The following is a 121,896-nucleotide window of genomic DNA, read 5'->3' on the forward strand; positions in this document are numbered from 1 at the left end:
TCAGGTTTCTGACAAAAAAGTGATTTAGAATCACTGATGTGGGATACAGGCCGGGCCAAAAATGTGGATGGGTGGACGTGGGTGTGTGTGTATAGCTCTGTGTGCGCATGCGTGCACATATGTGTGTGAACGATTGAAAGTTCATGCTTTTCTTTCTTTTTCCAGCTTCTCCCCCAGTACAGCAGCTTGTGTTTGTGCATACACACACACACACACACACACACACACACAAATGTGCACTCCTTCTTGCGTACACATGCACATCTGTATACACGCTTGCAGATATTCCCAGGGAAGGGAGATCCATTTGAGGTAGACTGAGATTGCCAATTTCACTGGCAGCCTTTCAGGCCATTTTATGGAAGCAGCCAGGCAAGAAGACCCTCGACAGGATAAAAATTATGAAGAGCCACCCCCCTCACGTCCCAGTCCAGTGGAGGGTTTGTGATCACAGAGCCCTGCAGGTTTGTTTGCGGCACAGCCTCCTGCTTTGTTGTTTGCTCTGCGTCCTGAGCCCACGTGCCGGTGATGGCTCATCAATCACCAGCCACAGAGGGACCCAGGGGACCTGCGAGTGACACATATGTCTGTGTGTGTACCTCTGAGTGCCTGCCTGGTTCCTGCAGCATGCATGCTTCCTGCTCTCCGCAGGACACAAACCACAAAGAACTGCTCCAGGACTCGGAGTTCCCAGCTCCACCCAGCTTTATAAAACTTCAAAAACTCTGTGCACATCAGCTGCACTGCTTCCTGGTTCCGGCCCCACATCATCCCAGAAGAGAGGCTTAAGTTCTGGGGAGGGCGGTCCATGAGTCCCTGGGCCCCTTTCTGGGCTCATAGCTGGGCCAGGGTCCCAGGTGGATTCCGTCTCCCCACACAGTGACTCCTTCCTGTCCCCATCACCATCACTCTGGCCTGAGACATCCTCCTACCCTCCCTCTACCAACCTGAGTCCTCCAAGGGCCCCGGGCTGTCCTTTTTTCTCCGACCCACCCTCACCCCTCTCCCCTTTCTCACCAGCCTGGGAGGAGGAGGGGCAGGTCCCAGGGGCCAGAACAGCTAACAGCATGCAGGGACTGTGCTGGGAGCTGGAGGAACCCACAGAGCCCCTCATGCCCGTGATCCAGGGTGGAGATGTGGGCAAGTGCTGTGCTGTGGTCAGCCATGGTAGGCCAGCTGGGAGGCCGGAGCTGGCACTGCACTTGCCTCCTTGTGTCCATGCTGTTTTCTGAGCAGCAACATAGTCATCACCAGTAGCCCAGTGACAGTCTCGCCTTCTCAGAGCAAGACTTGGACATCTCCAAGTGTTTCCTTCAAGGGGACTTGTAATGCCATTGTCACTCCGACCTCTTGCTGCCGCCAATCCTGCACAGCTGTGTTCTGTTTCCAGGCTCCAGGAGCACAGGGAGGCACGGAGGGGGACCTGCCTGGGAGGTGGGGTGGGGGTGGGAGGCCAGAGGAAGGGCAGCTGGCTTTTCCTTTGCTACCGCCCCCCCCCCATCCTGGTTCTCACCTTGGCACACTCCTCCCCTCTGATACCCCAGACCCCAGACAAGCTCTGTTTGCCTTCCTGAAGCCGGGCACCCCCAAGGAACTTGTATTTATAAATAACGACCTGGTTTTACAGATATTTGGGCACATGTCTAATCTCCAGATGAGCTATGAATTCCTAGAAGGCAAAGATTGGGTCTAATTCATCTCCAAATCCTCGAAAAGGCCTTGCAAAATGTATATATTGGTTTCTTTGTTAAATGAATAAAAAAGTGGAAAATATGGTGATTCCCGCATTTACTTTCTTCCTTCCACAAATGGCTACCACGCAGCTAATTTGTTCAAGATCCCGAGAGAGTGGGACACAGGCGTTTTCCAAAACCTCAAAGAGGCTCCAAGGGAGAAGGGCCAGAGCAGAGTGGAGCCTGGGCTGTGGGCACTTTTGCTCTTTCTGCAGCTGAGCCCTTTGAGACCCTGCGAAGAGGACAGCCTCAGAGCACACGGGCCAGGCACGGAGGAGGTAAACTGCTGTGGACCGGGTATGGATGAATGAATGAGCGCTGCCACACCCCCTGACCGCCTGCCTCAGACATCACCAATCAGCGGTGGCTCTCCTTCCCGGGCTCTGCGGTCGGAGTTCCTGACCGCGCTCCGGGCAGTCACTGTTAATCGAAGAGATGCGCTCTCTCTGCCTTCCTGGAGCAAGTTTCGGTAGGAACACCCTCAGACCAGCCTGCTGGGTGCACCGCCAGGAAGACCGGACTGAGGCTAGGTTAGAAGGCCTGCCTTCGCTATTGCTCACGGGGCTGTGTGGCGCCCCCTGGCTGGCCTGTCTTTGATCTGTTCCCGGCTGACCCTTCCTCCGCTGTGGCTGATAGTGGTTTATTTCTGAAGTCCCTCCCCTGGGCCCATCTCCGCCGGGGCAAAGTTCAGGTTCCTTAGCTGCCCAACAGATCTGTGGCCAGTGGTCCTCGCTGTCTTCCAGCGTCTCCAACATCCCCCCCCAGTCTCTATGACCCCCAGTTTGGCATCCTGGGGTGCTGGCCGAATTCCAGGTTCCTTTTCTCTGGCTGCCCCTGAAACAACATGCTTTCTGAACCCTAGTGTTTGCTGCAGTGGAAACGGTTCCTTTTCAATCTAACTTTCCTCTGCGTCGGATCCACCTAGGCCCCCTGGTTCCTCCCAGAACTGGAGTTCTCCCAGTCCGGAACCTGGGCACCCAGAGGGACCCTGCTTTACCCAACAGCAGTGGCCTAGGTCCTAAGGGTTCCTCTCTCCTGTTGAGATATAAATAAAAACATCTCCACCTCCATCCTATCTTCACAGAAGGCCAGCATCGCTCCAGATCTCTGAGGATTCTCGGGGGCCTTATATCCCCATGGTTATCTCAGCTTTGACTTCTTGGGTCCAGTGAATTCATAATCTGCCAATTGCCTCCTATGGCTGATGCTGTCTCTCTAACCTGCTTCAGCTCAAGGGAACACAGCCACATTTCCTCAGTTTCCCCCAAACACCACTCACATATGGCAGTTGTATGTAGAGGAATTATTTTTCTCTTTCTTGATGATTTTTAAAGAAGTGTTTACACTCACACACAAAAAACAAACAAGGCCTTGCCTTTTTCTTCCCAATTTATTTAGCTGATTTCATATATTTTTGACAGGTTCATCATGTTTCCGGCAGTTATAAATATTTTCCCCTCTGGCTTCACTCCCTGACACTACATTTCTGGGCTGTGACTCACCCTAAGTTGTCCCACAGCTGGGGCTTGAATCCAGCCTTTTTTCTTCAATCTAATATCCCCCTTAACCAACCCCAGGTCCCCACCAAACCCAGGCCAGACAACATGAGACTATAAAATATGATGTCCAGTGGAAAGGTCACGAGCAAATAGGGCGGCTGGCTGGGGCTCTCACCCACCCTCAGCTGAACAGTATCCAAGGTCCTGCTTCTGGGGCAGAGATACATGGGGATGCATGCCCTGGGGCAGCCACATTTCTCCCTTCAGGCTTTCCTGTAAGGGAAGCCTGTCCCTCCTAAAACAGCTCACTGATGACACCACCAGGAACAGGGGACAGGACAAAGCCTGCCCCTCCCCCAGGAAGCAGACAGAGCCCTGAACTTAGCCCTGTGCCAGCCCCATACCCCAAACCACCTTCAAAGCCATCTGGCCCACAGACAACAAGCATTCATCCTCTGGGGTTTCATTTTCAGCTCCACACCAGAAGTTTCTAGAGAATTTCCCTCTTGCACACACATACATGCATGCAACACACAATTTTTTTTTTTTTTTTAAATAAAGAACTCAAAATGTTTCCAAGTTCCAAGAAAGAAATCTCCATTTTTGGGGAAGAAAATAAAACAAAAAGCAAGTTTTTTGGCACACTTTGGGATAGCTATGTTGACCTTTATTTTCTAAATAAAAACCCGGATTTGAAAAAGATTTTGGTGCCTCTTTCAGGTATGAGAGGCAGCCTAGGAAGCCAAATTTGTAATTTGGGGAAGAGCTCTAAGATGAACAGGACTGGGCCTTCTAAGAACAAAGGGTTCAATGGTCCTCTCCATTGGGAGCCTCAGCGTAATATACTCCTCTGAAAAGTCCTGCAGTAGGAAAACATTTAACTTTGAGAAATGAGCGCCTCTCCAACTTAGTTCAGCATTTATTCGCTTTAAAAAAAATGCTGGGACACCTGGGTAGCTCAGTCAGTTAAGCATCTGACTTCAGCTCAGGTCATGAGCTCACGGTTCGTTCGTGAGTTCAAGCCCTGCATCAGGCTCTGTGCTGACAGCTCAGAGCCTGGAGCCTGCTTCAGATTCTGTGTCTCCCTCCCTCTCTGCCCCTCCCCTGCTGGCGCTCTGTCTCTCTCTCTCTGAAAAATAAACATTAAAAAAATGTTTTCACTGTGGAAAAATGTATGTAGCATAATATTTGTCATTTTAACCATTTTTAGTGTCACAATTCAGTGGCATTAAATATGTGCACAATGTCGTATAACCATCACCACTATCTATACCCCAAACTTTGTCCTCACCCCCGTAAAAACCCTTCCCACCTCCCCACGGCCCCTGGTAGCCTCTATTCTACTTTCTGTCTCTATGAATTGGCCTATTCTAGGTAACTCATGTAAGTGAAATTTGGTACCATAATTTGTCCTTCTCTATTAGCCTTAATGCACTAAGCATAATGCTTTTAATAAGGTCTGTTCATGTTGTAGCCTGTGTCAGAACTTTATTCCTTTTTGTGGCTGAATAATATTCCGTTGTATGTATATGCTACATTTTGCTTATTCATTCTTCTATTGATGGAACACACTTAATCTTTATTTCATACCCCTGTCTCTCATGGGACACTAAGAGGGTTCCCTGGAGCACAGTTTGAAGACTGCTAGTGTGTGAAGCCACTAGAATGTTTGGATTTTGAATGGGCCAAGATTTTCTTACCCACGTGCTTGCCCCAGGCACTGCCGGAAGTGCTCTGGTCAGCTCAGTCTCCAAACTCAAGGCTGGGCTGAAGCCGCGAGAGGCGAAGCTGTCTGAGAAGGACCTTGGAGGGGTGCTCAGTGGTCAGTGCTTGGGGAGATGAGGGAGAGCCTTGCCCTCTAACCCTCGCAGGACACATGGCCCTGCTTGTGCTGTGGGGACCCACTGGGATGACTGACAGCTCAGTGTTGGTGACATCTGTCAGGGCTGCCTTCCCGGGCTTTGATGGTAGGACTGGACAGGAGCCAAACTTGAGGGGAGCAGTTGCCTGAGAGGCCCCGGCCCCCTCTTGGCAGCCTCACAGGTGCGCCCTGTCCTGTTCCTTCAGGGAGCTGGACGACGTGTTCTGAACCACTGCCCCTCACCGCCCTTCCCTGTCAGCACTTCCCACGGAGACCGCTTTCTAGCAGGCAGGCAGACCCTCGAGGCTCAATCCCCCTGTAGAGGGTCTTCCGCTGCTCTCTCCTCCCCCACGAGCGGGTCTGGGAAAGGCAAGCGAGGCAGCAGCCAGAGTCGAGCCTCCTGTGACTGGGGGAGAACCTGGGCCCCTCCGGGGACTTGGAGGCCTGGCGTCCAGCTTGGCCGCCTCTCTTGACTACAAGTAGCCAGTGGCTCTGTGACCTCCAAGGTCTCTCAGAGCGATGTCCAACCTGGGTCCCAAACTGCGTGGGTCCTGCCTGTGTGCCGGAGGTCAGGGCTCAGGTTACAACCCCACACACAGGCTCTACCACCACGAGGAGCTGGAAGCCATGCCTCGTTCTTGCTAGAACGGCTGTTATGTCTCCTCCCCAGAGATTATCTTCTAAACCAGAGAACTATTTGAAGGAGCAAAGACCTTGCCAGAGTTGTGAAGCAAAACAAAAAAGCAACGGCATCTTCAGAGAAACTACAAATAAACGAGTGGTCATCCTTCTGATCTGGGTACAGGTCACCTCCTCAGCCCCCAGCCCCGTCCCCTCAACGGAAGGCCCTTTACCCTTTATCCAAACCCCATGTGGCTGGGGCCCCCCAGGACACCTCCCTTCCCCTCACGTCACTGATACTTGGATCTCCTTCCATCTTCCTGGCCCAGACGTGGGCTCCAGGAGGGCAGGGAGGGGGTCCGGCTGTCTCCCTCTGCAGGCCCCGAGGCCTTGCCATACAGCACGGCTGCTCTGGGGTGGGAGGGCTCCTTGGGATTCTTTGCCCTGGTGAGGGGCTGCAGGCTGAGCCCAGAGGGTCCTGCCCATCCCACCCCGGCCTGCCGGCCATCCTGCCAAGCCCAGCAGAGATTCAGGTGAGGGAGAAAATTATCAGGTAAGAGGAGTGTTCTCGGTGTGAAAGGAATGAGAAGCAGGAGCCAGATGGAGCACACAGTGAGGGGAATCGGTGACGTTGAAGCTTCTCCAGCCCAAAGTTGTGCAGAGGACTGGAGTAAAATCGCCTCCCCCACAGGACGAGGTTGGGGGTGTTCACCCTTGCTGGGGCCTGTGAACACCTGCCTCCTAGGGCCTGAGCCCACCTTGAGACCTGCCTTCTCCCAGAGCTCTGGCTCCCTCTCCCACCTGGGCCAGTCTATTCTCAGGGTGTTTTCTTCCTGGCTCACAGAGCCCAGCCCTGCCAGGAGCCAGGCCTCTCTCGGTTCTTCTCTGTCCTCTGAGGGAGCCCATTTTTGCCTCCTGGCTTCTTCTTTCCTCTCCCCAGCCTGGTTTCCTCAGGTGTGGGCTCAGGGTTCAACAGCATACTCCAGGCCTCTCCTGGCATGCAGATTGTCACAGGTGCCAGGGGCCCTGACGCTGGTTCTCAGCCCTGCCGCTTACTCCTGTGTGACCCAGGAGAAGAACTCCCCTCTCTGAGCCTCCGTTTCAATTCATAAAATACGTGGTTGGAGGACATGATGACTATATCTTCTTCCAGCTACATAATTCTGTCACTCTAGAAGTTATCGGTCAACACCAGGCTGAGTTAAAAATCTATTTAAATTAAAAAAAAAAATCTACTTAAATTCTATTCTAATTTCACCATTTTAAGCCTGCCTGCCCCATCAGGCATCACCCACGGTGGGAAGGAAGAGGCATTTCATTCCATCTGCTTTTCTCACTCAGGACTGGCCTTGGCGGGCCTGTCCTCTCCCCTGGCGCTCTGAGCCCCTCCCAGGGCTGTGGAACTTCCTCCCACCCGGTCCTTAGTCCTCAGTCAGGGGCTCGTTTCCTCCCCAGGGGCCTGAGCACTTTCCCAAGGAGCCAGTGCCTTCCTTGCTGCCAGGCCGCTTACTCAGAGGCGGGGCCTGGATCCTCTTGGCAGGTACCGACTTGCTGTAGATGAGACTTAATTAACACAGGATCCGATTTCCTCCGGTCCTGGGTGAGAGGCACCGCCTCAGGCGCTCAAGGACACAGCAGCGTGGTCCATTGTTGTCTGGAGAAGTCCAGCTGCTGCCCCTGCGCTGCTGGCAGGGTCTGTCAGCTGCTGTCCTCTTGCTCCTCCTTGCTCCGGGGGGCTCTTTTCGCTTCCCTCCCTGAGGGGTTCATTCAAGTACACGCCCACCCTCACGTCTGAAGTCCTTCTCCAGGGCCACATCTTCCAGCCCTCTCGCTCAGGACGTTCATGATGCTAAGTCCAGAGTTGGCCCTCACTGCTCACCAGAACTGACCTGTCCACACATTTGATGCAGCCCATCCCCTGTCCCCGAAGTAGCACTCTGTCCCTCTGGGCTGCCTCCTACTGCTCTGGCTGCTCCTTCTCAGCCTCTTTGGCTTGTTGGCTGTCCTGGGGCTCAGGGCTCTGGTCCGTCATTCTCTCTCCTCCCTAACCCTTTGCAGGTCAATGACTTCCAAATTCATAGCTGCGTTCCAGAGACGGCTACATCCCTCTCAGAGGAAAACCGGGTCCTACAGCCCCCTCCAAGGCCTGCACCCCCTGCCTCGCTTACCTCCCTGACCCCTCCCCTCTCTGTGGCTCTTTGACACACCAGACTAGCCCGCCTCTGGGCCTTTGCATCTGCTGTTCCCCCACCTGGAATGCTCTACTCCACAATATCCCCATGACTTTTTCCCTCGCCTTCTTCCGTTCTTTGATCAAATGCTGCCTACTCGGCGAGGCCTTCCCTGATTATTCTATTGTAAATTGCCTTCTCTGCCTACTCAGTAATTCCTTTCCTCCCCCTGGAAGGTAAACTCGCTGGGATCAGGGAGTTTTGTTTGTTTTAGTCACTGCATTCCTGGTGTCTAGAACATTGCCTGGCACATAGTAGTTGATCAACAAATATTGGTTGAACAAATGACTGGATGCTTCAGTGTTTGTCCCTGTACATATGTCTTCATGTTCCAGGGGTTTTACTTCTGCGAGTAAATCCCGGAAGTGAGACTGTTATGTCAACTGCACATAGTGTAGAGTACTTTTAATTTTAATAAACAACCTCAGATTATTTCCCCACGGGATTGTAGCAGGTCATGCCCATTTCCCTGCCTGTGCTGGATGTTATCTCACTCTTGATTCTTGCCAACGCGCTAACGAGGGAGGAGGCATCTCATTGTTTTGATTTTCATTTTCCTGACTAACTAGAGAAGGATGTGTTTCTTATTTATTGACCTCTTGAATTTTTCTTACTTCTATTAAATGTCTTGTTCACAGCCTTTGCTCATTTTTTGGTTTTGGGAGTGGTGGGGGGGGGGGGGTGGAACACCTTACCTTTTCTAATGAGCGTTTAAAGGGAATCTTCATTTCCTAAAAAAAAAAAAAAAAAAATTCAGGGACGCCTGGGTGGCTCAGTCGGTTGCATATCTGACTCGATTTCAGCTCAGGTCATGATCCCAGGGTCATGGGATCAAGCCCCGCATCAGGCTCTATGCTGAGTGTGGAGCCTGCTTAAGATTTTCCCTCTCCCTCTGCCCCTCTCCCCTGCTCACTCTCTCTCTCTCTCTTTCTCTCTCTCTCTCTCTCTGAAATGAAATGAAATAAAATAGAATAGAATAAACCAAATAATTCTGATACTTATGAAGGTTCTGGAGCTGTTGTCCTAGAGTGAGTATCCTGGTTTGCCACTGGGATCCCCTATAAGTTTTGGAATTAAAGATGTTTTAAAGTTTTTTTCTTGCTGATTCTCCCTATTTTCTACAATGCATGTTGTTACTTCAAAAAAGATGAAAAACAATCATAGGAAAGTTGTGCTGTGATTCCAATGATGATTAGGATGTACTTTTTTATGACAGTTACATAAAAAGCCTCTCTGTGTATAGAAACTCTAACAATGGATCAGCCAAAATGAAAAGGTGGGGAGAGATTATGGGTAAACTTTCCTTACAATGGGCGCCAGGTGAGTGAGGCAGGGAAGAGGTGATGGTGAATCCCTAGTGGAAAAGGATGAGCTGTAGGAATGATGGCACTTGGCCTACAACACTCTAGGCTGTGCCTTGGCAGACATCACTAATCAATCACTTCAGTGGTTTCTCTGAAGTCCAGACTCAGCCTTAGAATCTTTCTCAACCCAGTAGGCCAAGGAGCCACCAGTCACAGATCAGAGTTGGGGGGCAAGATGAAACCCATTCACTCACTCTTGCCCAAGCAAGGGGCAGTGCAATCAGTCAGCCCCACAGAGGCCTCTCTTGCTGGGGCAGGGGCATGCTCCCCAGTGACCTCATGGCTGCCCCGGAGCTGCAGTCCAGCTGGTTGCTCCTGCCCAGAAGGAGCACCTAGGGTGTTTTCGACCTGCACTGGCTCCCATCATGATAGCTAGCATTGCTTTCTGGAATCCCTTTTCCTCTGGACTCTAGGTCTTGCTGGTAACTGGGAACACTGTTGTCAGCCTGGATGCTTGCTCTGGATTTTGCCCAGACCCTGGCACATCCCCTTGGGCACCTCACCTTGGTTGTTCCCGCCATTGGCCTGACTCTCCAGCCTCTGACTTCTGTTCTCATGATTCTTGGCCTGCCCTTGACCCGCCACCCCCCGGACTCAGCTGTGATGTCATGCTCTGTGTCCAGTGGCACATCCCGACTCTCTAACCAGGCTCTTGGCCCTGCCTGCCTCTCCTTCCTGCCCTGCACTTGGCTGGCCTCAGAGCTGACAGATTCACCAAGACTCACTGCAGTTTGCCTAGAATTCCTCACTGACCCTCCTCTTCTACATCAGGTAGGTTGATTAGAAAGGATAGGAGAAAATATTTTTTTAACAGCTTTTTCTGTTTGGGGAGAAACAGTAAATGATACAGAAAAATGACATAGAAATGTATGGAAAAAGTCGGCAGTAATTTAACCACCTGGAGATAACCATTGTTATTAAGCTGGCAAACACCTTTCCCAGTCACCTCTCCGCCTCCACACCCGTTGAGATATGTGTATATAAATCGTCTTAAATGGGATCATGCTGTTAGTCAACCTGCGTTTTTCACTCATCCATATGCCATGAACATCAGAAAGGATGCCATTGATGAAAAACATATTTTTCTGCTCCTAGAATGTAAATTAGATTCCACCAGATTCTTTTTGTTCACCTAGCATATCTGCATTTTTGCTTCTTTTGAGTCAGAGACTTAATTCATGTCCCATTTCTTTCCCATAGTAATAGATCACCAATTTTTAGCCGGGTGTATAGCCACTGCAATAAAGGCAATATATGCCAGCTCCCCCTGGACTATGTGTGGTCACGTGACTGAGTTCTAGTCAATGGGGTATGAGCGGAAGAAGTGTACATACAACTTCCCAGATGTGTCCTGTGGTGGTTTTATATATGTCCACAAATTCTTTGATAGTCCTTCTTGCATTAAGGTGAAGCCTAATCCTCCTCCCTTTAAGTGTATGCTGTACATAGGGACTTGCATCTAATGAACATCATGTGGCAGAAGTCACTGTGTGTGACCTGCAAGATTTAGGACCGAAGAGGCAGTTGGCTTCCCTCCTTGCTCTATCTTGTTTTTTTAATTTTTTTTTTTTCAACGTTTATTTATTTTTGGGACAGAGAGAGACAGAGCATGAACGGGGGAGGGGCAGAGAGAGAGGGAGACACAGAATCAGAAACAGGCTCCAGGCTCTGAGCCATCAGCCCAGAGCCCGACGCGGGGCTCGAACTCACGGACCGCGAGATCGTGACCTGGCTGAAGTCGGACGCTTAACCGACTGCGCCACCCAGGCGCCCCACCTTGCTCTATCTTGTAATAACCACTCTTGGGAAGCCAACTGCCAGGTCATGAGGACAATCAAGAAGCCCTGGGGAGAGGCCCATGTGGTGAGGAACTGAGGCTTCCTGCCAATAGCCACACGAGCCATCTTGGAAGCAAGTTCTGAAGCTTTCGGTCTAGCCCTCAGATGACTGCCGTCCTGGTGGACATCTTGACTGCAGCCTCTGAATTCCTGACTCAGGGAAGCTGAGATGATAAATGTTGATTGTTTTAAGTAACTCAGTTTTGGGGTAATCTGTTATGCAGCAGTAAACACCCGATACACGCCCTTAAGAGGATGGGTGGGTCTTCCCTTCCTCTTTCCCCTCTCTCTGGATGGAAGGTGGACATGTGAAGTGCCATCTTGGATCTTGCAAATGAGGGCAACATCCTGGGAATGGAGGAGCAACAACATGGATGGGGTCTGGGCCCTCGGCGGCTTTGTAGAGCAGAGTCAGAATAACAACGCACTTGTCTGAGAGGGAACTCAACAGCCACAGTAATAAAGCCAGAGCTTCCCAGTGTTGGGCCTCCCTGGTGTGTGTAAATGGGGTCCAGGTGTGTGAAGCTACTGTTGCCTTCATCCCTGGGCCAGCGGCTTCTGCACACAAGCAACCCTGTTCTTTTACGCCACTGAGCTATATGATTGTTATCGTTTTCTCTGGGTGCCAGCATGGAAATAAAACTTGGGAAGCTTTGGATCTCTGTCACAACAACCAAATTTTATCCTAACAAAGGCATCTTGAAAAGTGAGACATCACTTAATATGTTTAACATGCATTCTCCTAACTAAGGCGCCTGGGTAGTCGTGCCCTGAAGGGATCTGTCACATCTTGGCAGGTGAGGCTGGCGGGTGTTGCAGGTGGTCAGGCTTTCCCCAGGTCCAAGAGGCCCCACCGTGTTGGCGGTCACTCACCCTGTCTGGGCTGAGGGCCAACTGTGCAAACAAAGGAACAACCTTTCCTTGCCAGCCTCAGAGAACTGGCTGCCTTTGAGTCCGGCTCCCTTCCCCTGACCCCGTCCATTCCCCAAGATCCCTTTTCTTTTTGGACTCTGCCCACCTCAGGGACAGAGGCAGCGACAGATCTGAGGCAGACGCAGTTCCTCTTCTCATAAACTGTTTAATGTCACTTATCCCTGATGATGGTTGTGGGTCACACATCCAGACAGAATCAAGCCTCATTTGGGCAGAATGCTTTTAAGAGGGATGGGACCGGGGCTTTCCTGATTTCACCTACTCAGGACAGCAGAGTCGCAATTTTAATAGCTAGGTAAGTTTCACCTGATCCAGATAACCAGCTGAAGGTATCCTTTTCTGTGTTTAAACTAAGGACTATATGAAGTCAACGAAAGGATTTGTTTTAGCATGAATGACTTCACATTGTGATGTGAAAATGACATACATGTTACAATATCGCTTAGGCAAACACAAACTCAAATCTGTATGACCGTGAATATTCTATAGCGGCATTCTGGGGTCACCGCCCGGCAATTTCTATTAACTAGTGGGAACTCAGAGCAGTGTGTCCAGGAAATGGCACCGATGTGGAACCTAGCGGGCTCCCTTAGGCCCTTCACACTCGCTCTCTCTACTGCTGCTCTTGGGATCCGGTGTTTTCTTGTTTCAGGGCCCTTATTTTAAAATTAGTTTCAGGATCTCATAAGGCAATCGCGTATAATTGGCGAGCAATAAAGGGTTTTTTTTCCCCCTTCTTTTTTGGGGCGACTTTTTATTCTGGTAAAATATATATAACATAAACATTTAACATTTCAATCATTTTTATTTTCATTTATTTATTTATTTTTAAAAAGCCTTTTTTTTTTTTAATGTTTATTTTTAAGAGAGAGAGTAAGAGTGCAAGCGGGGGAGCGACAGAGAGAAAGGGAGACACAGAATCTGAAGCAGGCTCCAGGCTCCAAGCTGTCAGCACAGAGCCCAGTGCGGGGCTCGAACTCACAAACCACAAGATCATGACCTGAGCCGAAGGTGGACGCCACCCAGGCGCCCCTCAATCATTTTTAATTGTACAATTCAGTAGTACTAAGTACCCTCACAGTGTTGTATAGCCGTCACCACAATCCATCTCCAGAGCTGAAACTCAGAACTCATATAAGTTCCCATTTACCTGCTCCCAGCCCCGGTAACTGTATTCTACTTTCTGCCGTTATGAATGGCCTATTCTAGCTACCTCATATAAGTGGAATCATACAGTATTTGTCCTTTTGTGTTTGGCTGATTTCACTCAGCATAATGACTTCCATGTTGCAGCACGTGTCAAAAGTTCCATTCCTTCTTATGACTGAGGGTTAAGTTTTTAATCAACAGATTTTCACCGAGGTTGGATGTTTCCAATGCATCCTGCAAAATTCCTGCATTTATTAAGCCTGGAATTGGCTTCTCTCTTTCCTGCATCTTTGTTCTCTTTATTCTCTACATGGTGTCTGACATCTGGTAGTACCTGGGCGAGGTGTTTCATTCAGTTCTCTTGGATGAGAAGAGGCACTCCCAGGTTGGAGGTCTGTGCTGCGAACAGATGCCCTGTGGAGCAGAGGCCACTGTCTTTGGTGACAGCTCAAGAACACTCGCTGTCCCATGCCACCCACACGTTCTGTAACATCACGCTTTGGTGTGTTCAATGTGGCTTCATATTTCTTATTTGATTTCATCCAAACCCTATGATGTAGGCTGGGTGGCAGTAACCCCTTTTCACTCTCAGAAGACTAAGGCCCAGGAAGGTGATGGTTCTTGTCTCCCCAGGAGATCGGTGGCTTCGTTGAGACTAGATGAGGGTACTCAAGTCCAGGAATTCTTCCATTACCACACGGAGCGTCTGGAAGGCAGCAAAGATTTCAGGGTCCCTTTTTCTCATGTGGTCCTCCCTCCTTCTGTCTTGAGGGGGTTGGATGGAGTGATAGGTGTGGAAAACATGAGGGGAAAGGAAGAATGAACACTGGTACTTTCCATTCATTCCTCAGCTGGTGGCAAACCCAGCTTTCTTTTGAGCTACCATTAGGGCTGAGTCTGGTGCCCTCAAGAGGCAAGGGTGGGAAGGTGGCAAACTGGAATGTGTCACCTCCCCGGGACTCTGGGCTAAAACCCTGGAGCTGGGAGCCTTCTTAATTGCATAGACTTCCTACAGGAAGTGCCAGTAACTACAGCCCATTTAAGAATAAATGATTCGTGCACATGATTCAAATATGATGAGATACAAAGGGAATGCTGTGAAAAATCTCTTCTCTCTCCTGTCACCAGCACACAATTCCTTCCTTAGAGGCATCAATGTTTTCTACTTTTGTATATCTTTCCTGAGAAATGTTACATACACATGCAAGTACATACACACACACACACACACACACACACACACACACATCAATGTATGCATGGATGTGGATGTATATGCCTATGTATATACACATATTTTTGCTTGCTTCCTCTTTTCCCCAGAAATAGTGGCATATTGTGCATAGAGCTCTGTGCATTGCTCTCCCCCATTTAATATATAATAGTAAGAGCAATAAACATTTATTAAGTGCTTACCAAGTACTGAGTACTGTTCTAAGAACTTGATGTATATTCATTGTCTTAGTTCATTTAATCCTCACGGCAACCCCATGAGGTAACATTATTTTTTCAACACTACTCATAATAAAAACCATGCAAATTAAAACAACACTGAGATACTGCTTTTCATCCATCGTGCTGCTAAAGATCAAAAAGCTTGCTAACACATCCTGTGGGAAAGGGTGTGGGGAAACCAACAGCCCATAGATTGTTGGCAAGCAATTTAGCAATATCTATCAAAATTACAAAGGTACATAACTTTGAGCCAGCAACTCCACTTCTAGAAATTTTCCCTGCAGATATACTTCACAGACGCTGAATGACTTGGGCACGAATTGCTCATCCAACATTGTTTGTGGTAGCAAAAGTCTGAGAAAAACTTAAATGCACATCAGTAGAGACTGGCTAAGTAATTACGGTATATCCACATCCATTCCTTGGAATATTAGGCTGTTATTTTTAAAACAAGTCAACTTTTGGGGCGCCTGGGTGGCTCAGTTGGTTAAGCAGCTGACTTTGGCTCAGGTCATGATCTCAGGATTTGTGGGCTGGAGCCCCATGTCAGGTTCTGTGCTGACAGGTTGGAGCCTGGAGCCTGCTTCGGACTCTGTGTCTCCCTCTCTCTCTGCCCCTCCCCTGCTCATGCACTCTCTCTCTCAATAAATAAATAAGTAAATGAAATAAACATTAAATTTTTTAAAAAAACAAGCCAACTTCTTAAGCACAGTGGGATACTCTCCAAGATGGAGAATGTCTTGGTCCATTTGGATTGTTATAACAAGATACCATACACTGGGTAGCTTATAAACAACAGATATTTCTTTCTTGCAGTTCTAGAGGCTGGGAAGTCCAAGATCAAGATGCTGGCAGATTTGTTACCTGGTGAGAGACTGTTTACTGGTTCACAGGTGGTTGTCTTTTCCCTGTGTTCTCACATGGCAGAAAGGGCAAGAGAGCTCTCTGGAGTCTCTTTCAGAAGGTCACTAATTCCATTCATGAGGGCTCCACCCTCAAGATCTAATCACCTCCCAAAGGCCCCATGTCTGAATACCATCACATCACCAATTAAGTTTCAAGATACAAAGTTTGAGGGGACACAAACATGCAGTCTAGAGCAGCGAGGTAGTGCAAGATAATGGTTAGGACTCCAGCCTCAGGTCAGGTCCTCTTGCTTGTTATTCTGGCTCTGCTCCTTATCAACTATGCAAACTTGGATGATTACATTACCTCTCTATACCTCTGGTTTCCTCATCTGAAAAGTGGGGCTTGTAGTAACACCTTGTAATACTCCCCACCAACCCAAAGACCGGTGAGAAATAAATGCTCATGATTATACACCATTAGGATTTTGTGGATATTTGTTACACAGCATATAGCTAACTGATACAAGCACACAGTAGGTGCTTAATAAATATTGCTTAATAGGAAACTGAGCAAACCCTTTCCTTATAATGGGGAACTTCACAAGTTACCTGAAGAGTGGCTCCAAACAGAGCCCAAAGAGGAAGCTCAAGGTTAATGTCCAAAGTATAACCAAGGCACTGGGGTTTTATTTCTTGACCCCAGGATTTCTTTTGAGTACTAGCTATTCTGGAAGCTGAAGCACATACAAACAGAATAAGGACGGGCTCTTGTCCTCACAGCTTACGATCTCTGGAAGGAAACATTTGTAAACAAGCAACTACAAGGCAGAGTGGCGCTCGCTATAACAAAGGTGTGCAGAAAGAGTGCAAAGGAGGGAGCAAACGTATCAGCCCATGGTGGACATGGGGTGACAGAGGCGGGCCAGAAGATGGGGATGGTGCCTGGTGAAAAGGACAGGGATTTAAAGCTACGAAAGTAAGCTGAATCCAAGGTGGGAAGGGCCTTGAAGGCTTGGGAAAGGATCTGAATGCCATTCTTGGGGTCTGAGGGAAGTTAATAGGATTTGGGGCAGAAGAGTGCCATGTTCAGGTTTGTGTTTGGAGGAGATAACTCTGGAGTTGATGTGGAAGATGCAAAACGCTCCTGCTGCAGAGCTCAGGATACGAGGCTGCTTAAATCATACCTCCTGCTGCAGGTCAGAATTGATCTAGGGACGACTTCTGGGGGCAGGATTGATCTGGGGGCCACACAACCCCAGGTGAGGAAAGAGGAGAAGTACAGTGGCTGATAATCAGAAAAAGTCATTTTCCCCAACTCCTCTGCTGGAAATTCTACCACTTAGGAAGGTGTTTGGCTACAAGTAGCTGGAAACCTGGTTAGAGAGGTTTAAATGCACCAGGGAGTCTTTTTCTCATAACAAGGAATCAGGTGGTGGTGGTTGTAATATTGCTATCTTAACTCAGCAACTCTGAGATTCTCTTGGCTTTTTCCTTGTGGTCTTAGGTGGCTGGTACAACTCTAGATATCATACCCACATTCAAAAGAAAACAGACACAGAGAAATGGAAAGAGGGAACATATCAGCTGAATCTATTTTTTTAGGAAAGCAGAAGCTTTACTTGAGGTAGATACACACACACACACACACACACACACACACACACTTGCACCTGTATCTTATGGTCCAATCCTGGTTGCAAGGGGACTGGGAATAGAGGAACAGGCTTGTCATGCTTGCTTTAATCTGGCCATAGATTCCACGCTTGAGGCTGGGTGCATTTCTATCTCAAACAAATTGAATTTGTTAGCAAAGGGGAAAGAAAAATGGATATTGGTAAACAAAGGCAGTGTCTGCTACAGGGACTCAGGCACGTCCTCCAGACATAGCCTGAAATGATGTGTATTCATTGTTTTGTTTGTCTCTGAATGGAGCTTCTGGCAGGTGAAATGGTAAGGAATCAGAAACCCTGCCTTCTGGACTTGACACCGTGAAGTCGTCTGTGTCCCTCTTCCCATTTCAGGCCCTCTCCTCAGTGGGTCCCAGTTTGTCCTTATCCCCCTTAGAAGTCAATCCAGCCCCCGTGTCGGGGGGAGTGGGGGAGTGACTAGTGCTAGGCAGAGTGCAGAGGTCTCCAGGGTCACTGGGAGCAGCACTGTTGAATTCCCTGAGGGCCCTTCTCGGGCTGAGCTTGTGCAGGCGCTGGGGACAGCTGCTGTTTCAGTAGCAGAGAGGGTTCGTATAGAGCCACAAACCCTCCTGCTGGGTTTCCCTCAGAGCAAGCATGTGGAGCACTTACCCTGGAGTGAAGGGGAACCTGGATTCTTCTGAGAGTCCAGCTTGGTGGCTGTATGGGGAAGGAGTGGCTGAGTCATGCTCTGGTAACCTACAGGCTTAGAAGTGTAATGGCTTACACCCAAAGTTTATTTCTTATTCCTTCTAAATATCTAAATTTCTTATTCCTTCTTATTCCTTCTAAATATCCTTCTAAAAATATTCCTTCTAAATCTAAATAAATAGCACGAATCCACTGGGGGCTCTATTCCATTTCTCCCCACTCTGGGATGCAGGCTGATGGAGTGGTCACCATTTTGAACTTAATGGTTGCTGGGACAGAGGGAAAGAAAAGATCTGGAGGGTCTCACAGAAGCATTTAAATGCTCCTGTTTGGGAGAGATTCTTATAATTTCTACTCATAGGTCACTGGCAAGCACCAATGTGGCCCCACACAACCACAGAGGGGCCCAGAGGTGTGATCCTATTATACGCCTGGAAGAGAGAGAGCATGAAATGTTTGGTGAGCAGAATTTGTGATGACCACAGTAATTTGGGGAAAGTTGTCTAATTTCTCCAGTTCTCCTCTACTTCATCTAAAACTAGTGTTTCTAAAGCCAAAACTGGGTATGTTCAAAATAGCTCTTATAATCCCTTTAGCCACTGGATATCTATAGGCAAAAAAAGAAAAAAAAAAAAAAAAAAAAAAAACAACTTTGACTTAACCCCACCCCTTATACAAAAATTCACTCAAAAATGGATCATAAACTTCACTGGGCTTAAACACAAACTATAAAACTTGACAAAGCATAGGATCTAGGCCTGGGCATGATCCACAAAAAGAAACATTGATAAGCTGGACCTCATTAAAATGAAAAACTTTTGCTCTGCAAAAGACCCCGCTGAGAGTGTTGAAGACAATTTACACAAAGCTACACATATGATAAAATTGCAAAGAGCCACACACACAAATAAACACATGCATATCTGGTAAAATCTGAGTCATTGTAAAGACGGTACCACTGTAGGCTTCCTGGGTTTAATACTATACTATGGTAAAGTATGATCTTCACATTGGGGGAGGCTGGGTGGAGGGCGCATGGCACCTCACTGCACATACATGTCTTTGCACCTTCCTGAGAATCTGTAATAATATCAAAATAAGATTAAAAAAAAATCTCTTCAGCCATCCATAAAGAAATCTGCTTTAGGAGCCATATTACCATGAGTATCCATGTATTTAAATTTTTTTTTAAACGTTTTTATTTATTTTTGAGACAGAGAGAGACAGAGCATGAACGGGGGAGGGTCACAGAGAGAGGGAGACACAGAATCTGAAACAGGCTCCAGGCTCTGAGCTGTCAGCACAGAGCCCGACACGGGGCTCGAACTCACAGACCGCGAGATCATGACCTGAGCTGAAGTCGGACACTCAACCGACCAAGCCACCCAGGCGCCCCGAGCGTCCATGTATTTAAACACCAAAGCCACTCTTTCATCAGAAGACGCTCCCAATATGATGGCCTCTGGGATGGGGACTTCATTACGTGGAAGGCACAACAGAACCACCTGAATCATTGCCACTACCATTTCTTCCTCACTGTCTCTTTGTTTTATGGGCCACAGCTTTTTATGTGAAACCCTTGGGGCCAGGAAGTTTTTAAGGTTTTTTCTGAGGGGGGTTAGAAAAGTAATACAGTGCTATGGTGTTTATTATGTAACTTCCTCCCCACAGTGGGGGGTTGGGGGGAATGGGGGGGGGGTGTCAGGCAGCCTCCCGATGTAAATCAAGCACATTTACATTAATATTCATGAATGCATTGTATGAATATTCCCAGAAAGTGGGATAAACACATACTAAAATTGTGAAGTGTCAGTTCAAGTCACCAAATGAGTCTTTTGAGGTCAGATTTAGTCCCAAACGTTACACAGGCTACATAGGCCAGAGGGGCACACATGTTTGGCGGGAACTTCTGGATTTGGGATTTAGCAGCAATTGTGGAGTGCAGGCTGAATGTGGCTGCAGAAACTTCTTCGTGTGTGGAGCCCTTTGTGACCTGGGTTGTGTCCACAGAGGGCACTGTGCTCAGGGTGTGAGTGACCCCTGGAAGGCCCATGACCAGTCCCCCAGGGTCAGGGGCCCGGGGCCCCTCCCGCGGCGCGGGGCGGGGGGGGGGGGGGTGGGAGGGGGGAGCCCAGCCCTCCCGTGTCTCTTCCTGGCCCTGAGATATACCCCTGTCCTTACAGACTGGCTGTGCAGGTCACAGCCCCTGGAGGAGGGCACACCTTGTGTGCAGCCAAGGCTGCTCACAATCTCAGACTCCCAAGATGCTGGAGTGGAAGCTGGAGCTGGCAGGGGTCCGAGATGGAGATGAGGGGATGGACGCTCAGAGAGGGTGGGTGAATTGTATAGACTCACACAGCTAGCCAGGAAACTGAAACTGGGAGGTGGGGCAGAGGTGCCCGGGGCATGTTTAAAAGCTGGGACTTGACAAGCCTCCCACCTTGTCTAGACCTCAGAAAAGACACCTGGACCAGCCAACCCTCCCCCCCCCCCCCCCAGCGACGGGGAGCGCCCCCACCCCAATGACGTTTCAGTGGTTTCCCCACTCACCCTTTTTCCTTCCAGGCTCCGGGGGGAAGAAAGGGTGGCGCAGACACGCCCTGGCGTCCCCCGTTAGTGCACTCAGTCCCCAGGGGTGCTGGTGGGCGCTGCCAGCCCAGGCGGGGCGGCCTGGCCGTAGGCGTGGGCGCCCCCTGCCCCCAGGCGCCCCCCGCGGGCGCCCGGTCCCTGTGTGGGCTGCTTTGACTCGCGCCGCCGGAGCCGGAGCCGAGCTTAGGCAAACCACGCCGCACTGGACGCCATTCAAGCTTTTACAGGCCCTCAAATTGGGGCTGGAGCCGGAGAGGAAATACTAAAATCCTGTGTACACAACTTCTGTCTGTGCGTGCCGGGCTCCAGGAGAATCAGGCGCGCGGGGGGACACATTTGTACTGTTTAAGGGCTCCGCTCCTTTCCGCGCTGTTTTTAACGGGATCCCTGATGTGTCGCCCCAATCCAGGGCTCCTGGGTGTGGGCCTGGGGAGGGGGCTGCGGGGCTGGGGACGGGGGCAGGCCTGAATTTTTCTCCTACCCCCACCTCCCCGGCACACCCAGCTGGGCTCAGAATCCCCGAGATCCATAAGCCACATTTGCTGCGTGGCCCAGGCCCCTGGCCCCTCTTGCCCGGCAGAATGATGCAGCTTAGAAGTCCTTAGAGCCTGGCCTTTGGAATCAGGCTGGTCTGAGTGGGAAGCCGGCTCACCGCTTTGCAGCTCCCAGGCTATTGGCAAGGGCCTCCTTTTCTGCATCTGTAGAGTGGGCGCGATAATGGTAAGCTACCTCAGGTTTCCTGTGAAGATGAAGGAGGTGAGTGATGGAGATAGGGAAGCAGCCCAGAGTCTGGCACATCACGGGTGCTCACTACATGGGAGCCATTGTTACTATTTATGTGAAGTAGGAGTAATAGCACCATTATGATCCAGGCACATGCTAAGTCTACGTACAGTTTACATTTTATGGGGGAGAAACTAGAACACCGAGGAACTGAATGACTTATCCAAGGTCACACCGCTAGTGATTGGCCGGGTGAGGATTTGAACCCAGGAAGTCTGTTTTGGAGTTTTAGGTGCTTTGCTGCCCCTCTGTCAGCTGTACATGCCCATGGTATCCTCAGCCTGGCAGGAAGCTGCCCACACTTGGGCCCCACCCCACCCTCCCAGTTTCATCCCTGCCAAGTGCTCTCAAGCCCCTCTCGTGCAGCTGGCCAGTCATCTCCCTGGTTCTAAACCATTGCTCCCCTTCCTAGCTCTCAGCCTTGGCTCAGCCCTCTGCTACCTGTGTCTTAGGTCTTCCCTGGCCACCCCCTCCAGACAGATTCACTCCCTCCAGCTGCCGCAACACTACCCTCCACCCCCAGCCCCTGCACCTTCAGGTCTCCTATCCCCTTGACCTTGGGCTATTTTGATCTGTGGATGTGTTTGCCTCCCTCATTCTGATCCCTCATCAAGATCCCTGCAGGTCTGGCCCAGTCTCTTGTGCAGAGCGGGGCCTCCCATTTGGGGAAACTTCATTTTTACCAATGGCAAATCTGGGCTGAATGGTGACATCCCACTGGTGTCCTGTGTGAGGGAAGCAGAAGAGGGCCCCAAGCCCACTTGCTTTAAGGAGGTGGGGGACAGGGTGGACATCAGCCCCATGTTCCTGACATCTGCTACCAGACCAAGGAACAGCCAGAACAGTGAGAGTATGGTCTGAGCTTACCTGCCAACCCCCGCCTCTACCTCCCTCTTAAGTGTCCTGTCATCAGGGCCTCTCAGGAGCCCTGCTCAATCTCAGGTAAGGACAGATGCCTCACGGGGGTCTGCACTCCTTCTGGCTGGGCTACCCCAAACAAGCAGCCCACAGAAAGCATCTGTTCTCCAGGCCTGTCCGGGCTTCGTGTGACGCCAGCCTCAGCTTGAGCTGAGCTGGCCTGCACCTGCACAGCGGGTCTTCCAGACTCCTGCCGGACAGCTAGTGCCCCCCTCCTGCTTCCCCCAAAACAGTCAAACACCCGGTGCCCACAGTCAGGAGGCTCGACGGCGTTGTGGAACTCACATGGCCTTTGGAATCTGGAGTCTGGTTTTCAGTCCTAGCACTGTAGTTCCATGAAGTCTTGGGCAAGTCCTTTAATCTCTCCCGAGCCTCAGTTTCCCCATGGGAGTGATAGCCTCTGTCTCATTTCCTTGATATTAAGTGGCATGAGAGGTATGAGAGGGCCTGGCACACTGAGGGAATGGAAGTATTGGTTGTTTAAGTAGAAGTCACACCATTGGGGTGACCTGGGCCCTCCAGGTGGTCTGGGAACTGGGCCCGAGGGGATGACCCAGTGACCTGGCCCCAGCTGTGAGAAGGCAAGAACTGGTCACGGGGAGACCGGTGGTCCCTGCAGGACTCATAGCTGAGTCCTCTTTCCTCTCACGGAGAGGGGCGGGGTCGTTCTGCCCTGACTGCTTTTCAGCTGTGACCCTTAGGGGTGGTGTCCATTGATGAGTGGAACCTGCTGTAAGTCTGGAGTGCCACGGGTGCCGTGTGGGACACCCCAGAGGCCTGGCAAAGCTGCAGTGCTGCCCGGTGGGTGCACACTGGTTTGTGACCACACATGAGTGTAGAAACCAAGGGTTTCTAGACAGGGCAGAGTGCTGAGGGGCTAAGGATCTGTGCGTGGGAGAACCAGGTTACATGTCACCTTCTGCCTACGGGTTGGTGACACCTGAGGGTCCGGGCATCTGGACTGTTCCACTGAAAGGGGGATGGATGCTGGACGCCGCGTGCTGCTCCATAAAGCCCTGAGAGCTGGTGGCCTCCTTGAGCAGCCCATTCAGCGGGCTGGGACACAGTCTGCATGGCGTGGCAGTGCCCTCTGCTGGCCATGCTGGGCACTGGCTTCTCCTTGGCCAGGGCGAGGGTGACCCTAAAACCCACATGGGCCGCCCCTCCATAGCCTTGGACTTAGGCAGGTGGACCAGACCCTGGCCTGGGAGAAACCTTTCTGGGAGGGTGGGGGGGTGGGGAAGCTCATCCCCATTTTACAAATGAGCAAACTGAGGCTTGGAGAAGTGACGTTGCTCAGGAGTCCACAGCTATTAAATGGCCGAACCAGACCCATCTCATGGTGCTGTTTCTCCCACTCCAGGCAGAGTTCTCTTGTGTGAATATAGCAGAACTCAGGCATGCTGGAAAGACCACTCTTCTTTATTTAATTAAAGTCAAATTAGATCTCACTCTACCTTTGCCAGCCAGGACTGCAGAAAAATGCATGCTTCTTTACTTTGGGAAATAGAAGCAGGGCTCCTCTTCCCTAGGTAGGCCTGTGTAAGAACCCAGAGCATAACACGACGCTAGAAAACGGGAGGAGGGTGGGGAAATATGTCAGGGCCACTGTGGAAGCTTCACGTCAAAGCCTCAGGGAGGCTGTTTTGCTTCCTTGCCAAGGTTGGCGACCCTGGGGCTCGGGCCCATGCTCACTCCCTCCCCTGATGGCCTCGAAGCCAGGCCTGCCACCTGAGGTCCTGTCCCCTCCATGGGGGCGCACTGATATCCCTGGCCACTGAGTTCTCTCAAACCACCTGTTTCTCCTCTCCCCAACTCCCACCCAATCCCCTTAAATTGCTCGAGAGCCTGAAAATAAAAGCAGGAAAGGCAGGTTGTATAGGGGGAGGAAAATATACCAAGAACAAATAGCAAATGATTATCTCAGGAAAAGTGCTTGCTTCTCTAAAATCAGCCGGGGAGCAACGTATGCCTGTGGGAAAATGCTATGTCCTTGGCATGACTTTAATGCTGCAGCTGAAGCCAACAGGACATGACTCAGACGGTAAGTAGGTTGGTTGAAGCCAATCGAAGGAACCTGGGGGAAGGGGTTGGTCATGGGGAATGGAGCGTGCCAACTCCTCAACTAAACCAATAAAAGTTAAAAAAGAGGTTATGGAAAAGTGGGTAAGGGCATAAATGCCCAGGGAGCCTTGGTGGCAAAGCCACTGCTATCTGAAAGGAATAAAGTTGGGGTACCTGTTGTCATCCCAAGTGTACGGTGGGCCTGGCAGGTAGAACTGTGGCCCTCTGGACTCTGCTGAGCCCGAATCCAATCCTCAGTTTTGACTCTGACCGAGAAACATCCAGATCTTGGCCATCTGCTGCCAGCCTGGCGTCACCATTTCCCGGAGGGTGGCGCCCTTGACCTTCTGGAGATGTGGCATCTGCTTCTTCAAGGGCCCTTTTCTAACCTGGGAAAATTCAGGTTTAAACATGAAGATGAGGAAACAAGCATTTAGAAGCAAAATGTCATGTTAAGTTTAGGAGTAACCCGTGCATAGTTGTTTCTTTAAAATATTGTAATAGGCAAGAGAATCTAGCATATTAAATAAAGACTGACAGATTAGCCTGATGCTTCCAGCTTTACATGTGTGACAAATTTAGACTTGTGATTTTCGGTTGAAAGGGAAAAGAAAATTTGGCTTTATTTTTTGTGAATATGGATAGGATTTTATTTTTTATTTTTTTCAAAGCTTTATTTATTTTGAGAGAGAGAGAGAGAGCAGGGAAGGGGCAGAGAGAGAGAAAGAGACAGAATCCCAAGCAGGCTCTGCTCTGTCAGCACAGAGCCCAACCCAGGGCTCGATCCCACAAACCGTGAGATCATGGCCTGAGCCGAAATCGAGAGTCAGACGCTTAACCTACGGAGCCACTCAAGCGCTCCTGAATAGGATTTTAAAGAAAACTGGTGTTTCGCTATGTTAATACATTTTAATTTTTCTTTATTTCATAATGTGAATACATTTTATTTCTTAGGCATATAAGAATTTGTTACTTGCTTGTTAGAGTCATTAGTTTGCTTTGTTAGGCAACTGAAGTGCTTACCAAGGAAATGTAATATATTAAATTTTAAATGAAGTTCAGAGTGCTTAGAGGAGTTTAATTAAGTTTGCAGATGATTTCTAAAGGGAGCTTAGGGTCTTCAAGTTAATAGATCATTAATCAAAGAAAATTGAAGGTCACTGCTCTTGCCATTTTTATAAACAAAATAACAAGATCTGTAATCTGAACATAACAGCTTAAGGATAACTAAGTTATTTCTATTTTAATGAAAGGAACATTAATTTAAAACCTAAGTAACTGTAAGTAGTCCTCTCTGGACTGCCGTCCAACATAAAAAAAAATAATTCACAGTGACAGCTATTAATACTAATAGCTAACATTTATGGAGTGCTTTACACTGATTATTTCATTTAATCTTCTGTCCCAGATGAGAGACACTGGGGGAGGGGGGGCAGGAATTTGCTCAAGGCCACTTTATCTAGGAAGTAGTACAAGATGGACATGAGTTGGCTCTCGGACTCCAGCGACCACTATTAGCCACAGTGTTGGATGGTCCTTGAAGCCTGGGTTCCTAGGATTTGCACTGAGCTCCCTAGAAAATGGACTCATGCTCCCTAACTTGTACCAGGGTATGCTGTCTCATCAGCACCCCCACCTCCCCAGCCATGTCAATGCCCCATGAAATGGGGAAGGGACTTCTGAGTGCCTGGATTTGAACCTCCACATATTTATGTCCTACAAACACAGAAATTCTGATACCAGCCAAGGCCCTGCGACCAGTTACAGGTATGAAGTATGGGAGCTTGCATATTTTCTTCCCCGTTATACACACTCATCATTTTCCCTTGCTGTCTTTCCTCTAATGATTTATATAGTGCTGGTGGTGTTTCCCATTACAATATAGTTTCTAGGTAACAAAGTTCAGGTGGCATTGGTGACTGAATTAGGAGAGGAATTAACATTGCTCAGAGATGAAGACCGTGACTAGCGGGTATTGGTGTCTACTCTTTTGTGGACAGAGTGAACACGGACCCCATTTGTATGAGTAATGGTTGCATCCTTTATAGGTTTATCTTAAGGATTAGGGATAATGTTTGTGAAGTGCAGTTTCAATACTATTCTGTCTGCCAGATTCTATAAACCACCAAAATGCCCTAGGAATTCTGACTGGTTGGCATTTTTTTTAGGTTCCTGGACCCAGTTCCCACACTGGGGGGGGGGGGGGGGAGGGGACACATGACACCAAGCAATTCTCAGGCGCCAAGAATGCAACTCAATTCTGACATGATCTACCCAGAGATTCCATCTGATTCCACGGGTTAAGGGCTCAGTCCTACAAGACTGCCCTCCACCCCACAGTTTAGATCCCAGTCACGAGACCCCAGCTGTTACCAGTGCTTCTGACCAACCTACTACAGACTGGAGGTTCCAAAAACCTCCTCCCCGTGTCCTTTTAATTTGCTACAGTGGCTCACAGAACTCAGGGAAACACTTACATTTACCAGTTATGGAAAGATATGACAGAGGGTATGAATCAACAGCCAGAGGAAGAGATGCTTAGGGTGAGGTACAGGGAGTGGGTACAGACCCTCCATGCCCTTCCAGGACAGCCAACATCCCCAATCTCCACGTGTTCACCAACCCAGAAGCTCTTCGAACCCCATGTCTGGCATCTGAATGACCAAATATATATTTTCTGCAAATCATTATATTGAAGCATCCACCCTGCACACTGAAAATAAGGCACCCAGAGCCCTCTCTTGCTTATGCCCCAGGGTCTCTCTGAGTTTGTACACCTTCTTTCACAATGCCACGTGTGAACACCAAGGCTGTCGTCTGTCCCTCGTACTAGGGCCACAGACTCAGGATCCCCTCAGAAATTTCTTCCCTTCTCTGCCCCTGTTTCTATCCCATCTTTGTTTTCCACACTCCAAAGGCAACCTTTTTGCTCTCCATAATACATGGATGAAGACATTTCACCTACATACATTGCCAAGGGCAGCCAGGAAGGGGCTGTCTCCATTTCCCCCTCTTATTTAACTCCTTCTGGCTCAAAGAAGCCAATCAGGGGGGCCCCTGTTTCAGCTCCAACATGTAAAGAGCTTGGAAATTGTCGTTCCCATCCTCACATGAAAAAAAAAACTGAAAAAATTGACAGATCGAGGAGGCAGAAAATCAGTACATATATAGTTGAACTGAACAGCACTATCAACTGGATCTTTGACATTTACAGAACACTGCATCCAACATGAGCAGAATACACTTTCTACTCCAGCTCACACAGAATATTCACCAAGTGTTTGTGTCCCCTCCCAGAAATTCATATGTTGAAGCCCTAATCCCCAGGGTGGCGAAATTTGGAGCTAGGGTCTCCAACGGAGTAATTAAGGTTAATGAGATAATAATGGTGAGACTCTGGTCTGATACAATTAATGTCCTTATAAGAAGAGACGTCATGTGAGCACACAGCAAGAAGAAAGACATGTGCCCAACGGGCCAACGGAAGAGCCCACACCAGACACCGGCCCTGCTGGCACTTTGCTCTTGGACTTCGAGTCTCCAGAAATGTGAGAAAATAAATTTCTGTTGTTTAAGCCACCCAGTCTATGGTATTTTGTTATAGCAGCACAAGCAGACTAAGACACCAAGGTGGATCGTGTTCTGGGCAATAAAACACACCTTAACAAATATTAAAAAATAGAAACTGATAATCCAGTGAAGAAATGGGCAGGAGACATGAATAGATGCTTCTCCAAAGACATCCAGATGGCCAGCAGGCACATGAAAAGATGCTCAACGTCACTCCTTATCAGGGAAATACAAATCAAAACCACAATGAGATACCACCTCACACCTGTCAGAATGGCTAACATTAACAACTCAGGCAACAACAGACGCTGGCGAGGTTGTGGAGAAAGAGGAACCCTTTTGCACTGCTGGTGGGAATGCAAACTGGTGCAGCCACTCTGGAAAACAGTATGGAGGTTCCTCAAAAAATTAAAGATAGAACTACCCCATGACCCAGCAATTGCACTACTAGGTATTTATCCAAAGGATTCATAAATACTGATTTGAAGGGGCACATGCACCCCAATGTTCATAGCAGCATTATCAACAATAGCCAAAATATAGAAAGATCCCAAATTTCCACTGACTGATGAATGGATAAAGAAGATGTGGTATGTATGTATACATATATACATGTGTATATATATATATATATATATATATATACACACATATATATACACACACACATACACACGATGGAATACACACACACACACACACACACACACACATATATACATACACATGATGGAATACTACTCAGCCATGAAAAAGAATGAAATCTTGCCATTTGCAACATCATGGATGGAGCTAGAGCATATTATGCTAAGTGAAATAAGTCAGGTAGAGAAAGACAGATATCATATAATTTCACTCATATGTGGAATTTGAGAAACACAACAGATGAACTTAGAGGGAGGGAAGAAAAATAAGATAAAAACAGAGAGGGAGGCAAACCATAAGAAACTCTTAAATACAGAAAGCAAACTGAGGGTTCCTGGAGGGAAGATGGGTGGGGGGGATGGGTTAAAGGGTGATGGGCATTAAGGAGGGCACTGTTTGGGATGAGCACTGGGTGTTAGATGTAAGAGATGAATCACTGGGTTCTACTCCTGAAGCCAAGACTACACTGTATGTTAACTAACTTGAACTTAAATAAAAAATTAAATAAATAAATAAATAAATAAAACCCATACAAGGTATGGTTTTAGACTACAGTGAAATTGGAAAAAGCTCATATAAGTGAGGGCCCTGGAGCTTAACTTCCGCTGACTTAAGGCAAATTTCCTGCTGGTGACCCCACTTCAGGCAGGCCAGGTCAGCCTCCCTGTGTGTGGCTATCCTTTGCAAATCTCTCTCTCTCTCTCTCTCTTTCTCTCAGTGTATGTGTGTGTGTGTGTGTGTGTGTGTGTGTGTGTGTGTGTGTGTGCTGGGACATGTGAAGGGCATTCTGTGGCTTTGGGGATCTGATGAGACAGCTGACCCAGGCTTCAGGGTCCAGCCAAGTCTGCTGCTAGATTCAGTGTCCTAGTAACAGAGAAAATTTCTGTAACCAGGAAAAAGTAGAAGTGGAAATTGGCTCATGGGATAGTCCTCGGGAACATTAAAATCTTTCCTCTGGCCTCAGGGGCCCCAGACAGACAGGTGCATGGAGTCCTTCCTTGGGTAGAGGACATGATACAACCTCCACTGACCTTTTGCAGGTGAGTGTCCATTCAGCCTCAGAGTGAGCAAGAGAAGATTCCCAACGTCTTCCCTTAGCAGCTGTGCTGTGGCAGCTGTGGGATTAGCTATATGCCATCTTTGAGGTGCCAGAATTCTTTTTAGAAGTGGAGTCTGGAGAGTTTTTGTCAGTGAGACAAGCCAGTTTGGACAACCCTCTTCGTCTATGGAGAGCAGACTCCATGTGGAGGGTTTGGGGACTACAGTTAAATAAAGACAGAGATGTTGGAAGGATCCATGGCTGTGGAGTTAACACCTTTGACATTGAACCTGCTGAAGCAAGACAGTAAATTTATTACACTTATACAACCTGTTTTTGTTTTCAGAGTGAGATGCAGTAAAGTCTTGCTTTCAGATTACTTAAGTAAAGATTCATAAAAATTAGTAAGATTTCTAAATTGTAGCATTTTAAATCTGGCATCACTAATTCAAATAAATATAGAACATCAAATCCTTTTTGAAAAGTGGAGTCTGGTCCAGGCAGCAGAAAGGACAGCTGGACCCATCCTTGGGGTGAGGTGGGGTGCAAGGTTGGGCGATTGGCTATGGCTGGACACAAAGGGGACTGAGTATCTCTGATGCTTCACCTGCAGCCCCTGAATGGCCACAGAAGGGTGTTCTGGGTTCTGAGGAGGCTACTGAGCCATCAGTCAGTGTCTTCAGGAAGATGAAGAAAATTTGAACAATATTGTTCAATGGCTTTATTGAGGTATAATTCATAGGCCATATTATTTGTCTATTTAAAGCGTACAATTCAGTGGTGTTTTGTGTATTCACAGAGTTGCGTATTCAATCCTTGTTACGATTAATTTTCATCATTCAAAAAATAGAGAGAACCCCTTAGCTATCGCTTCCCAATTCCCCCATCACCCGAACTCTAGGCAACCATTAATCTACTTTTTTTGTCTCTATAGATTTGCCTCTTCCACACATTTCATATAAACTGAGTCACAAAATACATGATCCTTTTAGACTGGCTTCTCTTACTTAGCATAATGTTTTCAAGGTCCATTCATGTTGTATCATTACCAGATACCTCTTTCCTTTTTGTGGCTAAATAATATTCTGATGTATGAATATACCCCATTGCATTTATCTATTCATCAGTTGATAGAATTTCGGTTGTTTCCATGTTTTGGCTAATGAATCATGCTGCTATGAACATCCACATACAAGTTTTTGTGAGGACATATATTTTCACTTCTCTTGGGTATGCACTTGGAATGAAATTGCTGGGCATATGATAGCTCCCTGTTTAGCCATCTGACGAACTGCCAGACTGTTTTCCAAGGGGGCTACAAATTCTATATTTTCACCAGCAGTGCATGAGGGCTCCAATTTACCTGCATCCTTGCCAATGCTTCCTATTACCTTTATTATTATTATTATCATTATTATTATTATTATTATTATTATTACAGACATTCTAGTGGGTGTGAAGTGGTATCTCATTATGGGTTTTGTTTGTTTGCTTGCTTTTGTTTTTAGAGAGATAACACATGAGTGGGGGCGGGGAGGGGCAGAGGGAGAGAGAGAGAATATTAAGCAGGCTCCACACTCAGCGCATAGCCCGATGCAGGGCTTGATCCCACAACCCTGGGATCACGACATGAGCCAAAATCAAGAGTCAGACATTCAATTGACTGAGCCATACAGGAGTCCCTTGTTGTAGTTTTGATTTGCATTTCTCCGAAGGCTAATGATATTGAGCATCTCTTCATATGCTTATTGGCCATTTGTATATCTTCTTTGGGGTGTCTATTCAGATCCTTTGCCCGTTTTTAAAATTGGGGTATTTGTCTTTTTATTATTGAATAATAATCATTTTTTTACATATTCCAGATATAAGACTGTTATTAAATATATGATTTGTAAAAATTTTTCTCCCATCCTGTGGATTGTCTTCTCACTTACTTTATAGTGTTCTTTAAAACACAAACTTTTAATGATGATGACATCCAGCTTATCCATTTTTTCTTCTGTTGCTTGTGCTTTTGATGTCCTATCTAAGAAGCCAATGCCAAATCTAAGATCATGAAGATGTACCCTTATGTTTTCTTCTTAAAGTTTTATTGTTTTAGCTCTTACATTTAGGCCATTGATCCATTTTGAGCGAGTTTTGTGTAGAGTGTGAGTTAGGGCTCCAACTTCATTCCTTAGCATTTGGAAATCTAATCGTCTATCTTCTGCCCAGTTGTACTACTCAAGATTGAAAGTGAGGTCTTGTAGTCTCTAACTCTTATTGTTGACTTGTCAATTTCTCCCCTCAGTTCTGTCAGCTTACCAGGAAATCTCAGCATGGGGTGAGTGAGCTGTGGTGAGGATGACTGGGGCCCCCGTACTCTGGGCCTGTCATGCCTAGGGTACAGCCTCCCTCATATGGTTAGGGGCTGGGCAGAGGAAAGGAATCTCCAGCCTCTGGGCCACACTCACCTCTTCAATTTAGAGTTGAAGGGGGCAAGAAAGGCTGGTAGCCTGTCCCTACTGATGAGATACAATAGCTCTTAATCAATTGCTGAGAGGGGAAGACGCCCGTCTTGGCCACACCACTGGAAATGGAGTTTCCGTCAACCTGAGATGGTTGGGGGTGGGGTGGGTGGAGAGGCGTGGTGGCTCAAATACCACATACTCTTGATGTTCCTGCCATGTTTTAGCAGATTTTCTTGAAAAAGATCTTTCTTCATTTGCTATATGCTCTTAAGATAATTTCCAGACAACACTTAAACTTTTTTTTTAGTAGTTTCATTAGCTTTGCTTGTTTCACTGGAGAGGAGCTCCGTGCAGCAACTCATGCTTTCAGCCTGGAAAGTGGAACCAAACTGTTTTTAAACATATAAAGAGTTCCTATGAAATTATTAGGAACAAAATGAACATTCCCCCCACACACAAAAAAATGTGCGAAGAGCTATAGGCAATTTACGTTAGAAAAAAATACAAATGACCAATTAACAGAAAAATATTGAGCCTCCTTAGTAGTCAAAGATATTCAACTAAAAAAAAAATACATTATACAGTGTGTACCTCTGGATGGGAACATGGGTGATTTTAATTTCTTAATTTTTGTGTTTCTGTGAGTATGTATGTTAAAATGTATCCCCAATGGACATGTATATTTGTATCATAAAGAAAACACCCAAGTTGGGTTTATACTGATGGCAGAGGGAGGAGTCAAGGGCTGTGGGTAGGCAGAGACCAGCAGGTCAGGAGAGTGTCAAGGTGGTGTGGGCTCTGCAGGGTCTGTAGGAGCTCTACTGCCTCGCTCTTCCAAACCATCCATTTAACAAGTGACAAAGTTGGGTGTATGAGACACTGCAGAGGGACAATCCACCTGACCCGCCAGCAGTTGGACAGGACTGAGTCATGGCACCTGTGATCACAGCTATCAGAAAGTAAATTGGTCAATGGAAAAGCTTCAGCGTGGGGTGCAGCATTTTCAGCCTTTGGAGTGTGAGGTCCAGGCTAGTTGGTAGCCAGGGAGGAGGTAATACCATGAAGAAAGGGGACATACTGGGCTGGGGCTCTGGAGGCTTGATAGGGAGGAGACCTGGGAATGGAATAAAAAGAGGTTGCATCAAAGCAGGTGGTTCGACCAAGGGAGTGGATGATCTCACAGGAAGAGATCACAGTGAGAAAGGGAGAGAGGATGGCGGGCAGAATCGTGGGAGGACGAAGGGGAGCCGGAGACGTGGTCAGAGACAGCGCTGAAAAGGGGAAGTGCCCCGCAACTGATGGGGCATTCTAGCCAGCAGGCCTGAACACCTCAGAGCAATAGGCTCCACCCGTGGCCCAGCGCTGAGAGCTGTACGCACACCTCACCGACACTAGGCGGCGCTGTGGCCCACTCTAATGGCCACTCTTTTCTGGGTTGGCAGTTTTCTTTTCATTAAAGAGAAATTAATGTCCTGGGGCCCCGCCGATGCCCTGTTTAACAGATGAGAAGCCCAGAGAGGGGCTGTGACTTGCCCCAAGGTATATATGGGTGTCGTAACAGAGGTAGGTTTACCTCCCTGCCTCCTGGTTCCTGTCTCAGGCTCTCTCCAGTCACACCCCAGAGAAGGATCTAGAAAAGTGGCTGGCAGAATCCTGGGTCAGAAGGCAACCCCGAGGGTCATGGGGTCTCCCAAGAGGCCCAGACCTCCAGCAACCCCCACTTTTCAGTCTTGCCAACAGTGAAGTCACCTCCCTTGGTTTTCCCAACCTTTCTGTTTCCAGTCCTCTGTCCCCCGCAGCCCCCCACCCTCTTTCCACCTGCAGCCACAATGACGTTTTTCAGTATGAGTTGGATCGGGTCACCTCCATTAACGCATCTGGTGGCTCCAAAATGCTCTTTACCCAGACGTTCATCCTAGCCTGGCCTCTACAAGCTGCACCCTGAGCCTATACTTGCCTTTTGGGTTTGTTCTGATCAAGTTTCGTGCTAGGCACCTCCACACCTTGGCCAATCTGTTCCTCACTTCCCTGACATCCTCTCGTCTGCTCCGTGGTGCACTTGCCCTTTGCTTTAACACATGCCTCTGTCACATTTACTTCTTTCACATCTTTTCTTCTCTAGACTGAACTCCCGAGCTGTAGGACAGGGTCCATTTTGTTTGCAGCTTGTCCCATCAGGGTCCAGCTGTGGTTCTTAGAAGGCTACTGACACTAAGGGGGCCGTGCTGGCAGAGTAGGCGAGGAGCTGGTGCCAGGTGCCACGGGGCAGTATCTTTAGGACCCCCTGCTGGGTACTCACATACAGCCCAGAGTGTCTGTCTGGCATCGTGGGCAGAGCGGCAACTATTTCGGTGTTTGAACAAATGGTGTTCAGAACACAATGTTTTGCCAGAATGGTTAACCGGAGCTGCTGAATTTAAGCATCCTGCACAAAGGCCATTCGAAGGTAGTTTCACTTCCATGTTCCAAGACCTGGTATATTTTAGTACGTGTGAAAGAAAGTAAAGCAATCATTGGATTCTATTTCAGTTGCGAGTTTTGGAAAATGTGGGGGTGTATCTGGAGCAGGTAGGTCTCAGCATGGCCTTTGTCCTGACCTGGTCAGAGCTCTCCCAGAGCTGGGGCCCATAGACCCTTGAGCCAGACAGTGACAGCAACATGGCAGGCCCCACAAAGCTGATGGCGGACGTGTACCCCACCATGCCTCACCTGTGGATACACCAACTTTGGCTGCTTGTTCATAGGATGAACACGTCAAAATATTTCCCTCTCCTTTCTCTCTTGTAACAAATTTGCATCCGTGGGTGTTAACACAAGTTTTGTATTTCTCCAATGCATAGGCAGGATGGCTGCAGGGCTACTTAAATACAACTTTGTTACATAAAGGAGGTCAAGCATCTATTACATAAAGACTTCAAAAAGGCTAAAGAATGAAAAATGATCTAAATAAGCTTGTCTTCTAATGCACATTTCAATTTTAAATAATACTTAAAATCTTATTCTGGGAGTATTCGAAATTAGACAATAAAAACTGGACGGTCCTTTGTTTCTGCAGAGTTATGGCATCTGACAAATAGAAACAAGGCGGTCGTCTTTGCCCCCTGCCCCTGGTCAGAATCCCTTTGACGATCAGCTCAATTTTCACTGTCTTCCTGAAAAGGGAAGATTCTTTCTAGTTGGAGGAAATTTAAATCATTTTTCAATTCAGGACATAAGTAGCGGGGAGGGATGGGCAGAGAGAAGGGAAAGAGGAAGAAAATCAGGGCTAGTTCTTTATGGAGAGCAGTCTGGGGAAGATTCTGGAGAGACTTTGATGTAGCTGCAGGCTGAGATGGAAGTGGTCAGAAGCCACCCTTTCTAAAAGTGACTCCAAACATCTTGGGATAAATACTTGAAGAAACACAAAACAGGTCTCTAGAAATAAGTATATAAAACAGTAAGTGTGGTGATTATATTGTCCAAAGTAAAAATCAGGGCATGTGACCTGCTAACTACATGGGAGAGTTGGAACTGAGACTTCCTACCAGACGAGGGGTGCCTGGTCAGTATGCATGAACCCTAAAAGAAATGCTTGTCTGTGAAGCCAGAGGTTGGGCTAGATGTTTCTTCTTCCCCTGTCAGTCTTCTGCGTGACTAGTGGTGGCCATGTGGGGAGAGTAGGTGAGGTTAGCAATTAGATGGGGATCTGTCCTTTATGACCTCTCCTCCACTTACCACCCCCCCACCCCGCCCCATACCAGGGTTTGCAGTGCACTCATGTTCTTAAAGTTAGGTCAAGTTTTCAGAGAAAAGTGACATAGGTGAACCACAGGCAAAAGATGGGGAGGGAAAGGCCACTGCTGTGACCAATTCCACTCAAACAAGACTCTTAGTTTAGACTAGAATCTAATTTTGCTTGTTTGGTGTGTGTGTGTGTGTGTGTGTGTGTGTGTGTGTGTGTGTGTGTGTTTTGAATCTCATTCTTCATACTGAACATCACACTGGAAGACAAGCCACTCCAGAACAAAGCCTCAGCCAGAAGGCCTTTGGTCCACCATTATTTTAAAGATAGGGCTGAATAACTCAAAATGATCAGATCTTTAGTAATTATGTCTTTTGAAAGTCATCTTTATAGAGTAAATGATGTATAGCAAAAAAAAAAAGGGGGGGGCAGACAAATATGTACCTGCACACATACATAGAGGTACGTTATTTTGTTTTCCAAATTCCATATAATAAACTCACTATGACTCCCTTGATTACAAAACATAGAACCTTTGACCCAGGATCTTCCCTGTTATAGTCTGAAACAGCAACCTGTACAAACACACTTTGATACACTTCGGTAGGTCTTTTGTGTTCTGAGCACCCAATTTCAGTGTGTGCATGTGTGTGTGTGTGTGTGTGTGTGTGTGTGTGTGGCAGGGCATTCCCCACACCTCTAACAAGCAATGCCTGGACACAGGCAGGGTGTGTGAGAATTTAACTCAATTCTGACACTATCCACCCGACGCTAAAGATAGCATCCGATTCCACAGGTTGAAGGTTCAGTCCTATCAGCACCCTCCCCACTTCTGACGCCAATCCCAAGCTCAGATTGTTACCTGGCCTTCTGACTCACTGGCTACAACTTGGAGGTTCCAGTGAACCTCTCCAACTCCGGATGCAAGTCACCAGACCCTGGTTGTTATCCGTACTTCTGATGGACCAGCCAATAAATCAGAGGTTCCCAAGGGCCTCTCCTGAGGTTTACTAATTTGCTTAGAGTGCCTCAGAGAACTCAGAGAAACATTTTACTTACTAGCAGACCAGTTTATTATAAAAGGATATAACTCAGGAAGAGCCAGACGGAATAGATGCATAGGGCAGGGGATGGGGATGGGGCTTGGAGCTTCCATGCCCTCCCTCTCTGGGTGCACCACTCTCCCCAATCTCCATGTGTTTGCCAGCTCAGAAGCTCTCTGAACCCCATCCTTTTGGGGTTTTGTGGAGCCTTCATTACACAGGCATGATTAATTAAACCATTGGCCATTGGTGAATGACTCAATCTTCAGCCCCTCTACCCTCCCCAGAGGTCAGCGGGTGGGACTGAAATCACTTGGTTGGTTCCTCTGGTGACCCCATCCTCAGGTGCTTTCCAAAAGTCAAGTCGTTAACATAACACAAAATATCTTCATTATTCTCAACACTTAGGAAATTCCAAGGGTCTGGGGAACTCTGTGCTAGAAACAGAGGTGAAAATCAAATATATACTTCTTATCGTAAGTCACAATAACATAGTAGGTCTTTGAAACTTGGCTTTCCACAATGTATGGATATGGATATAGCCACTAACCAGTCCTATTCAGCTTCTGGCACATTCTTTTCAGATTCGTTTAAATCGCTAAGACAATTACATATAGAAAAAGTGATTGTGTCCATTTACTGCTTTAGTCCATTTAATAGCCACTAACCAGGCCTATTCAGCTTCTGGCACATTCTTTTCAGATTCGTTTAAATCACTAAGACAGTTACATATAGAAAAAGTGATTGTGTCCATTTACTGTATTCTATAACAGGCAAGGCCTTGTTATAGGTGCTACAGATGGAATAAAGTACAAAATTCTGTCACTAGAGAGTTTATCACTTAATTACAGATGTCCTCTCGAATTCTCATTGCTTTAGGGCTGATGGTTCGTTTCTTTCCATCCCAAATGAGCCAGCCTGATAGGATATCTTGATATGTTACAGAGAACAGTCCATTCAAAACCACTTTTCCATCTGACTACTGTCCTTAATCACCCTCAGCGGGCCCTCACTGTGCCCGCTGTGTCCCCAGTCATCTGTACATTCATGTTACTGCCTGGCAATTTAGCGTGGTCTTTCATATCAAGGATCCAACCAACATTTTAAATGAACTCATTTCAAATATCAGTTTTTTTTGGAGCCGATTTTCTTCGATTAAGTCAAAAAACATTAAGTCAGGTAACAGGAGAGTGAAAATACATCGCTTTTAGAAGTTACAAATTTCTGGTGATAATCTGTCATTAGCATTGCTGCTATGAGCTGAATAGTAAATATTCGGTTTCTTTAACGTTTGCATTTTTTAAATAATTTTTTACATTTTTATTTATTTTTAGAGAGACAGAGCGTGAGGGGCAGAGAGAGAGAGAGAGAATATCCCAATCAGGCTCTATAGGGTCAGCACAGAGCCTGACAGGGGGGCTCATACTCACGAACCGTGAGATCATGAGCTGAGCTGAAATCAAGAGTCAGATGCTTAACCGACTGAGCCACCCAGGTGCCCCAACGTTTACATTTTCTGAAAATTCACTTCAATACGTCTCCAGCTACAAAAAGGCAGTAGCGGCTACACCTGCCACATCTTGGGTGGCAGCTGGACACCAGCTCAGAACCTGACACATCACTTCTTCCCGAAGAAGGCAATTTGTAAACTTGTCTCCCCTCCCACATGTTTTATTGACACAGTTCGCTGGAGGAATCTGCTTTTAAAAAGTTCGAGCTACATTTCATAGCATGTTATTTACTTGTGTTCTACCATAGCCCAAAGATGGATGTTTTCTTTCCCTGATAAATGGGTTGAAATTTAATACTGAGAATTGGTCAAATCTACTCATTTCAATAATGAAAGAAACTACCAAGACTGCAGTTTCCTTTGTTGGGGGTGGGGAGGAGCATTAATTTCTACTCGATAAAATGTGAGTGTGTATATTTAATGAATAGTTCCCCTTCCCAATTTACTTCAGTCTTATATTGAGTGTTGGATGTAGGTAAATACAGACAAATGCCATGTTTTAAGAATACAAGTCCATGCTGTCTAAAGTGACTTGGGAAGTGGACAAAGACAGAATGAAGGCTGAGGTTGGGCCAGGGTGTCTTGACCCTCAGGGAAAAGGGCAGAGACAGATGGGTGTTCGGGTGTGCTCTGTGTCCTGAGATCTGCTTCCCTTTGTTCTTTGTGCTACAGTCTGAGAGCTGAGTTGTGTGGTCATCTGGGCACGCCCTCGTGGAGGGTAAAGGTCTGGGGAGAGGGCACTGGTCCCATGGCAGCAAACACAGGGTCCTTTGTTCAAGAGAAGCATTTTGTTACCATGTGTGTGAATGGAAGGAAGGCCAGGTGTCACACAGTTCTTGCTGGCTATCCAAGCTTACTTAAAGCTCACTGCATTATGGTTTTTTTTTTTAAATTTTTTAATGTTTATTTATATTTGACAGAGAGACAGAGACAGAGCTTGAGTGGGGTGGAGGGGGTGGACAGAGAGAGAGGGAGACACAGAATCCAAAGCAGGCTCCAAGCTCTGAGATGTCAACACAGAGCCTGACCCAGGGCTCGAACCCACGAGCAGTGAGATCCTGTCCTGAGCCGAAGTCAGATGCCCAATGGACTGAGCCACCCAGGCGCCCGCCCTCACTGCATTCCAAAGGGACTTGTGCTAATTCGCTAGTCCTTTCCTTCCTTCTCAATGAAATTTACTGAAGTGTCCCCAAGAAAAGGTACCCCACACTTGGATACTGTAAACCTGCCAAGGAGGAGAATAAGTCACCATTTCTTAATCTTCTTACAATGCTGGACTGTAGCAAGGCCAAGTCAACAATTCCTTTGTTATCAAGTCCCAAAGCGCTGGGGTTGGAATACACCTAAAACAAAGTGGTCCTTGGTTTTAGAAATCTTTAATAACCTGAGGATATTAGGGTGTGGCCACTTTTTTTTTTTTTTACAACTAAGCCTCTGTCTGCCACACAAACCAGACTGACCATTGATGGCCAAGAAGTCATCACCGTTCAACGCAGTCAAGTAAAAAAAGCTGGTTTAACAACTTAAATAATGGGCCAACAAAAAGTGACACACCCCAAATTTGTGAAAACAGACATTGCCAATGCCTTATTAATACATTCTTGGGAAATGAGAAAACCAGCGTGACACAAAAGGAGCAATAAAGGGAAAGGGACACCTAGAATACATGAAGTTGTCTAAAAGATCCCAATTGAGCTTTGCCTAAAAACATGAGACACGTCGTTGGGAGATACTCATCCAGTCCCCAAGAATTTTCCTAAGGCCAGCTTAGGTTTCTGGAGACAATCTGCTCTTTGTAGGAGATGAAACACACACACACACACACACACACACACACACACACACACACACACACACACCATACAACTCACTGAAATTTTCTGTGGCCCAAAGTTCCAGTAAGATGTATGTTAAAATACAGAACATGTAGAAGTCATTATCAGTTGCCTCAAAAGCCAGGACTACAGCCATGTAAGAGGGGTGAAGCCCGTTATTGGAGATCCACCTTCCAACATCTTGAAGTGCCTAGAAGTGTAAAGAGCGAATGTGCATGGGGTTGAGTAAGGGAGGAGTAACTCCAAAGCCAAGAAGCAACTTCTAGCAAATAACGAAATGCCAAAGTGCTAAAAGTTCTTGAAGATGGTCTCTGATCAACTCCGATTGGCTGATGGACTCCATAAAAGGTCTTTGAAAAAATCATGCCTTTTTATTCACTCAGGGCACTTACCCTCTGCCAGTAATTAAAATGCAGGAGGCACAGGTAAAGCAATGTAAGGACACAAAAAGGACATCCAGGGGAGGGGTGGGGAGGGGGCCAGGCCTGACAGTGGTCGAACGCTGGCCAAGTGCTGGGCGTGGAACTACACACCTCCCAGCAGCCTTGCAGGGCCGTGGGACACGAATCCACAGGGGCCCGTGTGCAAGTGCTCACAACGCTGGGAAAGGTGTCTAAGGAGGTTCCAAACTCTGGCTTTTGTTAAATTGTTAAAAAAAAAAAAAAAAATTGAGGCTTCAAGTAGCCCCTGGAGGATGAGGGGCTGGAGATGGGTGGTATAGGCCTGGCCTTACCTGGGTCACACAGGACAGCCGTGGACCATCTTCCCGAGTCTCAATTTTCAAAGCTAAGTCATTTAGCTGGTGAAAATTTCAAAGCAGTTCCTCTTAAACAGTATTTGATAAAATAGAAAGCAAAACCCATAAAAAATTTTCAGTCTCCCACCCAGAGAGTTACTATTTTGCTATGCTGCCGGCTCCAAGCTTGACCCCAGGGCCCTGGAAATCCAAGGGTGCCTGTCTGTTAGGACTGGCCCCTCCCCCTGCACGCGGTCGGGATGCAGCAGATGCAAAGATACAGAGGGGCTGGGCTGCGGGAGCACGAGGAGAAATGAGAACCCAGATGTGGCAGGGAGGGAGCACACTAGATGCAGATCTTCTGATGACAAGGACAGGACCAATTAACAGACAGAAGCTGGAATGAGCCTGTTCTCTGGGAGGAAGCCACCGCCCCTCACCACTCAACATCTCTCCGGCAGTCCCTGTGCTGTATGGGATGCAGTCCCTCTGTCACTCACTGACAGCATCCCACACTGAGGTCCCCACCTGGCAGCCACCAAGGACATTTCAGGCAGATTACAGACATTTTTTTTTTTTTTGAGACTCAAATTAAGTAGACTGTGGGAGCTCCTCAAAAGCTTCTTTTTTAATTCTTTTTAAAAATTTTTAGCACACTATCTGGAACACACTGCCAGGTAGGCATGACAAAAAATTTTTTTAAGTTGATGTTTTCTTTGAGACAGAGAGTGGGAGTGTGAGCAGGGGAGGGGCAGAGAGTGGGGGGAGAGAATCCCAAGTGGGGCTTGATCTCACGAACCTGTGGGCATCAAGAGTCGGACACTTAACTGAGCCGTGCAGGCGTCCCCCCCCCCAATTTTTTTTTAAATAGGCAATTTATTTTAGTGTTTCAGAAGACATGATTATTCTTGGAAAGGGTTTATTCTTCTATAACTCTGGATAACAAAGATTATACCCTAATTTTGATAAGCCACCTCAGGCAGACAGTGGGACACCTCAGGTTAACGCTGAAGTGCTTGGGAAGGGCAGTAAAAAAAAAAAAGCCTCAAGAAATTCAAGAGTTGTCATCATTTCAGGGAAGGCGGTGGCTTCTGTTCCCTAAGGTGGCTTCAGAGAATGCAGGAGACCTAGAAAATGTCTTCTGTGTCCCTCCCCGACCACGGACGTTGTTTCCCCTGGTTGTTTCCTGCAAGTCTTCTGACAGAAGGCAGACCCGACAACAGAAAGCGACCGTGAACTTCTCCAACTGGCCCAGGCCTCACGCAGCAGCATGGCCAAACCAGGACTAGTGGTTTAGCTACTGAGCACATCATCCTGGAAGTGCCCCCGACATCTGTCCTACCAAACAGTAACAAGGAACCAGAATCAGGCATTCAGGACTCTCATCAAAGGAGTGACCTCCATTCTCCTTCCACTTAATTACCTGGTATTCTGTGTGCAGTAGACATGGACAGAGTTTTTACAAATTAAATAACGTTCTTAAAATTCAATAAAACATCATTACATACAAGTCTCTTTGAAAAGTCTTTCCCATTCAATTCTCAAAATTAACTTACAAAAGTTTGTGCAAAAACACTGACCTCAAATAAATAGGTGGGGGGGGGGGCAAAATGGGAAGAGCTAAACTTTTTTTTTTTTTTTTTAAATTAAAAGTTAAAAACACCAGCTGCACTTCAAAGTATTTGCAGGATGAAATGGATCAAGAAGGCTAGGAAAAACAGCCTTCAGAGTCAGAGCTGCATTTTCAAGTGAGGTTTCTCTGTGTTCAGAATTCACAATGGATGCCTCCGCTGAGGTCCTTCACCACGCCCTCTTTGACCAGCTTTAGGAGGAACCTGGTCTCTGTTGTCACATTATGCATGGTCTGAAAGTTCATGGCAGCCATGCAGAGATTGTCAAAGTAGTGCAAAGGTGTTTTGGGTTGATTGAGGTCATATCCAAAGCCTGCCAAACTGACTTCATCACACAGATGTGTGGCTAAGACAACAGCAATTACACCAATGGTGGGGACGTTCTGAAAAAAAAGGAAAAGACAAAACAAGGCTTAGGAGCACAATTCATTGATTTCCAAGGGGCATCCATGCTCTGCAGAGTAACACAGGCTGCTCTGGGGGCCGCAAGTTTAGACATGGCATGGTTTTACAGATCCCAGAATCCTGAAGTCGGACTTCCTGCCTAAGTCAGGGATTTACACTCTAAAACATGGTCTGTGATGTGGACACTTTTCACACACCACCAAGAGGTAGCTTGGCAGTTACTGTACCAAGCTAAACAGTGTTCCTTCTAAGCCTTCTTCCTACTGGTCCTACAGGTACTGACCGGAACTGCAAAAACAAGTTCATTTCTTTTCTTACATGACACGTATCTAGAAGGTCTAGGTATCTAGAAGGTCTGTCCGCTCTGGAATCAGTGGTCACAGGACCTTCCACAGTCTTTCTTGAGACCTGTTTCTGGAGTTGGGCCCTTCCCTGTGGGCTCCTGTGGACAGTCTCTGCCAGAGAACACAGCAGCCTCAGTTCTTGCCAGTGAAGACTGAGTTCACTGCTTATCTGAAGCTGCCTCCCACCCAAGGCCAAGACTCCTGGCAAATAAAACACTTCCAGGTCATTTTTCACATGTATAGCTGCTAAGCCAGGTTCTGCCCACCCTCGATTTGGGCAATTTTTAGGCCCCAGTTAAGGGTCTCCACATTTGTTCCTCCCAAAACGTTATCCTATGGACTTTGGCCTAGTGCGCCAAATGTCTGAACCATTCTGGATTCTGACTGAGTCGCCACTCTGCCACCCTCCTGTCCACCATCTTTCCACTTGCAAATCGGGAATCGTGCTTTCTGTATCTCTGTCCCAGTTTTGGGTGAAGACAGTACACAGGGCAGAGAGAAATACAGAAAGCCTTAAGCTGTCTAAGCACTAGCCGAAGGCCACTGCTGACCTGCAAATGACATTCTGTTGCATGGTTTTTCATGTAAATAAATATACCTACTTTGTTCATCCTACTTGAGTCTGTGGCTTCCAGAAACAACTCTCCTTTTCCGTAAACTGGAACAACAGCGAACCCTTCAGAGTTCATAGTTTAATCAGGATTAAGGAGCTTCTACTAAGCTCATCATTTGTCAAAAGCCACCTCTTGCTCCTTGGTGTGTTGCATCCACGTCACTCATTAAAAAGAAACTCAACAGTCACTGAATTCAAGAGAAATTAACCCAAAGGAAGACTTTCTGCTGTTTAGCCATAAGACCCTAAGGCAGTGTCCTGTCTTACCCTGTGGCCAGCGTGGCACCTAGCAGGTCGGGAAAACTCAATCAGGGTTTACAGAAGGAGTGTATGAAGTCAACTGCTCATAGGGGCAAGTATATGGAGAGAAACTCAGAAACTATCAAAAACCACTCAGAGGGGCAGAGCATTTGACTGCAAAAACCACTCAGAGCATGTTACCTACAGAACATATCCCCTAAGATCATACCTCTTAATTCAGCAGACTTCCCTGTCTGCTGGAAGGGCCTATGCGTGAGGAAGTTCCTGACAATGCAATCAGTTTATTGTCCATTTTCAAGCTTTTCCCTATGTATCTCTGTACACACATTGTTATTTTTATTTTTTAAAGTTTTTATTTATTTATTTTGAGAATGAGAGTGCACGCATGATCGAGCAGAGGGACAGAGAGAGAGAGGGAGAGAGAGAATCCCAAGCAAGCTCCATGCTGCCAGTCCAGAACCCCATGCAGGGCTCAATCCCACAAACCATGAGATCATGACCTGAGCCAAAATCAAGAGTCAGATGCTCAACGGACAGAGCCAGCCACGTAACCCTCTAATTTTCTTATAATAAAATTTTTTAGAGTAAAATTGCTGGGTCAAGACTATTCACATTTAAAGCTGATATCTACTGCCAAAATACCATCCAGAAAAAGTACCAACTTATAATTCTATCTGTATTTCTGCCAAACAAGGACATTATCAAGCTTTTAAATCTTTGCTAAGAAAACAGGAAAAAAATGTCATTGTGGCTCTAATGTACTTTTATTTGATTACTGGTGAAATTGAACATTTTATCATGTACTCCTTGGCAGTATAAATTTCTTCCTTTGTGAAATGTCTGTTCATATCTTTCCCTCATTTTTTAAATTGGCCCATCTTTTCTTTTTGCTGTAATAAGATCATTCTGTACTTTGAGAGTATTTACTATCATACATATGATAAAATTTTCCCCACTTATTCTATGTTCTAACTTTGTTTCTGATACCATTTGCTGTTCAGTAATTTCATATTTTATTGAAAGTAAATCTGCTCATTTTTGAAAGGTTACTTCTTCAATAAAAATCTACACAAACCACAAATGAGCATTTGCCTATGTCTAAAAAATATGATGAAATTTAATAAAGAAACAGGGCAGTTGAGAAGATAGAGAAATCGAAAGGTATTGAAAGATACTTGAATATATTTATAGTAAAACCTCTTCATAACTTAAGAATCTCGCCAAAGTCTATGTAAGTCTTTTTTTTTTTTTTTTTTTTAACTGCTTTGTTAAAATTGATGCTAACAGGGGCACCTGGGTGGCTCAGTCGGTTGAGCATCTGACTTCGGCTCAGGTCATGATCTCTCAGTCTGTGAGTTTGAGCCCCGCGTCAGGCTCTGTGCTGACAGCTCAGAGCCTGAAGCCTGCTTCAGATTCTGTGTCTCCCTCTCTCTCTGCCCCTCTCCCACTCTTGTTCTGTCTCTGTCAAAAAATAAATAAACGTTAAAAAAATAAAAAAAAAATTGATGCTAACAGGCTAAAAGTTTTAAGTCCACGTTCTGGGGGAACCAATATGCTCCCATGTGGGCAAAAGCAGCTAAAGCAACCTATTCTATAGTGAACGGATCATGGACCCTGATAGCTGCTGCCAGGGGGCAGGGCCACTATCCTCTGCGAGGGAAAAAGGAACCATTTCCTGACCAGAAAGACTGGTCCTGGCCATGCTCCTGCAGTGGGCAGAAACTACGTGGCTCTCCCCAGGGATGGGAGGGCAGGAAACCACCCGAGAGGGCAGACGCCTGAGAAAAATGGCAGCCTGCCAAGGGAAGAGCTTCAGCTGTGTTCATGGCTCAAGCCTGGGGCTGGAGCCAGAGTTGGGGTTAGCTGTTACTGATCACAGTAAAGAACTGGGTTTTTGTTTGAAGGAGCCTATTTAGGTATTTGTTTTTCCTATGAAACACAGAATTCTTCCTTTAGAGTTTACATAGGTGTTTTAAAGAACATTTTTAATTAGAATTTGATTCATAGGGCAAACAGAAGAGTCTGCTCATCTGCCTATTGGTTGACCACATCTAAGAGCCTAGCTCAATGTTTGCAAACTGTGACCCTGACCAGCCCCAGGTATCTCCTGGGCAGTATCTCAGGCTCTCAGTGTGACCAGCAGCACTGGTCCCCATTTCCAAATTCCTTGCTTTCCTTCATATGGGGAGATTTTGCTTGGAAGTTTGTTTAAGGAAGGGGTGCCTGGGTGGCTCAGTCGGATGAGTGTTTGACTCTTGATTTTTGGCTCCGGTCATGGTCCCAGGGTCGTGGGATCAAGCCCTGATTCAGGCTCTGCGCTGAATGTGGAGCCTGCTTGAGATTCTCTCTCTCTCTGTCTCTCTCTCTCTCTCTCTCCCTCTCCCTCTCCCTCCCTCTCTCTGCCCCTCTCCCCTACTTGCACTCTTTCTCACTCTCAAAAAAACAAATTTTTAATTTTTTAAAATTAAAAAAAAATTTTTTTTTAATTAAAACGATTTTTAAAGCTGTGATTTCCAGCTTTTAAAAAAGTGTTTTAAAGACACAGGCTTAGCTATTCGGATCATAAAGAAATAGGTGATAAAGCCATTGCCACCTCCCTGGTGGCAGCACAGGCTAAATGCGGGTAAAGAATCCCTACTGCAGTGAACAGCCAATATAGTGCAAAGGTTCTCAAATTAGGCTGCAAAATAATATCACCCAGGGGGCTTTGAAAGTCCCAATGTACAGACCACCACACAGAATAATTAAGTAGAAAGTGTGGGATGAGACCCAAGTATCAGCTGAAAAGCACTGCTCTGGGGGGCGAACTTTATTTACCATCACCTGTAAAATGAAGATAAATGTCAATTTTCGCCTAAGCAGTGCACAGAGTTAAAAACGCAAAGAACTTTTCAGACCACCAAAGTGTCTTTCGGTGTCCTCCAGCAGTTAGTTATATGGAGTCACCGACTAGGAATACCTTAAATAACATCCCAGGGACCTAAGTGTTAACGTGTTGACTGTACTGAAGACAGGAGTCACCAGGGGAAAGGCCAGGTAAACAATGAGGAGCCCTGAAGTCAAGATGCAGAATAGTAAACACACACGACGCATCTATCTGCTCAGTGACTACATTTCTACACTGGATGACTCTTCTGGGTATACAGCTGAGCCCAAGTGAAAGTTGTACAGCTGTCTCCCTTCCAACACAGAGAAGAACAGTTAACTTTCAGTTGCAACAATACCTTATCTCGGCCCCAGAACCTTGACTGGGGCTCTGAGTACTGAAGGATGTCAAAGGCAGTCTCTTTGATAATAACTGGATTCAAAATCCTGAAATGTTTTGGCTGTAGTGGGATTTTTTCCGCCACCTGCTTCCAAAAGAAGAGTCGCACCCAAAATGGCTAAGGAAAGAAGGCAGGCAATCATTAGGGGTATTTAATAAGGTTATCCCACCAGCAGCAGGTGAGAACACACCCCTGCTAATCAGCCCAGAGTTATGGCGTGACCCCATGTGGGCTTGTCTGCTGCATTCGACAGCAAAGTCACCGAGATCTATGCGAATCCAAGAACCCAACTCAAAGTAGCCACCCCGAAGGACCTGATTTATGAACGTGGTGTTGGACAAGAGGACGAAGGGCAGCGTCGGCTCTGGTTTCCATGGGGAGGAAATTTCCCAGGGAATGACCTGAGATGGTAAGCCTTTTTAGGATTGAAAGGCATCGTTTGTCCCTGGGGAGACCAGGTGAACAGATCCTATTTAAGGGTATTAAGTGTAAGAGTGACCCACTCCGACCAGGCCCTCACCCTGCATCCTCTCCATGGCTTTGCTCTATCTGTCTAGTCCTGTGAAGTCTTCTGGTAACTGAAAGTTATTTCATGGGTGCTTCATCTTCCAACTAGGTCAACTTCTACACAACAGAAAGTCCAGATCATAACCTATGCAAAATCAGGCTTTGCAGATACAAATTCTCCATCACATGGAGCTTATGTGAAAAGTGTAACAAATCCTCTTAATTTTGCAGACGGCTAATTTGTGTGTATATAGATAGTTGGCTCCTGGAATCTATTTCAGCATCATGGGTAGGACCATAAAGTAATGTGATCAATTATTACAACAAACAAAAGGGAATATGACCAAGTGAGGGCCATTTCCTCAACATCTGCCCCTTTGGAATTCTGTGAATTTCCTCCAACAAGGGGACGACCTATCAGAGCATTTTTAGAGAATCTCTTTGGGAATATTCCTCAAAGGTTTTGTATATATTCTTTTGAAAATCCTCCACAGTGGTTTATACTCATCCAAGTAAGTCTAATTTCTCGATTAGCCAAAAGGCATGTAAACTCAAGTCTGGTGAGTAAGGTAGGTGATCACTAGTAACAATTTTGGTTCAAAACTTGATTTTCCCATTTAAGTAATGATCACAATTTCTACATGTGACTTAACCTTAAATTCTGAAAGTAATTCTCAACAAGGAGTACTGCTGCGTTTCTACAAAGGGAGTAGTTATTTTAGAGACACCACAAAAGTACAGTTGATCCTTGAATGATGTGGGGGTTAGGGCACCACCACCCTATCCCCGCATAGTTGAAATCCACATATAACTTTTTTTTTTTTTTAAGTAGGCTCCATGCCCAGCATGGAGCCCAATGGGAGCCTTGAACTCACAACCCTGAGATCAAGACCTGAGCTGAGATCAAGAGTCGGACGCTTAACCGACTGAGCCACCCAGGTGCCCCCACAGATAACTTTGGACTCTCCGAAAGCTTAACTACTGAGAGCTTACTGTTGACCAGAAGCTTTACTGATAATATAAATAGTCGATTAACACATCTTTTGTATGTTATATGTATTATATATTATACTATTACAGTAAAGTAAGCTAGAGAAAAGGAAACGTTAAGAAAATCTTAAGGAAGACAAAGTATATTTACAATACTATACTGTATTTACTGAAAACAATCTGTGCATAAGTGCACCCACGCAGTTCAAACCCACACTGTTCAGGGGTCAACTGTATGTATGCCACTGTGTTTGTTTAAAAAATAAAAGTCTGTAATTACACTTAGAGACCCCTCCACTTCTTATGAAAGAATACTAGATGGCTGAGTTTCTAGTGCTTACCAGGGTTTCATTTTTCACCATTGCTTGAAGCCAGTTGAAGTCAACACTCTTAAATAAAACAGCAACAAACAAGTCATGGGAATAATAGTCAAGGTCAGACAGTGGCGCACCCTCTGGGTAAGTCATCCTTATGGTAGTTTTATTACCAACATGCTCTGAATATCCCTCAACTGGTGCACTGTTTAACCTATTTAAATAAAAAGGAAAAGATAAATTGACAAAGCAAGCCATCAACCCTCTTATCATATCATACAAAGTCCCTGCACTGCATCCCCTGCATTTTTAGGACTGGGAGTGAGCTGTGGGTCTGGAGGAAGGCATCCCTCCCAGCAGCCCTGCGTCCCTGAGGGACACCCATACCTCAACTCTGAATGTCAAGCAATCCCATGTAGTCCTGCCATTTCAAGCTAACCCAACATATTATATTTTAGGCTTTCTCTGGGCACCAGTGATGTTGCCTTGAAGGCTTCCCACTGTGTTCAGATATGAGGGGTTCCTGCCAGGAATTCAAAAAGATAAGCAGAAAGGAAACCTAGAAACCAGGGCAAGGCAGACACAAACCACACTTAGACTGACAGGGTGAGGACCAAGGAGGGCAATAGGCCCAGGTGCATCCTTAAAGCAAGGATTTGGGACACTTACAACTGTCAGATCAACAAAGGCTCTTACCAGGCTCGTTGTTTGGGGGCAAATTGTAAGAATTCTTCTGAAAGCAAACTGACCCAGTTAAAGAGTTTCGTAATCTCAAAAAATGTCTGTCTGGTTCTTCCCCTGTATTATCACACCTGTATCCCAACTTTCTTCTCTATTCCGCTGCCACTTCTTCTAGATCTGATACCTACCTCTGGATTATCATAAGATATTATTAGACACGATGACTAAATGCAAGGCATGCCCCTGAGGTGGTTATTTTTTCCCATTTCTTATTTTAAAATAAAGGACATTATCAGTGTGGCTGGTGAAATATGGATAAGGATGTAGACAGGGTCTAAATTTTATCGATGTTAATTTCCTGATTCTCAACATTGTTCCGTGGTTCTGCAGTTCTATAATAGAATGAATGCCCTTGTTCTTGGCAAGTGCACACTGACTTGTTTAGGGGTAAAGGGGCTTGATATTTGCAACTATCAAAGGGTTCAGAAGAGTAACAGGAGAGAGAGAGAGAGAGAGAGAGAGAGAGAGAGAGAGAGAGAATTATAAAGCAATGTGATAAAGCATTACAGGTTGAAGATCTGGGGGGAAGGGTGAAAGTGAGTTCTTTGTACTATTCCTGCAACTTTTCTGTTAAATTTGAAATTGTTTCAAACCAAAAAGTTAACCTCCAAAGGCTTCTTCACTGATATTCTCCCTCATCATCAGGCTAAGCAACCCTTTCTCTATCCCCAGCACTCAGTGGCCTCCCAATGCCCACACATGAAGTCCCTGTTCCCCAGTCTGGTGATGTGTGGGCCACCACTGGGCATCGGGCCACCTTCCAGCCCCTTTCCCACTCTCCCAGCCTCTCCCTCCTCCTGCCAGGGTGGGGGGCTCCACACCTAAGATCTCCCCACCTACCTCCTCCCTGAAGAGCCAAATCCCACTGCTCTGCCAGGCCAGCCCAGGGCCACCTTTCACTCCCGCCACACCTCTCCTCTGGCCCAGAGTGTGCACTGCCTGCAACTCCTGGCTTCTCTCTTCTTCTCTTCCTGTGTCCCAGTCACAGACCAGTAGATGGGCATGAGGTCCCGTCTGCCTCCCCAGTGCTGCCTGCGCACGCATCTTTCAGCTGATCACGCAGGACCGGGGATTAGGTTCTGGAAGCCTCATACCCTGCATGTGGACTGTTCGTGTCTGGCCCGGACCCTGGGCCCTGCAGTGCCTCAAGGTGCTCATCTCTGATGCCAACAGTGATGGCTCCACTGAGGAACGAGAACATCTAAAGCAGACAAGGTAGTGTCTGGCACACAGAAGCATCCAATGAAAGGCAGGGGCTATATCCTTCTTCACCCCAACATTTATAACCCTCGAGGCCCCACTCCTGCCCCCTCCACCTCACACCATTCCTGCTCTCTGGCCGCTGGGGCCCATGGCACCTCTTCTGCCTTAAAACTACGTTCTTGGGGCTCCTGGGTGGCTCAGTCGGTTAAGCATCCAACTTCAGCTCAGGTCATAATCTCACGGCTCATGAGTTCAAGTCCGTGTCCAGCTCTGTGCTGACAGCTCAGAGCCTGGAGCCTGCTTCGGATTCTGTGTCTTCCTCTCCCTATGCCCCTCCCCCGCTTGTGCTCAGTCTCTCAAAAATAAATAAAACATTAAGAAAAAAAAATCTAGATTCTTAACTATTTCTTCTATCTTGGCTCTTACAAAAGTCTGGTTCATTCCCACAAACACTTTACACCCCCTGTCCTCTCCTCCAGAGCCCCAGTCTATCCTACAAATTCTCCAAACAGAGCTGCTAACATCCATTGAGCCTTTACCCCAAGCCCGACACTAAATGCTTTACCCTAAGTTCTAAGTGCTTTACATCTGTGAACTCATTTTGTCTTTATGTAAGCCTATAAGGCACATACTATTATTTCCTCCATCTATAGATGAGGAAACAGAGGCACAGGACAGTTAGGAAACTTGCCTGAGATCACAGCTACTGGGGACAAAGGCATTATGTGAACATATCACTTTTAGACTCAAAATATCTGAAATGGATCTTGTTATACTCCCTCACTAACCAGAGATTTTTTTCTCCAACTACTCCGCTTCTGACAGCAGTTCTGCTAACACCTGAGACCCCAGACTAGAAATCCTGGCATCCCTTACCATTAACTGTCAAGCTGTCAGGAAGTCCCCCAATTTACTTTCTCAATATATCTCCCGGATTTGATTCTTCAGTCTCCATTTCCACTTTTTCTGCCTCATACCAGGCCCGCACACTGCGTGCACGGACTACAAACTCGACACCCAGTCCCCAGCCCTCGCCTGCCCTGTCTTTGGTCAAATCCACACGCTCCTGCTGAACAAATCTGATGAAGGCCCAGCATGCATCGTGCTCCTGGTTCTACACATCCTTCAGATGGGGAGAATTTATCAAAATGTATCAAGAGCCTTAAAAATATTCGAGTATCTTTAAGCCAACAATTCTGAGAATTCTTGGAAAGGAAATAATCAGAGATAAAGACATAAGTATGAGAATGTGCAAGGCATTTTCACAATAACAAAGAAACTGAAAAATTCTAAATGTCCACAACAGAACAGCTAAATAACTTCTGATACTCTCATTTAGAGGAACAGTAAGTACTTGGAAGAGTTAATTTTCTAAGAAATATTTAATGACCTCAGAAACTGTTCATAATATTAGATTAAAAAAGCAAAATACTTTATAAGAATATAAATGCACTCATTAGTACGTGTATAGAACAAAAGTGGAAAAAACACAGCAAATTAATAGTGGTTGGTTATTTGTGCTATGAGTGGTTATTTTCTTTCTTACATTTTCCTGTATTTTTTTTTTTTAATCTTCAAGAATGAGCACATTTTACTTTTACAATCAGGAAAACAATTTTCAGCCGGCTAAACCAGAGAGAATCTAGGATGAGCGGAGTTCAGACTGTGTGCTCCCACGATCCCTCCAGCACTGCTCGCGGGGTGCACCTACACCGAGCCCTGCTCCCCGAAGCCAGGCATCTCACTAGCTCACCCCCCAACACCACGTCCACTTCCTGGCTCTGCCTCACCCAGGCTTCCTCCTGAATCTACCCAGTCTTCCAAACCTCACCTCCTCTGTAAAGGTTCTGCCATATTAGGGTCGATACGGCGCAGTTTGGGGGCATCCAATCATTTCAGGTTTGGGTTTCAACTCCTCAAGCAGTAAATCCCCTGCAGGCAGGGGCCTGCACACTTCCTGCACCCCTCACTGTCGCTGGCACTACACCACCAGCAGTGAACTGAACTTTAGAGGTGAACCCATGTACCTTATCACAACATCAAACTGGTTCAGGGCATGGCCCAGTGCTAGTCCGTGCAGTATCCCGCCGCTTCCGATAACCACACAACGCCTACAGCTCTTTGCTTTTAAGTGTTCAGGCATGTCGTGCTCAGGCAATATCTCCAAGAGGCTCTGGACTTGGCTGGAGAACCTCCGGAATCCAAAAGGAGGATCGTACTTGTACTCGGCTTCATTCACTTTGGGGGCCTCCTTCACGAAAGGTGGTAAGTCCATGCTGTACCTGTGCTCAAACAACTGCGCCATGGACTTCTTCGCAAACTTCGGTCGGCATTCCTTCTGCAAGACTTGCTGAGCATATTTCTGAGCTCTCTGGAATGAAATCACACCAGGCTGAGTTTAAAAAAAAAAACCTCTCAGGCATCAGAAATACCCTCTTACAGATGACACTGTGTCCTGGGATGTCTGATAAAGCTCCCTGTAGATTACTGTCTTTCAGCACAAAACATCTCCCTTTTAGAGTTAATTTGTGGTCAGAAACTTAAAGAAAAAAATCTGAGAGAATCACATAACAAGGAGATAAACTCAACAATAACTACTTCATTATACAAGGAAAGCATGTCCTCATACCCCCACCTCCTACCCCTAGCCTGCCCTTGTTCCTAAAATAAATGTGGGGTGAAATACATACTCTGATGTATTTCATGTTTTATAAAAGCCCGACACAGGCTACAACATGGATGAACCTTGAGAACATTATACAAAGTGAAATAAGCCAGTCACAAAAGGACAAATACTGTTTGATTCCACTTCCATAAGATCTCTATAGTACTAAAATTCATAGAAACAGGAAGTAGAACGCTGGTTATTGGAGGCTGAGAGAGGGGCGGGTGGGAAGCTATTGTTTAATGGGTACAGAGTTTAGGTTTTGCAAGATGTAAAAGTTCTAGAAGTCTGTTTCATAGCAGTGTGAATATACTTAACAGCACCATATTGCACGTTTAAAAATGGCTGAGATGGTAAATTTTATGTGATTTTTACCACATTTTTAAAAAATCTCATATTTTAGGTTCCTGTCTAGCAGGATGAGAAACAGGCTTATTTACCTACCAGCTGGGGCAATGAGCTTCATACAGTCTGAAATGCAAGTTATTCTACATGTAACCAGGGAATAATGTCACGTCAACATAGAAGTAGCTGGCCTTGGTTTTGTATACAATTTTCCTTGCACATTAATGCTTTGCCTCAATAAGGAATGACTGTTGGGGCACCTGGGTGGCTCAGTTGGTTGAGCGTCTGACTTCGGCTCAGGTCATGATCTCGCGGTTTGTGAGTTAGAGCCTGGCGTCGGGCTCTGTGCTGACAGGTCAGAGCCTGGAGCCTGCTTCGGATTCTGTGTCCCCCTCTCTGTCTGCCCCTCCCCTACTCGTGCTCTGTCTCTGTCTCAGAAATAAACATTAAAATTTTTTTTTTAAATAATGAACGACTGTTGAATGCCAAATACTCTAGCCCAGATGAATGCAGCAACCCACGGAAGGACATGGGACAAAGAGCCTTTCGTCCCAGTCTTTCCTCTTGGCTCAGTCTGGCCAAATTCTGCCTCCAAACTGTTTGGCAGGAAGTTCTCCCTCATCGCTGTACTTTTTGTCCTTATCTCCACATTCAGCAGCCTTGGCTTTCTTACCCCTCCTCCCACCAAGCTATCTTCTCACTCACACGCACATACAAACACATATATACATGCGTGTATGGTGTCCTAGATTTGCTGGGATATTTATTTTTAGGACTGAACATGTCTTTTGAACTGCATCCATACTATTATGAGGATCATTATTGTATATAATTTTATTTTATTTTTTAAACTTTTTAATGTTTATTTATTTTTGAGAGAGAGAGCGAGCGAGAGAGAGCATGAGAGGAGGAGGGGCAGAATCCGAAGCAGGCTCCAGGCTCTGAGCTGTCAGCACAGAGCCCAATGTGGGGCTCGAACTCAGAGAGTACAAGATCATGTCCTGAGCCGAAGTCAGAGACCCAACTGACTGAGCCACCCAGGCACCCCTGTTGTATATAACTTTAAATGTTTGCCTCAACTATGTTCTTCCTCAGAGGCTTGTTATTTTTATTGTCTAATTTTTGTATAATAATTTTTTGTAGGAAAACTTCTATTTTACTATAGCAAAAGCCCTCCCCCCCCCTTTAAATTACAGCTTCAAAAAGTTATTAGCATCTGGGAAGAGTACACTGTCTACATCTTGAGGATACGGCCGTGGCCCTGTTTCTGAAAAGGTGAACTGACATTCTCTGAGCACAGATGCTGCTGCATACATTATGCCAGCCACTGCCTCGGCCTGTCGCTAGATCTCCGACACCTCACACAATGGCCGTCAGTACCTTCACTGTGTGGGCTCAAGGAGGCATGGCCAGTAAGAGGGCTGGGCTGGTGTGCTAACCTGGTCCGATTACTTCCCAAATTCCTAAAACCACAGCCTCTGTCCACACAGAGCAGCACACAAACACCACCACTGAGAACAAGGGTTTAAAGACGAATTGGCATCTTCATGAGGAATCGGCAGGAAAGCCAGGCAAGGACCAGTCGTGACCCCGAGTAGCACCGGAAGGAAGGCCTGCTAAGCCCATGTCACTCTGCACCCAGCAGGGACTTAACACCCCACCAGCGGGGGCAGGGCAAACAGACAAGCCACACAGACCACACACATCTGACTCTAGACCCCAGGCCTGAGGGTTGTGAACAGCAAGTTTTAGAGGACAAAAGGCCAAAATGACATGTCAAGCGTCTGGTTTTGCAGATCTCCTAGGATAGAAATGGACCTCTGAGAAGTGCCCAAAGAAACCCAGAGCAGACGAGTGATGGGCTCATGACTGGAAAGAGAAGTAGGTGATCAAGCCAGCAACCTGGGCTCGGCTCTCCTGAGCTGCCAAATTTTCTCTTTAAAAGTTTCATTTGGAAGGAGTGAAACTTCATTCCATTTCCGTTCTGGCAAAGAGCTCCACTTGAGGCTTCAGACTTAATTGTCTAGACCGGGGGCAGAGGACAAGGGCTAGTCATCACCTTGTGACGGGGACTGCGCCTGCCCTCACTCACCGCGGGTGCGATTTCATCCGTCCCGGGCAAGTACATGCTCTGAACGCCACCGGCAATGTCTACGGCGACAGCAGTTCCTCTGCTCCTTTCGTTTCACCTCATTTAGAGGTGTGGACAGGCCCCGAGAAAGCCCCTGGGACCATTTCTTCTAACCAGAAGTTGTTCCAGCCTCTCCCCCACCTCCTCCACAGCTCGAATGAGAAAAGCCCGGGGAGGAGAACCTCGCCTCCCAGAGCCGTGATGAAAGAAGGGGCTGTGACCCTCCCCTGCCCTCCTGCAGAAAGCTCCAGAGCTGGAAGCCAGAGCAGGCAAGGACAGACAGAAGCAGAGGGGTCTGGCTGGCATTCATCCACTGGGAAGGACACTGGGAGGACCACTGGGAAGCAGAGAACTGGCGACTGTCGAAAAGATACAGAAACTCCCGCTTCTCTCAAATCAAAGCGTGGAAATGAGGGCTTCGGTGTCTTAACCGTCTTCCAGGCTGAGCTTGCCGGCTGCCCACAGCTAAGAATAAACAGACATCTGGTAGTTCCGACTGTCAGGGAGGTGGCGACTTGCCATGGAAAACCACAATGTGAAAATTCACCGAAGGGTATTTAAAAAATCAAAGTGATTTTCCTCGGCAGTCTCTGCTTTCATTTCTACTGCAGAATTTTTAGGATAATGGTCCTCCAAATAGAAGTAAATGGCATAATTCTTAGTAAAAGGCAATGTTCTCTTTTAGTCCTTTACGTCGAGGACAGGGCACGGCACTGAGGTTGGAGGAGGGTTCCGGGCCTAGAGCTCACCAAACCTGGGTAGGAGCCCAATGCAGCCACAGACCACGTGAGCCGAGGGCATGGGCTACCTTATGACGCTTTCAATGCCAGATGTGTACCAGGCTGGTGCTGGCCTCTTCCTCCCAGGGGCTGCTCTGACGCCCACAGCATTACGCACTCTGCCCGAAACACGTGAGAACAGCGGTAGGAGAACCGTGAGCAAAGCTACTGCCGCATGTAACTCACACTGAAGTCAACCATCTGTAACTCCTACCCAGCTATAAAAGTAGGGCAAAATCTGAATAACTGAGTCACAGAAAGAGTACCACAGTAAAAACTCAGACAGTCAGTGGCAGCCTGGGACTGGTGGCTGAGGGTGGGGACAGACTACAACAGGTGAGGTAACTTACCCGTTGGGTGATGGACAGAATGTTCTAAAATTGGACTGGAGTGATGGGGGTGTAACTGTGTAAGTGCACGGACACTACAAAACTGCATGCTTGAAAGGACTAAATTTTATGGTGTGTGTATTTTGGCACAGTAAACCATTAAGAAAAACCAATCAGAAGATCTGGATGCTGGACCCGGTTCTAGATCTGTCAACCAGCAGTGTAACCTTGACTAAAGATCTAACCCTCGGTCAAGGCTTCAGTTTCCTCATCTCTGATATCCGAGGATGATCTGGGGCAAGGAGGCAGCGCTAAAAGGGGAAGAGAATCGGTCTAGAGGTGCAGACACCTGGACTAATACCTCGGCCCAGGTTATACTGCTTACCTTAGCTATGTGAGCGCAGGTCTGCAGAGTCAGAGAGAAGCACATTTGGCCATAATTAACTACACAGCAAAAAATGCAGTCCTCAGGGTGATATGTGGTTTTTAGCTGAGAAGAGAGAGGGCCAAGTTCAAACTGCTGCTACCACGCAGCCCAAACCTGATTGTGACCTGACATGAATGTGCCCTTGTCTCTCCTTAAACATTTTTAAGTGCAATTTCACATCTGAAATGCACTTTCAAAGTGTCCGGGTCCCCACAGAGACCACTGTGAGTCTTTTTAAAGAAACAGTACACTAAGGGGCGTCCTTAAATAGAAAGGACAAAAGCCATGGGCACACTTCTGCAGCTGTGTTAACACAGGCCAGGCCCAGCACAACTAGGCAATGCTCAGAGTCCAACAGGGTCAGCAGGGTCCCACTAACGTTGCTAGCTGCTGAATATCATCAACAGAGCTAACAAGGCCTCATGGCTTTGAGACCACCTTCTGCTAACATACATCTACAACAATTCAAATTTGCCCCAGTGCCCTTGGTGGTAAGGACCAATGTCCAGCAACAGTCTGGAGACAGGGTTCTCTTTGCAGAGAGCTCATACTGCACACCGCCTCACAGCCATTGAGAACACCAGGACCACACCGGCCAGGTTCCCTGGCCATTTCCTGCATTCCAGACACTTGAGAAAGGATTTCTGGTTTTGCCTTAATGAAACGTGACCAGATATCAAATTGGGGACCTGCTCAGTGTGGCATTCAAGGGCTTTTCCTCTTTGGTCCCGGCTCATTTTCAGTCTTCTCTCCTGCTATTCCCCACCCAAATCTTCACTGATCTCCAACTCTTGCTGTCTGTCTAATGTGGCAAGTTCTCAGAGGCACATGCAGAGGACAAGCTGTCAGGACCACTGTGAAAAGTGGGGCATTCTGACAGCGTCGACAATGTTAAAAAGCTATTAAAAAATCTCAAGTAATGAAATAAAAAATATCCCTAATTCCACCATGGTTGTAGCAAGCTTTCACTTTCTACTTTATTAATTTGTGAAATTGACCGAGATTTTCACAAACATGTTTGACTTATAAAACCATCAGCTGATTCCCCCCTCTTTCTCCACAAACTACAAGGGATTTTCTACTTTATTCATTTCTGTATTATTTGAATTTTTGGTGTTATTTTTATCATTGGAAAAAATAATGATCTTTTAGAATCTTTTAGAACTGGTTCGATGTGGTGGTCACTGTGGACTGCTACTGGGTCTCCATTTCCTGTTCCTTCTTCTTAGGGAGCCGTAATTCTGTTCAGGCAGTTGTCACCCCTTCTCTAGGCAGGCAGTGGGGCTTGGGAAGCTGACCTCGCCCATTAGATACTTCCATCCCCTTTGCCAGGGATTGGTCAGGAATCCTCATTGGAGCCAATCAGGGCAGGGCACTGGCAGCCCTGAGAGGCTGTTATCGGTCCTGCAGTGAACTTAGATTTTAAAACTTGGCCCCATCAGCCTAAATGGAGAACTCATATTCCATGGTTTAGAGGGAAGAGGATGGCAAGATGGTTTTTGTTTGTTTGTTTGTTTTCTGTCTACTGTCTACTGGTGGATATGAGGAGGTATCTCACCTATTCCTTAAAGGGACATTAAACTTAACAGACGTTACTGAAAAATACTCGAAGAGTTGCCTGTTACCTAACTGTGGATGTTCTATACAATCTGGAGTTGAGAGATGAGACACCACACCATGGTCCAGTAATATCTCCCCTCTCCCTGGACTTTAATATACCTAAGTATATATTCATTAATATAAAATGTTAGCACACAATCCCCATTTCCCAAGGGCTTGCTTAAAGGACAAGTGGAAAGACAGTTAAAATACTACAGTGTAAATGTTAGGATTAAGGTATGAAGAGGCTTCCAGAAGACAGAGAAAAGGATGATCAGAGAAGGCATCTGAGAAAACATAACTCTTGAGCTGAGATTTGATGTAAAAGATGCGTAGCAGAGGGGCAAAGGGAGGGAGGGGCTCCAGCCAGAGAAGTTAGAAAGATTGTAGCAAACATAGGGAAAAATCGTTTCAACAAATGGTGCCGGGAAAACTGGATATCCGCATGCAAAAGAAAAAGGTTGGCCCCCAGCCTCACATCATATACAAAAACTAACTCAAAACAGATTAAAGACCTACATTTAAGAGCTAAAACTATAAAACTCTTAGAAGAAAACACAGGATTAGGCAGTGATTTCAGAGGTCTGGAATCAAAAGCACAAAGAACAAAAGAAAAAATAGATTAACTGGACTTAATCAAAATTAGAAACTTTTCGTGCTGAAAATGACACCATGAAGAAAGTGGAAAGACAATCCACAAGATGGGAGAAAATACTTGTAAACCATGTATCTGATAAGGGACTGGTCTCCAGAATATATAGAAAACTCTTAACAACTCAATAATAGAAAGACAAATAACCCAATGAAAAATTGGGCAAAGAATTTGAACAGATATTTCTCCTTAGAAGATATATAAATGGCCAATGAACATGCAAGGAGATGTTCGTCATTAGTTACCAGGGAAGTGCACAACAAAACCAAAATGAGGAAGAAAGAAAGCAGCTCAGCCAAGGAGTAGTGAAAACATTTAAGATTTAGGCCCCAGTTCAGGCAGTGCTGGAACATGGGGTGGCTAAAGGAGGCTGAAGGGATTGGCAGGAACCAAGCCACCAAGAGCCCTACAGGCCAGACTAAGGAGTCTGGACATTCCAAAGGTAATGGGAACAAATCACAGTTTGCAACAGGGAAGCAATATATCAGATTCAATTTTCAGAAATATTAATCCAGCCACACTGGGGCATGCCTGGCTATAGAAAGGCAGGTAAGGAGGGGCACCTGGGAGGCCCTGGCTGTGCTTAAAGAGTTTTAGAGATTTGCCACAAAGGCACCCATTTATCCCAACTGTAGATGCCTCTGACCATCAAACGCTTCTCCTCTCAGCCTGGCCGCCATCCCCTGATCTGCACCCCTGCCGTTAAGGCCACCTGGGCAGAGCGGACCCTTCCATAGGCCAGGCCTCTGGCTTGCTGACAGTAGCTGCCACATGCCCTCCACCAGTCCTTCTCTCCTTCGGGCCGCACAAATGTTCCCATTGCTTCAAAGGTTCCTCAGGGACATGGTCTCAAGTCTCTTCTCTGGTCATCCTCCAGAGTCACTAGGACTCCTTGGGGAACTTTACAGAGTAATAGCCATAATGATCAGAGCACTTGTCTGAGCTCTGCAGGGACAAGCAGAGCATCCCTGGTCTATTAATGTAGCTAAGGACAAGCTGTACACAGCCACGGCACAGGCCAACACAGATGGTGCTGGCCAGGCACGAAAACTGCCAAGTTAATTTTACCCCAGGTATACTAAAGCACATCTTCCCCACCTTGTACTTGTGAAATGGTGTGCTGGACCCTTGTATGCAAGAGCTCCCATCTCTCCTCAATTAAACAAGACTCGAGAGTGATTATCTTTGCAGTTGGTCAGACGGTTAACGGCATGATTGATGAAATGGACAGGAGAAAGAGAATGTGGATAAGCATGACAAAGAAGCAAAGGGAAGAGCGCACAGATACTGGGGCGACCGCAAGGCCAGCCAGACGGGGAGGCAGAAAGCCTGAGCAGAGGCGCTAGACACATCCTGCTCCACCACGGCAGACGTGCTGATGCTGGAAAAATCAGCAGAGTCAGCGAACCTCTGGGGACAGATACAGCACAAAAAGGCAGGCTCTGTGAGACACAATGGTTCTGCATCAGCCAAGCTGTGCCGTTTATTTTTTTATTTAATTATTTTAGAATATTTCATAAAAATAATATTTTATAATAAAGTGTAATTATTAAGTATTATTTTCATTTCCTTGTTTATACCCACCTGTCCCACATAGTGTGTGAGGCACTTCAAAGGACATACAGATTGAGGTAAAAACATGTGAACAAATACCCTGACTAGAAAAGGAGTTCTGCATATATTATCTTATTCAACCTCGAGGACTACCCTATTATACAGATATTGTTGTCTACACTTCACAGCTGAGAAAACTGGGACTCAAAACAATTAAGTAACTTGCCCAAGGTCTCGTTTTTTTACTAAGTGGCATTTAGACTTGAATCTAGGTCAGAAATGTAAGCTCCCTCCTACTCTCTGCATCACTCTCCCTATAACTTCTGGCTCCTTTCTGGGGACATCCCCTACCCAGGTAGACAGCAGTCACGTGGAGCTAGGACCACATGGCCAAGACCAAGCCCCAACTCCACCACTTACTAGTGAAGGTAACCTTAAACTGGTTACTTACTCTCCGCGCCCCTCCTCTCAGCTGTGAGACGGAGGTAATGACAGTTCCTACTATGAGGGTAAAATGAGTTTATATTGCTGAAGTACTTTGAGAATAGTTACACAGTATACACTAAACCAGATTAACTAAACTGGTTAACTAAACTACATGTAAACTTAGGCAAGCAGCTTAACCTCCCAGCCATTGTCTGTAAGAGGGAGAGAACACTGGGGTAGCTCCCAGCCGGATGGTAATTAAATAATATACGTAAAGCACCTATACATGTTGGTTATCATTACTGCCATGCTACCTTACTTAAAATCATCTCTTCTTTCGTCCAGGACAGAACATTACTGGATCATTTAACTACTCAACTAAGTAGTGAAATTAGCATTTAATAGGTCAATTGATTTAGAAAAATGAATATAAATTGAAGGGAACAATCTTGAAATACAGTGTGAAATCATTAAAATGAAAAATAAAACACAGCAATGACAGGTGATACCCAAAGAACTTCCCCCTGTTCTAAGAACATGTACACTGGCAACATCACAGCAAAGTACTCCACGACAGGTGCCCTGGGGTGTGTCAAATGCAACCCACCTCCTGCCACGACTTCGGTAAACGGAGGAACAATACTGTGGGGTAGGTGTGGGGGTAGGTGGGGGAATAGGTGGGTGGGTTGGATTTATTTTTTTTTGGTGGTGGTGGGGGAGAGGGTCATCCCTGATTTTGGAGTGCTAAGATGAAGTATTTTCCCTCCGTTTATAACTTTCATGACCACTTATTTATAACCCTTTAGAGATGACACTTCTGTTTAAGTATAAGCCTGGAACTTTTTTAATTTAAATCACACCAATGGAATATCTAACCTTTACACGGTCCGGGTCTACGTAATGCCTTCTTTTCATGTCACATTCTTCGGTAGTATAATTTAACTTGAGGATATAAAGGATCCACACGCCAAACACAAGCAATATACACCTGGAAAAAAATCAATTAGGCATCATGACATGGTTATGTGATAATCAAGAGAAATCATGAGAAGTAAGTGAAAACCTACCCCACGTTGAGTCTGTCTGCCATGCAGCATGAAAGTAGTCTTTAAGGTGACCTTAGTGGTCAACATAGGGCACCATTTCTTATTTTCCCAACAAGATAGTCATTTATGACTCTCTGTTATAAGTGAAAGTAGAGAAAACTTGTCTCTGCAAAGATGTCATAATAAAATGTGAATCACGATGTAGACCACGGGTCTTAAAAAAACAAGTAACATCTTCTGAGCTATAGAATCTCAGCTTCAATTTTTTGCCATTTTAAAATACTGTCAGTCTTCCAAATGCTGTATGATTCCACTTATATAAAGTACATAGAGTAGTCAAAAATCACAGAGAATGAAAGAGTGGTGGCTGCCGGGTCAGGGGGAAGGGAGGAGGGGTGGGGGGTGGTGGTTAGTGTTTAATGGGTAGAGAGTGTCAGTTTTACAAGATGCAAAGGGTTCTGCAGGTGGATGGTGTGATGGATGCACAACGGTGTGAAGGTATTTACCATCACTGAACTGTATACTTAGAAATGGTTAAGACAGTAAATTCTATGTTATGTGTATTTTACCACAATAAAAAATGGGTGGAAAATATTGGGAGCCCTTAAAAGAATAAGAAAGCAAAATGAACAATCTCCTCATTATTGCTCCGAAGATTCTACCCCCAGAGGTAAGCTGACTGAGGGGAGACAGAGCCACCAGCTACCCTTAAGACCATCTACAAAAAACTGCTTTTAAAGATCTGATAAACTCACATTATTGTATAGTTTAAAATACACACATGCACATACATACACACACAGGATTAGGATAAAAGATTTAAGGCTAGTCCTGGTTCTAGAGACCTCTTTTTTTTTTTTAAGTTTATTTATTTTCTGAGAGAGAGAGAGAGAGAGAGGCTGAGAGAGAGAGAGGGAAGGGCTGAGGGGAGGAGGGGCTGAGACAGAGGAGGGGTGGGAGAGAAGGAGAGAGAGAGAATGAATCCCAAGCAGGCTCTGCACTGACAGTGGGGCTGGATCTCACAAACTGTGAGATCATGACCTGAGCTGAAATCAAGAGTCAGACGGTTAACTAAGCCACACAGGCACCCTCAAAACCTCATTTTTAATAAGCTCCCCAAGTGATACTGATAAACAGTAAAAAAAAAAAAAAAAAAAAAAGTTTAAACCAAAGTTTAAGAACCACTGTTTTACATAATATGTGTTACTGAAAAAACAAAGTTAAAGAATAACCTTAAGGGGAAAATGATCTCTTGTCTAAAGAAAGGGGCAGTTTTAAAAATACAGCATCTAGCACAGTATACTATATACACCAGATGCTAAATATTTCTTAATATTTGAGGAGGATAATGCAGGACAGTATTGCTAGAAAGTGTGTTCAAGACTTCTTGATTCTTATTTCAACAGGATCCCCCAAGAAAACCTGGACAAGCATCCTAACTTCTCCCTGGAATCAAGGACAATGTTACATGAATAGGGTGTTACCATCTGTGTAAAAATGGGGGGTGAGTCACACACACACACACACACACACACACACACACAATATTTCTTATATATACAAGATAATATTGGTTATCTTTAAGTGGGGAGCAGAAATGAGAAGATATTTTACTGAGTACGTTTAATACCTTTTGAATTTTAAATCTTGTGAATGCAGTATTACCTACCTATTCCTCTCCCCAGCCCCCCAAAAAGGAATTACATTCAGTGCATGTAGTAATCCCTTTTCTTGATTACCAAAAAAAAAAAAAAAAGAAAAAAAGAAAAAAAGAAAAAAAGGGAAGGGAAAAGAACAGTGTGTTAAAAGCAGGCCCATGGGCACCTGGGTGGCTCCAGTTGGTTAAGCGTCCAACTTGGGCTCAGGTCATGATCTCACAGTTCGTGAGTTTGAGCCCCGTGTTGGACTCTGTGCTGACAGCTTGGAGCCTGGAGCCTGCTTCGGATTCTGTGTCTCCCTCTTTCTCTGCCCCTCCCCTGCTTGCACACTCTCTCAATAAATAAACAAATGTTAAAAAACAAAAAAGCAGGCCCAATGCCTAGAGCCCTGAGGACACTGCACGGTACTTCCCCGTCGTGACTCTCTCGCCCACACTGTGAACAGCCATTGGCCCAGGTGTACCTCATTCGCAGCCACAGGCCGGCACCCAACACAGTGTCAGGCATGTCAGACCTCAGTAAATATCGGTTGGTGTCAAAAGTAGCTGGAAGATACTAATGTACATTTCCCTTTCCTACCTTCCTCCTTCTACACCTCCTAAATTAGTGGTATTTTCAAAAGGGTGATTTTCAACTTGGTTTGGCTGCTACCAAATGCAACTGCCAGGTCCCTCCTTTAACAATTATACCACATATTAGGATATAAGGGTGACCTGGCTGAAACACCGGTCATCTTTTTTAGTATTCAATATTTAAGGCTCTTCAGAAGCTTGTAGAGGACTTTAATTAGCCATATTTTTAGATTAACTTAAAATAGCTAAGAGGAAAAGCCCTGTTTGGTCACGTAATGGCAGGGAGAGCTGTGCACTTAAGAGCTGCTCTCTCGGGATGGTGCCTCCCTGGCTGGCACTGTCCTATCATTAAGTAAAGCCTGATGCATAAATCCAGACATCTGTGCACTGAATCCTTACTCAAATGTGCCTTTGTATGATCTTCTGACCAATTACGAGAGCCATCCTTCAGGGCCTGTTGCATTTTTCTCCCAGCTCCCCACAGCTGACCTGGTCAGGGCAATCGTAAGGTCCGAGGGCTCATACTTACTTGAGGATGTCTTTTAACAACAGGTTGGGTCTTCTCATCTTGTTTTGAGCTCGGGTGTACCATTGCAGAGAGGGTCTTGAGCAATCACTCCTCAGTTTCACACAGTTATACTCACTGGGCATTGCTGTGAAGAGAGAAGCAGCCAGGAGGAGGGAAAAGAGGGAGAGTCAGGCAAATTGTGTTTACAAAGGCCTTTAGGGGGTACATCTATAGCATGGAATACTACTCAGCAATAAAAAAGAATGAATTCATGATACACCCAACAACTTGAATGAATCTAGAGGTAACTATGCTGAGCTAATACTAAAAGTTTACATATTGTATGATTCCAGGTATATAACATTCTTGAAAGGTCACAATTACAGAAATGAAGAACAGATTGGTAGTTGTCAGGAGTTATGGAAAGGGGTAGTGGGTGTGGTTGGATCCTTGTGTTGATGTAAATATTCTGTGTCTTGACTATATCCCCATCAATATCATAGCTGTGATATTATACTATGGTTTTGCGAGAGGCTACTGGTGGGGGAAACTGGGTAAGCGGTACATGGGATCTCTCTGTATTATTTTTTTACAACTGCACACGAATCTACAATTATCCCCAAATAAAAAGTCTAATTAGTTTTTAAAGAGCCTTTACCTTTTAAAGGTGCATACAGAACTATTTACAGATGAAACAGGAAAAGTGAGATCTGCTTCAAAAAAATCAGGAAGGGGATAGGCGTGCAGGTGGGTGATAGATAAGGCAACTCTAGCTTTAAACTGATTAAGTATTGGGGCGTGTGGATGGCTCAATCGGTTGACAACTGACTCTTGATTTTGGCTCAAGTCACAATTCCAGGGTCATGAGATTGAGCCCTGCTTTTGGGTTAAGCAGGTGTGGAGCCTGCTTAAGATTCTCGCTCCCTCCCTCCCTATCTCTCGCTCTCGCTCTCCCTCTCCCTCTCCCGCTCACTCGTCACACTCTCTTTCTCCCTCAAAAAAAATTTTTTTTAGTTAATTAATTAAACGGATTAAGTGTCAAAGCTGGGTACTAGACACATGGGGCTCATTAAACCTTTCTCAATACTCTAATGCTTTTGTACATCTGAAGTTTTCTATAATAAAAGTTCAAAGAGGAGGTGTTTTATATATATATATATATATATATATATATATATATATATTATATATACATTAAGAGGAAATGTCATATTTAAAACAACAAAAGCGTTACACTAACAAAAAAAAGAAAATATGGCAATTTTAAAAGACATTTTTCTTAAAAAGTTATATGTTCTTGGGTATGCTTGCCTACTTATTCTTTTGAATTAATTTTATTCTCAAATTTTCAATTTCTAAATAATATTCCAAGGAGTACTATAGTAGAAATCAATACATTCTCCTCCCCCCCCCCCCCCCCCCCACACACATATCAGTTTCCCCCTTCCTGACAACTTGGTAGAACTCTGGATTTTTAGCTAGGGTGCATGGCCTCCCAACAGGAAGACTACATTTCCCAGCCTCCCTTGGAATTAGGTATGGCCTTGTGACTAAGTTCTAGCCAATGAGATATGAGCAAAAGTGACTTGTATAACTTCCAGGGTGTATTCCTTGGCATACACCTTTATCTCTTTTCCTGCTGACTGAAATACTGACACATGATGAGCCACTCTGGACCACACAGAGAGCATGTCACCAAGGGATGGTGAAGCAACAACAGAGAAGGGGCCTGGGTTCCTGGACAACCCCATGGGCATTCTACCTGGGACTGCCTGCCTCTGGGCTGTTATAAGGTGGAGAACTAAACTTCTGTCTTGCTTAAGATATTGTTAATTAAAAGTGAAGTCATATCTCAACTAATATAGGCACCTATTATATTACGCTATTATGATAAATTTATATATTAAGAAATAATATCTTTATTATAGTCATTTGGCCAAGAGACAGTTATATCTCATTATACACTTCATTTCCATTCAAGTTGTGTCATTTCCTCTGAACAAAATCTTTTATCAAACTGACATTCAAGTATTTAATCTTTCTGCTCCTAGAAACAATCTCTCCATCAGTTCTAATTTTAACTGTGTAGCACTACAGCACAGGATTTTTGTAGACAAGTATCCTTCTGAAGAGTTTCAAAAAACAGTGCCAAGGACCTCACTAGTAAACCCTTCCTGAAGAACTGAGACCCTGGAACGTTTTTAAACACCACAACTTGAGGTTACTCAAATGCATGGCCAGCCAAGTGGTGGGAACCAGCAGGCTACCTGGAACCTATATGTATATAAAACAGACATTCTAAAACGTCTCTGTTTTTACAACCAGAATGACACATGATTTGCGCCAAGGTGGACCTCCAGCAAACCCAGAGACCGCAGTGTCAGAGAGAAGCGGGTCTCCACCTCTGCCTGTCACTGGTGTGCTGGACAGCACTGCCCCGCAGGCTGTAAGCCTGTGAATTTCCTTCCTCAGACTGTGGCCAGCCGGCTTCCTGCTGAGCTGTGACTGGGGGATGTCCTGGTAGAAGACTGGAAGACAAGAGGAGGAAGCAACCTTTCCGGTCCCCTGACGCAGTGCAGGTTCTGACAGGGGTGGTGACAGTCACAGGCAAGGGAGGGCGACTACATGTGACTCCACAGCATCAGTGGGCATCCAGTGTCTGCGGTTTCTACATGAGAGAAGTGATGGCATCTCCAGAAGCTTTGTGACAAGTACAAGCCTCAGCCCCGGGTGACAGAAGCTTCCTGATCTCTGGCTGACACTTCTCTCTCACTTTGCTATCTCCAGGCCTGCCGATGTCTTTGTGATTAATCCCCTGCATGAAAACCCTCCCTGCCAGAAGCATCAACATCGTTTCTGGTTTCCTGCTGGACAGTGACTAGTATATCAGATGATGCTCTCGTGCCACTTTCAGGAAAGTGGGATTGTTCAAGGAAAGGAGGGACTCTGGGTGTGACAGCAGGTCTAGTCCTGCTCATATGCTCAAAAAAAAAAAAAAAGCTGTTTTGTTTTTTTCTAATCATACTGGAGAGGACCTCATGAGAAGGAGTATGAGAACATAGTATCTACAGCCTGACACCTGGGCTCAGCTCCTCCACCTACCAGTGGGGAAACTTTGGGCAAATCACTGTAACTCCTGCAGCTCCGTTTCCTCATCTGTAAAATGGGTGTAGCAATATTACCGACTTCATAGAATTCACATGGAGAAAGTGATTGCACATCATAAGCACCATGTACTTGCTGGCTGTTGCTACTATTATCCCACAGAAAGGGAACTTACAGGCACCCAGTCTCATTTGATATGCTTCATCTGTTGGGGCTTTAAGGCTCTTGTGCCTTTTGGTCACCCTCACTTCCAGCCACAGTTTTGGCTCCAGCCCTATCATGGAGTCGATTCCATTCCCCTTCCTGGTATCTCTGGAGAAACAACATCCTCTTGAAGCCCCTCACATACTCCTCCAAACCCTTTCTCAACCTGCAGAACCTCTCAATGCTCAGTGCTCACTGGTCACTGGCCCCTCGCTGTCACTGCTCCCTGCGACGGCCAAGCTGTTTCCAGCCTGTCCACCTCCCTTCAACCAGTCTACACACCATGCCTCGGATATCTTGGAAACACACTTCCTTTAAACTTCTTAAATCTTCCCTTGAACTCCCACATGCACATCTTATGGCTCCAGGGTCCTGGTCTCCACCCCCAGCACAATCTCCTCCCTGAATACCACCAGATTCCACCACCAGCCTTTAACCCATGTCCTCAAGGGAGTAACCCCTAGACCCAACTCCCTGTGCAGACCTGTCACCCAAGCTCAGACTATGTGTCCAACAACCTGCCTACGGTCTTCATCTCAGACAACAGTACAGAGCAGAACCTGGCATTGCCTCTATTCTTCACATTATTTTGAAGGTGCACCATCCACTCAGCCACCCAAGCTGCAAACCTTCCCCTTAGGCTTCTCTCTTTCATTCCCAGCCCTGATCAATCTCCAGGGCTTCTCGATCATAATCAACAACTGTGGATAAGTTTATTTTTCATTTTGCATTCTGTGCATTACCATTTTAATCTCTGCAAACTTAAAGACATTTTCATGGCGGGAGGAAGGGTCCTTCCCCTAGGATGAAAATAAATTTGAAAACCACTCAAATTAAAAATATTTTTAGGAACCCTGAAGCATCTCTTAGTGTGTTGGGGACGCTATATCATAAATGAAGCACTTAAAGGCAAAAAAAAAAAAAAAAGTAGTAGGAACTGTAAGTTTCTAAGTTACTATATTTTGTGGGGGGGTCTGCTGAGTTGGGAAAAAAATATATTTATGCAGAAGCAAAATGAAGAACATTGACACTCAGCAAGTCCTGGTGGTCTGAGCTTCCCCTGCCACTGTGTGGAAGCCGCATGCCTGGCTCTACCTGAGCATCAGGGGTCTTCAAAAAACTGGTGAGTGAAATCAACAGATGAATGAAGGATGACCGCAGTATTCCTAGAGCTTCCGAGGGCTCGCACTCGCCAGCATCAGCTAGAGAAGCAGAGTGTCACGAACACTGCCCCACACGAAAGCCACCCCTGCCAACCTGTGCACGTGTACACACAGACTGAACTCACTTTGGTGATCGGAATCCTCTGCTCGAGTCAATTCATTTACGTAACATGAAGACTGCTTAGTCTAGAATAATGAAACTACTACAGATATGCCCTACTTACCAAAACTGCCTATGTTGATTCCTATGTGCATGCTTTATTTGGTCTTTGGAACACTTACTATCAGGAGACATGTTATTTATACATTTTTTCCCTTTTAATATACATTTGTCTCCTGTCTCCCCCACCAGAGTACAGACTGCAAGGAAGCAGGGGTCTTCACTTTGCTCACCACTGAATTCACAGTGCCTAGAATGGTAAGAGGCACATCATAGGCACCTAATACGTACTTATTGAACAAATACTTGGTTTCTTATGAGAGTTTCAGAGGTGATGGTGGTTTCAGGCACTCGCCCAAGGACTTCTGTTGGCAGGCCATCACCAACGGATTGCCTGTCTTCTGTCCCTCCTGTTCTCCTTCCCCGCCCCCTTCATGGGCAGCTCTTCCCCTACTGCCTCCTCCTAAGTGCTAGGGTCCAGGGCTCATAAGTCTGGCCCTCTTCCCGCCCAAACTGCTGGGATAAGAGCCTCCATATCATGGCTTTGCTAAGCGTCTTTATGCAGAAAAGTCTTGGCTTTCAAAATTATGTATTTCTACTCACACATAAAAACATAACATATCCTTCTCAAATGCTTACATGCCTGGTGAAGAAATAATTCTTATTAAGGCCCTGATGGATAAAGGGCCAGGCCCAGGTTTTCGGTCTATTTGTAGAAATGGCACTAACATTTTCAGAATGAAAAATTAGCCATTCAAGACAAGATTAGAACAGACACCACAAAGCAGGACACGAGGAACTGCCAAATTACCAATATAGACGACTACTGGTACAAGAGTAGACAGGGCATTCATATTTATTGGGAGGAAAAGCCTACACACAATATCACCGAATCCTACAAACACCCCCTTCATTGGACTGCGATGCATTTAACCTGCCAAAGGTCATACATGGATAAGGGGCCAAGAATTCCAACCTACATCTATTCACCTCCAAGTCCATGCCCTTCCACCTGGGGTGCTTTAGGAAGGGAACATATGCGAATATGTGAAGTGTTTTTCGTTTTAATAATGAAGGCATGCCAAGGCACAGACTGTTATAAACAAAAATGTGAACTTGAGGTGAGTAAGCCAACATGGCTGGAGTGCACTGCCTGGAAAGGAGAACAGGTACAGCTTAGATGTTAATATGGCAGCAGCTGAAAGAACATGCCTTTTAAGGTGGGAGGATTCTGGGAGCAGAGGACTTCACAGCTGCATGCTAGGTTGCCCACCGAGGGACAGCGAGGCAGGATACTGAGTGCTCGCTGCTGTCCAGATGAAAGGGGAGCCCGAGGCCTGCCCTGGTGAGGAGCAGGAAAAAAGGGACAGGACAGAGATCTACTGAGAAATGATAAAAGGAAGGCAATCAGCCGCGATAAGTGTAAATGCAAGCGTAAAGCTGCATCCCAGTTATGGAAAGACAGGGATGGGAGTCAATTTTTGTAGTTTTGTGATGATGTGGTGAATTTGAGATGATAAACAACTAGACAAAGATGACCTGGAGGCAGCTGGAAATTTGGCTGGAGGCTCAACACAACATCCACCACGGCAGCCAGCCCTGCCCACTGGGTCTGAGACAGTTAAACCCTCAGGCATCCACAGTATGGAATAAATTAACTCCTCTCCTTTAACAAGACTGGTATAAGGTACGTACCATCCAGGGAAAGTTGAGAAAATAGTCACTTAGATCGTGTTTGGGTTTTGTGTTTGAGATGAAGGCTTCTACTTGATAAAGGAGAACAGAAGACGAGGCAGGAAGCCTGTCCTTGGGGAAAAGACAGCTTTGGGGTGCCCCGGAGAATGCACAGCACGAGCAGGGGGCGCAGCAGAGGGACTGGGCAGGGAGGGAAGAGGCACTCTATGGGCAGAAGGAATGGAATGAGCAAAGGGCAGAGGCCTGGTTAGTTTGGGGAACAGCAAATGACTGGCATGGGGTGGGGGTGGGGTGCAGGCAGGAGTTAAGGCAATATTGTGGTCCTGTTGGACACCCAAGGGCTGGGGCCACAGATCAGCTGTGAATGCCCGCTGCCAACAGCACGCATCTGCCCCCACTCAGCAGATGTGTCCTACAGCCCCACCCAATTGATTGAGGAGGTACAAAAGACTAGCCCTCGTGCCTCCGGGAGAACGCCTGGAATCAGCTGGGACCACAGCTGTGCTCAGCTCCTTTCCCTGTCTCTCCCCCCACCCCTTTCTCCTGGCAGCCCCCTCAATGAACCAGGGGCCCCTGAGTCCTGTTTCAGGCTCTGCTTCTATGGAACCCAACCTAAGACACGCCATGAGGTCATATGGAAGACTGCAGAAGGTCATGGACAATCACAAGAAGCCCTTGAGGACTTTATTCAAGAAGCGTCATGAAATGTGGAAGAAAATCAATGGGGAAGCAGCAAGGATAGCAGGGGCAGGGGTGGAGAGCCTGAGACCAGAGGCTGGTGGGGAGCCAGCCCAGCATTCCCAGCCGCAGATCCTGGGTGCCTCAGCAAAGATGGCAGCAGCAGTGGGGAAAGGAAGGGCTTCGGCTGCAGCACCGACAAGGCTTGGGATAGACCAGATGTGCTTAGCAGGCAGGAGGGAAGACAGCTCAAGTGATGGGGAGGATGGTGGAGCTCTCTGTAGAGAAAGGTCACAAGGATGGAAGCTATGGGGACACAAAGGTCAGTTTGGCCCTGCTGAGTCTCAGACGCCTGTGGGCCACCAGGCTGATATGTCTTGCTACAACTGAGAACCCAGGCTTGGGGCCTTGGAATATCAGTCAGGGGGTGCCCTTGGCTGCATGTAACAGAAACCTGGGTATCATGGCTTTTAGCCAAGTCAGGTTTCGTTCTCTCACAGAACCAGAAATCTAGGGGCAAGCAGGCCAGGCTGATGCAATGCCACACACCCACCCACCCACCCCCCAAGCTTCTGTTCCTCCAGCATTCATACGTGGCCAACCTCCATTCCACAGTCCAGGCAGGAAGGAGAAGAGGGACGAGATGCAAAGGAAGGGGAAGCACCTATATCAGGCGAGGGAAACCTTCCCCGGAAACTAGAAACCGACAGGCTTCCATTTACATCTGTTTGTCTCTCATTTATATCTCTTTGGCCAGAATGGGAACGGCATCACGTGGCTACCCCCGGCTGCGAAGTTAGCCAGGAACTTCTACAAGCTGGGCCACAGGCTTCCCCAAACAAAATTAGGGTTCTGTCAGTAAGGAAGGAAACAGGGGATCTGTAACTGTCAATAGTAGGATGTGCCACAACAGATAAGGTCTGGGGACATTTCGATAAAGGTACCAGTTAAGACTGCTCTAAACAGATAAGATCCCGAAGAGGAAGAACACAGTGCAGCAGAGCCTTCTTAACCTTGGTAAGCCCACCTTCAAGGGGTCAGGGAGGAAGGGAAGGAACACAGGAAGTACTGATGGAAATCACAAAAGGAAATATTGAGCAAAATCAGTAACCCTGACATGACAATTCCAAGCCTGGGAATTGAAGCACTCTGAAGTCCAATTATTTAAGAAAGCAGCCTGAGAGGTCCTGAACAAAATGCACTTTATATTGCTTTATCCTAAACGAGTAATAATGGGTGCCCACACACAAAAGGGGTGATTTCTAAACGTTCATTTCATCGATTCTGTGGGCATGCAGAGACGACATGACAGATGGAGTCTGGAATGAGTCCCCACTTTCTAGAAACCCAAGGTGGAGGGAAGTGATGACAAGAATGTATCCATAGTGGTGTGGGGAGGGCCATGGGAGCAAGGAGGCTGTTTAGAAGCACGGCACCTGCCACTCAGCACACACACAGACAGGGTCAAGTCACAGAGCTGACTCCTGGGCTGTCTCACCAAAGCCCAAACGTGGGCACAGGGCAAAAGCGGCAGGGCTGGCGGGCCCAGGGCAGCAGCAGGGACCAGTGAAGTTCTACACTAAACTCGCTCCTACCCCACCCCACAGGGAGACGTAGCTGCAGGTAGGGGAATGGCGGTTTTGTCAGAAAAGCTCAAGAGTACTCTAGTCCAGGGCCTTACCTATGGCTTCCAGAGCTCTGAGTGACATGTTACTTTTCTCCTACTGATTCCAGAAGTCAACCTGTCCTCCTGTCCACCCAGGCAGACAATCTAGGTAATTCCAAACCAGTTTTAGCTGTGGAACTTTGTTTGTATGAAAGCTCACTTGGAATCCTAAGACATAGGGGTGCATGGGTGGCACAGTCGGTTAAGCATCTGTCTCTTGGTCTTGGCTCAGGTCATGAGCTCACGGTTACTGAGTTCAAGCCCCACATCAGGCTCTGTGCTGATGTCCCAGAGCTTACTTGGGATTCTGTCTCTCCCTCTCTCTGCCCGCCCCCTCCCACCCCACTTGTTGAGTGTTCTCTCTCTCTCTCTCTCTCTCTCACACACACACACACACACACACAAAATAAATAAACTTAAAAAAAAAAAGAATCCTAAGACACAACACAGATAAGAGGCATGCAACTGATCTTTTGCGGGGTTTCTTCAGCTCAGCACTACTGACATTTGGGGCTGGGTGATTCTTTGTTGTGGGAGGCTGTCTTGTGTACGATGTGTAGCAGCGTCCCTGGCCTCTGCTCCCCAGATGCCACTAGCATCTCTGGTCCTGCTCATCTCTCCCAGCTGTGACAATCAAAACTGTCTCCAGACATTGCCAAATGTCCCCTGGGGGGCAAAACTCTATCCATTGGGATAAAATCACCATCTGTATGAACATTCCAACACTGCCATATTCCTAAAGTATTGAGGGTAACTAAACTCACCGCAAAAACGGAAAACCAAAGACTGTGAACTAAAAGTCGAAGATACTTGAGTTTCAGGATCTAATATTTTTAATATTTGGTTCGGATTGCATGGTCTCAAGAAACTGGATTCATCAAGGTAAGTGATCGTGTTCTCACCTGTGCAATGTGTAAGCCAACAGACAGGCACAGGCCTGCATTCACGCAGCAGCCAGGGCAGAGCACCAGCCTGCAGGGTATGCGAGTTCCAGGTGTACATGGGGATGGAAGGGCCACACTCATTCCTGGATCCATACGATCAAAGCAAAGCACCTTTATCCCATTCCACTCCTTCCACCCAAGGGGGAAAACTCCCTCTACACCGTCCTGCCCTGTTTCTACTGGGTAGGCAGTGTCTTACTTGTCTTTTAGGAATGTGAAATTTCACCCACGATATCAAGACCACAAAGGAAGTGCTGGAAGAGCTCTGGTGCTGAGACCACACCCAATCATCTCCTGTCTTCTACGAGTCATTCAACTGAAATGACCAGTGCCTTCCACCAGGTGAGGATATGGAAAGATGGTTATCTGTGAACCAGGAAAGGGCTCTCACCAGACACAGGATCTGTCAGTGTTTTGATCTTGGGTTTCCAGCCTCCAGAACTGTGAGTAATGAACATCTATTGTGTAAGTAAATCATAAGAAGAAGAAATAAATAGTCAATGCCTCCACCACTGTCTTGGCCAATGGTTCTCCAACCTGAGCATGCACAAGAACCACTGGAAAAGGCTGTAAAGTATGGAGATTCCCAGACCTCATCTCCAGAATTTCCCACCTGCTAGGAACAGGCAAGGACACCAAATGTGCATTTTAAGCAAGTTCCCTTGAGTTATGTGGGTGTGGTACTTTGAGAAACTCTGCTCTCTGGTAAGCTGTAATTAACAACAGATTTCAGCCTAAAGATTTTCGGGTCCTCCTACAAACTGTGCAGTTACGAGGACCTGTCTACTGAAATGAAAAATAAAAGCGTTGCTCCATGAATGCATCCGCACTCTACTAGTTTTGCCCACCAACCAAAATGCAAGCACTTCAGGGGTGCCTGGGTGGCTCAGTCAGTTAAGCATCTGACTTCGGCTCAGGTCATGATCTCGCAGTCCGTGAGTTCAAGCCCTGCATCGGGTTCTGTGATGACAGCTCAGAGCCTGGAGCCTGTTTCAGATTCTGTGTCTCCTTCTCTCTCTGACCCTCCCCCGTTCATGCTCTCTCTCTGTCTCAAAAGTAAACGTTAAAAAAAAATTTTTTTTTTAAATGCAAGCACTTCAATGATTCCGAGGTGTGCGTTTTAATCTACTGCTAATCAACCAGCATTCCTCTAAGGCTGAGAATACACCATTACTTTCACTCAGTTGCTGGCTTTTTACATGTTTAAAGATGCTAAGGCAATTAATTCTGAGTCCTTGGAATACATAAACATTCTCCAAAACTCGAACATGCCCAGAAACTACACATGGTGTTTCTCCAAGATTTTACTAACATGACAAAGATGTCAAGAGAGCAGCACCTCTTGCAGGGTCAAATCCAGAACCTTCTTCCCCTCCCTACCTCTCTCTTATACTCCCCTCCCTCCTCACTCCCCTTCAGCCTAGAGGTCTCTTGTTTCCACCCCCACCCCACCTCAGGGTCTTCATTTGTCTCTGCCAGGCCTCCAGGTGACTCTCTCCCTCACCATCTTTATTCTGGTCTTTATTCAAAAGTCACCTTCCTTGTAAAAGAGCATCCCCGCCCCTAAGCCCTGTTATTCACCCCTGCTTTACTTTACAGTACTCTTTAGGACTCAGACATATTTGCCTGTTGTCTGCTCTCCCCACTAAGACATAAGCTTCCTAGAAAAGAGGTTCTGGTAATTGTGTTCTCTGCTATAACCTCAGAACCTAAAACAGTGCCTAGCATGTAAGAAGTACTTAACTACTTGCTGAAGGAATGAACCAACAAATGAATGAGCGCACTCATCAGAGGCCCGTACCCAGATTCCTGCAGAATAGCTAACCCAGAGTTAGCATGGTCCTAACGTGCAGACGTGAGGACCAGATCCTTCCCTGTGTCCAGATGTCACAACCACTGGGCATTTGTGAACTGTCCAGAGCATGCCTATATCATGGAGAACAGGGATGGGATTTTTCAAATGAGAATCAGTATGTGTGTGTGTGTGTGTGTGTGTGTGTGTGTGTGTGTGCATGCGCACGTGCGCGTGCACGTGCAGGGCCCCGGGGAAAGGAGACAAACAAAGTCAAATGATTGCCCCCCCCCCGCCCCCCACCACCATGGGAAATAGAAGAGAAGCTGGTTCTGTTTTGTTTTGTTTCTTAAGAGGAAAAGAGATGAAAACAGTCTCACTGTTTGGCTGTTTGATAATGGCCAAGTCATTCTTTAGGATGTTTGCTAAGATGTAAAAAGCAGGATTGGATGAGAACATTTCCACTGCCTCTTCTTCCACTAAAATTTATGAGTCTCACCTACTTTTCAAAGTAAGAACAGGAAACATAAATCTTAGCTGATTCAATGGACACTCATACATTATGGCCATTTAGGAGAGAGAAATAGGAAGCTGGAATAAGTGGAGGGAGATGGGTTTAAAAAAATTAAAGGGGAAATAGAGGAGTGGGGGACACAGAGTGGAGAAAATGGAGTGGAGGCTGAGGGTTAGGAAATTCTGTGAAAGGAGAGCTGGAAGGGAAAGAAAGACAGGAAGGAGGTAAAGAGGCTTCACTGTTCTTATCATATTCTGTTCCCTAGGGCTGGACAGTTTCAGAGGAACTCCTCTCTGCAAATTCTGATAAGCAGATCCACCCACACACCCACCTCAAGCCCTAGCGTAGAGCTCCCCTTCTGAATCCAAGAACAGCCCCTGTCACCCCACCCCACAGGAGAGGCTCCAGCCAAAACATAGAACGTTGTCCTAAACTGTATGAAATGCAGTGGGGGCTGGACAAGACCCCGCCCCTGCTTATGCGGAACACAAAAGATGTGGGATTTTTGCCAAAACATACAATCTGAGGTTCCATCAAGCAGGAGGGTGGACCATCTTTAACTGACTGATGCCAAAGCTTTAAGCAAAGCATACCCTCTGCGGGCCCTGTGCCTTACTTATTGGCAAGCGCTCAACCAAAGCATCTTGGTGAAGTGCACTGATCTCATGCATCAACACTCCCAACTGTGTTTAAATATATTTCCGAAGTTACATTCTGCCTGGGAAGCCTCTGTTACAGGACAGTGGTAGGTCTAGTCTAAACCAGGTAAATGTGTGGATCAGAGCTGGATGACCAGGCTACCTGAAGACAGCCAGCAGGAGTCAAGTCTCTAGAAAGGGAGCAGCGGACAGCGGAAGAAAGAAACCTTCCTGTCAGGTGAAGCTGCACTTTTGGTGATCTTGCACCCTGTTTTCTGCTGATGCCCGGGGGAGCAGAGCCAATGCTGAAGAGAGCTCAGCGTTGTGGGTAATGACTTCATTAATGACCACGGAAAGGGGAGACCCTGAAAAGCCCCATGTGGCTTCTGATGCTAGACTTGCCACAGCACCATGACCTGCAGACTTCTGAGTTTTTAAACTCTATTAACTCTATTTTTTTTACATAATCCCAAACTTACAGAAAGACTGCATGAACAGTACAAAAAAAATTCCTGGATACCTTTCACCCAGACTCCCCAACTGGTAACATTCTACCACATTTGCTCTGTCTTGCTACATAATACAATATAATATGCATATTACTTTTTTACCCATTTGAAAGTAGTTGAAAGCATGATTATATTCCCCCTGTAAATATTTTAACATTTTAGTATTTCCTAAAGACAAAGATATTCCCTTACACAACCGCAACATAATGATAAAAATCAAGCAGCTTTTGTTGTTTCAATACCATCTAATCTAAAGAACTTATACGAATTTCTCTAGTAGTCCCAATAATGGCCCTAGAGCAAAAAGGAGCACATGTGGCATTCAGCTGTCATATCTTTTCAACCTCTTTCAAGCTGAAACAGTTCCTTTATCTTTAATGACCTTGGCATTTTTTGACAAGCACAGGCCAGTTATTTTATAGAATGTCCCTCATTTGGGGTTTGTCAATTTCTTCATGATTATATTCAAGTTTACATTTTTGGCAGAAACATCACAGACTGATGCTGTGTTCTTCTCGATGCATTTTGTCAGGAGCCACACGATGCTGACTGTCCCACTCCTGGTGATGGTTCAATTTGATCAACTGGTTAAAGTAGCGTGAGGCAGGTTTCCCTGCTGTCAAGTTACTATTTTTCCTTTGTAATTAATAAGTAACTTGATGGAAGATACTTAGGCACTAAATAAATACCCTGTTCTCATTAAATACTTATTTCAGCAGCCACTGGTGGATTCTTGCCGGAATAAGAATGAAATCCTGTATGAGGACAAACAAGGTCAAACTTCAGGGGAAAAAATAGGGCTGGTTGAAGCAGTAAGTCATGAGCAAGAATTAGCATGTGAGACTTAATTCAAATAACACTGGGTTACATTCACTCTGAGCAATCAAGGGGGAAAACACCTCTGTATTTACCTTTTTTTAAAATGTTTATTTTTGAGAGAGAGAAAGAGACAGAGAGTTAGTAGGGGTGGGGCAGAGAGAGAGGGAGACACAGAATCCAAAGCAGGCTCCAGGCTCTGAGCTGTCAGCACAGAGCCCGATGTGGGGCTCGAACTCACAAACTGTGAGATCAGGACCTGAGCCAAAGTGGGATGCTTAACCGACTGAGCCTCCCAGGCGCCCCTAGATTTACTTTTGAGAGTATATGTGAGTACCCATGTGCATGCTAGTTCCTCTCATGGTGAGCATGCCTGCTAGAAACTCAGCCCTTCAATTCGAAGGTGTCCAGTGCCATCAAAAAGAGACACCCACGTCCAGAGAGCTGACAGCCAGAGTCATCCTCACACCTGAGGCCCGATTCTCCAGCGGCAACGCCGAGGGGCTCAGCTCCACGATTCCTGGTCTTGGTGTGGCATGTTGTTACGTTTAAAAACAAAAACCCCAACTCACTACTGCCTTAGAGGAGGCGGTCAGCTTTAAGAACTCTGGCTTGGCTTATTCAAAAAGTAGTTTTTACAAGTCTATTATCAAAAAGTTAGAAACTTCAGAAATTATACAAGAGTGGAAAGAACATTTTGAAATCACATACTGCTTGTCATACTACGACCCAGTAATAGCCACTGTTAACATTCTGGTCTACAATTCCATCAGTCTTTACTCTTTGTATACGTATATTTTATCAGGATTGGGATCAAAGTGTCTATACCAGGCCTCTTCAAGCTGGGTTTGGCTAGAGAATTGAGCCCAAAAGTATCTGAATACCTATTTTCCCAATTCTCCCAAGGATGGTCTATAACTAGAATCATTCCGGAAGCATGGGAGAGAAATTTATTCATAACTTACAATGGTTGCCCTAGAGTAGCAGGGCTTAATTCTCTTGTAAACCCCCAGTTGCAGAGGGCTGGTCCATATTGTTATATAATTTGCTTTGTTCCCCCTAACAATCCTCTAAATAAACATTTTTTTCTTCCAAATTTTCATTTAAGTTCTAGTTAGTTAGCATATAGTGTAATATTGGTTTCAGTAGAATTTAGTGATCATAACTTACATATAACACCCAATGCTCATCATAATAAGTGCCCTCCTTAACACCCATCACCCATTCAGCCCATCCCCCACCCACCTCCCTCCATCAACCCTCAGTTTGTTCTTTATCATTAAGAGTTTCTTATAGTTTGCTTCCCTCTCTTTTTCTGCCCCCCTTCCCAAATGTTTGTTGGTTTTGTTTCCTAAACTCCACATATGAATGAAATCATATGGTACTTGTCTTTCTCTGGCTGACTTATTTTGCTTAGCATAATACACTCTAGCTCTATCCACGTCGCTGCAAATGGCAAGGTTTCATTGTTTCTGATGGCTGAGTAATATTCCATTGTATATAGATACCACATCTTCTTTATGCATTCATAGTTGATGGATATTTGGGCTCTTTCCATAGTTTGGCTATTGTTGATAATGCTGCTATAAACATCAAAGGAAACAATCAACAAAATTAAAAGGCAGCCTATGGAATGGGAGAAGATATTTGCAAATGACATATCTGATAAAGGGTTAGTATCTAAAATCTACAAAGAACTTATCAAACTCAACACCCAAAAAATAATCCAGTGAAGAAATGGGAGGAAGACATGAATAGACATTTTTAAAAGGAAGACATCCAGATGACTAACAGACACATGAAAAGATGCTCAACATCACTCATCATCAGGGAAATACAAATCAAAAAAACCATGATGGGGGCGCCTGGGTGGCTCAGTCAGTTAAGCGTCCAACTTCGGCTCAGGTCCTGATCTCACGGTTTGTGAGTTCGAGCCCCACATTGGGCTCTGTGCTGACAGCTCGGAGCCTGGAGCCTGCTTCGGATTCTGTGTTCCCCACCCCGCCTCTGCCCCTCCCCTGTTCGTGCTGTCTCTCTCTGTCTCAAAAATAAATAAACATTTAAAAAAAATTTTTTGTAATAAAAAAATAATTAAAAAAAAGGAAAACTATGATGAGATACCATCTCACACCTGTCAGATGGCTAACATTAACAACTCAGGGAACAACAGAAGTTGGCAAGGATGCACAGAAAGGGACTCTCCTGCACTGTTGGTGGGAATGCAAACTGGTGCAGCCACTCTGGAAAACAGTACGGAGATTCCTCAAAAAGTTAAAAATAGAACAACCCTGCGACCCAGCAACTGCACTACTAGGTCTTTATCCAAAGGACACACGAATACAGATTCAAAGGGGTACATGCACCCTGATGTTTACAGCAGCACTATCAACAACAACCAAACCAAGGAAAGAGCCTAAATAAACATTTAATAAGCACTTTCCATATACCAGGCGCTGGCAATATAAAGATAAAAAGACACAGCCCCGTTCTTCTTTAAATGAATAATCCAGCCAGGGAAGGCCAAAATACCTTCATACCCAAAATAGCAAACAACGCCACGGTAGAGGGGAAGCAATACACCTGGAGCACCCCGACCAAGGAACCGTCATCTCCGTCACAGGACATCAGGGAGGCTTCCCTGAGGAGATAATGTGTAAATGAGTCCCTAAAGGATGGGCAAGACTTCAGAGACAGAAGACAGGAACAGGCATCCAGACAGAAGAAATACCATGTGAAAATACCCACAGAGGCATGCTCGGGCCCGATCACAGGGGACCTGGCGAGGGCGGCAGATGTGCCTAAGACGGAACCACAACCTCCACACTGGCCTCAAAGGAGGGGGTGCCAGGCAGCCCTACGTGGCTCTGGAGCAGGCTGGCCAGCTCACGATGGGAAGTGGGCTGAAGGCAGCTAAGGAGAGGTCACGGAGCTCACTGCAACCGAGCCAGAGCAGACCCCGTGAGGAGGGGGCCGATCAAGAGACGTGAAGAAAGATGCCACACAGAATGTGGTGACTGAGCTGGCAGGGGCTGTTATTCTAGCACCCTGCCAGCTGAGGTCTGGCCTGCATAACAAACCCAGGCCAGTAATAGGAAGGAAAAAGAGTAAAGAGCACGCAAGAGGGCTCCACGCAGTGCCACCACTCCACCCTTCTCTGAGGGGACTTAATGGCAGAGGTGGGGGTACCCCTCAGAGAAGGAGACCAGAGGGAATAAGACAGACACTGGAATAAATGGGGGAAAACTGCTTAGAGAACTGCCCCTCCTCTTTGGGTCCGTCTAAGCTCTAAGAAAACACCTTACATAAGAGCTCTCCAGTGGGGGGCCCCTGTGATTGCAAATTATATGTGCAGAATATGTAAAGGAGAACAAGTCGGTGGCAATCTCATGAATACTACAAATAGCGCAAAATCTAGAAGGTACCTTTAAAAATTTTTTTTAATTTTTATTTATTTTTAAGAGAGAGAGACAGAGCATGAGCAGGGGGTGGGCAGAGAGAGAGGGAAACATAGAATCTGAAGCAGGCTCCAGGCTCTGAGCTGTCAGCACAGAGCTCATAGAAGGTACCTTTTTAATGGAAGATTTCCCTCTTGATCTAAAGGATATAAGTAGTAGGGATGAAGAAATAATACTTAACAGAATGGGAAAGTCAGTAGAAATAATAGTTAACAAAATCAACTCTGGGACCCAACGTAAATAGGCTCCAACACGAGGACCTTCCTAATGGGAAACATAGGGGATGAGACGATGTGAAAGTGTGTGTGCAAATTCTGAAATTACCAAGATCCCACCCCCAAAAAGAAAGGGTTGGGATATGGGTTCCTAAGTCTTGAAATTATGAAGTGACATCGTCAAACAAGACCTCAGCAATATTTCTCAGGGAGCAGCTGTCCAGGTGGATAGGGAAACAGAGGTCAAGGATTTGCTAGGTAGTTTATGTCATGATCCAGTATTCAGTAAGCCACGTCGTCCTAGAAGCAGCAAGCTAGTCACATAAAACTCAAATCAGAAAGTGACCCCAGGGGCGCCTGTGTGACTCAGTAGGTTAAGCATCTGACACTTGATTTCAGCTCAGGTCATGATCTCACGGTTCATAAAATCAAGCCTGGCTTCAGGGCTGTCAGCGCAGAGCCTGCTTGGGATTCTCTTTCTCCCTCTCTCTCTGCCCCTCCCTCACGAGCATGCAAGTTCTCTCTCTGTTTCTCTCTCCCCCTCTCAAAATAAATAAATAAACATATGAAAGAAAAGAAAAGAAAAGAAAAGAAAAGAAAAGAAAAGAAAAGAAAAGAAAAGAAAAGAAAAAGCCTAAAATGGCCCTAGAGAAGGAACTGGAGGGACCACAATTGGGACCTGAAGTTTGACAGGCCCTGGCTGTTTTGAGACTGAAGGAGTGGGAACAGTCTTAGAGAAGAAAAAAGGAAAGTTTTGTTTGGGGCACTTTAAGCTCAGAGAAAGTTAAATATGTTTGAACTCTTAAAACCAACAACAGGTATTTAGGTCTATAAGAGGCATGGCTAAAACACAGAATTTCCTTTTATAACCCAATCACATATCCCTTTTCCTCTTTGCTCAAAATATTTGGGAAATCATTATTTGAGCAGGCCCCAAAGAAGCATGCTGCCAATCATATAAGCAGGGGTTTTTTTTTTTATGTTTATTCATTTTTTTGAGAGAGGGAGAGAGACAGGGCATGAATGGGGAAGGGGCAGAGAGACAGGGAGACACAGAATCCAAAGCAGGCTCCAGGCTCCGAGCTGTCAGCACAGCGCCTGACATGGGGCTCAAACCATGAGATCATGACCTGAGCCGAAGTTGGATACTTAACTGACTGAGCCACCCAGGCAATCCTCATATAAGCAGGTTTTTAGGTTTTTTTAATGTTTTATTTATTTTTTAGAGAGAGAAAGCATGAGCGAGGGAGGAGCAGAAAGAGAAGGGGACAGAGGATCCTAAGCAGGCTCAGTGCTGACAGCAGCAGCAGGCCGATATTGGGCTCGAACTCACATTTGATCATGTGAGATCATGACTTGAGCCGAAGTCAGAGGCTCGACCGACTGAGCCACGAGGCGCCCCTCATATAAGCAGTTTTAATCAAGCATGGAGTACGCGCCTGGGGCTACAGCAATGGCCAGACGGACACAGTCTCTTTTTCAAAAGGCTCTCATGATCTTATTTTAAAAATCAGACAAGTAGATCTATCATAAATGTAATTATTTTCATAGTATTTCTTTCAAATTTATTCTACATTGGACATGAGGGCTGTGTTACAAGATGTTTTAGATTTGAGGGTGTGTGTGTGTGTGTGTGTGTGTGTGTGTGTGTGTGTGTCTGGGAAGGGGTTAGGAAAGGTCCTCCCAGGAAGGAATGAGTAGAACTCGGTGGGCAGGCAGGTGTCACCTGAGCAGTGACAGCAGGCACGGACGGGAAAATTTCGCATGGAGTGCCTGAAGGTCCAGCCCAGGAGGGAATAAGGTACCAAAAGAAGCTAGAGAAAAGAAGCAGACCATGCCATGGCCTGCTGGAAATGGGAAATTTTTTATCCTGAGATAAAAGGAGCAACTGGGTAGGAAGTTAATTGGAACTGGATTTTGGAGAGACCTCTCTTGAGCCACACTGGAAATGGGGAAGTCCTCTTGTGCCCTGAGACCAGTTAGAAGCCTGCTGTGGAGACCCAGGGGAGTGACGATGGCCTGCAGGGGAACACGCCAACCTGGACAGGGAACACGGCCATCTCAGCCACCTTGGATGACCTTTCCAAGAATTTTCACAGGAGTTGTTCTCAAGCATGCGGCAGGAACACACTATGTGCTGCAAAGGGAGGGATGCATTTGCCTCCTTGCCACCTCCAGGTCAGACTGCCTGAGTCAGAATGTCCCCTAGACGCTTTCCCCAGACTCTGTCCCCTACACTTTATTAGTTTCTTAACCCCTCTGAGCCTCAACATCCTCATTTGTAAAATGGGGATAATAACGATACCAAACTCACATGGCTTTTGTGAAAATTAAATGAGCTGTACGTATAATGACATATACATAAAAAATGACTATATATATATATATATATATATATATATATATATGCATGCTATACTGACTCACTTTATTGTCACCTGCTCTAGTCTACTCTTGTCGTCTAGTCTAGAGCAGGTGACAATAAAGTGAGTCAGTATAGCATTTATCTTTTCTTCTGACCTATCTATGTGTTGTAGCATGTGGGTATGTTAGGAGGGGAGTGGGTTTACCAAGCTTTTCACAAAAAGCCCACTCCTCCTTTGCCAGCCACTGAACACTGCCAGATTCCTACGAACCTAGATTTCCTTGGCAGAAAACTGAACCCCACCACCACAGTTAGCCCTGACTGTCCCCTTTATCAAGGCAAATCAGCTCAATGTTTAAAACAGGCTAAGATCCAGAGCTGTGCTGTCCAGTACAGTTGCCACTAGCCACATGTGGCTGTTAAGTACTTCAAATGTGGCCAAACCAAATTGAGATGTGCTCTATATAAGTAAGATACACACCAGGCTTTAAAGACTGAGTATGAACACGAAAATTTAAATTGCTCATTAACAATTTTTAGATTAATTTCAGAATATACTGGACATACTGGGTTAACTAAAATATATTATTAAAATTAATTTCACCTTTTTTTTTAAAGTTTCCTTCCTTCTAATTTGTTGGATTCATTTTAATTGCTATGTTCCTAATGTCTTAATTTAGCTAATTAAATCATTAATTTTTGCTATTTTTCTTGTTAATATGAGCAATTAAGACTGTACCTGATAGTTAAAGTGTATAAGTCATCCTACAACTTTTGACATATATGTTTATTATTATCACTTATCTCTCAAGCCTAAATATTTTTAAATTCAAATTTTCACTTTTTTTCCAAAATAGCATTTAAAACTGATATAATTTAGTTGCACTGTGGCCAGAGAACTTGTTCTGTATGATACTGGTTATTTTAAACATGTTAGAACTTATTTCATGACTAGGTGTATACTCAATTTTTGTAAAAGTACAATCTTCATTTGTGGGACCATGTTTTCTATATAAACAGCTGGATCGAGCTTATTGTTTGCTGGAATAACCCTTTAGTGGTTTGCAGTCAGCTTGTTGTATCAGTTACTGAAAGATGTATGCTAAAGAAAGATGTATGCTAAAATCTCTCTCACTTTGGTGGCAGATTTGTCAACTTTCTTTTTTTATTCTTCTGTCACTTTTTACTTTACATTGTTTGAAGCTGTGTTATTAGGTGCATAACAGTTTAGAAGTTCTTATATTCCTCAGAAATTGCAACTTCGATACAACTGTTTCTTTTCAACTTTTTAAATGTAGCTACTAGAAAATTTTAAATTATGTGTGGCTTGAGTTACAGTTCCACTGGACTAGAGAAAAGATAAGCAAGAAGCCTACACCAACCACCAAGTCCTGGAAAACTAAGGATGTGACTGCAGAAAATAACAAGCAAAGGGAGGAGAGTATTGGGAGCCCTGTTAAAGGACCATACTCTCTTCCTCTCTTGCCACTAGAGTCTAAATAGGAAATGAGACCAAGATGTTTGTCAGAAGCAGAAAGGAGGTGAAGAACAAGATAGAGGAGGATAAAAAAGCAGAAGCTGAGGGGCGCCTGGGTGGCTCAGTCGGTTTAATGTCCAACTCTTGATTTCTTCAGCTCAGGTCATGATCTCACGATTCGTGAGACTGAGCCCTGTCGCAGGCCCTGTGTTGCCACGATGAATGGAGCCTGCTTGGGACTCTCTTCCCCTCCCCAGCTCATGCTCTCTTTCTCACTCTCAAAAACAAACAAATAAATACACATAAAAAAAAAAAAAAAAAAAAAAAGGCAGAAGCTGAGAAAAGGTGGCCAGGGAAGAAGGAACTCTATACATATCATAGAATAACGACTTCTGCTGTGAACTCAATATATTTAAGCCTTTAATCATGAAAATGACACTTGGTATTAAAAATAGCCTTAATGTCCAAAAGATAGAACCACTATTCCATTAAAGCAGACTTTTTTATTTATTTTTATCAATTTTCCCTCTTTGAATTAATCAAATCATACCATATGATACTTAACTATTATGATTTTAGATACTTAACTTAATCCTGGATGTTTTTTCCATGCCAGAGGAAGAGAACAAAAATATCTTGTACGGCCTTAAAGGACTAACCTAGACTTGTGCTTTTCCTCAATGACATGAGAGAATTCTTAACAGAAATGAAGAAGCACAGAGAAGGCAGATCAGAGAAGTAGAAACAAGTATAGAAAGTACCAGGCACCTGGGTGGCTCAGTCAGTTAAACATATGACCTCAGCTCAGGTCACGATCTCACGGTTGGTGGGTTCAAGCCCCGTGTCTGGCTCTGTGCTGACAGCTCAGAGCCTGAAGCTGGCTTCAGATTCTGTCTCCCTCTCTCTCTCTGCCCCTCCCATGCTCACTCTCTTTCTCTCTCTCTCTCAAAAACAAATAAACATTAAAAAAAAAAAAGGAGCTAAAAAATATATAGAAAGTACAATGTTTAGAAAGCTAAAGGGAGGAGAGGTTCCCAGAAGTGCTTGCAGGGAACTGGGAGCTGAGATAAGTTAAAGCAGTTTGGCCAGAGAAACTCTTCCCTGACAACAGAACTCTTGGGTTGCCCACAGTTCGGCCTGTGCTGCTGCGTGACTCGGGAGACCGGGGCATGGAGCTGACTGCACTTGCCAAGAGAATATGGGGCATGGGGCACAGCCAGATAGAAACTGATCATGACTCCCGGTAAGACTCCTGCCTGTCTCCTTGGTGAAAACTTGGTGTTGCCCTCATCAGCTAGTAGTAAGGAGGTACTATTATAAAACTAACACTACACTAATAAAAATTAACTACTAATTACCATATAATAACCATATGATGACCACACTAATAACAACATAGTTATTAAAAAATTGGAATAACATGGCTTTGCCTGCAGCTCCCAAAGCTGAGTATACACACGCCCATTACCCAGCAATCACACACCTACCATACCACCATCAGAAATGCATACGTATGTATACCAAAGATGGGTACGAGAACAGTCACAGCAACATTATGTGCAATAGCCAAATGCTGGAAACTGCCCAAATGTCCATCAACAGTGCACAAATATGTGATATATTAATCACCCAAAGGCCAAATCAGCACTGAGAGGAAGCACACTACAGCAAGAGGCAGCGTCACGAGTGAATCTCAGAAACCTAACTCATTAGGAAAGATGTCGGATACTGCAGGATCCATTTATACAAGCATGGAACTGTCAGGTGTGGTGGGTTGCCCCCAGGGAGGCAGGGACTGGAAGGGAGCACATGGGGAGCTCCTGCTTCTTGATCTGAGTGCGTGGGTGTGTTCAGTTTGGAAAACTTGTGAACAGTACACTTACAGCGTGTCTACTTTTCTAGTATGTGTACTATACTTTAAAGAAGGAAAGAAAAAGCTGTCCAGGTAAGACAAGCCTGGAAGTGTCTTTGTACCCTCTAACCTCATTGTTCCCCCACTCCCTTACACTTCTTCCTTGCTCCCCCTCTGCAGGTGTGCTTAAGCTGGTTCTCTCTCCCTGAGGAGCCCCGCACGGTCGCTATCCATATTTACGGCAGTCGCTATCCATATTTATGGCTTCTTCCCACACCAGGCTGGTGATTTGCAACCCCTCCCCATTTTGGATGCCTTTGCTAATTTAGGCCTTTCACACTGATTCAGCCCTTGCTTCTCCTTTCTCTGCAGTTAGGAAGTTTGTACCATCACTGTATATCTTCCCAGCTGTTTTATTTCTGCCAAGGCTGCCCAGCTAGACTTAAAATCATGGAGCATGCCCTCTGGGAATGATCTCAACCCTCCACAGGCAGTTCAGATTAATTTGTTCCTCATGAACTAGAAGGGTGTGGAAGGTGAGTTTTAATCCTCCCAGGAACTCCTGGCTCCCAGACATCCCCCTTCGGCCCCCAGCACCTGGATGGACTCCCACAGAGAGCTCTAAACCTTTTTTATTATAATCTGTTCACCTCCCAAGAGCCAACTTGCTAGATAAACTCCCCTCACTGCTGCCAAACAGCATGGGACTAACTTGGCCATCTGGGCCAAAATTATAAGCATTTTCAAAACAGGTAACCATAAAATGACTTTTTAGAATATACGCCTGTTGGCCCTCTCACACTTCCATTAACTCCCTCATACCTTCCCATCTCACTCATTTCTTTTCTGGCTTAGAGGAAGAAATGGCTGCTAATCACAAATAAGGTCCATTTCATCTTACAGAAACAGCAGCACTCACATAATGGACAGACATGGAAAAAGAACCATGACATCTTGGTTATAGTGCTCTGGCAGTTCACAGCACTCTCTCCTGTCTAAGCATGTGTTGGAATTTAGGTGATCCTGGCTCTAAGACTAGAAATGTAAGACATTCTTCTAAACTGTCCAGCTTTCCGGATTACACAAGTGAAACCACAACCCATCATGTTTTTGAGTCTGTGCCCCTTCACTCAACAGACATGAATTCCTCTTCCTCACAGTTTCAGGACACGCATCCCTCTGTGGAAGAGGATTAGCAGTTATAAAACAAGAGGAGAGTGAGGCTAAACACCAGAGGGCAGGAGATGAGTCTTCTTCCTCTTCGTAACCCCAGTACTGAGCTGGGTGCTTGGCACCACAAGCAGGCAAGTCAAGGATGCGAAACGCAGCACATAAAACTATTTTCTCTTTTAAAAGAGCGATCCATAATTAAGCAAAGGCCACCTACACGAATTAAGACATGAGAACATAAAATTCATCTTTCAAGTCAGCTGATTTGTAGGACCCCTTTAAAGGGGAAACACATTATTCGGTCAGAACCACTGAACCAGAGGCCTGAAAGGGACCACAGCCATCAGCAGCAGCTCAAGCTTCCCAGTAGCGACCAGGAAACAGAGCCCCTCAAGGGGATATGCATTGGCCAAGGTCACCCAGCTGGTGTGGGGTAGAGACAAGCCCCCGCCTCTCCCTATTAGCCAGGCACCTCTGAGAGATGCTCTCCAAAATCCTTGAGTTATTTACACACTAAAGGCGTATAATGAATGCATGCCTATGTCAAGTCACTGCTTACAATTCAGAGGAAAGCAAACGGTCACCAAAACGTGTCTCTTTCGTAGGGCTGGCTGCAGAGGGGGGCAAGGAAGGTCACTGGCGAATTTCTACGTACAGACGCCACACATCCCGCCTTATGGAAGGATGCAAAGGGCAGTTTTGGGAGCTGCTAGTTACACTGCAGAGGGTCCCCCAATCCCGTCCCAGGGAAATGAGTTAACTCGGCTCTGCTGGCTCGGAAGCTTCCAGCAATGAATTAAACCCCGAGCCGCTGCGGAACACCGGGGGAGAAAGGGCCACTGCGGCTGGACTCGACAACCTGGCGGTTCACCCCTGAGCCTCCACCGCGTCCACACTTGCGTGGGCCGCGGCGCCCCCTGCCCCGTCCACGCGGCCCGGAGCCACGATTCCCAGCCCGCGCCCCCGCGAGGCGCGTCCAGGGGCGCCGTGCCCTGGGAGCCGCCCGCGGGGCCGGGGAGGAGCCGCCAAGCCCCAGCCAGGCAGGGTTAGGGACTGATGGCCACCGCCGCCCCCAGCCCGCGGGCCCCGCTACGCCGAGAAGGGGGCTGCGCCACTTACCTCGGCCGGCAGGTGCCGCCGCCGCCGCCGCCTCCGTTCGCAGCTGCAGGGGACGCCGCTCCGCGCCGCCGGCCGCCTTCGTCCGCATGCTAGGGAGGGGGCGCCGGCCGGCCTCCAGTCCAGGGCCCCGCGCCCCCGCCCGCCCCCGGCGCAGCGCTCGCGCCCATTCAGCACCAGACTGTCCGCTCCCCCGCGCGGATGCGGAGGAGGGACGCGGGCGGGGCCGAGCATCACGAGGACAAGAGAGACCAATCAGAGCTCGCGAGGGGGGGGGTCCCGCGGCGGCCCCGCCCCCGGGACGCGCAACGCCTCCACCCACTGTGGTTCGGGGAGCCGGGCGCCTTCGGCAGGACGTACCGGGGACAGTGGGCCCCCACAGCCCTCTTGAACTCTACGTGCAGTTAGGCGGTGGAGGGAACAAAAGGTGCATTTGGACTTGTTACAGGCTTTTACTGCGCAGAGGACTGGTAGATGCGGAGTGGGTGAATGAAGGGGCTTTTCGTAGTCACGTGTTTACTTGCCTGCACAACCCCCCCCAGGGCGACCACTGTTCAGAGTTCCTTGGGTCGTGAGACCTTGAGAGCTGCAGGAAGGCAGCCTGGGCGTGGGGGAGCGGGGAGGACTTGCAGAACATCTTTATTTTTGTTACACGTGTCCGAGAAAAGGTTAGTAGTGCTGATTACCTATTGGTATCAGATGGGTAATTGAGGCCCGGAAAGCATAAGTGAGGTACCTAATTCATTGGGACATCTGGTGGCAGAGCAGGGATCAGAACCTGCGCTTGGAGTCCCCCTTTCCATATCTCAGGAGTCTCCCTTGAATCTGGAAAAGAAATGTCATACAGACTTTTAAAGCATAAATATTCGTGAATCCCCAAATTCAAGAATTAAAAGGAGTTTAAAGCGCTGATATGTTATTTCTTTAGAACACCCAAGGGTGTATAATGCGTCTGCAACATTTCTGTGCCTTGGGACTTGTTGACTCCTCAGTGAACTCATTGGTCTGCTTTCAGAATTTCCTTTTAGGTTACAGATACAGTGTATTGCACTCATGTGCCTGTGATACCGGTTCTGGTTTAAAACGGAAGATCCTAGAAACTAAGCCAAATATATTTGTGAAAACTTAGAATTTTGTCGATCTTTTTTGCAACAGTTTGTACAGGGGTTGCAAAGCACCAGAGTTTGGCAGTGTCTGTGTTCTTTCCCCAGTGGGGGCAGGGGGTGCTGGAAAAAAATGTTATATCTGGGTAACAAAGGTCAGGAGGGAAATCTTGGAAAGGAAGGGGGGAGGGGAGGACTCTGTTGTCATACTTTCCAAAGGGATTTTGCCATAAAAATGTTTCCAAGTTATTCTAAGGTGAGAATACTGGAGCATTTTGAAAATATTAGAGGAAAAGCTGTCACTGGGAGATCTAAATCCAGTGGAGTGGCCAAGGCTGGCCAGGCAGAGCAGCTGCTGGGGTCAGGGACAGCTGCAGGGAGAATGCTGAGCACCTCACCACTTCTCTCTTGGAGACCTGCCCAAGGCCAGCCTGCTTGGTCAGACACTTTACCTCTCTTTGCCTTAGCTGCTCTTTCCCTTTCTCCCAGATACTTCTTGTCTGAAAAATGCTGTGAGAGCATTAAGGTTGGACATAAGGATCAGCCTTCCAGCTTGGAGGACTGGGTGCAAGGTGGGTGTGACAAAGAAAAGGAGCTCAAAACTGCCTCCTGTTCCAGCCTAACCAGACCACTGGTAAGCTTACCCTGCACCCGCTGCCTCATTCACCCCATTCACATTTGGTGGGAAGAGAAGCTGACTTGTGGGACAAGACAAGCCCTGACCTAAAACACCCTTTTTACTAGCTGCAGAGCCTCTGCTACTGTTCTGGATAGAGACAGAGATCCTCAAACTGTAAATTAGGATCAGCCCCTCGACCTCAAAGCCTTACCTGGAATCTCTTCAAGTCAGTGGCTGGTCTCAGAAAAGCTCAGGACCCTGACTAGCACAGTGGCCAAACTGTTGGTAAATCTGGGACAGCTACCACGATCTTATAATTCTTTAGTTCCTTATGTTCATTACTTAGGTCATTCTAATAGCAGGCATTGTGTTACCCCAACATTCATTCCACCCGTCCCTTCTGTGATGCAACATGTGGTTTAGGTAAGATTGCCCCACTCTTAGCTCTGTGAGCGGGCTCTGACTGGTCTAGGTCAGCAGTTCTCAAACTATGGTCCATGGACCCCTAGGGGTCCCTGAGGACCTTTCAGGGAATCTCTGAAGTCAAAGTTATTTCATAATTATCTAATACATAGTTTGCCTTTCGCATTGATGGTGCAAAACTACTGGTGCCTTCACAAATCAGGGTAGTGGCACCGAACTGTACTAAGAGCCTTCATTACCGCACTAATGGTAAAAAAAAAACAAAAACAAAAACACAAACACAAAAACTTTTAATTAAAAAAAGGCAGTGTCATTTAAGAATGGTCTTGATGGAGCAATACATATTACTAAATTTATTAAAATCTCAACCCTTGAGCACATATCTTTTTAATATTTTATATAACAAAATGGGAAAGGCACATAAAACCCTTCCACTGCAAACCAGAGCCTGGTGGTTGTCTAAGGGAGAGCACGTGTGCAGCCGCAAGCTGAACTGGCTGGTTTGGGTTTTTTGGGGGTTTTTTTGTTTTTTGTTTTTTTCATGCAACACCATTTTCACTTGAGAAAGCAACTGACAAATTATGGTTATTTCAACTTGATTATTTGGTAGACATTTCCTTGACAATCAGTTAAGTGAGCCTGTTTCTTCAAGGAAAACAATGGACTATTTGTTGGGCCAATGATGAAAAAATTCCAGCTTTCAAAAGAAATTTAGAATTTTGGGAAACTTATTATCACCCTGAGACAGCTTCTCAATATTTAAGGACTTTTCTGATGTGACGAATGGTGATGTTAACAAATGTGACTTGGGGATATTGGGTCATGTATAATGTCCCAACATTTATAAGACCTGCATTTACTCAGTGAATCAGTGTTTTCCAAATTGCTAATGCATGATGTTACAAAATCACACATGGGTAAAAGATGAATTCTAAATGCAAGGCAGACAATGGATTTTAATTTGACAGTATGAAAAGTTTATAGATAAGGTTTTCAATTTCACAATGCAACAAACCTTTAAGGAATTACCTCTTGTAGAATTTTGGTATAGTACCAAAAAAGATACCCTTTAAAAGCTATCGGGGCACCTGGGTGGCTCAGTTAAGTGTCCAACCTCAGTTAAGTGTGAAACCTCTTGGTTTCGGCTCAGGAAGTTTGTTCAGGAAGTCTCACAGTTGGTGAGACTGAGCCCTGTGTGGGGCTCTGCACTGACAGCATGGAACCTGCTTGGGATTCTCACTCTTCTTCTCTCTCTGCCCCTCCCCCATGCGTGCTCTCTCTCTCGCTCTCAAAATAAATAAAATAAACTTCAAAAAAGATCAAAATACTCCTCCCTTTTCTAATTACATATTGATGTGAAGCAGATTTTCTTCATGTACTTTAACCAGAACAATTTGCAACAGATTGAATACAGAAGCAGATATGAAAATCCAGCTGTCTTCTATTAAACCAGACTTAAAGGGACTTGCAAATTAAAAATAAAGGGGGGAAAAAGCCATTTTTCTCACCATCTTTTTGTTTTGGAAAACATAGTTGTTTTTTTGTGTTTTTTTGGGGGGGGCTATTAGTACTTTTTAAAACATAATTATTTTTTAACTTGTTAAAACATGTAATTTTATTTATATGATTTATTTTATTAATTTAAATTAAATTACATTTAATTTCTAATTTGTCAAATATCAATAGATTAAACCTCCATTAAAAAGATTCTTTAGGATCCTCAGTAATTTTTAGAAGTGTAAAGGGTCCTAAGACCAGAGTTTGAGACCTGCTGGTCCAAACCACCCAGAGAGATCCCATCCTCCTTGCCCCTAAGATTGATTCATGGGCGGCCATCAGAACCAGACTGATCCAGTCAGAGAAAACCTTAGGTATTTATTGGATGGTGGGAGAGAGATGCTCTCATCTCCTGCTAGACAGGAGTCAGGCAATAAGTAGCCTTAGTAGCCGCTGATAAGGCAGCCATTTTAGGCAACAAGAAGAATTTACCTTAGAAGAGAATCATGCTGAGGGAAGCAAAGACAGAGGTTAGAAAGAAACCATTGCCTTTATGACATTTTTGAGCTACTAGATCAAACCAGCCCTGCAGCCCATCCTACCTGTATATGCTCCAGTTTAATGAGCCAGTCAAGTCTCCGGTGGGTTAAACTAGCCAGACTCAGGTGCCCCCTTGATGCATTGTATACCTGTTTATGAATATTTTTACCTAAATAGATGCCCAGGGCCTCAAGGTAGCATACTTTCTAGGGTTTATTCATTCATGAATAAACTTTTTCATCATGTCATCAGTACAGGTTAGTGAAGGCAGAGCAGGGTCTGGGGGAAAAGGGACCTGACACAGGCAAGTGGGGTCAAAAGTGCCGACAATACTTTGGAGAGCGATGAGGAACAGGCATCTGATCTTGAACAGCAAAGTGGTAGCAGGTTTTAACTTTCTTTTGCTTTTATGCATTTCTCAAATTGGACAACACAAGCATGTATTGCTCTTCTTTGAAGGAAAAAATAGAACGATATTATTTTTAATAGCCCTTGAATAGGGGCACAGGCTCAGAGAGCAGGTTGGCACCAGGATATGGCAAGAGAAGTCTTGGGCTAAAATTGGGCTAGCAGGGAAGGAAGATCAGGGAGGCGGATGGGCCCGGAAAACAAACTTCCTTTCATTTACCGTTTTGCCAACAGCCAACCTCAAAGATTCAAGGGGATGAGCAAGAATCTCCAAGGGTTAAGGAATCATTAATTATGCCTCCGGGGGCGCCTGGGTGGCGCAGTCGGTTAAGCGTCCGACTTCAGCCAGGTCACGATCTCGCAGTCCGTGAGTTCGAGCCCCGCGTCGGGCTCTGGGCTGATGGCTCAGAGCCTGGAGCCTGTTTCCGATTCTGTGTCTCCCTCTCTCTCTGCCCCTCCCCCGTTCATGCTCTGTCTCTCTCTGTCTCAGAAATAAATAAACGTTAAAAAAAAAAAATAATAATTATGCCTCCGTCAAAGCCGTTGGAATATATGCAGCTCAGAGAGAGAGATTGAGAGAGACCAACACTAGATTTAGGTCAATACTAGAAAAGGCTTGAGAGATATCACATTAAGTGAAAACAAAAAAGGGGACACAGATTGCATGCAAACTTCTATTATGTGGCCAAAAAAAAAAAAAAAAAAGGCGAGAAGAGCGCTTGGAAAAAGAAAACAGTTGTGGCATTAGGGTAGCAGGATCATGAGTAATCTTTTTTTCCTTTGTAAGAGATGTCCTTTCATGTTGTTATAATGTTGTTTTTTACAATAAATAAAACTGAAGGGAGTCATTGGTTCAAATTACTGAGGTCTCAGAGGCTTTTCCAGATGGCCTGTTTCTTTTCGCCTGCCAAATGGCTCTCATCTGACACCAAGACAGGAGCTGTGCCTTCCCTAGGGCCTGGCATCTTCGAAGCTGTTAGGGGTGATGCCGATGTGACTATTTTGTAGGTGGCCAGAAGGAAAGGAGAGAGGGCGGTTGTAGCAGCCAAGACTGAGGCTGTGTGTGAGGCAGGGGCCGGGGGGGTGGGGGTCAGGGATCCCTACTCCTCTACCATCGGCTGGTTTGGGGGGGTTCCCTCCCAAGTATTGTCTTTGTATTTTTCTCTTGGTGAACTTCACCTGCTGTTTGGCTCCCATCCTCATCCTTCTGAGACGTTGTCCCTCCCTCAGTCCCCAGGGGCTGGAGCGCAGCTGCGGCCAACAGAATGCAGACCGGCTGCTGCCCTAAAGCACAAAGGAAGTCAATCCCTTGAGGTTTTTCTAGAAATGTTTCCTGTGAGCAATCACGGGAAAAGCAGGAGTAAAACAAACAAAGGAAACATCAGGGGAAGGCTGTCTGTTGACAGGGTGGCTTAGGTTGAGGAAACAGTTCCACACAGACACATATTCAGGCACATGTGCAGGCTCTCATTCCATCCTTCCTTCACCCATATATTCATTGCACAAACATGTGCCAAGGGCCTATTATGTGCCAGGTATTGTGTGAAATGCGGTACAAAAATGATTTCATTTTATCTTCATAAGAGCCCTTTGAGGTAGGGTCTTCTTACCCCCATATCTTACATAAGGAAGTTGAGGCTTGTAGAAACTTAGGGAAATGAAAAAGCCAAAGTACACATGGCTAAGAAGTAGCAAAGCTGGGATTGAACCCTGGCCATCAGACGCTGGAGTTGACCTAAGAAACGGTCCTTTCTCTGAAGGTCAAATGGTCTAACTGGAGAGAAAGACACTTTAAAACAGATGAACAAGCAAAACCAGTAACACAAGGAGATATAACAGAAGGACTATTAAGAGTCATGAGAGCATGGCGGGCGGGGGTGAGGAGGAGGGCCACCGGCTGGACCGGCCTCAGAGCTCAAGGACACATCTTGGAGGGGTGAAAATTGAATTTGGCTTTGAAGTATAAGGTGGGTATATTAGCTTAGGGCTGTGTTCATTTTCTACTGCTGTGTAAAAACTTACCACAAATTTAGCAGATTAAAACAACTCAAATTGTCTCACAGTTTAAGTCCAGTTACTGTGTAACTGAATTCTCTGCTCAGGGTCTCACGTGACGGAAATCAAATTGTGGGCCAGGGCTGTGGTTCTCAAGTGGGCTCAGAGTGTTCACTCAAGCTCACCGGTTTGTGGCAGAATTTCTTTCCTTGTAGTTACAGGATTGAGGTCCTTGGGGTTTTTTTTTTACAAGCTGTTGGCCCCAAATCACCACCCTCAGCTCCTAGGGGCTGCCCATGGTTTCTTGCCATGTGGCCCCATAGAAAGTTCTTAACACAGATATTTGCTTTCTTCCAGGCCAGCCAGAGCACAGCTATATGACTTTCTCTTCTACTACCGATAGACAAAACTTTCTGCTTTCCAAAACCTCATGTGATTAAGTCAGACCCACTCACCCAGATAATTTCCTTATTTTAAGATCAACTGGCTTAGGACATTAATTATATCTGAAAAATGTCTTCACAGCAACATTAGCTTAGTGTTCAATTGAATATAGTGTTCAAGTAGCATCCATCAGAGGCTAGTGATTTGGGGAACCATCTTGGAATTCTGCCTACCATAATAAGATTTAGCAAATGGGGAAGGTGAGGAAGATCAGTCTAGAAAGAGGTAACAGGATGAGTGAGGATTCTGGGAGACTGTTGGAAAATGATAGGAAAGTGAGCGCCATGTTTGCAACAACATGGAAGGGTGGATTCTGGCAAAATCTGCCAAGTCAAAAATCCCTGAGACGCTGGGGAAACTATTAAAAGCATGTTTTACATCAAGGCTGAGATGGCAGGAATGGGAGGACATCCCTCCGAGGCAGAAGCAATGAGAGAGTGGGAATCCAGAGAAGTGAGTCAGAGCCAGACTTTACCTTGGAGTCCCCATTAATTCTGGCCAAATGGGCCACAGAGATAGCAGACAAAGTTAGACTGAAGCAAAACGTCAGAGTACATTGGAAATCCTTATGAATACCCAGAACCTTCAAGTGATGGAAATTTTAGTGGATGTTGTCAGATCTTGCTCCCCAAGGGAAAGAGTGGCATATGTGCCATAGACTTGTTACTTGCCTGAAGATATCTGATTTTAGTTCAGGGTGAAGCCGAAAGAAAAACAAAAGTTCCCCCTGAGAATTTCTGACCAAAAGCCTGTCCTTATGCCAATTTGGGGCTAGAATTCATACCACCTTTGTGACCAAAATCCTTTTAAAAGGGTCTTGGGTTGGTAGTTCTCTTAGGCATCTATAAGCAGCAGATCACTTCCAGCTTAGACCTGAATCTAAGCCTAAGACAGTTCTCACAAAGTTGCAAGGAATTTGAGTTTGTAATTTTTTTTTTTTTTTTTTGAGAGAGTGAGCAAGCAAGTGCCCGAGTGGGGGAAAGGGGCACAAGGAGAGAGAGAATCTTAAGCAGGCTCCATGCTCAGCATGGAGCCCAACATAAGGCTCGATCCCACAACACTGGGGTCCTTGTGACCTGAGCTGAAATCAAGAGTCAGATGCTCAACTGACTGAGCCGCCCAGGCACCCCTGAGTTTGCAATTTACATCTGCTTTCTAAGGCCTTCTTAATCTCTTTTGTTGAGTTCTTCAGCCCTAGAACTTCTGCGTAGTTCTTTTTTTTTTTTTTTTTTTTTTTATATATATAATCTCAAACTATTTGGTAAAGAACTCCTTCTGTTTATTCATTGTATCTCTGAGTTCCCTGAAATACCTTTCTGAGTTTTCTTGTATTCATCGATTTTCTTCATAATAGATGTTTTGAGTTCTCTCTCAGTTTGCAATATCCCATGCCGTTGAGTTCAGTTGCTGGAGAATTATCATTTTCTTTGCATGATGCCATATTATTGTGATTTTTCAGCATTTGATGAAATGAGTTTGCAACTTAAAATACCACATGTAGAAACAAGCCACTATTCATAAGTCAGCAGAAAAAATGAAATAAGGACTCAGACCCATCACACTGGCAAAGTAGAATTTGAAGATTCAAAATACCAAGTAAGTTTGTCCAATGTTTACAGAAATAAAAGGAGGTATTGAAAGTGAAAGTACTAAGAGCTAAAAGAAGTAGATTATTGATAATAATAACTCAGAAACAGGTAACACAATAAGAGAGAAGATATAATGAGCATCAATTGAAAGATCGATACAAAGAAATTAGTCAAAATACAGCACCAAGATAAAAAAGTTCTATCTAGAAAAACTAAATAAGATTAAGAGACTGATGGACAGAATGGTAAATCAAAGGTCTAGCACATGCCTAGTCAGATTTCCAGAAAGAAAGAAAAAATCGGGGAGATGATATAGGGGCAATCATTGAAGAGATAATGGCTAAAAAAATGTTCAGAATTGATGAAAAACATAGACCCACAATTCAGGAACCCCAACATACGATAAGCAGGAACATTAACAGAAATCCGAGATGCATTACAGTGAAGCTGCAGAATGCTAGAGACAAAAAGAAAATCTCCTAAGCAGTCAGAGAGAAAAGACAGATTCTTTATAGAGAGATAGCAACGATGCTGAAAGTCGCCAGAAGACAGGGGAAGCATATCTGCAAAGTTCTGGGGGAAAATAACTGTTCACCTAGAAGTGTATAATCTTGCAAGAACAGAGGCACAATAAAAGCATTTTCTGACAACAGAAATTGATGGACATCCCCTACATAATGGAATTCCTGAGGGATGTACATTGAAGAGAAGGCAAATGATCTTGGAAGATCTCAGATGCCGGAAGGAGAGTAGGAATCAAAGACACGAGTGAAAGAGTTAAAAGTGAAACTTGATTCTGAGAAAACAACCACCTGAATACATAAAACCATGAGAATCATTCATGTGTACCCTATGATTGGGAGAAAAATGTGTGTAGAGGAGCAATGGGAGATTAGATTGGGACCAGAGCTTGTAAGATTTGCCAGCCGAAAGTGTTTGGACTTTATTCTTCTAGCAGGAGGAAGATATGAAGGGTTTTTTTTTGTTTTTTTGTTTTTTTTTTTTAATTTTTTTTTTTTCAAAGTTTATTTATTTTCGGGACAGAGAGAGACAGAGCATGAACGGGGGAGGGGCAGAGAGAGAGGGAGACACAGAATCGGAAACAGGCTCCAGGCTCTGAGCCATCAGCCCAGAGCCTGACGCGGGGCTCGAACTCACGGACCGCGAGATCGTGACCTGGCTGAAGTCGGACGCTTAACCGACTGCGCCACCCAGGCGCCCCTGAAGGGTTTTTTTTTAATTAAAGGATAAGATGGGATGCCTGGGGGCAGGACCAAGCAGGTGAGACAGATGTGTGAGGGAGGCTGGGTGTGAGACATAAGAAGTCTATGGGGACTATACAGCTGGAAAGTCCTATTTAAAGGGGACAGTCACTGCTCAGCTCTTGCCCACTGCTGCCATGTGGGAATCGAGCAGCCTGTGTTGCTAGATCGTTAGAGTCTTCCAGAGCAGCTAGAAATCTGGGGGTTGGGTTAGTTTTGTATTTCTAAGTTTTTAAAATTTAGCTACAAATTTGTTTTGTTTTTTTTTTTTTCTTTAGAAAATTGCATCACAAAATGTATGGTGACACAAAACTTCCACATGGAGGGCCTGAGGGTTTGTGACGTCTGGACTGATAAAAGTGATGATGTGGAAACACTAATACCGAAGCATGTGCAAGGTCAACTTGAGAAGTTGATCCCAGCTCTGCCGCCTCTTCAAAAGTTATCCTGTCCTGTCAGGTTTGGTTTTGTTTCTTTACTCAGGGATGCTCTCATATTACCAATGAGGCTGTGAAGTTTTTACAGGTGGGGACCTTATCTTCTCCGAACATGCCACAAGACAGAGCACATGGCCTGGCTTTCAGAGGGTAGGGTAAACAACGTGGTAAGAAATTAGCGTCCTTCTTCCCGCTCCCCCAAATCTCATTCTCAAAAGAATCAGAAGTATCGTTCCTCCCTGCACCCCCTCAGGATTGCTGTACCCTAGGGATTTGGGTTTCCCTTGCCCAACCTGGAGTGGATGGCCTCCTAGAGAAGCTGAGACCTTTACCCAGTTCCCCTAAAATGCCCTAGGAGGTAAAGAACCTTCTAAAGAAATGCCTGAAGATGGTCATGTACTGACCACTAAATGCCACAGCTAGGCAGGAAACTAGAGGTCCTGTGGTCAAGCCCATGGCTGGCCTGTATGTGATGAGGGCATCTCTGTGAGCCCTGGAGCCTTGGAGTCTAGAACCAGACGTAAAGGTAAATGGTAACAACAGCACCAACATGGGCAGAGGAGGAGGCCCTTGACCTATTTTCCTGTACCATATAAGGTCTAGAGTTCTTCTACTATCACCTGGAAGGAGGAGGGAAATTCCAACAGTGGCTAAAGTCAATCATCTGGTCAACCAGGCAAATCAGATTTAGAAAATAGGGCTCTATTATTGCCAGTCCAATGGGCATCTGTGAAATGTTTATCAATGGCAGGAGCTCTACCAAGAATGGAAGGAAGTTGAGGGAGGTAGGAGAAGGGAGTTGGTGGAAATGGGAGAAGTGACCAAGCCTTTGATCATTAGAAACTCGTCACCTCTGCTTATCCTAAAGTGACATGCATCCTTTATAACCATTTCCCTAGAGTCAACAAGGAAAAATCATAGCTTTTCCCTTTAATATACACTTAAAATAATATTTTTTTTACTAAAGTGTAAGAGACCTAGCAAAAAGTTCCAAAATCATAAATGCAAAACTCAATGAATTATCTCTAAATGAACATACCATGTCAAAAACGGGTCAAGAAATGGAACATTGCTGACCTTCCCGAAGCCTACCTTGTGGTTCCTTCTGGTCACTACCCTCACCTTCCTTCTGTGATGGTAGCCACTCTTCTGATCTCCACCCCTTAGATTTGTTTAGCTAGTCTTGGAACTTTACATAAAAGAAATCTACAGTATGGATTCTTTGTATCTGGTTTCCTTCACTCACATTGGGTTTGGGAACTTCATCTATCTTGCTGCATGAGGCTTAGATGTGTTCATTTTCATTGCTGCATAGTATGGAAATATCACAGTTTTTAAAATCCCCTTGATGGAGGGGTGCCTGGGTGGCTCAGTCGGTTGAGCATCTGACCCATGATTTCAGCTCAGGTCATGATCCCAGAGTGGTGAGAATCAGAATTTCCTGAAGTTCAGTTTCATGAATGCCATCTTTGTGATTTTTGCCATATTCCTGTACCACCCGTACTACCACTTAATATTTTTCTTTCAACTGTCTAACTTGTAACTTTTAAAGATCCGCTTTAGCCTTACCCTAAAAAAATGACAGCTGTGAACTCATGGCTTTGATGCGTGGCTACCTTGCTTTTGTTATGCATTAAAATATGCATATAACTCTTCAAATAAATTGGTCACTTGGCTACCTATGTGAGATATTCTCTATTGCCTCCTCCTGCTCCTTTCCCAGCCCTGCTCTGTGTGGGAAGCTGACCTCCACACACTGCCTCAGCCAGCGCTCTTGCCCTCTGCCTTTGCGTGTGTCTGGCTGAGAGGCACTGGAGGGTGGCTAGAGGACAGGGTATTTCTCCCTATCCCAGCTGGCAGTTGGCTCCATTCTCTATCGAAGGCTACAGGTCTGGTCAGGCAGCCCTCTCTCACAGCCAATAGTTTTATCTCCTTGCCTCTCCAGATGTTTCAAATCCCTGGCATTTTACCAATCCTTGGTTCCTTTCCTTGTGCCTATCCCTTTATAAACGATCCCTTACTAAGCCTCCTTCAACTCCCTCCTCCCCCCCCCCCCCCATCGTGGGGCCATGATGTTTCCTGCTAGGAGGGATGTGGTGTCAAATACCACCAATGGCAAGCATCCACTCCTGTTCTATACAGGTATTAGCTGAGACCCCGGAAGGGACTCACTTATCCAAGGTCTCCCCTACTGTGAGTGCCAGAGCTAGGAATGGTCTCCCTGGTTCAGTGCATTTCTCACCGTGGATGCTACTCCTAGGGAAGAAACTAGTCAGGTCTAACAGTGTCCAGGTGTTCAATATTGTAAGTCCTCTTTCTAAGCCTCTCTCTCTTCCCTTCCCTGTCCTAATCCTTTTTTTTTTTTTTTTTAATGGGCCCCGGATCTAACTGGATCACAGCTAGCTTATTTCCTGACATATGTCATGTATCAGCCCTCCCAGAGCCTGCATCTTTATTCAAACACACCTGCATTTCACTTCTCTCCTTTAGTCATGAATCCTTCCCAGGAGAGGCCCAAAGGCCTGACCCACACATCTCTTCCTCTGTGAGTCTGCTGTGTAAACTTTTCCCCTCTGTCCAGAAATGATCATGCTTCCCCTACTCTCCCCTAGCTCTACCTTAGCACTGGCCCAAGTGGTAACAAGTTGTGTGTGTGTTTCTTTGACCACACTGTGAACACTTCTCTGAGTGATCATGTGGAACCCCTTTGTATCATCAGCACCCACCCCTGAGCCTGACTCGGATCAGCCCCTCACAGTGCTGTGTTGAATTAAATTGCATTCACTAGGCCATCAAGAACATTAAAGCATGAAAGATGTTCCAGTGGGTCACAGATGAATTCCTGTCTCACTAATTTTTAATGGTTATTTATTTTCAAATGATATGCTGGAGATGTGCTCTGAGTTGAGGGTGGGGTCAGGGGTGGCTCTTCGCAGTCTCTTATTCTTCCCCTCTGAGGCATGCTGGAAAGGGATGAAGAAGTGGCTATCCAGTTTCATTATGGGTCATGGTTCTCCAGCGAAGGTCCTTAGGTAAGAGGCATTGGGCCTATATCCTGCTGAGTGGGTATGCATACGCTGTGTGCATGAGAGAGAATGGAAGGGGGCCCTCAGAGTGCTCTTTGAATCCCCAAAGGGGCCCAGCTCCAAAGAGCACTTTGGCCTTGAATGTAAAGGAGGTCTTGCTGATGTCCACGCCCGAGGTCAGGTTAAAGCCCCTATTAATTATAAATTGTCCCTTCTCCTGGGTCTTTCCTCTCTGCGTGGATCTCCCATGGAGGCTTTAGGGAGGGTAGCTTTGGCTTCAAGAGGCAGCTTATCTTGGATCTAGGAGTTCAAATCCAGAGTTATGGCCACGTCCTTGTTTCTTTCAGACATAGTTCCTATGAGCATCTGCCCAGGGCCTGAGCTTGCAAGGCAGGTCTATTGTGGAGAGCATCCAGCTCCTATACCAAGAAGGGCCTACATGTTTACCACTGACCATGGGCTCACCGATAAGTGAGTCAACTCCCAGCTTTGAGCACCTCAGCGACCTTGAACCATGAGCTAGGGTTGGCACATGTTGTCAGGACAGACTTCCTCAAAGGGGCCAAGCTCTTACACAGCGATCTTCCCTCTTGCAGGGAAATCTGGAGGTTGTACTGATCATAGAGCTGGTTCTCCAGGGGAGCAAAGAATCAGGATGGAGGGCTGGGTTTGGGATTGATGGGTAGTAGCCTGGTGTTTGCTGCACACTATTCTCTTCTCCTCTTTATTCTCTCTCACACAGAGCTGAGGGAAGAGGCCTTGACAATGGGTAGAAGTTAGGGGATCCTGACTGTGGCTTCAACCCTAGCCAGTGGTTGTATACCCAAAGGAGCTTCCTGGTTCTTGTTCTCTCAGGCCATCTGGATACCCTCCCCTCTGCACATTACCCTGGCATACTGCCCACACCTGGGCTGTCACAGCCCCCACCCCACCATGCACACCCAGGAAGGGGCCCCAAACTGGACATTGGGAGCCCTGAGTGCAACTTTCACTTCTGCCAACAACAAGCACCCATGTATTCTTGGGCAAGTCCCTTCACCTCTCTGTAAGAGAGAGATAATAATCCTGTAAGGCCCTCAAGTGTTACTTGGAGGATTAAGATAATGGGTAAGAAGGTCTTCAACGGATTCTGAAGTGCGATTAGCATGTATTATTATTTATTATTATTAACCTGTTCCTTCCTTGGGGCCCTGCTAAGTGAACCAAAGTATGAATGGTTAGTAATGAACTTTTAGTTTCTCTTTCCAGACAACTATTTGCGCTTGTAACCAAGATGCTGCATGCCTACATTCAGAGAAAAGAGTAGGGAATAAATCCCAAGTTCGCAGGCATGCAAGAGAAGAGCATCCTCTGAGCAGGATGTCCTGCTTCCTTTACCAGATACTTTACTGGCATCACCAACTCCCCTCATGAGAGGTTGGACATTGTCATCTACATCAGGGAAGTCTTTGTGCAGAAGGCTGAAGGGAGAAGAATTTCCAAAGACAAACACTTGCTGGGAAAACCAACTTCCCAAACTTCCTTCGTTTGTCAGTCGCTTGATACCCAGTTGATGCGTCCATGAGACTGTTTTCAGCTGAAAACACCACAGCATTGGGAAAGGGAAAGAAATCTTTGCCAAATTCCCATGTTATGCTGGTTAAGGAGGAGAAACCTGCCAAAAAGTTTCCTAACGTTTGAAGGCCCCTGTCCTGTTTAAGGTGTTTGTTTTCATCCGGATAGGTTGGTGGCTGCTTTCTTTCTCTCTTGCTCTACTCTTCCTCCTGCGTTCCATCAGAGTTCTTGTTTCCCATCCAAAGGGCTCCACCCCTTTTCTAGCAATTTCCGTTTTCTAACCCTCCATTTCCTCCTCCTCCAGTGCATACGGACACGGGTTCATCTGAGAGTTTCCCAATTGGTCTTGGTGCAACCTTCCATCACCTCTCACGGTGTCTGGCTCCTGAATGAATTCTTCCTTCAGTCTAACTCAGTTCTAGACGTCACTCTCCTGTTTCCAGACTCTCCTCAGACTCCTCATTATCTACCAAATTAACTTCCATCCCCTACAGCTGGCCTTGGTTAGCTCCGTCGTTCCCATTCTCCTCAGTGCCTTTCTCAAACACCTGTTGGGCCCAGACAGCCTTTTTGAGCCTCCTCTATTTTTCCCTTATCTCTTCCTGCCCTACTCCCTGGCCCCGTGCCCTACTCACACCACTCTTCAAAACCTCTCCATAGCCTGTCTCTGCACATTTGTTATACCATTCCTTCCACCCAGAGTTCTTTAATTTACTCTTCACAGGCACCGCCCCTAACAGCCCATCTCAGTGGCACTTCCTCATTAGCCAAGCAAGCGTGTGCTCATATGGTAGGGGTTCTGGGCAGGCTGTTTACCAAGGGACCCTCAAGCTGCTGGCCATGTCTTTAGATTTTTCCTCTTGGGCTACTCAGACTCCCCAGAGAGGAATCTTCCAGGCTCTTGCCTGGAGGGTGGGGTCAGGCTGCTAGTGTGTTTAAGCCCCAAGTGGCAAAAGGTGCTAGGAGTCCTTAAGTTTAAAAAATTAATGGCATCTGGGCACCTGGGTGGTTCAGTCAGTTAAGCATCCACATCCACGTGGAGCCTGCTTGGGATTCTCTCTCTCCCTCCCGCCCCCACCTCTTTCCTGCTAGTGTGCATACTGTCTCTCAAAAATAAATAAACTTTAAAAGTTTTAAAGAAGCCTTTAAAAAAATTACAAAAATAAAAATCAATGGCATCAGCCCTTGATCCTTCTGTTTTCCATGCTGCATCCCACACTCCACTGTTATGGAGCCCCCCAGTCCAGAAACCCACTCTGTGACCCTTTCATGAGACTAAAGCTGCAGACTTCTGCTGGGGCAAGAGGGGCAGGCGCCCAGCAGAATGGAGTCAGAGCAGGCCTCAAGGGACCCAGAAAGTGCCAATAACTGCAGACACTCATAGATTGCTTACCAAGCACAAGCGCTGCTTGCTGTGTGTTCAAAGTAGTTTACATATGTTTATGTATTCACATATTTACATTTACCCCTCAAACCCTGCTTCTCCTGGTTCTCTGCACTTAACCCCAGCCCCTGACTGCTGGTCCTAAGCTCCTGGGGCTCCAGCTTCCTCCCTTTGAGGAACCTGTGGTATGAAACATTCATTCTAGCTTTCTCCAAGTCAGGCTTAGGGTTGGGCTCAAAAGTCTGCCTGGTCAGTTATTCCTCATCTGCTTGCCTTCCTGCTTCCAAAATGTTAATGCTATTATTTCCTCATAACATCCTTTCTTAGGAAACATCACTGCAACTGTGTTAGTGGGCTAACGGATGTTGGTGCATATGGAGATAGTTGTCCACCCACCTGGCCCGGTACAGCCACCTCCCCGTCCTGAGTCCGGGACCCTCCCAGGGTCCCAGGCCCTATGGTCCTCTTCACTCGGCTAGTCCTGATCTGGAACCTTTATAAGAAAACCGAAATTCTAACTATAGCACTTCTCTGAATTCTGTACATCATGCTAGTAAACATGCTAAGGGGGTAGTGGGAACTCCCAAGTCTATAGCCAGTTGGTCAGAAGCCTAGGTGGCCCGGAGACCCCCGAACTTGTGTCTGGCATGCGAAGTGAGGACAGTCTTGTCGGAGACTGTGTCCTTAAGCTGAGGAGTCTGCGCTAACCCAGGGTAGTTAGTATCAGAACTGCGTTGCTGTATTGCAGATACAAAAGGCGCGAGGAAGCCCCACTCCCCTGGGGCTGCCATGGTAGCAGGAGTGCTGGAGATGAAGAGATCACAGAGAGGGTAAAGTGAAGCTTTCTGGACTTCACCTGCCCTTATAACCAGGGCCTTCTTCCTCCACTGCCAACCCCAGAGTGATGAAGTCTGCAAGTTTCCCCAGGCCTCATAGGTACAAATGAGGTTGTATTCGTGACCTTACTTCTCAGTTTCTTCCCCACATCCACCCCTGCAAAGTGCCTGTGTCCATGAGAATTTCTGGGAGTTCCCGGTGGCTAAGGTTTGCTCATGAACAAAGACAGTCATCTCTTTCTGAGGTCTCCTGGACACTGCTGCTTCCATGGGATAATACCATTTGAGATATATTCTGCTTGCCTGTCCGGATTCTCTCCCCACCCTCCTCAGCCACGCTCGGTGTCCTGCAGCACTGATCTTTATGAATTGTATCATCCAGCCTATTTTGTCCTGACTTCTGGTCGGGTTCAGCCAGTGGAAGGCACTGGAGGCAGGGGTGGGAGGAGAGGGAGGTCAGTATTTATTCCCTGCTCCCTCCCTGTCCTGAGTTGGCTGATTGCCCTAAGAAAGGCTACAGCTCTTACCAGGTGACCCATATTGTGACCACTCCCACAAGAGTCCCCTGAGGGGGAGGAGGATGGGCTTCCTGCAGCTGCTAGCCCTGTGATGCTTCACCACCCCTCGTGGCCTTCCCCTGGCACTGCCCACAGCGTCGTTCTTCGAACTCTCCTCAGATGGCCACGTTGAGATGCCCCTTGAGACCCCGACCACACAGACATCACTGCTGTTTCCACTGGATGCACATCCTCAGGCCACCCTACCTCCCCCTGGACATCACCAATAATTCTACTGTGTCCTATTGAAGCGCAGCTGCCATAACGCCAGTGCTACGCGGGCGGGGACATCTCTCCCTGCTCGGTTTCACTCTGCGAGAGGGGCTCAGAGATGTATCCGCTTGTGCCCACAGTGTCTTCTGGAATTTTGAGTGAAATAGTGCCTCTGTTTTACCATGCATGAGGCTGAAGGAGGAGTCCCAAGTGTATGAGGTGTTGAGCTGGAAAGAGCCAAGGAGCCACGCTCTCGCTTTAGGGCTGGGGGCTGGAGCTGGGAGTTGGCTCTGCCACTAAAAGGCTGTGTGACCTTGGACAAGTCACTTTCAGGGCTACTTCCCCTCCTGCGTCACCGGGGTTGGACTTGGTGATTCTCGAACTGCTCTGGGTCCCCAGCTTCACTTTGGCCAGAACAGTTCCTGTTTGATCTATTTTTAGAAATTGGGCTTTTGTGAAGACTTCCTTTAAAGTATGATTCCACCACTTTAAAAGTGTTTGCAAACAGCCGGGCTAGGCGATTCTAAGATCCCTTCCAGTCTCAACATTTTTGAACATAAATCACCCTTGTCTTCCTCAGCGTTGTGCCAGGGAGGGTCTCGTTCCAAGAATTAATGGAAAACTAATGATGAAAGACCCATCTTCTGGAGTGCCTGGGTGGCTCAGTTGGTTAAGTGTCTGACTCTTGACTTAGCTCAGGTCATGCTCTTACAGTTTGTAGGTTCCAGCCCTGTGTCAGGCTTCATGCTGACAGAGCAGAGCCTGCTTGGGATTCTCTCTTTCTCCTCCTCCCCCCGCCCCCTCCAGAATAGATAAACTTAAAAGGAAGAAAGAAAGAAAGTCCCATCTCCTGCCAGGTCTCTGCCACAGCAAATCTACCACGACTGGGTGAATGGTTTTGCTCCCCCCGCCCATCCTCACTTCTCATTTACTTCTGCCCCGATTCCCAGGCGAGGATAACAAAGGCACATTTTAAACCAGTTGCATCAAATGCAAACCAGCCCAGCGAACAAAAATGTGAAAAACATGGGAATTTTTAACAAACTGAATTTGGGAGCTTTTGCAAAGGCTTGGCCGGTGGCCGTGGAAACTGGCAGCCCCTCAGTAGTTTGTCCCAGACATTTGGTGCTGGAGAGGATTGTGGAGCAGCGATTGATAGTTTGGGCTCTGGGGTCAAAAGGATATGATCAAATCCCAGTGCTGCCATTAACTAACTGATCGATCTTGGCCAAGTTACTTAACCATGCTGAACCTTTTTTCATAATCTGTAAAATCAGAATAATAATAATGCCTCCTTTATAGAGTTGTTGGGAGGATTAAGTGTGAGATACTACATGTGGGATGTTTAGCACAGTTCCTGGTACATGGAAAGTATCCAGTAAATCAGCTCTTTATGGTTATTGTTATTAGAACTATTCCTCTTGGCTTTCAGGAAGCTCAGAGATCAGAGCTCAGTTAAGAGCTTAGCTGAGAAACCCTCCCAAGTAATACCCCCTCCCCCTCTGCTCCGTTTCATAGCTTCTTAACATAGTTATCACTTATCGAATTCTTAGTATGTGCCAGGACTTAGAGACACTACCCAACACCTACCACAGTGCTGGGAATATTACAGATAACTCAATATATGATGGCAGAATAATCGAATGATCTTATTCAATGCTCCGAGCAACCCTGAGAAGCAGGTATCATTGTCTCAATTATAGTAGACATATTTTTGTCATAATTGTATAGCATCTGAGCCTGCTTCCTGATCTTGAGGAGTCTGCTTTTGCAAGAGGGTCCCACTCTGGATGCTGAGAAGGTGAAAAGCTCCCCTTGACCTCTGGCAGCAGGAGCAGGGACATGTGAACTGAAGACAGCCAATCGGATCCTCACCTGAGACTTTTCAATCCAGACTGAACAATGTAGTTGGAATTCCTTCTGGTGGGGCTGACAGGGCATCCAGTGCCTGTGGCCCTGGTGGCACTGGGGCCGGCAGTGACCACGGTGCCGGCAGAGGGCCCAGTACCCAGCCGCCTACAATCCATTTTAAAAGGGGGGGAAGTATTGTACATAACATTATGTGATGTTAGTTTTGCAAGGAAGTTTCTACATCTTGCCAGCCTTTCCAGAATTCTCTTTCCTTCTGGAGTCTGTGAGTTTCCTTAACACTCAATCTACTTCAGGCACCCCCAAGGGATTCCTCTCTCAGGATGCCTGCCCTCCATCTCCTCAGCAGATGTTTAGGCAGCTCTTGTTGCCTCCAAGAAGATGAAGCCACACCTCTTCAGATTTTCTACCCCCCCACCCCTGCATCCCCTGTCTGCCCATTTTATGCCCAAACTATGCCAATTCAGGGCCATTGGTACTCTTTTCCTCTTGCAAATGAAAACCCCAGAATGGGTCTTTCTGTCGCACACAGATATGCTGGGGGTGAGGGCTGATTCATACATTTTTCTTAAGGAAAAAAGGCCTTTGGGCCAGCTGGCAAAGGTTGGTTTTCATTGATTTCTTTTTCATTCCCTTCTTGGACTCCTCCTTTGCTCCAGGCCTGTGGTAGATCCCATGGGGAATACTGGGAGACAAATACATGTACATAAATGTAAAAAAAGAGTACTGGACTTGGAGTAGGAGAGCTGGGATGGAACCCTGGCATGGTCACTCACTGTCTGCCAGAAGTTGGGTGGGTTCCCTAACCTCTCCAAGCTTCAGTCTCATGATCTGTAAAATGACCTCATCAGTGCAGATATTCTGTGGGTTGCTGGAAGATTAAGAATGCATTTAAGAACTCATCAAAATCGCTGGTTCATGGGAGACATCCCATAGATGTGTGTGCCTGTCAGTTGAAAGTCCCCCCGATGATGGAGCCCAAAAGGAAGATGCCCACACCTCCAGCCACTTAAAGTCAGTAGGGGGAGGGCAGGAGCATTTGAGAGTTAGGGCACCTAGAAACGTGGTAAAACCTACTTGCAATTGTGTTAAATCCCTGAACCACCAGCATCGTCGGCAGATGAGGGAGGGTGAGTGGAGGGAGAAGGGTGCCAGGAGAGAAGGTGCTAGAAAGAAGAGCTGAAAACAAGCATGACCCTTAACTGAGTGTTGTCTAAATAGTCCTCAAGCCCAGTTTCCCCGTGGCCCTAAGGTGGGGTGGGAAACACACTGGAAGGACCATGTGGACCCAGTGGGTGCTGGTGTTGGGACCTGGGTCCCAGTCTTATGTCGAACATTTATGTGGTGAATGAACTGGGAGGGCCACCGAAGCTCTCTGAGCCTTATTTTCATGCCTGCGATGTAGGGGGAAATACTAGTACTTGCCTCACTATTGTAGAAACAATGAATAGGCGAATGATTTTCTAAACAATTTATTAAGATATACTTCACGTACCACAGAATTCACATCAACCTGGCTCCATATTTTCTTTGGACCAGTAGTACTAGGGCATGTTCTTTTCACATCAAATGGCTGGAGTTTAGGAAGTTGAACAGAGACACCACATGATGCCTCTTGAGCCTCTTAAGTCACTCCTGCCACACTCCACTGACCAAAGCAAGTCATGTGGCCATGTCAACATCAGTGGTGAGACGTATGATGCTCAGGCTAATGGGCAAGGCTACAAAGTCACATGGCAAAGGGTGTGAGTGTAGAATTCTATGGGAAGAATCTGAAGACTGGTGAACAGTGACATATCCTAGGACAGGGGACGACAAATGTGCCTAGGAATGCAGTATGGGTGGTTTTGGTCTCCCAGGAGCCTACCAATGCTGCTTTGCTTGTAAGTGGCCAGCTTCTGCTGTAGCTTCCTGCTTCTAAGGGTCCCATGTTCCAGGTGGGGGACTGTGCTAGTCCAGCCTGTCACATAAGCTTTCTAGGCCACAATTCCTAGTTCCTGGCTTCCCAGCTATCCTGCCACTGTTTCCTCTGAGGTGCTGCCAAGAGAAGCAAGCCTTCCAAGGGGTTCAGATCTCCTTCATGTGCAACAGGCTGGGGTCAGACCCCTTTGCTCCTGTTCCCAGGGGCCCAGCCAAGTTCAGACCCCTTTCTCCTGTTCAGTCTCCCAAACACAGCTTTCTCACACTGCTTTCCTGTCCAATATGGCCTGATGATACTATCTAGCAGACAGCAAAAACCCATATAGCCAGGCCCTCAATTCACAGAAAGGCCTGTTTATCTTTCCTGGGGTAAGACAGAGTCTCCAACAGTGAATGTTCAAAACTCAGATTAGCTTTTCAAAGGTGACCTTTCCATAGTTTACATTCTCAATAAATTACTCTGCTAAATTATAATGGATGGAGCTTAAAGCAAATTTCTGAAAGGTTTGGTCAACATTCTGGTGTAAATAACCTTCTGGGTATTTCAGTATTGCCAGTCTGCTTAGTCTGCTTCCATTAGTAATGTGAATAAGCATTTCCTTGGGTACAGCCCAAAGTTAGCAGCAATTATGAAAACTATGCAGAAGCTGGTTAATTCAGGAGCTGGTTAGCATGGCTTTCTTCAATGAGACCTGCCGCCTCTCTGTCACCACCTTCTCCCTATGGAGGTTGTTTTAGTGTAGTCTTTGCAGGCTGATTTCTAAACATCCTTTCAAGAAGGTGACATAGAAAACAAGCCACAAGTTCCTCATAAAGTTAAACATACACCTATCTTATAACCCAGGAATTCCAGTCCTGGGTATTTTTACTCTGGACAAATGAAACTTCTACCTGCCCTACACAAAGACTTGTACATCAATATTCATAGCAGCTTTATTCTTAACAGGAAAAAACTGGGAGAACCCAAATGTCCATCAACAGATGAATGGACAAACACACTGTGGAATATACATACAATGGAAAACTCTGTTGCAATAAAAAGGCAGGACAGCCAAAATATGTGACGACAGATGCATCTCAGAGATATTATGCCGCATGAAGGAAACCAGGCACAAAAGACTATCTACCGTGTGATTCCTTTATTATCATACTGTTTTAGTTCGGGCTACTATAGCAGAACGCTACAGACTGGGTGACTTACAGACAACAGAAATTTCTTTCTCCCAGCTCTGGAGGCTGGGAAGTCTAAGACCAAAGCGCCAGCAGGTTTGGTGACTGGTGAGAGCCTTTATCTGATTCAGAGATGGTCATCTTCTCGCTGCATCCTTACATAGTGGAAGGAGTGTGGATTCCTCTAGGATTCATTTTATAGGGACGCTGATCCCACTCATGAAGCCTATGCCCTCCTGACCCAATCATTTCCCAAAGGCTCCATCTCCTAATACCCTGACATTTGGGTTAAAATTTTAACATATGAATTTTGGAGGGACACAAACATTGAGTCTTCAAAGACACTCCAGAAAAGAGAAAAACAGTCAATGATAGAAGTCAGAACAGTTGGAATTTATTGGGAAAGGGCAAGAAGGAACTTTCTAAGTGATAGAAATGTTTTATATCTTCATCGGTGTGGTAGTTCTGTGTATATATTTGTTAAAACCCATCAAATTCTATAGGTTAGACCTGAGCATTTTGCTGTATGTAAATTATACCTCAATATAAGATATTTCTTAAAAAAAATCAGGCTATTTGCTCAAGTGTTCCCAGAGAAAACTTAGGAGATCCATGTCCTAAATGTTATATTTTTATTTTTTAGTGTTTATTTATTTATTTATTTTTTTATTTTATTTTTTTTTTTTAACGTTTATTTATTTTTGGGACAGAGAGAGACAGAGCATGAACGGGGGAGGGGCAGAGAGAGAGGGAGACACAGAATCGGAAACAGGCTCCAGGCTCTGAGCCATCAGCCCAGAGCCCGACGCGGGGCTCGAACTCACGGACCGCGAGATCGTGACCTGGCTGAAGTCGGACGCTTAACCGACTGCGCCACCCAGGCGCCCCAGTGTTTATTTATTTTTGAGAGAGAGAGAGAGACAGAGTGCAAACTGGGGAGGGGCAGAGAGAGAGGGAGACACAGAATCCGAAGCAGGCCCCAGGCTCTGAGCTGTCAGCACAGAGCCCAATATGGGGTTTGAACTCACAAACTGCGAGATCATGACCTGAGCCAAAGTCGGATGCTTAACCGTCTGAGCCACCCAGGCGCTCCGTGTCCTAAATGTTAATGGGGACACTGGTGACCTTAGAGCTGAAAAGGTGGTTGGTAACATGTAGTCAGCAGCCAAGTGGCAACGTTTTCGTTTTGTATCATCATTTAATCATTTATGAAAAATAATTTCTGAAAATGGATTATGAGGCCCATTGAATTAAGTTCTTAAAATAATTTTGAGAGTGGATCCCAGGTTCTGCTTACTGAACTCCAAACGTCATGATGGGCAGCTTTTATGTCAATGTCCTATGATGCTGTCTTGCTGAGGAGCAGGGCTTGTTCAGACCTTGGGTCTGAAGAGCCTGTGACATAAGGGTCAGACAGAGCACCTCTCCGGCCCAAGGTGAAACATGATTTTCTGAAGATGCGTCAGAGTTGGAGGATCCTATTAGCTGGGGTGGTAGGAGCTCTGGATTGGGGGCCAGCAGGCCTGGAGTGAGACTTTGCCCTTCCAGTAACCTGCCCTGAGCAGTAAATCCATGTGGGAACCTGCTGACATTCAACCAGAGAGAGAGTGCTATGACCTTGGGTGAGGCATTTGTTGCTTCTCCTCTAATCTATCCAGGGCCTCGGGACTCCTAGAACAGGATGTTCATTATGATTCTCCCTTGACCAAAATCCTTTATAATCCCCATGCTGCCATCCCTGCCAGGAAAGGCAAAAACCTCCCTTGTGCTGAAGCTCTTGCTTTGTTTGATGTGGCCTGGGACTGAATCAGGCCATGGGTTTCCCCCCACTTGCTCAATTAGACAAGCTTTTTAAACACAGAGCTGTAACACACACCCAAGCAGAAAACAATGCAAAGGAAAGAGCCCCTTCTCTCCTATTTGTCAAATTGTCTTTGGAATGTGCTTCTCTCCCAGTCTTCAGAGGCAGGGAGCCCTCCCACACAGGGGCATCCAGGATGCTGCCGGCTTCTCCAGGTGGTCCCAGCCAGTCTCCTGTTCACTCCCTCCCCGCCCCTGGGAAAATCATGTACAGTGCATTTCAGGGGATTGGCTGAGGGAGGGTCGCCTTCATTCTTTTCTCCTGGTAACTGTCTTCTCGATCTCATCCAGCATGCTTGCCTCAGCGCCTTCATTACACGTGCACTCAGACAGGTATGTATGTACACACAGCCACACAGCATTGAGCAGTCATTCATTCATTTCTTCTCCAACAAGGACATATGGAGCCCCACGTGCCTGACACTGTGCCAACCATCAGGACGCAGCAGGTGCAAGATTAACACCTGGGGGAAATGTACACAGCGCTCACTGCTAACACAGTGTTCATGGGCAGACACAGATGTCAAAAGGCAATTCCAGTACAGAGGAGGAAGTGCTGAAAGAGGACAGGGTGGGGACGCTAATTCAGACTCAAGGGACTCAGGAAGTGCTTTCCCAGGGGGCATGTGCTCTAAGCTGAGACTAACAATAAGTTAGTTGTTCGAGTGATGAAGGATGGGAGGAAAGTATTTTAGAAAAAGGAATAGCATGTGAAGACCCAGGGGCAAGAGAGAAATCGGTTCAAAGAGTGAAAAGGAATTTCTCATATCTGGATGCTTAGAGCAGAAGAGGGAAGGGTGAACCATGAGAGTGGCATGGATCAGGGAGGGAAGTACCTCAGCAGGCAGGTTTCCAAAAGCAGCACAGCGGGTAAGTCGAGAGCAAGGGCTGTGGGATAAGGTTGCCTGGGGTGAATCTTGGCTCCACCATTCCTAGCTATGTGACCTTGGGAAAGTCATTTAGCCTCTCTGCCTTGGTAGAATCACTGTAGTGCTCATGTCTGAAGGAGGATGGAGACAGATATTGCATGTACCCGAGAACTGGCTGCCATGTGATGTGTTCATTCACATTAGCCATTATCGAGCTCCTAAACCCCTCCAGCAAGTCAGGAGCCATCCCAGAATAGGGGGCAGGCTGTAACTACAGTGGGTCAACCAGCTGTTACCCTTAAAAGAAATGCCCAGTATCAAATAAACACTACATCCAGCATTCTAATCACCAGGATAACCGCAGTTCTCTTTCAAATAGCATTTTAAAAGTTGCAACGCATGGGGCGCTTGGCTGGCTCGGTCGGTGGAGTGTGTGACTCGTGATCTAGGGGTTGTGAGTTCATAGCCCCACGTTGGGTGTAGGGTTTGCTTAAAAATTTTTTTTTAATCTTTAAAAAAATAGATAGATAGATAAATGTTTCAATGTAAATTCCATACATTTGCTTTGTTGAACTCTTAAAACTTATCCTGTGGGGGCACCTGGGTGGTTCAGTCGGTTAAGCGTCTGACTTTCTGTTTCAGCTTAGGTCACGATCTCATGGTTTTGTGGGTTTGAACCCTGCACTGGGCTGTGTACTGACAGTGTGGAGTCTTCTTGAGATTCTCTCTCTCTCCCCCTCCTCTATTCACTCTCTCTCTCAAAATAAATAAAAAAACAAAAACAAAAAACAAAACTTACCCTGTGAAGGAAACAGAATGCCCTCCTTTTTACAGAAAATGAAACAGGTTTTTTTGCCTGGAGAGTCTGGGGCCCCTAGTGGACCAGCTCCTCTCCGTCTCCATCCTACACAGCCTGGGAACCCCACTCCTTCCACCTGCCCCCATCCCCCTGTGGCAAGCTTAGTAGGATGGCACCTCCCCGCTTCCAGAGGACAGCTTCCCAGGCATGCTCACATCACCATGCACACACACACACTGGCCCTCAGGGCTCATCAGCCACCTGGGAGGTACCCAAGTTGCTGTGTGGAGTGGATGTGTGACAGCTACAACCAATGTCTTCTCTGACTTAAGGATGTCCCTGACACAACAGCTGCCACTGGTGCTTTCCAGCACTCCCCCCACCTATATCTGTGGCGTGTCACTCTCTGATCTCAGCAGCCTTCTCAAGGAAAAATATTCTTGGCTCAGCTCTAATCATGCTGGCCTGATAAATGGGTGTGTAATTTTTTCGTATATTAGTTTTATCTCCCACCTTAGGCTCCTGGGGGTGAGGAGTTATGTCTATTTTTCTGTCAGATACAAGGGCTCCCTCATAGCCTCAGATGCATAATGGTTACTCAATAACTACCTGCTAATCACACATTTATAATAGGTAAATACACACTTACGGGTAGGGTATGTGTCTCTATAATATGATGTCAAGGGAATTTGGTTAATCATCAGAAGGTTGTTTGGGAACTGTGAAAAATTAACAAAGAGAGGTGGCCTTGAGCAAGTATTTCATAGTCTTGGTCAAGGATGAGTTAGTAAAAGGAGAATTTATCCTAAGGATATAAAGCAACCTCTAGGGACACACCCACCAGAGCCAGGACTCACAGGACCTGGTGGAAGAATCAGGCTTTCCCCCACTCATTTCTTTCAATCCCTCCCTCCCGTGTTTCTTCACCTTCGCTTCTCTTAGCTCTTCCTGCAGGCTTTTGACATCTCCTGCTTCGAAATAACTCATTGTTTCGGGTTACCATGCTACCAAAAAGAGCTCCAATTCTCCAAGATCTTACAACTCCAGTGGCCAGCAATACCACAGTGGTTTCTGTGTCTCTTACTTTGAATGCCTAAGAGAGAATCTAATTGGCTCAGCTTGGATCAGTTCTTCCTTCTGCTCCAATCAGTTGTGTCCAAGGGGCGGGTCTTCCTCAGAAACACGGCCACTCAGGCTGCCCCTTCTTCTGGAGGGGTTCAGAGCACTTCCCAAGTAAGGGGTCTGAGTTATGCCTTCCAAAGCTGCTGAACACACTCCATTTCCAACTATACAGGGACTATCAATCCACTCTTCTTTCACGGAGACATTGACCAAGGGCCATTTATTTCAGTAAGCACTCTTGGGCTGTCCTGTACTATTTCAGAATACTTTAGGCCCTGGAAAGGGAAAGGAAAATTTGAAATATAAGGATTCTGACCTCCATGATGTGTTTCTCATGGTAGGGGCTTAACCATTGGGACCCAGGGCTAGGCAGAAATTAGAATATGGAATAGGTACAATAATTTTGTGGGCAGGAATGTGGGAACATAAGCTTCAAAGATGGGCCAACAAGAGAGGATCCGTATCAGCCGCTATCTTCAACTATCAGATTGACAAATATTAAAAAGAATGACAACGCCCAGACTGGACATGAGGAAACAGGCACTGTTATCGACTACTGATGGTAGCAAAGAAATGGAACAGTACTGCTATAGAGTATCTGATGATCTCTGCCAAGATGGTAAATGTGTATCTCTTGTAACCACCAATTCTAGGCTCAGGAATTTACCTTATGTCAATAATTGGACAAGAGTTCAAGCATGTTTGCATGTGGTGTTGCTGTTAGGTGTTCTGAGGAGGAAACAAAGGGGAAAAAAACATTTAAATGGTACACATTGCTTAGGTAACTTATAGCATAATAGGATACCATTAAAACAATTAAAACAATGGTATATAGCTCTGTGTTAGCATGGAATGATATGCCGGATGTACTGTTGTAGGGGGAGAAAGGCACATGGTAAAAATAGCCATTCACATAGGAGCTGATTTATGTAAAATATATAAAACTCTCTGGACATTAAGCACAGTCCGAAAGGAATTACCAATGTATTAAGGGAAGGCTGAGAGTTAAGGTGATTGTTACTTTTGTCTTTTGTATATGTATCATATATCATGTATCATATATATTATATATCAAGCATTGATTGAATCTACATTATCTGTTTTCATAATGAGAAATTCAATAAAGCTAGGCTCTTTGTCTTTTTTTAAGACAAACTTTTAATTTTAGAATAGTTTTACAGAAACCTGAAAAGTTAGTACAGTGTTCCCATACACCCCGCACCCAGTATCCCCTATTATGGACATTTTACATTAGCATGGTACATTTGTCAGCATCCCTGAACCAATACTGACACATTACGTTACATAAAATCCATGCTTTAAGCAGATTCCCTTAGTTTTTACCAATGCTCCACCTCCTTGAGGGTAAACTGTCTGCATAAACGTAGGACTCTTCTGCGTTTGAGATTTGTCTCTTGTCCTCCATTTGTTTATTTATTCAATCATTTAGTTTCATCAGTATGGACTCATAAATAGTCCTTGCATACTTTGAGTTAGAATCCCATATTACTTTAATTATTTGTTATTCAAAATAATTTGTTCCAGTTTTGACCATTGGGAGTCTTTGAGTTGGCTCCAGAGCCTCTTTGACATATTCCTATCAATGTGGGTTTGTATTATGCATGTGTGGCTTTCTTTTTAAAGCACTTGCTTACTTTCTGGCACTACAAGATGTTCCAGGTTCATCTTGTGTATTGCCTGCTCCAGTCCTGCAGTCAGTCTTTCCTCCAAGGAGCCATATTGCTTTCATTGGAGAACAGTATCAGAAACCAAGATCTATGCACTAAGTGCACAGGTGAAGTGTACACATGGTAAGGCGAAGTAAAGGTGAGGTCTGCAGCTAAGTAGGCAGACAATGAAGCCCAGTGGCCGAATGCGGGTCCCTATGAGAAGGGTGGGCAGGGCTAGGGACTGTCCCTCCGAGAAGGGCCCACTGGGGCTCAGTCACAGGCAACTTATAGAACAAGGACAGTCAGCCTGGCCCTGCTCTGACCCCATCTCAAGGTTCCTTCTGAGTAGCCAGTGAGCTAGGGGAGGAGGAAGGATCAATCTCTCTCCTTCCCTCTAGACTCCAGTGCCACTGTGAGTGATCATGTTCAGGCCCTGACAGCCCCCATGGTCCTGCTCATTCTGATGTCCCAGGTCAGATCTTGTTTGGCAAAACCTTTGGGGTGATGTCCAGGCCTGTGTACATGGTGGCTACTGGTGACCCTCTGGCTGCCAGGCAGCACTTTCAGACCTGTCCAGACTTAGGGAAATTCTGCCCCAGGAGCCTTGGAGAAGCTTCCAGCACAGAGACCTGGGAGGCTTGCTTGCATGCACATCCTGGCCAGGTGGGGATCGGGTCTGGGGGCTGTGCAGAGGAGGGGTGCAAGCTGATGCCTGCTGAGCTCTGCCTACCTGCGTGTCGTTCGCAGATCTGGCTTCGGGACTCAGTGCTGCCGCACTCAGAAATAGGATACTTATGTGGGACATGATTGTACTTGAAAAAAATTATTCCTAGTTTATCTGAAATTAAACCTTAACTAGGTATCTTGTATTTTATCTGACAGCCTTAGGGAAGAAACCTGCCTAAGGAGTGTCTCAAGTCAGAGCAAGGTTAGTGGGGGATTGTGCCCCCAAGTATCCTTTCCTAAGTCACCGATCATGTCATCTCTTAACTAGATTTTTTGCCCGAAGTCTTAAAAATAAACAACATAAACTTCTCCAGCTGACAACAGACAGTCAGAAGTGCCAGCATTTGATTTGCTCCGCGGCAGGATTAGGGACACTGACTGTGTCATGTACCCTCAGTCCCAAGCACAGGACCGGAAGCTCACTGCCAGGGGGGACATCCAAAGGGCTATGTCCAAGTTGCTGAGGCATGCACACCAAAGAGTTTGGAAAAGCCAAAGAGGGCACTAGAAGAGAGAATCAGGAGCTGATCTACCACACTGACCAGAATGGTAGAACCAGGGAAGATGAGAAAATTGCAAATGGTCATGGGACAATGGGGAAGTATGGGTGACTTCGATGACACGGGCCAACACTCAGCTGGATTTGTACCCTTCCTACGTATGTGCTGCTCAGTGGTAGGATGACCCCTCTCCTAGCCCCCTATAAATGACATTATTGATAAGTTTTCCTGAT

The 121,896-nt window shown here is 46.0% G+C and overlaps 1 protein-coding gene and 1 long non-coding RNA gene across 12 annotated transcripts; one reads left to right on the forward strand and one right to left on the reverse strand.

Moving 5' to 3' along the window:
• Positions 1-40,383: 40,383 nt before the first annotated feature.
• ST3GAL5 (ST3 beta-galactoside alpha-2,3-sialyltransferase 5) lies at positions 40,384-91,465 on the reverse strand. Of its 9 annotated transcripts, none has more exons than XM_045446734.1 (9): positions 75,744-75,810; positions 65,759-65,882; positions 62,830-62,941; positions 57,681-57,785; positions 53,074-53,417; positions 49,130-49,316; positions 47,250-47,408; positions 43,754-43,809; positions 42,697-42,785 (listed from the first exon to the last, which is right to left on the reverse strand). In XM_045446734.1, exons 1-8 carry the CDS (start codon positions 75,808-75,810, stop codon positions 43,759-43,761), a joined length of 1,149 nt encoding a protein of 382 aa, XP_045302690.1. In that variant the 3' UTR covers positions 42,697-42,785; positions 43,754-43,758. The 9 variants fall into 9 exon arrangements, with proteins under 9 accessions (XP_045302691.1, XP_045302685.1, XP_045302693.1 ...); XM_045446733.1 differs by having other exon boundaries at positions 43,754-43,827; XM_045446735.1 differs by lacking the exons at positions 43,754-43,809; positions 75,744-75,810 and adding an exon at positions 91,275-91,465 and having other exon boundaries at positions 40,384-42,785.
• Positions 91,466-91,565: 100 nt separating this feature from the next.
• Positions 91,566-121,665, forward strand: LOC123581067. Of its 3 annotated transcripts, none has more exons than XR_006703581.1 (5): positions 91,566-91,698; positions 92,864-93,008; positions 99,760-99,896; positions 101,430-101,610; positions 108,301-109,892. It is a non-coding gene; the product is annotated as an uncharacterized LOC123581067 (long non-coding RNA). The 3 variants fall into 3 exon arrangements; XR_006703579.1 differs by lacking the exon at positions 108,301-109,892 and adding an exon at positions 121,320-121,665 and having other exon boundaries at positions 91,568-91,698; XR_006703580.1 differs by lacking the exons at positions 91,566-91,698; positions 108,301-109,892 and adding exons at positions 91,719-91,939; positions 121,320-121,665.
• The last annotated feature ends 231 nt before the right edge of the window (positions 121,666-121,896 follow it).

This window comes from Leopardus geoffroyi, chromosome A3 (genome assembly GCF_018350155.1).
Source record: "Leopardus geoffroyi isolate Oge1 chromosome A3, O.geoffroyi_Oge1_pat1.0, whole genome shotgun sequence".
Taxonomy (NCBI): Eukaryota; Metazoa; Chordata; class Mammalia; order Carnivora; family Felidae; genus Leopardus; species Leopardus geoffroyi.

Bases quoted from the DNA above. Each gene is read 5' to 3' on its own strand.
- ST3GAL5 (XM_045446735.1), bottom strand. From the start codon at position 91,362: ATGCGGACGAAGGCGGCCGGCGGCGCGGAGCGGCGTCCCCTGCAGCTG. The intron at 57,786-62,829 runs GTTAGATATTCC...CTCTCTTCTCAG, and splicing joins TAGACCCGGACCGTGTAAAG to CTAAAAACCACATATCACCC. The intron at 49,317-53,073 runs GTACATGGGTTC...TTATTTAAATAG, and splicing joins CAGTTTGATGTTGTGATAAG to GTTAAACAGTGCACCAGTTG.